Here is a 131,313-nt window from a genome sequence, read left to right as displayed (position 1 = left end):
GATCCCTTGTGCTTCAGTGGCACAGATGAATGTATGTGCAGGTTTGGTATCTCAGAGCTTGTGTTTCCTAAACTTAGATGAAGAGGTTAGGAAGTGTGTGGAAGGCTTATAAAGGGTTCATAGCTCTAAAGGCTAGAGGAAAAATTAAACCTTTTATCCGTGGAGGAAAAGGAGTAATAAGCTGTGCTGTCATATGGTGCTGTGGTACTGCTGTGCTGTGTGCAGGTGTGACGAGCAGTGTAAATCTCTGGGGTGATATCCAAAGAGTCAATAGTGCTGTCATTCATCACTTTTCTCTCTGCTCTCATGTAAAGGTGTTTTGAGGCGATGTGTCTGTACATTATTGACAGGCAATACCACCTTAGTTCTTTATAACTTGAGGAAAAAAAAAAAAGCCAGAAGGCCTTGAAGAGGTGTCAGTGGGAGGGCTGTATGTGCTTGCATACAAGACTTACATCACCTTTGCTGATCTGTTGCTGGAGACAGATGCAGTGAAAAATATTAAACTTAAAAAGTTTTTTGGGTTTGGCCATGAATGAGGAAGCAGCTGTGAGCACTTGAGAGCACAAGTGGAACGGTGCAGCTGTTGAAAGATGATGTCTTACATAATACTCCTTAGTTGCTTTGTTTTTTCTGTTTTGCCCAAGATCCTAGTCTAGGCATCACTGCATTCAGGTTTTGGGGTTGTGTTGTTTTGCTTTTTGGGTTTCTTTTTGTTGAAGGTGGTTGGCTTTGCTTTGTGATTTTTAGGTAAGTTTTGGGTTTTTTTCCTAGCTGTTCTGCATTAAACAGCTATACTTTGTTTAAATGTGGTTTGCTAAACTTAAGTTGTCTGCAGAGTGTTTGCTTTTAATGATTGTGTGCATTTGGTAGTGCTTTGCTGTTACCCCACATCCAGTTTGAGCAGGGTCTTGTATACCAGGCTGTCACACATAAGGCTAGCTGGGTTTCAGAGAGCTTATTTATCCAGCAAGGCCAGCGAGGTCTGGGAAGTCTTAGATCAGTGATGCCAAATGCTGTCACTGTTCCTGCCTCTCAAATTTGTGATGGGTGGAAAATCCTACTTGTGATAGGCTCATCTCCCTCTCACCTTGTCTGTTGAAGATGTTGAGAAGGTGGCCAGGTTCATGCCCGAGCTTTGGGGATGTGGTCAAAGGTCTTGAATAGGGGCAATCTTTGTTCTGTTTTTTGTAAGTGGAGACAGTGAAATTACTCCTTTATCTCTCTTGTGTGTTGTTGTTTTTCTTTAAAGAGGGACTTCAGTATATTTTTCTAGCACCCTGAAGTTGCCTGTAGGTGCTCCTTTTACGATTAACAACTCTGTTTCCTGAAATACTAATGGATGTACTTTTATAAATATGTGAGCCTGCTTAGCTAAGACAAGCATAAGCAGGCTGGATCCATGATACTGTAATGTATAGATTTCATCTTCATATTTTCATTTGACTTTCAAAGCTTTGTACTGTTGTATACTTCACACTAACACTTACATTTTTATTTTAGAGTTGCTACACAAGTTTACAATAAAACCAGAATTTAACCAGTTATGGAGCTGGCTCATAGTTTGTTACTGAACGAGGAAGCATTAGCTCAAATCACAGAAGCAAAGAGACCAGTCTTTATCTTTGAGTGGTTAAGATTTTTGGATAAAGTGCTGGTAGCTGCTAACAAGGTAATTTAATATTTTTTCCCCCTTCTCTCAAAAACATTTGTATTCATTTCATGCTAGAGAAAGTTGGCAGGTAACAGCTAGGTGATAACTGTATGATTTCAGATTCAACCTGAAGAGCCTCTGTAGTAGTTTTTAGCTTTTAAGTGTTCAATTGTAGGTGGTCAGTATCACTGTTATATAACACATAGCTTGGTTTGAGTTCTTCACTGTTGTAAATATTTGGACAGCAGAACCTTCCCTCGCAGAGTAGGGATTCTTGGGGGGAAAGAGGATTAAAAGATGCTCTAGGCAGGTATTACTGTGTTTTTAGTAAGTATTTTTAAAAAGTGAAAATTAAATAGGCTAACAGCTAATTCTGAATATTTAACATTTGTCTCTGCTAGTATTGAATGCATCTCAAGACTCTGTGAGTCAAGCAATTTGCTGAATTACCTACAAGTGGGAGTGGTGTAAGATTTACTTCACTGTTGTAGGTTTTTGTGGGTGTTGGATGCAAGACACAGGATTAAATTACTTTTCTTATTTTGTTTATTTTTGGTCCACTAACAGACAGATGTCAAGGAGAAACAAAAGAAACTAGTAGAACAGCTGACAGGACTCATCAGCAGTTCTCCTGGGCCTCCTACGCGAAAACTACTGGCAAAAAATCTTGCCGCTCTCTACAGCATTGGAGACACATTTACTGTTTTTCAGACGCTTGACAAGTGTAATGACATCATCAAGAGCAAAGATGATACTGCAGCCTACCTGCCCACGAAACTGTATGTTTAATATTATTACAAAAAAGGGAATGATTTTTAAGCAAAGTGGTCCTGAATATTACAGAAGAATCTGCCTCTATATTTACATGTTATGTTTACTTATATTTTGCATGCTTAGTTGGAGTTTACACGTGCTTGATATAGCAAAGAGCAGGATTGAGATTGTGGAGGGCAGGACTCAAAGGTGATGCATACATGGCTATCTCCAAGTGAGATGCTTTCTTCTAGGCAAGGGAGTATCTTAGGTTTCTTTGCACACTTATGTCGTGGAGAGGATAACAGTTGATGAAGTAACGCAGTGAAGAAATTCCACTGGTGGGATTATTGCTGACTGTGCTCAGGTACCCCATTTAAGATGGAACCTGCAGATTTTCAAACAAGAGCATTATCTATGCCAAGAGAATTTTAACCAAATGTTCAAGATTTTTTTTTTTTCTGTTCAAGCATTGCCTGTTTATATTCTTCTACTGTGATACCCCGCACAGGTTTCTCAGAGGCTATATACTTGGATGTTTGTGTGCATTATGTGTGATCCAGTTCATCTTTATATATAGGAGCAATCTCACTGGTAGGAATTTGGTAAATGCTGCAAACAGCATCTGCTGAAACTGCTTCTAGGACTCTTCCACACATACTGCTTCATCTGTTTACAGTGTCTAGTGAACCCAAATTTGGGCTTTCCTTCAGATGTTCTAACAATAGGATTTAACAATAAAAGCTGAAATAGTTTGGGCAGATACTGTCCTGTTGACAGTATTTTATTTGAAGCTGTTGCAACTTTGTGGGGAACCTGTGTAAGTGGGAAGGGTTTTGTACTATAACATGCTCTGAAATTTATGCCGCCTCCTCATGTGGTAGTCCAGAAGGCTTTTTGCTGTATGATTTCAAACTTCAGTTTTCAATATTTCTGTAGAAGAATTGTGTAGGAGACATGCTTGTTAGGGGGTAGGCTGTAATGAGTTTGTGGCAAATAGCTTTGCTAAAAAGTCATTTACCCAAGAATTTCAGGTTTAAAAAAAGCCTCCTTCCTTTGTGATGAAGAAATGCATGTTTTCAGGAGCTGCGTCTGTGACTGTACTGGAGCAATTTGGTGTAAAACTGCAGTATGGTGTTACTTAAGATATTCCTCATCTCAAATGTCAGGACAAGGAAAACATATATGTAACTGTTTATGGATCCAGTGATTTTTACAGTGCCTAGAAATTTTCTTGTGTTATGCAATAATTTATGCATTTTAAGGTGTGGGGGAAAAAACCCAAAACACCTCAGTATCTATAAAAAAATGTGTTAGGAGGTATTAAAGGGTAGGAGTTGTCTTGTAGGTGCCTGGAAAAGAGACAGTTTCTTGAAATACAGAACCCTATTCTAGCTGAGATTTCAACATGTACTTATCTTCTCCAGAATTTCTCACTGTATGTATAGATCCTGTAATAATATCCTTTACATTTATGTTCTTAGAAGCAAATAACTTTTCTGTTACTTTGTTTTTGTAAACAAAAAAGTGATTTAAATGCACTGTGTTAAACAGCCAGGATAACGAGTGGATAATAAATAGTTTTTTATTCATCGATGATTACGTAAAACATATTTCTATTTAAATATTTGTCTTCATTTAGATGATACAGAAAAAAAGAGTACACCGATTTCATGCCTTTTTTCATAGGGCTGCTGTGGCATGTGTTGGAGCATTTTATGAAAAGATGGGCAGAATGCTGGGTAGTTCTTTTCCGGAAACAGTGAATAATCTTTTAAAGTCTCTGAAAAGTGCAGAGGTAAGTTTCAGATTATTTTATATATGTGGTCTTGATTCCATTTAAACTGAAACGTGCTTCTTCCAAAGGTGTTTGCCAAAATGCCTGAATTGTTTGCTTTCTATGTAGAAAAATGCAAATCACTTAGTATCGAGTTAAACATGTGCATGTATTTTTACTGCAGAGAGCGTAGAGTTTTGTCATATGAATACTGTCGTAGTTGCTTCATAGTGGCACCAATAATGAAAATTGTAAAGTGGTTTTCTAACTACTGTGTTAGGATTTCTGCTGGTGTACCCTGAATAAACATGTCTAAGAATGAATAACAAATACTTAAGGTTTGCAACAAACATGTTATTTGGCATGTGAGCAGGATATGTTGTGCCCTGAAAAGACAGAGTGTGTCATAATATTGAGAGGATGTGTCCTGGGCTGTTTGTGGGTCTAATTCAATGCAAATAGCTCTGTTGGGTTTTTGTCTGGTTTGGGTTTTTTTTGTTTTGTTTTGGTGTTTGTTTGGTTGGTTTTTTTTCTCTTTCTTGACATCAATGACAAGTTGGAACGAGTACTTCCAACTTGTGTGAGGGATTGTGTGGGTCTTGTCCTGGCAGCTGTTTTCTTCATCTGTGTTGTCATACATGTGTGGGGTGTTTTTTTTTTTTCCTTCTTTTTTCTTCCTGTGCCCTCCAACTGTAAATTCCTGCCTGTGTGCAGGTATAGTAGGAAGCTGTTGACTACCTGGGCTTCATATTCTCTTGTATCAACTGTTTTTTTCTTTTTTCTCAAGGCTGCAGAAGATAAATGGTGGGGCAGGACAGAACTATCTGGTCTAGGGCAAATGTGTTGGATTGCCTGGGCTCACCTAAATTTACATTTATGTGACAACTGAGGCAGTTTTAGTAAAGCTGTGTATAGTGCTTACTGCTGTCTAAAACCAGCTAGGTATCAGTTGTATACAACTTCAGTGAACTATATTATCAATGTTTCCAAAAGTATTCCTGCACAGAAGCAGGAAAATGCAGAATTATGTACCTTGCTCTTAGGTACTGTTTCCACATTTTTGCATAAATTTTTTTTCTTTGTGTGCAGTCTCAGGGCCGCAGTGAAATTCTGATGAGTTTACAGAAAGTCCTAAATGGACTTGGAGGAGCAGCAGCTTCTTGTCACCGTGATATTTATAAGAATGCCCGATCTCTGTTGACGGACAGATCTATGGCTGTACGATGTGCGGTGGCTAAGGTGGGTGTGTTTCTCACCAGTTCGTAATAAAATATTTGCTGAATAAACCTGACAATTACACCGATACTTAGAAGGTAAGAATGGTCTCCATCGGTGCTCAGCAAGTCTCTTTTTTCTTACAGTGTCTGCTGGAATTACAGAATGAAGCAGTGTTTATGTGGACAGCTGAACTAGAGAATGTTGCAACACTGTGCTTTAAAGCTCTGGAAAACTCAAACTATGGTGTGCGAGTTGCAGTGTCAAAGCTTTTGGGGACAGTCATGGCTACAGCACTGATACCAAAACAAGCAACAGGTACAGTCCTTCTGGATTCCATTTCCAAGGGACAAACTGCACCTTCACACCATGTTACGTGACGGCCTTGCACAATACATTGTTGTTCTGGTAGATGGAAGCTTGCAGTTGGGTTGTTTGGTTTCATAAACTCTAACCTAAAAAGAGTAAAGAGTGCAGATTGCCTGTTGTAATCATACAAAGAAAGAGAGCAAACTATCAAAAATCACCTGGGAAAAGTAGCTTATTTTTTAAGCATGAGAACAAGCTGTTATCTGTTAGCTGGATTTATGTTTGTAAGAGAGTTTCCAATGGATAAATCTAGTTGCAGGATGATTGTTTGTATTGGTTGGAACTTGGGGATTAAATGATTACTCTTCTTTTGCAAAAGTGATGCGACAGAATGTGAAGAGAGCCACACTTGAAGAGGTCTTGGAGCTCATGGCCACTGGATTTCTGCGAGGAGGATCTGGTTTCCTGAAGAGTGGTGGAGAGATGTTAAAAGTAGGAGGATCTGTCAATAGGGAAGTGCGAGTTGGTGTTACCCAGGTTTGTGATTTTTTTTTTTTTTAATAAAGTACTATTTATACATAACTGTAATCTTTTTAGTAGGAAAAATACACACTTGTGTTCTTTATTTGTTTACAAGTCTGGTTTGACTCACCTATTCTGAGAGACGTATATATGAATGTTACTCACCTAAGCTACTTTCTTTTATTATTGATATGCAATAACAATAGATTAAAATATGTGCTAACGAAAGCTTATTTGATCAGTGGGATTAGCTCACAAAAATATTTGACAACTTAATATATTAAAGACTTTAGCTCCCTATTTAAATTTTATTTCTGTTTTATTTCTTTTTGGAGAGGATGCACTTTTGTCATTTTTGTGTGTGCTGGCTCTCTTTTCGGTTGTTGGATAAAGTTTGCAGCCCTGATTTGTTCCTTCTCTCCATATGTCTCTCTTGAGTAGGTGAAATCTGCTGAATGTGGAAGCTCCACCTGTCTGATAGAGAAAGGTGGCAGCATCTCTTCAAATTCAGGCATTCTCACTCTGATATATATTTCAATAAGCTGCAGTAACTTTCCAGAATCCAAATTTTTTTGATCATAGGGTATTTTGCGAAACCCTTTTATTTTTCTCAGTCTTTTTCAGGTGAACTTGGCAAAAATGCCTGGTCTTCCTTGTGAATTAAGAACACATTGATGTTGCTGCTGTTATTGACATTATGTTCTTAAAATTTTAAAAAAAGAGACACATTTAGAGCAAGGCACTGGGTTTTCTTGCTGTCATCCAAACAGTAGTTTACACTTGATAGTATAGGTAACAGCATAGGAGCTACTTTTGGCACTGGAAACAGGTTTGCTTCAACAAAAAAGACCTGGCTAATGGATTGTTTCATCCTGCTTAGCCTCATTAGGATTACTTATTACTAGCTGGTGTTGCTACTGTGCTGCATCATGCATGAGCATAACTGTAGTCTTTAGTCTTTAGTGACTGAATATAGTCTTTCATTTCTGTTTTAATTGGATCTGTATGTAACTTCTGAATTTGCAGGCCTACGTTGTCTTTGTTACAACATTAGGAGGTCAGTGGTTGGAGCGGAACTTTGCTACGTTTTTGTCGCATGTACTTGATCTGGTCTCCCATCCTCGTGCAACTCAAACCCACGTGGAGGCAGTTTACTCTCGAAGATGTGTGTCCTTTATCCTGAGAGCAACTGTGGGCAGCTTGCTCGGGGAGAAAGCACAGATAGCAGCTGCCAAAGATATATGTCAAGCCATTGGTAAACAAATGAAGGCAGTGGGTGAGAATCATTTTTCTTTATTTGAGACCTGTTGAAAGTTACTGTCATTATTCTGGGTCAGCCATTTTTCAGCTTGCTTCTACTGTGAGGAGTAATTTTGTTGTTATGCTAAAAGATAATTCAGCTGCTTTCTGTTTGAAATACAATATCCAGAATGTAAGTTCTACTTGAAAAGTGATTGTGTAAAACTAGCTTGTTATCCTATGATGTCTTTTGACATTGCATTTGCGTAGAGTGGAAGTGGGGAAAAAAGTGTGCATTTGCAGTCTGTCTTGGGATAGGTCGTACTGAAAGTCGCACAGAGTTCTTTACTACCAGTGTTGAAGATCTTGTAGGTCCTTGTGCATCCCCCACTAATATCCATACTGATACCCAATTGGATTTTACAGGTGACAAATAAGGATGTAATATGAAGACTGGAATTAGAGAAGATAAAAGTAGCTCTTTTGCAGAACCTTGCAGACTGTGTAATCACTAAGATACGCACAAAACTCTGTTGGCATTTGTTTCTTATGAAAGGAGTTAGTTCGAGCTAGAGATTGAGAAAGTAAACTGGAATTGCACAGCAATGCATTTACCAAACATCTCTTTCTTCTGCTTTTCTGCTGCCATCTAATTTGAGTTAAACAGTACTTTAAACTTATGGGTCGGGATTAAAGGGAGGGCAGGTAGAGGTGACATTATAGTGGGCGTCTGCTACAGGCCACCCCACCAGGAAGACTGAGCGAATGAGGCCCTCCATAGACAGAGAGGAGCAGCCTCATGTTCACAAGCCCTGGTCCTCATGGGGGACTTCAGCCACGCCAGTGATACCTGTTGGAGAGACAGCACAGCAGCGCATAAACAATCCAGGAGGTTCCTGAAATGTGTTCATGATAACTTACTTCTCCAAGTGATAGAGGAGCCAACGAGGAGAAGTGCTATGCTGGACCTTGTTCTCACCAACAAGGAGGGTCTGGTGGGGAATGTGAAGCTCAAGGACAGCCTTGGCTGCAATGACCAGGAAATGGTGGAGTTCAAGATCCTTAAGGCACTGAGGAGGGTGCACAGCAAGCTCACTACTCTGGACTTCAGGAGAGCAGATTTGGCCTCTTCTGCTTGTTAGAGTAACAAGGTATAAATCCCTGGAAGGAAGAGGGGCCCAAGGAAGTTGGTTAATATTCAAGGATCATCTCCTTCAAGCTCAGAAGCGATGCATCCCAACGAAGAGGAAGTCAGGCAAAAACACCAGGAGGCCTGCATGGATGAACAAGGAGCTCCTGGACAAACTCAAACATAAAAAGGAAGCCTACAGAGGGTGGGATCAAGGACAGGTAGCCTGGGAGGAATACAGATAAATTGTCTGAGCAGCCAGGGATCAGGTTAGGAAAAGTAAAGCCCCAGTAGCGTTAAATCTGGCCAGGGACGTCAGGGGCCACAAGAAAAGTTTCTGTAGGTACCTCAGTGATAAAAGGAAGACTAGGGAAAATGTGGGCCCTCTCCAAAAGGAAACGGGACACCTGGTTACTCAGGATACAGAGAAGGCTGAGGTACTCAGTGACTTTTTTGCCTCGATCTTCATTGTCAACTGCTTAAGCGACACCGCCCAAGTTGCAGAAGGCAAAGGCAAGGACTGGGAGAATGAAGAACTGCCCACTGTAGGAGAAGATCAAGTTTGAGACCATCTAAGGGACCTGAAGGTGCAGAAGTCCATGGGACCCGATGAGATGCATCTGCAAGTCCTGAGGGAACTAGTGGAGGAAGTTGCTAAGCCACTATCCGTCATATTTGAGAAGTTGTGGCAGTCTGGTGAAGTTCCCACTGGCTGGAGAAGGGGAAACATAACCCCTATTTTTAAAAAGGGAAAAAAGGAAGACCTAGGGAACTATAGGCCAGCCAGTCTCACCTTTGTGCCCGGCAAGATCATGGAACAGATCCTCCTGGATACTATGCAAAGGCACATGGAAAAGAAGGAGGTGGTCCGTGGCAGCCAGCATGGATTTACTAAGGGCTAACCATGCTTGACAAATTTTGTGGCCTTCTACGATGGGGTTACAGTGTTGGTGGATAAGGGAAGAGCAACCGATGTCATCTCCCTGGGCTTGTGCAAAGCATTTGACGCTGTCCTGCACGGCATCCTTGTCTCTAAATTGGAGAGACATGGATTTGACAGACGGACCACTTGGTGGATAAGGAATTAGCTGCATGGTGGCACTCAAAGAGTTGTGGTCAATGGTTTGATGTCCAGGTGGAGACCAGTGACAAGTGGCATCCCTCAGGGAATTGGACCCTCAGGGTGTTGGGACCGGTGCTGTTTAACATCTTTGTTGGTGACACGGACAGTGGGATTGAGTGCACTCTCAGCAAGTTTGCCAATGACACCAAGCCGTGTGGTGTGGTCGACACACTGGAGTGAAGGGATGCCATACAGAGGGACCTTGACAGGCTTGAGAAGTGGGCCCATGCGAACTTCATGAAGTTTAACAAGGCCAAGTGCAAGGTCCTGCACGTGGGTCAGGGCAACCTCAAGCACAAATAGAGGCTGGGTGGAGAATGGATGGAGAACAGTCCTGCTGAGAAGAACGTGGGGGTGTTGGTTGATGAAAAGCTTGACATGACCTGGCAAGGTGTGCTTGCAGCCCAGAAGGTCAGCCACATCCTGGGCATCTGTTTTTCATGGTCTTTGCATGAATGTGTTTGACTGATAGCTGTTAAACTATTTCTCCTCAGAATGCATTTGCTTTGTGAGTTCACACCATGACCAAACTTCTGTGGTTTTGTTTTAATATAGAGTTGATGTCAAAACTGTCCATTTCTACCCTCTATATGTTCAGGTGTGACTCAAATGGTAGTTAAGCGAGATACTTTTGTTTTGTTTTCTGCAGAAGCAGTAGTGAATGATGCTAACAGTGAAAACAAATCCGGAGCTGCTGATGTAGCTGCAAGCCAGCACGTAATGGTTTGCGCCCTCCAAGAACTGGGTAGTCTGGTTCAGAGTCTGAATGCCACTGCGTCTCCTCTTATTCAAGAACCTTCCATTGGTATGCAAATAAATTTAAATAGATTAAATGAGTCTTTTGAGCAATGAATATGAAATATTATTAAATCTAGTTAAATAATTATTGAATATGTAAGAAAAAATTTAACGAAACTGGCACTCCCAGTAGTACTCCAGGTAGCTAAGTTTGTCCAGCTCATTGCATTTAGTACCCTAACTTTAGTTCAAGTTTGACAAAGTATTAAGCAACTATTTTGATCAAAGTAAAGTTGTTTTTTAGGGTGAGTAAAGTTATAAAGTGATTTTTAGCATTGGTTTGTTTCCAGTAACAGTTTTAGCGGAAATATAGCAAAACAATGTAAGGTCTGCAATATTTGCTCCTGGAAAGCTGTGTTGTCTTCAGAAACGAAATTTTTGTGGGGAAGGTAAGGGTATTTTTTCAGAAGATGAAGGTGTGCATAGTCCCATTTTAAAAAGCTTGTTATTTGGCTTAAGTTGACTGGAGTTTGTGTGGGATTTTCTTGTTTGTTTTGACATCTGTATTCACGTTTGTACTGTAGTGTTGCAGTTTCCAGTGTTTTCAGTTTGTGGATGCCTATGTTTTTTCCAATGGAAGTGCAAGCTCCTTTAGGCATTTCGTTATGTAGATTGTTGTCTTGATGCAAATGACATTCTTCTCATACTGATTTTGCTCCAGCTGTGGGGTGAGGAAGACACTGCTCATATTTATTCCTTCTGGCTGCTGTGCCTTGTAAGAATAGAGGGGACTGTATCTCAGTGTTGTCTCTGCTAGCTGCTATAAAGTAACAACGTAGAAGTTGTTTACTAGCTACAGAGAAAGCATGAGATAAGGCAGCAGCGGGGGCTTTGAAGTAGGAGTTTGTGAAGTTAGAGGTCTAGACTAAGGAAGGTGTTGGTGTGGAGACAGTTTGGACTGAAGAGCTCACGGAAGTCAAGTTTAGCTAGGCATGAAGGTTTGGAAAGTGTAGAAGGATAGTAACAGTGCACGGGAGACAACACTGTGTCAAAAGCAGAGTACAGCAGCCAGTGACATCTATAGCATGTGCTTGTCTACAGTGTGAAACAAAACCAAAAATCAGTTTTAGTGTTGCTCTGTTATTTGCAGTCTGTGTAAAAAATGGGCAGATTGTAGGAATCATCTCATCCAGTGCCTGTTTCCTTAGGGTTACTGCATTTTTTCAATTGTTCAAGTAGTAGAAGTCAGTGCTATAGCTCTTTCAGCTCCAGCTATGCTGGTAAAACCTGGTGTGCAGCAGGATAATGCTAATAAGACGTCTGTCTTTCCTTAAAGAAAAAGGCAAAGTCATAAAATTCAAGTACTTTAATTCTAACATTCTTAACTTTGATGTTGCTTGTCTAATATTGATTCAGTTTACTTGTCTACATATATTTAAAAACACATCATAACTTTAAGACTGTAACCTGTCTTTTCTCTAGGTCTGTTGGAGACAGTAACTTCAGTTCTTCTTCATCCCAGCATGGCTGCTCGACTTGCTGCCGCGTGGTGCTTGCGGTGTGTAGCTGTGGCATTGCCTTTTCAGTTGACTCCATTTTTAGATAGATGTGCAGAAAGGCTCAACAATCTGAAGACTTCCCCTGAAGCTGTTAGTGGCTACAGTTTTGCAATGGCTGCTTTGTTAGGTGGTGTGCATCAGTGTCCCTTAGGTATTCCTCATGCCAAAGGAAAGGTGAGATAATGAGTGTTTCATCCGTGAGTGTCCTAAAAGATACCTTTTTGTCTAGAAGTAATACCTTGCAAAATGTGTGACATGGTAACGCTTTTATTGAAATTGAACTTGTGCCTAGCAAGAGAGCAATGGCCAGAGTGTGTGCTTACAGTATTTCACTTGCAATATTTACCAGCTTTTTCCCCTCTCTCTTTGAAATTTGCATTCTTGTTTGGCATATTAATGAATAATTGCTGAAGAGAATATTACTGTCTGTATTGTCACATACCTAACAGTAATCATCTGCATTAAATGTTATCTGCATTCATTCTTTATAGAATGTCAATTTAAATGATTTGAGAATATTTTTAAATATAATCTGTAAGTGTGGATGTGTAGCAGTAGCTCGCAGTGGCTTAATTTGTATTTTTAAAATCCATTGGTTTTTGTCATTGGTGCAGATGGTGGTCAGTATTGCTGAGGATCTGTTACGAACTGCTGCACAAAACAGCAGACTCTCCTTGCAGCGGACTCAAGCTGGGTGGCTTTTACTTGGAGCACTTATGACTTTAGGTTTGTAAAAAACAGTTGTTTTTTGTTTTAATGCTTGTCCAACTTTTCTGATTATCCACTGGGGCAAATGGTCTCTACATATAATCAGTCTAGTATCTAGCATACCAAGGGAATGAGAGTGTTAGTGCATTTATTTCAGCAGTGTTGTTTATGCTATGGAGAAAGGAAATATTAGTGTTTATGTAAGCTGAAGGATAGTAGAACGCGTCTTACCTAAAAAAAATTCCAACAAGTATGTGTGCCTCTGAGATAGGCAGCAGTACTGATTACTGATCAGAAAGGTTGCCAGTTTAAAAGCCATTCAGTTGTCTTTATAAAAAGCCAGCCTCATGTTCATATCTGCCATTACAGAAATATCAGAAGCTATATTTTGAGAGGTTGCAAGTATACTCTTGAGTTTTGCAACAATAGTGTTTGCTTTGGTTTTTGTCTGTTTTTTTTCGTTTGGGATTTTTTTATATGGAAAATATGATAAAGTTCTGATGCATTCTGCAGTATTTTGATCTCTCAGCAAATACTGTTTTGTGTTTCATCTTGCTTCTCTAAATTGTCCCTTTTTTGCCAGCTGATTTGTCATGTTTTTGTAACAGTGTAGCACTATTTTGGTTGTCTTTTCTCCAGTATATTTTTAATGCACTTGCACTGGATCTTCTGGGGCTTTTTTTGAAGTTTTCTTTAAACTTGAGCATTAAACTAGTTGCATAATCAGTAACTGTCAGTTATTTTTCTACTCATTTTATGAACAAGTTAGGATAGCTTGCCTCCAAAATAGTAATATAAAAAAAATTAGAAGTCAGAATGAGAAGATAGTAAAAAGAGTTGGCAGTGGTTACATATTACATGACAATGTGTAGAATTGCCTATCTCCTATTTTTAGTACTGGTATCAACAGACTTGTCTATACTATTTATTTGCCACACTTTCAACCTGGAAATGAGAGAATTTCCTTTCTGTTCCGTTGTTCAAGTAGAGAGATAAGGAAGATAAGTGAAGTAAGAGAAAAATAGCTTAAAGAGCAAAAGCCTTTATGGCAGATTTTTCATGCTTAATTAAATACAAGTTTTTATTATACTGTCACTTCATTTTTTTTGCATAGGTCCTTCTGTTGTTCGGTATCATCTGCCTAAGATGTTGCTGCTGTGGCGAAACGTGTTTCCACGTTCTCTGAAGGAGTTGGAAGCAGAGAAGGTGAGAGGAGATTCTTTTACCTGGCAAGTAACACTGGAAGGCCGTGCTGGAGCTCTGTGCGGTAAGAATTTCAAAATTCAAGATTGTAAGTGCGCAGTAAACCAAAACGTGATCCCAAGTATTATAGAGACAACTCTCGTAACTTCCCTGCTTTCTTTGAAAATGAACAGGATGTGTCAGATTTTCATCAATGTGACCTGGTTTTGGCTTACAGTTTTATGAACGTCACACAGTCTTTCAATAAACATTTTTGCTATTTGATGTTCTCTTAGGACCTGTGTCTTGCATAGGCTTTATATTCGTTTGTCTCACTAAAATTTTAATTTAAACTATTTTGTTACTAGCTATGAGAAGTTTTGTTGCTCACTGTCCTGAGCTCCTTACTGAGGATGTGATCAGGAAATTGATGACACCCATAGAATGTGCCATGACAATGATGTCGCAGTAAGTAGGCAGCTTTTGCTCTTTACTCACTTTTGTCTTTTCCCGGACCTGAAATACTGGAACATTTGTTTTAATTCATATTCTGATCTAGTACTGCTCTGTTGCTGCTTGTCTGTGTTGAAAAAACTTTTCGAGCAGGACAACCAAGGGATCAGGCCTAGCCAGCATGGGTTCATGAAAGGCAGGTCCTGCTTGACCAACCTGATCTCCTTCTATGACCAGGTGACCCGCCTAGTGGATGAGGGAAAGACTGTGGACGTTGTCTACCTGGACTTTAGTAAAGCCTTTGACAGCGTCTCCCACAGCATTCTCCTGGAGAAACTGGCAGCTTGTGGCTTAGACAGGTTTACTCTTTGCTGGGTGAGGAACTGGCTGGAAGACCGAGCCCAGAGAGTTGTGGTGAACGGCGTTAAATCCGGCTGGCGGCCAGTCACAAGTGGTGTTCCCCAGGGCTCAGTTCTGGGGCTGGTCTTGTTCAATATCTTTATTGATGATCTGGATGGGGGAATTGAGTGCTCCCTCAGTAAGTTTGCAGATGACGCCAAGTTGGGTGGGAGTGTTGATCTGCTGGAGGGTAGGAGGGCTCTGCAGAGGGATCTGGACAGGTTGGATCGATGGGCAGAGGCCAACTGTATAAGGTTTAATAAGGCCAAGTGCAGGGTCCTGCACTTTGGCCACAACAACCCCATGCAACGCTACAGGCTTGGGGAGGAGTGGCTAGAGAGCAGCCCGGCGGAGAGGGACCTGGGGGTGCTGGTTGACAGCCGGCTGAACATGAGCCGGCAGTGTGCCCAGGTGGCCAAGAAGGCCAACGGCGTCCTGGCCTGTATCAGGAATAGTGTGGCCAGCAGGAGTAGGGAAGTGATTGTGCCCCTGTACTCGGCACTGGTGAGGCTGCACCTTGAATCCTGTGTTCAGTTTTGGGCCCCTCACTACAAGAAGGATGCTGAGGTGCTGGAGCGTGTCCAGAGAAGGGCAACGAAGCTGGTGAGGGGTCTGGAGCACAAGTCTTAATGAGGAGCGGCTGAGGGAACTGGGGTTGTTTAGTCTGAAGAAGAGGAGGCTGAGAGGAGACCTTATCGCTCTCTACAACTACCTGAAAGGGGGTTGTGGCGACGAGGGTGTTGGTCTCTTCTCCCAAGTAACTAGTGATAGGACAAGAGGAAATGGCCTCAAGTTGCGCCAGGGGAGGTTTAGATTGGATATTAGGAAAAATTTCTTCACTGAGAGAGTGGTCAGGCATTGGAACAGGCTGCCCAGGGAGGTGGTGGAGTCGCCATCTCTGGAAATGTTCAAAAAATGTGTGGATGTGGCGCTTCAGGACATGGTTTAGGGGACATGGTGGCGCTGGATTAATGGTTGGACTTGATGATCTTGAAGGTCCTTTCCAACCTAGTGATTCTGTGATTGTGTTTATGGTCCTTAGCTTTGCAAAAGCATATTATTGCGTAGCCTGTGCTGAAGGGCTTACTGTCGTAACTTTCGTTAATTGTGTTTTGGATTACCAGTTCAGTGAGCTTTTGAATTCATGGTTTGCTTACGCTTGCGCAAGAAATAAGAAAGCTAAGATACTGATATATTAGATGTTAATCAATAAAACACTTCTCTTATGAAATATACTAATGAAGACTAAACGTTTTACAGAATAAAAGAAAAAACGCAGTTTTGTGTTGGATTTTATGGTTTGGTCCCTTCCCCCCTGATTAAAGATAGGAGTTTCTTCTGAAGAGGTACATGTCACTGATTTACAGCAGTGTGCATTTAAAAAAAAAATAAAGTTTGCTCAGTACAATTACATCTGAGAATGTATTGGTAATTTGAGTAATGCTGCTCTGAGTAGACCTCTGAAACACTGTCATGTTGTCTTGGCTAGACACATACCTTGTGAAAAGCAAGGGATATATCCAAAAATAGTCTGTTCATTAACTGCAATATGTCTGGCTGTCTCTTTTTCTCTCTTGATTCTATAGCATTCCATCAGTAATTAAAGCCCATGGAGCTCATCTCAAAGCTAGTGCAGCTATGGTCCGTTTAAGACTTTATGATATATTGGCTTTATTACCTCCAAAAACATATGAAGGTACATAAATTTTTAACAATTTTTATTAAAGTAAAAATTCTACTTACTCCTTTTGGTATTTTTTTGGTGCTTGCCTTTGAAGCAGATATGAGATTCAAAGTAGAGTACTAGGAATCTTCAAGAGTCTTGTAGTATATTCCTCATCTTTTGTATGTCATCTTGACAGTATAACTACAGAGTAGAATATTGCAAAATATTACAGACTATAAAAGTTACAGTCCTGTTTATAGGATTGAGAGGTATGGAGATCATGTTCTGAAATGCAATTTAGGTGTTTTATGTCATTGTTAATTAAAAGATAGAGAACACAATTTCTTACTGTATTCAAAGGGCAGATGTGAGAATGAAGATTTAGTTTTGGTTTCTGGTGGTGTCTTTTTTTTTACCTGATTTGATCTATTAGACAGATTTATGCTATTATTATTAAATCGCCATGCACAGTCACATAATCTGACCAATTAACTTTTTGGTTTTTGTTTGTTTTTCATTAATTCATTAAATTTACATGATCATGTGAATGAGCAAATTTTTTCAAAATCTGGAGTGTCATCCTGAGAAGGGATGGCCTGATCTGTTGCTTAGAACATTGAGTTGGGAATTGGGAGCCCAGGGTTCTGTTTAAAGCCTTGCTCTCAACTCTAGAGAGTTACTTCTCTGTCTGTTTGCTACCTGTAAAATTGAGGTAATGGTACATGCTTTGATTTGTGACTTCTGATCTCTAGCTGAAATGTCTTGGATGAGAAGCAGCAATGATTCTTTTTAATGTCTGTCCTTTTAGGATCATTTAATGCACTTCTTCGAGAGTTGGTAGCAGAATTTACTTTGACTGACAACTCTGCTAATACAACAACATCACTCCTAAGGTCTCTCTGTCATTATGATGATAGTGTTCTTCTTGGCTCATGGCTGCAGGAAACGGATCATAAATCAATTGAAGACCAGGTAATAATTTGTTATTCTTCTGTTTTTTTTTTATCTGCACTGTCCGTTTGTGTAATGTGTGTGTGGAGGAAGCCTTCTACAACTGAAGCTTCGTGCCTTGTTTTTAGTCTTACTTCAGAGGTTTGTTAGGTTTAAGTCCTTCCACCTACAGTGTACCGTTTTGATTAAAAACTGCCCACAGCTCAGAAATGGCTAGGGCTATGCACTTTATATGCTTGTGGTTAGTGAACTAGCCTAACTTCTTTAAAACAAAACAACACTCCCATCCCGCCTCGTCCCCCATCCCCAATTATTCTAGTGTAGCAGCTGTTCTCATACATTTTTTTCAACCAGGAGAAAGGTAAGTTCCACTTAACATGTTTTATAATGACACTGTTGTCAAAATATCAGTATAGCAAAACGAGATTTAACTTGTTTTATAGGTGTAGTATTTCTTAGATTTCATTTAGAAGTGTTGACACAATTTTGTTGGTACTATAAGGAATTTGCTGCACTTCTAAAAAAAGTGAATCTTTGAAACATAGGAATTAAAAATTTTAAAAAAGGAAGCAAGTATTGCTGTGGTGGTCTTTTAATAAAATTATTCAGATCAACTGGTAATGTTGATCCAGTTATTTTTCATGTGGTCCTTGGAGAAGAAATGTAGCATAGGGAACAATTTGTTAATGTTAAATAGTTTAGGAGACAGTCTAGTAATAGCAGCCTTTCTGCTTTCCTAATTTGTGATGACTATGAAGGGGCTGGCCTCCTTTTCAAGCTTTTTACCCTCAGATATATTTCTGTATTTGATGACATGGAGAAAAATCAGTTGTCCATCTGAGTATACCCACCAACCTGTCTCTGTCTTCATAACTCTGCTCTGATTTTTGATTTCTCAGTGAACTGTATTCCCTAGCCAGGTAACTGTTCTGAGCATTTGCGGAACTGTGGCAATCATAAACTCTGTAACTCAGCTTCTCAGAAATTTCTTGGGGTAAGAAGAAGGGGGGAGCTGAAAATGCCTCTTCTGCCACAGCCTATCTAATAATGGCAAGGTTTCTCAGAAGGTAGCTGTGTTGATTGAGCAGATCCAAAAGCCAAGACTGATACCAAGTGTGAGAAACCAAGGGGGAACTGTTTCTGAGGAAAGATCAGCATGTCAGATGAAAAAAAGGTTTTACAAACTTCACTTATTTGTTGTGGTGGACATAGTAGACTTCCAGTGCAGTCTTCAATCCACAAAGTTTTCTGGGATGCCCCTCCTTCCTTTTTTTTTTTTTTTTTAAATATATATAACTTCTAAACCTGTGTCACTGTTGGTAACTGAAGCCCAGTAGTGCATCAGAGGATTCTCTTGTGCTCAGTCGCGTTTTATTTTTTTAATGATATCGAGGTCTCAACAAATGTTTTCTCTGTTGTCTGATCTTGTAAGAGGAATATAGAGCTACTAGGTTCTAATTTTGTTTCATGATTAAATAATTAACAAGTTATGAAGTAAGTTTTTCGTCAGAGAAAACAGATTGTTTAATTGTATTTCCTGAAAGAATGGTGATTAGGAAGTGTTTTCATTATAGGAATGTTAGTAATTTTAGTACTGTTTCTAAATCTTTCTGTGTAGGGAAGCATTACAGCCAAAAATGATCATTTAGTATACTGTATTGTAACTCAGTGCTCAAACAGAGTGTGAATAAATAACCTTTTTTCTGAAATGTCACCTTGTAGTGATTCAGTGATTCAGAAGTTACTATTAGTACCAGAATTAATCTGCTTTTCTCTAAGTTCCATCTCTTACGACCAGGAGTGATAATTTGTGCATTTATCCAGCTATTAATTGCTTCGACCCTCTGGGATTTAGCTGGCCCTGTAAATGCAGTTGCATTAAGGTGTTTGTAAGCTATTTTGTTGTTCTAAGCTACTGCATACTTGTTTTGGTTATCCTTATTTCCAGATTTTATGTGGAAAGGTATATTCAGAGGTGTTCAAATTATGTGGCTTTTTGCAGCTTCAGCCGAACAGTGCATCTGGAAGTGGTGCTTTGGAACATGATCCATCTTCTATTTATTTGCGCATCCCTGCTGGTGAAGCTGTACCTGGTCCTCTTCCTTTAGGAGTATCTGTCATCGATGCATCTGTGGCTCTGTTTGGTGTGGTTTTTCCTCATGTCTCTTACAAACATAGGTCAGTTTACACTCGTGTTCAATTTCAGAATCTAATGCCTTGTTCTCTGGATGGTATTATGTTATGTTTTTTTCCCTTGAAATAAGAATCTACTTTGGTGTCAGCTGTCCTTGAATTCAGAGTTCATTATTTGGTGTTCATTGTGTCTCAGGATTCCGAAATATGTCTCTTCAGTTTAGAAATACGGTGATTTCCTCAGTTTTATCAATTTTGAAGATTAGGATTCAGAGGTGGAGGCTGGATTCTTCTCTCCTCTTACTGCATTTAACAGTAGTAATATCTCTGCAACCAAATTTCCTGAAAAAAATAGCCATTGCAGTTAACTTCAAATCAGCCTTGAAAACATAGCGGCGGCATCCATTGAATTTCATTTGGCTTCCATGAATAAGACCATTTGAATTATACTCAACAAATGATTTTATGCATGATGAAAAAGAGGGAATGGAATTCAACTTATTTTCCTTTATGTTCCACATTACCTTTGCAGAGTTATGAGTTGTCAGGACTACTTATGTCATTCAATTTAGCTAATTTGTCACTGAGCGCAGAGTGAAAGCAGCTCTAACATACATTTCACAGTAAGATTATCCTTCAGTGCAATCCTGATGGGAACAGGTTTTTCCTAGCAGTCTATCTCATTTTGCAGTAAACACAGGATACACTTGGAGGCCACCTTGCAGTAATTCAACTTGATCTATATCTGTTGTTAGCAATGAAAAGATTTGTCTGGGGAACTGCTGAGTAGTTAAGAATGCAGATTATTCATTATACTCCTGTTCTTGGTATCTTCTAAGGACTACTCTTCCTCCTAGGAACACTTTCTGGCATGGTTAAATGAGGGGAAAAAATGGAGGTTAAGTGGGGAAAACAATAGGAACAATAACAGGAATATGGAAGGTAACACTACTTTGAGTGGTAGTGGAGAGGCAGCATTTTTCCAGTCTTGTCCTCATAGCTTTGTAGTTATACAGCCAAACGTATCTGAAAACTCACTTCCTCTTGGTGGTGTCTTGTTCAAAAGGAATAGTAAACATTTGTGGATGAGTAAAAAGAACCAGCAAGTGATGTTCAGAATCCCTTTCTATCTAAATTGAATACCTTCTGCAGCCCCTGAAGCATAAATTGTGTGACTGAACTTAAAAAACCCTTTTGTTGTATGTGTTTTTTTACCAGCTGTTTTTTAATTTGTATTTTGAAAGAATATCACTTACATAATGCTCTTCCCTTGTTTTAGATTACAGATGTTGGATCACTTTGCTGAATGTGTCAAGCAGGCTAAAGGTGTTCGCCAGCAAGCTGTGCAGCTTAATATCTTTACTGCTGTTCTTAGTGCCTTGAAGGTAAAACTTGTAAAATTGTAATGGATGCCAAAATTCAGCAGTTTGATTCATCGATTTGTGTTTGATACAAAAGGCTGTTAGAAGAACATTACTTAAACATTCGAAAGTTTAAAAATTCCAAAATTGAAGTTTTTTCAGGTGTTAGCGTGAGCTCTTGTCTGCATCTATCAGTACAGATAATAGATGAGGTTCATGTAGTCAGCATTCTATAGTATTCAGACTTGTCTTTTTTCTTTTTCAGTCCTGTAGTTTTATCTGCACCGTTCTCATGGATTTAAGTACTTTGTCATATATACACAAAAACCCCTCATGTCATAGAGTATTGTGCAGATGAAGCTAACGGAAATAAAAACAAAAATAGATTTGGGTTTCCACTTTGTATGTCTTAATTTTTTCTTCTTAATTTTGCATAGAATTCTAAATGCTTACATCCAGTCCCACTGATTTCAGTTACAGCTCATGTGTTCTCTATCTACACTTGAAAATCCAACCTCCTGCTATCAAGTCAGGAAGTTAGACAGCAAGTCACAAATAACATTCCTGAGAAATACTTGGTTTCAGTGACTTGCATTGCCTCAAGCACTGTGGAACACTCTCTGAGAGTGTAGGATTTTCTTTCTACTCGTCAAATTCCTTAAGGCATTTCTATTTTTTTCTGGATGCTTTTTTAAATAGTTTCCAATTCATGAGTCTGGACAACATCTGTCATTGTCATTCTTGCTCATCTTCAGAGCAGCTAAGTCCTGTGCACTGAGGAAACTACCTGCATAGAAGTGCCAGCCTGTCGTTAAAGATTGGATGAGTTTCTTTGTGTCTGACTTTTGCCATACAATAAATGACTGCCTAGTTTACATTAGTTGTTACCGAGGCTCCATGTCCTTGGTTGATGGGCAAAATACACTGGCAAAACAGCACCTCTCTCCCTTGCTTTGTTCTTAGAAATGTGAACCATGTTGCTACAAGTTGAAAAGTAGATTCTGAGACACATCCCTGGAATTTTCCATGCCATGCCAAATGGCCAAAGAATTGTCAAAATTGTAAGGATGAAATGAGGATATCAGAACAGAAAATGAGAATCTGTGGTAGAGCCATCAACTTCTTCCGCTATAATACATGCAGTATCTGTACTTTACATGTGTTCAATTATTTTTCCCAATGTAAAAGACTTCTTGAAAGTTGTAGTGAAAGGTGATGTACTATTAGTGAAATATGGGAACTAAGGAGGCTGCGGAAGCACTGTTTATATGGTTCTGTAGAATGTTCATATAATAGGCTGTATAAATGTTGGTGAAGATGTGATTATTAAGAAAAAAGTATTTTCGTGTACCTAAAATGTCTTTGATTTAAGTGATTATTGCAGAAGTGTAACTGAGCTGTGGTTTTCCTGTCTGACAGAAAGAGATGTTGCAGTTAGATTTTAAAGCTTCTGTTTTTTTCTGGGGTATCCTGTGTAAAGCTAGCTCAGATTCAGTAGGACTAAAGTAAGTGTAGCACTGTAATGCATTTGATAAAAAAGATTGGTGCAACAGATCTTTCTGTATGTGAAATAGATAGAGTGTTGGCAAACATAAGACTGAGTATGTTGCAGATTTTGAGTTTTAAATATTTTCAACCAGTATATTTTAGGAAAAATGACCACAAATTTAAACAAAAGTACATAATTTTTAGTTGAAGATCTCAAATATAGTAAAATTGCTTATATAGTTCTCCCCTGTTTTGGAATGTGTTTTTCATATTTTTTTTTAATGTAGGGTTTAGCTGAGAATAAAAGCACATTAGGACCAGAAGAAGTCCGCAAATCTGCTCTGACACTGGTAATGAGTGCCCTTGATAATCCTAACCCTATTTTGAGATGTGCAGCAGGCGAAGCTCTTGGCAGAATGGCTCAAGTGGTTGGAGAAGCCTCTTTCATTGCTAGAATGGCTCAATACAGTTTTGATAAGTAAGTTCATTTTGCAGAAAAGGAAATAAAAATATAATCTAATGTAGTTTGGAAGATTCCTCTATTAAATACCATATTGATTACTCTCTTCTCTTCATGCTTGATTGCTGCCATTATGTAGATCTATCAAACGTTCAAACAGAGTCTTCTCTTTTTGATTTATTCCATGTGATTCTTCCAGGAATAAAAGCTGAGTTGTTAAACTACTTGGGATGTCAAATGATACCAGTGAGTAGTTTTTGATGAGTTACTGCTTCAGATAGACAAAAGTAGCTTACACTAAGTACGTCTGTAATATGAATTGTGTGATAGTGGTTCTGTTTCATCAAAACATCCTCTTTCCATATTGATTTAACTTATCTACTGGCCCATAATTTTTTTCCGTATTCTGTTTTTAATCTTGGGTTTTTAGAAAGATGTCTGGGAGATATAACAAGACAATATGTTTCACAACTTTTGGCTTAAATTTAAGACATCAGCCTACCTGTGAATGAGAATGCACCTGCCTCAGGGCTGCAGCCCATGTTTTTGGCTGGTCAGGCTGCATGCGCATAGCCTCAGTCCAGCTCTCCTACCTCTGGGTAATTCAATTTTTCCCATCATTTCATCTTGTAATGAAGTACATAATCTTTACTGTCTTTCCTTGAATTTCTATGATGGGGACTATTTCCTTGGTTTCTTATATAGGATTCAAGTTGTTAATAGTTGCCAGTCGATCGACACTGTCAAGTAATTTTTTATATTTGAGATTTGCATTTACTTTGTTCACTGATGGCTAAGAGCATGTTTGCCTCTCATATACAGACAACCAGGAAAAAAACCAAAATTCTTTGTTCTAGTTAGGATATCCTTTTCTCTCTCTTCCCCACCCTGGAAAAGGTTTTAATTAAAACCTTATATATGTGATATGCATTCAGAAGCAGAAGTATTGTGGAAAATACTCAACAAGTCACTGCTTCATACAACTAGGTCACTCAGAATGCTATTCATTCTGGTTTAGTTTCATTAACAAAACACTTTTAAAAAATAAAAGCTTTATTGGAAAAGTCATACAACTCAGCTGTAGAAGAAAACAGCTGCATTAAAAAGTTATCCAGTTGACTTTGCGGTGGAAGACATAGCTGTGGATTTCTTTGTCATTTCTCAATGTGTTGTCATTTTTCCATTCTTGATTTCTTTTCACGTCAGTGGTCTAACAAGGACTTTTCTGATTATTAAATTAGCCTGCTGTGAAGTATTGGTAAATGCTAGATGCTTTTCCTATATTCTTTCATTTCCAAAACTCTTCTTCATCTAAAATGTCAAGTTCTGACCAGAGAAAGAAAATAACTCTTAAAATACCTTTTTTTTTCCACTTGCCTTATGTAATCTGATTTAATAGCAATATAGAATAAGTACATAGGTTTTGCTTTTGTTGTTAAGGCTTCTCAAGATCTTGGAAGATGGCCTGCAAAATTCTTTTAGTCATTTGCACTGTTATGGTGGTACTTGAAGGGTTCTTTGTAACAAACTTAGTGAATTACATGATTTCCTTTTATTTAAACATTGATAGGTTAAAATCTGCTCGAGATGTTGTATCAAGAACAGGCCATTCTTTGGCTCTGGGCTGTCTCCATCGGTATGTTGGTGGAATAGGTTCTGGACAGCATCTGAAAACTAGTGTCAGCATTCTTTTGGCTTTGGCACAAGATGGAACTTCTCCTGAAGTCCAGGTAAAAAGCACAATCACCACAAAACTACTTTAGAATGTTCACTATTAAAATTAAAAATTAAATTACTTGTTCAGATGTTTTTTAATAGAGATTGTCACAAGTAAGCCAAATCATATGGATGTAGCATATGCCAGGGAGTATGGACAAAGCAGTAGTTTTCTTTGCTGAGCGATTTCTGTGTATGTGATACTGTGAACACAGTATGGCAGTACATTGTCTTTGGGGGGTTATATTATGACAACAAAAATCTGTTGCAAGCTAATCTGTAGTTAGGGGACAGAAAGGGAACTAGTAGGATCCAAGTCCAAGATAAGGCAAAGGTAGGGAGGGGTTTCTATCCACTGTGGACTGTATACATGTGGAATCTCACAAGAGGACAACTTGACTGCTGAAAGTTGCTGGTGGACTCAAAAAGGGACTAAACATGATGCTGAAAGAGCAGTGCCTTTGGAGTAGCTGAGTATGTATAAACACTGCACAATTCAGAAAGTTTTGTAAGTTGAAAATACTTGAAAACTGGGAGAATATGCTTTCTTTACTCTCCCAGGAGAAATTTCAGGGGTCACTGTCTTGGTCTGTTTTTACCCTGCCTTGAGCATCTGCTTGTGGCTGCAGCTCTAAAAAGAAGAGAGGGCTACGTGGACCAGTACATCTGACTTTACATTAAGAAGCTGCATATTAGAGGGAAAAGTGCTGGTTGTTTTTTTTTTTTTTCCTCCAGCAATGAAATCTATCTAAGCACTAGAATAAAAGTATTACTTCAGAAGTGGGGCGGGGGGGGGGAACAGACCTGTTTTTGAGTAAAAGCAAGTGGCTTGGCTGTAATTATTGTTCTTCAAAGATAATGGTGTAATTGCATACTATAACAGGGAATTTTTTGTCATTCTTTTCACAAGTTGCTGCAAGGAAGTGATTATCTGGGATAGTGACTGACTATTATGTTTTAGCAGCAGGAAGTTGTATGCCACCCATGAGTAGGGGCACTTTACACCCACGCATTGAGAAGCTGAAGCTCCCAGTAACTATACAGAATCATACTACCACCTTGGTTTAAATTGTTAACTTGATAGAACATGTAATAGAGTACCTTCTTATTTCTTTTCCTCAGGACAATAAAAAATATCTAAATAATCAAGCTTGTCACTTGGGAAAACAAGCCTAGGTTTTTTCGGAGATAATGTTTAAAAAATAATAATCTATAAATACATTATAAAGTCTCTTTTAAATTTCCTTTGCTTATTTAAGGTAAGACAAAGTTCAGTTTCCATATGTAATTTACTTCATGTATGAGTAAGTAATTTTGAGGCATATAATTGTGTAGCATTCATTTAAAAACCAAAATGGTAGGCGTTACTGCTTTGTGGAAAAAATGTGACGTATAAAGGGGAAGCCCAAGTGGAGCGTGCATACCTCCCTTACTTTCTGTTGAAAGTATGACACTGGGCCACTGAAAAGCTAGGTTTTTATACCTCATCCCTCACTAGATCAGTGTGGATACACAGAAACTGCATGGAAGCTGGAGTAATGGAAATTTGCAGGAATGAAAGGATAAGCTGTAACGTGCTACCATGTGGGTAGGACTGTAGAAGTAGTTATGTGATTGCTAGTGCTAATGGTTTTTGGGTTGCATCAGAGAGGATTACAAAGGAGCAGTTTTAAAAGCAAGTTTTCCAGCTCACTTACAAGATTTTAGCTTTGTAACTGTAGTAGTCTTTTAACTTAAGTCTTTTCAGTGCAGTTGTATCATGTATTTAATGGAAGAAAGTTCTGAAATAAGATCATTTAGTAGGATGTAATGGAGGGATAGCTAATGCTTGCAGGTCTATTGGGGGCATTATTTCCTATGAAATGTCAGTGACCAAAAAGACTTGTCTGCTTGCCCATTTCATGCTTTGATAATTATAATAAATTATTTTGCTTTTTTATTATTTACTTATCTTGCAAATGAAATAGGTTGATCTTTCACCATTTTTTTTCTCATGCTGTAGTACACTGACTGTGAACATCACTGTTTTCTTCTCTTGCACCCTCTAATAAGAAAATTAATTAGAAAATGCATGTGAGCCTTTCAACTTGTCATGAAAAGGGAATGTCAAATGCACTCTCCACGAAGGACTTTGTCAACTGTACATTTCAGACTCTATGTCCAGTTTTACAGTGGAATGATTCTCTCTTTCTCCTGTCTGGAGTTACTCTTTTCCTTTTTTTTAGTGGGTGTGCTGTTTGTGTTTGTATTTTTCTTCCTCAAAGTGTTTAACCATTTCTTGCTCAAGTACTTTGTCATCTTCATCTCCTTTATCCCCAAAAGTGCTGATAGCCAAAGAGTATGCTAGAGATATTTAAACTCCCAGGTGATTGCTTGAGATTCTAAGACCTTTTGGACACTTCTGGAGTCAGAGTAGCTAAGTAGACATGTTTAAGGAAGGATGTACAGAGCTAGGCTCAGTCTGCATGCAAAATTGTTTAAATTTCCTAAATGCATTACTGAAAAATATGCCTTTGTTTTTTTGATAGACCTGGTCTCTCCATTCACTTGCCTTGATAGTAGATTCTAGTGGACCAATGTACCGTGGATATGTGGAGCCAACACTTTCTCTAGTCCTTACTCTGCTCTTAACTGTTCCACCATCGCATACAGAAGTACATCAATGCTTAGGCCGATGTCTTGGAGCTATAATAACTACTGTTGGCCCTGAGTTGCAAGGTTGGTGGGAATTGGAAGAGAAATCAAAAAATATAAATTGTATAAAGATAATATATCGCAATCTGAAATGGAAGAAAATAAGGGCTTTTTTCATTGCAGTTGCAAGTGGAGGGTGGCGGGATGTTGACAAATCTAGTTACAGTCCTGCAAGCAGTCTCACTTCTGATCCTACTTATGACTGCTCGGGGTTTTTTTGACTGCAGTTTGAGATTTATATAAAGAAGTGGCAGTGATGTATGGTGTTCTGGCTAATGGCAAATTTGCACAGTAGGTAAAAAGGTGAAAAACTCCCTTGCTGCATATTTTGCCACATATATTCTTGTGTATAGATGGGGCAAGAGGCAAGATTTTTCTTCCTTTTTTCAAAACGTGTTGATTTTATTTTTAACTGATGGCAAGAGTTTAAGTTTGACATCATTGATAATGTTGTGAACTGTAACTCATTTTCACTCGTTCCTGATATTCTTAGATCACCGTACCTTACTGAAGAGAATAAGATCTTGTCATGCCAAACACTGTATCTAAAATTCTTTGTCTCAGATGGCAAAACCATGGATTTCTAACTTCGTCTAACTGGGATTTTTAAGAATATTTATAGGATGGGTTTTGATTCAGTGCCAGAGAGCCAGCCACTAGTGAAATTTTAACTCTAAATAACTGGGCTTAAATTTCTAGTTATGAAAAAATTCTAGATGGTTTAATTAAATTTGTGTATCTGCTTGCTGTGTGTTAACCTTTTGGAGTGTCATTAACTTTTAAAATAAACAACAACTTACGTGGAATGTCTTCTGCAGGTTACATTTTTCTGTAATTCAAGATTTTTATTGAATTACAGAATATTTATATTTTATAAACCTGATACAGGCTAATTCTTAAATACAGAATAGGATTATTTTTCAAATTAAATACTGTTCTTCTGAATGCTTGTCCTGTTAGAGAAGTGCAGCTCATCTAATGCAGCTAAGTAAAATCACCTGCCTACGTGTATACTAGCTTAAGTGTGATCCAATATTTTAGGAAATGATTTGGTGCATGAGATGTTGCCCGTATGTATAGAATGAAAGGAATTTTTGAAATTCAGTCAGATAATTTTACTGGTTTCATGTCCTGGAAAGTTACTCTCAAAATATTTCTGACTGACGATCATTGATCCAGAATTTAATTTGTACAGGACATTGTTTAACTGGGCTAAAAAAGGGATACTGAAACACTCCGTAGTGTTTCTTTGAAGTTGTGTAGATACTAATTTGTGGCAGGAATTCAGAAAAGTTGCATGTTAGTCTGTGAACTTTGAAGCATTAAAAATTCTTGTTTTTCAAAGGTTTAAAGTCTAATTTTCATACAAAAATTCTGCTGTGTTAAGGATATTGTATTACATCATTAGGTAATGGAGCTACAATTTCAACAATCCGTTCCTCCTGTTTGGTGGGATGTGCAATCACACAAGACCATTCAGACTCGCTTGTTCAGGCAGCTGCCATATCCTGCCTTCAGCAGCTTCATATGTTTGCACCTCGGCATGTCAACCTGTCCAGTCTGGTTCCCAGTCTTTGTGTGAGTACAAAATGCATTGCTTTTGTTCCTTAAGTTTTATGTATGTGCTTAGCAGAGGACAGGAGAAGCACTTTGTAAGGTGTCAAGGATACCCATGTGTAGTAAGCAAGTCACATTTGCAAAAACACTGGAGTGCAATAAAAGGATGTCTGTCCCCAAACCATTGTAGATCTTTTTAGAATGCTGCCTAAATTGAAATCACAGGATCTGCTTCTGTTGCTCCCTAGATAGCACAATATAGCAAGCATTGATATATAATATGACTGAGTAAAAAGATGCTGAAGTGCTCTGTTTCCTCCAACTGATTGCATGCACAGAGGGAAGTGAATGAGTTGGGGAAAGGTAGTAGATTTTGGATTCATTTTACCACTGTCAACATAGTGGATGCTGACATTCAAATTCTTGTGGTGCTATTGTTAGCGTTGCTTTCTCCCTCCATTAGTGTTCTGTCAGCAAGTCCTCGCTTAAGCCTGGAAGGAAGGCAGAAGCTGGAACCCCAAACATACCAAATATGACTATAACAGGACAGGTGTTGTGTATGGATGTGTGTTTTAGTGAGGGTGGGGTTTTTTATTATTACTATTTTAAAATTATTTTTTAGAGGGTTCAGCAGTCCAATATTGAAAAATTTGAAAAGCTTGTCCCTAACGTCCGTTGGATGTTTTGCAAAGTTCTTTGTGTCATTCTTTGTGGATCTGGTGGTTCTGTGTTACCTGAAGGAGTGCAATCCTACTTATGTCAACACTGGACCTTTTTCTTAATCTGCTATCCAGACTATCCGTAGGGCATCCTCTCATTGTTACCTGCTTCCCCCCGCTGCCCTTGCTCCCCCTCCGGAGCACTCCTGGAAGTGCCAGTGTGTTCCCAGAATCTGTCACTTGTCCTTTCACAAAATTTTGCATGAAACGGGTGCAACATAGCCAAAAGTAGGTAGGCCCTTTGAATAACATGACAAACAATCCCTATAGTCATTTAGGCTGTAAGTACCATTGGGTAATACTACAGACAGTGAAGTTCATACAGTAATAACTAGTGCTATTTTGAAAACTTTTCCCAGGGTTTTCTGCTGTCTCTTTACTGTTCCTTTATGGTCCTCTGCTAAACAAAAGCTATTTTCCTTCTCTTTTCTCGTATTCTTTACTTCCAAATAATACTTAGTTTGGTAAGTTTTCTTCTGAATTGTCTTGTACTTTTAATTATACTGCAAATACATAGATATGTAGGCAATGTCTGCCTTGCCTTCCCCATTAACAAACTCTTCATGACTTTCTAACTCACTTTTGAATGGAATTAATGCCAGGTACCAAAATTAAACACACAGTTCCACAATCTGATTTCATTTCTTCTTCCTGCATATTATATTGTCTTCATAACCACTAGTTGTTTGTTTTGTAACTTGAAATGGGCAGTACTCTATCCATTAATTAAATTCCCCAAATGTTCTGTGTTTTAGTTCCATTAAAACAGCCTTAGTGTGGTATTGAGATGTTCTTTACAGTCTGCTTGTTTTTTCAGGACTAAGATGTTGTATATTCATACATGGAATAAAGACCTACTGTTAAAATAATTTATAAACTATACAACCCTTTAATTTAGGAAAGCAATTTCCATCCACATGATAACCTAATACCAAGAAAGCAAATGTGTATTTGGTTTACTAAAAACAAGTTCCCCAGGGTAAATAAAGAATCTGAATTTCTTAAAGAGCACTCTTCATCTCTTCCACTGTGGAAAAACATACAGTTCTCTGTGTAGCTAATTCCCTTCAGGAAAATAGGGAGCACGCACAATTCTTCTATAAGAAAAATATTTGTACTTGAGGTAGTTCAAAAGGAATTAGAAGCCAGTGTTGGTTAGCAAAGAAATCTGAAGCTGTCTTACTGAGAGGCACTTGTAAAAACTTATGCTATAAATTCTGGTACAAGTTTGAAATAAAAGTTTTCATGATAGTTGTGGTACACCTGATGATGGCTTTTTGTTTAAAAGAATGTGATTTCCAGCTATAGCAGAGTATGAGGTTGAGTAGTACTAAGAGTGTAACAGGCTGGAAAGTGTAGTCTAAATCACACTGGTGCAGTAGTTCCAATATTTAAGCTTTGATCTTGTTAACCAGATAACATCTGTCAGGTCTGTAGATATCAGCTTTCTTTTCATATTTGTACATTTTAAAAAGTGCTTACTTTTGAACTTTCAAGATCTCGTGAAGAGCTTGGTACCCAGCAGCTCACACATGGGCATATGATGGAAAAGTAGAATGCTGTTAGTCCTTAGCAGCACTGATTTATTCATACGGGAGTGCAGCAGTTCACTCACCGGTAACGGTTCTGATTTTTAGGTTCATTTGTGCAGTTCCCACTTGCTGCTTCGCCGGGCTGCAGTTGCATGTTTACGACAGCTTGCTCAGAGGGAAGCAGCAGAAGTATGTGAATATGCCATGAGCTTAGCAAAAAATGCTGGAGACAAAGAAAACAGTGGTATCAGTAAGTATTTCTTCCATGTGGCCTTTTTGTAACAGTTGAGTGCACATTTTTGGTTTACCTTCAGAGAGAGGAAAAAAAACTGCCAACAACAGAACAAAAAACTAAAACTGACCCTTCCAGCTCCAGTAACTGCTGGCTACACCCCTGCTTACCACTTACAGTTTAACTTTTTGTAACGTCCAGGCTTAAACTTCTCTTGCCCATTGAGACTGGCAATCAAATAGGGAATGCAGTGTATATACAGTGGAAACATTTTAAAGTTTTTCTGCTATTTTAAGTCTTGCTCTTTTGAAAATTGACTTAATTGTATGTTGTTTGAGATACCTGGTTGTGTTATACTCTGTTAGTAGCATGTCTGCAAAGCCTGTGAACTTTGCTGACTGGTTCAATTCTTACACGTGTCATTTTATTCTGAAAATGGGAGGCTCCACAGTGTTGATCAGCATTGTCTTCATACAAAGATAGAATTGTGAGCTTACTCGTATTAAATCACACCAGTTAAGTCTCTCTCTGGAAAGATTTTTGAGAGTTCAATACTATTAGGAGTTTTTACAAATTCATGGGGCGTGTACCTTGGAGAGAGATAGATTCCCCCCCATCCCCCCTTTTAATTTTTTCAGTAATACTATGAGGTGTTATTTGCCTTGCAGAAAATAAATGAATTGCTGTATTAAAATCTTTCTAGTGTTAATTCAGAATAAATTCAGTAACATCTTGGTGTATCATTGTCTGAACTATACACACACAATGTCTAATTCTAGTCTGTTATTCCAAATTTTAAAACCGAATTACAGATTTCAGAAAAGATTTCTCATTATCATTTTGCAGATACTAATCCTTTTGCACCAGGAGCTGGTTCTCGGCGAGATGCTCATTCCCGGCATCAGGGGGTTAATATAACAGAGACAGGCCTCGAAGGTGTCCTTTTTGGAATGTTGGATCGGGAGACGGATCGGAAGTTGTGCTCAGATATCCATGATACTCTGGGACATATGCTTTCATCACTAGCAGTAGAAAACCTTTCTCACTGGCTAATGCTTTGTAAAGATGTCCTTGCAGCTTCCAGTGGTAAGTGTTCTATACTGTTCACAGAAACGACAGTGTGTCCTTAATACTAGCATCTTCTGTCAATATTTGTCTGGAGCTTATCTTTTATCCTATTTAAGACATAGCTTATATAGTATATAGGACTTCGATCATAGTGCATTTAAAACTTCCTTAGAAAGAAGAAATCATCAATGTTATGTTAAGTTTTAGAATATTGCTTTTAAGATAAAAAAGTTAGCTGCCTGAAAGTAGGGTTTCCAGGAGAGAAGCAGCATGATTATTACTCTGACATTTCAGTATCTTAGTGAAAGCAGACTTATTCTTTTTAGCCTTCATATGTCAGGGCCATGCAGAAGGAAGAGTGCTGTACATACTCTGGGCTTTCTTTTATGAGGTTTTGTGAGTTACTGATGTGATGATGGGTTACCACGGTGATGAAACTTTTGCTTGTTGTTCAGCTTTGCAGACTTGTTTGCACAGATCTTGTCCTCTGAGACCTTATTCCTGTTTTTCAGCTTGTAGGATGGTTGTGAGGCAGATTCTGCTCATTTCCCTTGCATTTATACTTGTTTATTAACATACTGTGAGTTCATCCTGAAGCCCTTTCTAAACGTTGCCAGCTTTATGTTTACTGATGAGTAATGCTACCAATGATTTCTTTATGCAATGTAGATACTATATATCTGCCCAGTAAGAAAGACCTCGTTTCCCAAGTTTGAAGTTGGCATATCCTTTTCTTATTTCATGTGGGATGGGTTTTAAAGTTTTTAGCATGGTTGTCCAGTCTGTTATTTATTTATTAGTAGGTGAAATAATCTCTGAGAGAACCATATTTAAATAAATTTGTCAGCTATACTTTAATAAGCCAGCAACTTCATTTTGAACCCTTTGACCCAAATAACTGGCATATGAACAAAATCTGGTTTGCTTTTTAAGCAGAGATTTACAAATGGGCCACATAAGGTCCTGGATGCCTTCTCAAAACACTTCTTGTGAATTGGCTTCATCCGTGTTTGATCTGCCATAGCCTCTTTCTCTCTTTTTTTGAATGTCTTGGCTCTTCAGCTACTTAAATTTAGACTTCCTAAGAAGTATGCCTTAGTTGGGGTGGTTACCCTTGCAATAATTTCTTCTTGTTCTCCTCTAATGATTGCTAGAGTAATTTTTGTCAGTATCTTGGCATTTTGCTAATTTAGACCTTGTCATTGAGATTTTATGTTCTCTCTTCTGAATAGCAGAAGTGTATATACATGTTTTGCTTTTTGTCCTTGTTTGGATTTTGTTTCTCTTAATGTGACCCCTGAAGTAATTTTATTTTCTGAAATGAAGTCTCACAGCAATACTTGGAGAAAATAATTTTTTGAATGTTAGGCACATCTGTGGGTCCCATAAACTGCCTACTTGGCTGCATATCTATCCCATGGCATGCAACTCTGTAGTTTTGTTTCAGTTTAATATGCACTCTAGCCTTTACTTGAAACAGGAGCTGAGTAGTTCAAAGCCAAGCTGATTCTTTGATTCTGAGCCTGGTAATCTCCTTACCCTGTTTATTGGCAATTTAATAGGTTAATTTTCAAAGCTGAGAAGTTTAGCTACTGGATTCAGCTACAGCTGGCATCTGTGGAGAGTTAACGTTACAGGAATTTATTTCGTATCATTTAAGCCAAATAAAGGGTAGCATAGCCCAGATTAGAGGTGAAAAACATTTATTTTACTGATATTCTTGTGCCTTTCTGTATTTTTCAAATGTTGTTGTTGCAGCAGAAGACTTGGTTTGTTTTGAATCTGAGTGTAAGGAAAGGCTTCAATATGTCCTTTAGCAGTCTTCTGCAGATTGTAACAGTGGGATTTTTTTTTTTTTAATTGTTCTCTGTTGTAGACATGAGCACTGCTGCTCCGTTGGGAGGAGGGAAGGATGAGGAATCAGAGAAGAAGGATGAGATGGATGACGATACAATGTTTACCACCTTGGGTGAAGAGGATAAATCCAAGCCTTCTGTAGCACCTCGTTGGGCAACTCGTGTGTTTGCAGCAGACTGTCTGTGCCGAGTTATCATGCTGTGTGAGAATGCCAACAAGGCACACTTCGATCTGGCACTGGCTCGTTCAGCCAGACTTAAAAACCCAAAAAGTAATTACAGAATGTGCATATTTTGTTTTGTTTAAAATTTTTTTTCTAATTTTTGACACCTCTGTACAGCTTAACATTACACAACCAAGAAAAAAATATAAGCAGTTATCCGGAAATGGCCTGCAAAAGCCAATAAAACTGTAGTTTTATAACCACTGTAGTTACCGTACCATGCATACAAAGCATGAGGTTTGCTGAAGGATGTAAATTCTGATAGACTGGTCTGCTTGGAAAAAAACCTCTTAGATTTACAAACCTTTTCTCTAGTCTGAAATAGGAGCAGTAAACTTCTAGCTAAGAGTGAGCTGGGAACAGTTTCTGAGTTTAACATAATGACAGCAATGAATTAGACTTCGGAGACTATTTTAGCATCTCCAGACCAAAGGGAAGCTAGGAAAGAAAAAACAGATAAGGCTATGTAATTATGGAGAGTTGTGGAGAGAGGGATGTGGGACAGACTTATAATAAGACGTGGACCCTGCTGCTTTATAAAGTTCGTTCTTTTGGTATCCATGAGAATGATGAATATAAGTTTTAAAGCTCATGTTTTGAAGATACTTTTATGTGTTAGAGGATCAAAATTGAGAGGTCAGAGATGACATACTTGTTTTGTGAAGAAACGTTTTTCTAATGCATAGTGAGAGGTTTCTGTCCCCGAGTTGTCCATGTGTTTTGGTTCCAGTGCATAGTGATCATTTGCTTTCACCCATGTAGTGCTCATGAGGACTCTGTGTATGTAGGATGAATATCATGAGCATCCTAGAATGCATGGGGCTAATGGATTTTAATGTCTACGATTTGGAGATTTATCAAATCTTTCTTTGTATGATGCAGTTTGATTCCCGCCCTGTGCATTGGTTTTGTGAGAATCTTCTTTCTGACTTGGTTTGAGACTGAGATCTCTGTTTGAAGACTGAGAGGGTGGAGTTTTGGGAAAGTTTATTTTGAGATGTTGTATTGTAGAGAAAGTAATGAAATAACTGCTGTAGCGGGATCCTGCAGAAGATTGCATATAATAATCCTGACAGTTTACATCTCTAAATTTATTTAAAGTGAGCTTGATGTGTTTGGTATCATGGTAAAAAGGAAAACTCAGAAAATTTCTACCCCACCCCACCCCCACAACTTCAACTTCCAAAATATTTAAATTTTACTAACATCTGTGATGGTCTGAAAAACTAACTAACTGCAGGCTTTACCACTTCATAGTTTTTAAGTGACTTGAGTCTTTCTTTACTGACATACCTCTGAAAAGTTTCAGCCACAAAATAAACTTTTCTTTTTTACCTTGAGACTTGAAAATATGTAGAGCTTTCATAATTTGTGATTTTTTGTTAGTCATCCTTGATGCTTTGTTCTTAAATATTTTTTTCCATATTAGTTGTACAACATCTGGTAATTTCAAATTGAGACTAAAGAAAGAAATAGAATAAGTAGAGAAGACTAATCCTTTCAGAAATGTTACCGAGTTATGTATTGTTCTTTTCTGCATGTTGTCTACTGTTTACTTACAGTCTTGGATGTGGCTTTTGGGAGTGGAACGAGAGGCATACTCAGTTTTTAGGTGTTTAGACTTGATGAGGTTTTCCTTTATCAGCAGGGGTCACTATAAGCATAGGACTCGAACAGGAATTGCCTTGAACATTTTCTGTAGGTTTGGGGGGATCGCTAAAATTAGCTTTACTAAATGTTCTAATCTCTTCTAAGCTACGCAGCCACATTAACATGTTCTATTCAGTGCAGTTTCTGTATATCATATATTTAATTTTGTTTCAAATTTGTGGTTAATTTTTAAGGTTATCTTAGTAATAAAAGTCTTTGTATCACTTGGCGGGGAGCAGGGGGAGAAAGAAAAATAGGTTACATTCTTTCCTGGCTTCTTCCACACCCTAAATGTGGAACCTTTGAAAAAGAATAGCTAAAATTTGTATGTGTCAATGAGGAAAATGTAACAAATATCTGTCATGTTAGCCAACTTTTAAGTTACTAAATAGTTCTGTTTTGTTCTAGATGACTTCTTAGTACTCCATCTCTCTGACCTGATTCGAATGGCATTCATGGCTGCAACTGATCACAGCAACCAATTACGAATGGCGGGACTTCAAGCTCTTGAAGACATTATCAAGAAATTTGCATCAGTTCCTGAGCCAGAGTTTCCAGGCCATGTGATACTGGAGCAGTATCAGGCTAATGTGAGACTTCCTTTATAAGTTCAGGAAATTGTATATTTATGCTAATATGCCAGTATTAGCTTTGAGAACACTTTGTAACTTCAAAAGACCTGTGAAGAGATTTTTGTGTGTGAAAATGTACTGAAGAGAACCTTCTATTTAGCTCTTCACAAATTATTTTTGTAGTTCTTCCTATTTGTTGTAATTTAGTAGCTGACAAAAGTAAAAATTCAGTAGCTGTTGATTCTTGAAAGCTAAATATTACAAGTTACAGTTAATTTTTGGCAAGAGTGGCGTTTCATTTGTAGAATTAGGAATTGGAAAATAACGCCTATTCAGTTCCAGAATGAATCTAATAAATCTGTTTTCTTGGGAATTAATGAATATACTTCTGTTTAAATGAAAACTACAGAAGTATAGGAATGGGAGGTAGGCAGTTGAAGACTTATTTGGGGATATTATTCCTTTTTTTTTTTGGTATAGCTTAAGTCTTTCACCTCTTTTGTCTTCACTGTGTCTTCAAGATCTTTTTAAAGGCAAGCTTTCATCCTTTTCACTTCCTGCCTTTTTCTTCTTCTTTCTGTAGTGCTGTAACCATTGCTTCTCTCTCTTTGACTTGGTTCCTTTTGTTTCAGAAAAATGCTGCCTTATAACAACTGCCTAAAAGGCTTTGTTGTCAGTATTTGCCATTTTGGGGACTTGATGCAAATCCAACCATAAACATTTGATTTCACATCATTATTGCTTTGGACATCAAAAAAGTCATTGACTTCTTGAGCCTTAGCATAAATTGCACTTGTAATACTTTAATGAGTATTCTTTTAATCATTAACAGAAGGAAGATAGTATCACATATTTGACAAAGGTAGTTGAGGCTTAAAAGGGCAATGGGCAAGCAGGAAAAAACTGGCTTAGGACTGTGTTGTTGTTTAAAGAATGCTACTGCAAATGTCTGCTAGACAGCAAGGATAAGTTTGGGATGTAACTATAATGACAAAATTGGCAATCTTGTTTTACTTGTTCTGTATGTGTGCTTGACCTTTAAACAAGGTGAGATGAAGAATGTTGTGTCACTATTGTTATAGTTGGATTTTTTTCATTTTTCTTCCCGTCAACAGGTTGGAGCTGCTCTGAGGCCAGCTTTTTCCCAAGATACACCATCTGATATAACTGCAAAAGCCTGCCAGGTACAGAAGAAAGTGTTCAGAGAGGATAAGCCAAACTGATTTTCCTTTTCTTTGGAAGAAGGATGCAGAAGAGAAGTAGTAGCAAATGGCTGGAAAATTTTGTAAACCTAAACTGTGAGGTTTTTGCAAATACCTTACTTTTGAGTCCCCTAGTAATATATTTTGTTCCTTAGAAGTGCAGAAGTCCTCTTAGGGAGCTACATCAGAAAACATTAAGTCTTTCTGAAACTAATTATGTTTTCATGTCAATTCTGCATTTGTTCCTAAAAGGAAAAAAAAAAAAAAGAAAAAACCTCTTGCTTAATGAGACCAATAGTAATGTATTTATTGAGATGCCTTTCAGTCTGATCAAATATTGGGATTACTGGTAATTTACCTTTAATCACTAAACTTCCATTCAGATTAATACTCTATTTTAGATTTTGGAAGATCTGAGCATTCTCCTTACAGTCATAGTAAGAACCTGTCAGTGAAAATTCAGTGAAAGATTTTTGTGTGTGTGTTTTCTTGTGTGTGATCTTGTCCTACTGTAGTTTAAATCAGCTATCAGCAACATAGCTGTAGTATTATCTGGTGTGTGGTTTACACAGCTAAATTACTAGTTTAAAGCAGCAGTTTAATTAGCTATGCAAAGATCAGTTTTAAAATAGTAATTTTGTGTATGTGAGTTTTCTTTAGTAAATCTTGGTCCAGCAGGACTGTGATTTTGGGTGGTTGTTTTATACTCTTAATTTTCAGCAAAACTTGTAAGGGTAGATGAAATATGGCATAGTTTGGTATCTATGCACAGGAAAGAATATGCTTATCTTGCCTTACAGAACATTCTGTGCATTTAAAGTTAGATGAAGAGGCAGTTTGTGTGGAAACATGTAACATTCCTTATAACTTGTCAATCAAAGTCTTCCCTAGTCAACCGGTTTCAAAGTGGATGCGTGCCCTTACAGGATCAAATTGTTGGAGATGAGGTTTGGATATTTAACTCCTCTCCAGAAGTTACATGGACAGAGATGAGCTGCACTGAATGCGTTTAACCGTTAAGAATTTTATGTCATTACTGAAACAGCTGCTGACTTGCCTAGCAGCAGGAGTGAAGCTGATCTTCATCCTACTGTGACTGAATTATGGATTTGTGACAGATTTTCAGCAGCCTTGTTCTGTGCACGTTCAGGACACTTTTTGAGTTTGTTTTTACTTTAAATATGTCCATCATTCCAGGTGATGAGAGGCCCTTCCCCAAAGGCTTTCATGGAACTTGTTCTCTAAAAGCAAAACAAACTGGAGATAGGACAAAAATGCAATGAAAAAAGTTTGTAAAACCTGAACTGCTTGAGTTCTGTGGGGTTTTTTGCTTCTGTTCCTCATCCTTGTAGAATCACCACAGAATCAAAGAAGCTTTTCTGAAAGAATGTGTTCCTTTTTGTAGGAAAGCAGTGTACCAGAATTCTTCTATTGCCTGCATTATGTCTGGGCATAAATGTGTTTCAGAGGATGAATGCCAATGTGTAGCACTAGACAGGAGCAGCCGATATGTATGATGTTTGTATTTTAAGTACCTGTTTGGGCCCATTTAATTCAAATGAAAAGTGGGGAGACACCCAACTGTCTGTCCACAATCTATTGATTGTTACAGAGCTAGAACTTTTTGGTTCCAGATAAGAGTTCAGTTGCTTAAAGATTTTAATTCACTCATTTCTAGGTATTTTCTTGACATTAACGATCTTGAAAGCTTCTCATTAGTATGGAGCCTTACTATATAATTTGAAAGGTATGGGTTTTTAAAGATACGCTTCTATTGATTGCTGTCCAATATGTTATTCACAGTGGATACAATGACCCATTACCTGAATGATTTGACCAGATACTTGGGAACAGAATAAAAAAAACTATTATCTATCTATGGGAGATTAAAAACCTATTTTAAATATTTTCCATATATCTATTAAGTTGCACTGTAATTTGCTTTGCAAATACAGCCTTTGTAACCACTCGCCTGAGCAGTTGTGTTATCATGGGTGGGGAGCAAAAAAGGAAAACCTTGCAATTTTTTTTATTAAGCAGGAAGAGAGATGCAAAGTTTTCTGTGGTGGTTGTTTTGGGTTTTGTTTTCTTACAGATTTCTTTTTTCCCACTTATAAGGTGGTTGTTTTTTTGCTAGTTTAGAATGATTCTAAACTTTGTTGTCTAGGTATGTAGCACGTGGATAGGAAGTGGGGTTGTAAGTGACCTGAATGATCTCCGCCGAGTTCACAACCTTCTTGTCTCTTCCCTGGATAAAGTGCAAGCAGGAAAGGGATCTTCCAGCCAGCTTTACCGAGAGAGTGCGACTACTATGGAAAAACTTGCAGTTCTGAAAGCATGGGCTGAGGTAAACATTGACTATTAAATCTTTAAAATTTTGAAAATATTTTGCAGTGTAGTAGCAGCCTCACACCTCACTGGCTCTCCCCCTTACCTGTTGCAGTTCCACTCCCGGGATGTTTTCATCTCTTTATCTTTCTCTGTTCCTTTTTCTTCCATTCTGTCGATACATATTTATGGTGAGGTTGATTGTTCTCTTGCACTTTTCTGTATTAAAGTACACATTCATACCCTATCGGATTTTGATTTTCCTCCTATCGTACTGCTCTTAAACTTGAAAAAAATAAAACAACCTTCAAAACCAAACAGCCTTCACATATATTCTGGGAAAATATTGCAGTTAATTAACTAGGAGTTTGTCAAAGTATTCATAAGCAATTACAGGCTTAATGTAGATATTGTTAGGGAATGGCTGGAGTACCAGAAGTCTTCAACTATTTACAAAAGACAGAGTTAGCACTATTTACATTGCCTGGCTTCCTGAAATGTTACTTGCATGCTCTAGAGCTCTACTTATAATTACACAAGTGGTATTTTGGTTTCTCTTAGTGTAGTACTTAAAGGTTTGAGGTGTTTTTTCATTAAATTTTCATCGAAGTTGCTTTTGAAATTACAAAGGAAAGTATTAACACTTCAGCTGTGTGATGTTAATCACCCCATACTGTAATTTTCAGCTTTGATATGGAGCATCTGAAGACACTTATTTCTATTCTATTTATTTTCTCAAAATAAGCATTTTTACTGTATTTTTATGATATTTCTGCTTATTCCTGTATTCATCTAAGTTTTTGAAAGTCCTGTTATCTTCTAGTAGCAGCTACCAAAGACAAACGTAAATGTTCTTGTATTCATGTAACACATCTAATGCTATTTTCATGTCTTTATGATACCTAATCTGCACCTAGAAAGTGACAGTTACTCTAATTTACCTAGTAACTCTTAATGTAGGTCAAAGAAATCTTTGCAATAAGGATGCATTGATTTAATGAAATCAGTTATTTAAATCAGTATGTCTGTGTAAAGCAGAAGTAATTGACACTTTTTTTGGAAGAAAGTGTGTAGCCAGATTGTTTTAGGAAATTGCCATTTATGCTCCTAAGTGTTATATACTGATAGAAATAAAAGAAAAAATATTTTACAAAAGAAGTAATTGTATTGCAAATCTCTTTTTCCCAGTCATTTTCCGGTGAGTCATCTGTGTATGGAATCTGTTACTTTCACATGGGAAAGGCTGCTGGTTTTTTTCTTTCTAGCATTTCCCAGCATGGAATTTCATATTTGGTTTTCTTCTAGGTGTATGTTGTTGCCATGAAAATTAAGAAAGAAGCAGAGACCAAACCAAAGCGTGTTTTAAAGAGCACAGAGGAGGATGAGGATGATTTTGGTACTGTGGATGAGTTGCCACCAGACAGTTTGATAACACTTGTACAACCTGAGCTACCCGCACTTAGCCGTCTCTGGTTAGCTGCACTGAAAGATTATGCTCTTTTAACTTTACCAGCTGAATTTGCTACCCAACTTCCACCAGATGGTAAGCACTGGAATTTCTTCTTGTGGTGTTCTGAAAAACAGAAAGAAACCCTTAGATGAGACTTCAAAATTATTCTATAAATTATTTGGCAGGATTGTTTTGTTTTTTTATGCAAATGATGAATTTCTGCCTACATGTAATAGGAATGTATGTTTGAAGTTTGAGTGTGCTTTTATCCTCCAGTCTGCAATGAAGATATTCTTTACCTGAATCACAGAAGTCATTAAACCATGTATTTGTAGAATTAAGAATACTTCTACACCTCTAATACTTTAATATCAAATGCAAGAAGATGTTTACTATAAGAAAAACATAGCCCTTCAGATGAGAGTGGATGCTGTCTTAGAATATTTTACTGAGTTAAGAATGAGTGTTTTGTATGAAAAATGCTGCAAGACCTGATGACTTTGACTGCCTTTCCTGCTCTCTGCTTACTGTTCCATCATGGCCATTGCGCTTTATGAGGGGTACTATTGTTGCTCCTTAGAATCATAGAATAGTTTCAGCTTGAAGAGACCTTTTAAGGTCATCTAGTCCAACCCCCCTGCAATGAGCAGGGACATCTTCAACTAGATCAAGTTGCTCAGAGCCCTATCCAACCTGACCTTGAATGTCTCCAGGGATGGGACATCTTCCTCCTCTCTGGACATCCTGTGCCAGTGATTCACCATCCTCATTGTGAAAACTTTCTTCCTTATATCCAGTCTAAATCTACCCTCTTTTAGTTTAAAACCATTACCCCTTGTTCTGTTGCTTCAGGCCCTGATAAAAGGTCTGTCCACACTTTCTTATAAGCCCCCTTCGAGTACTGGAAAGCTGCAACAAGGTCTCCCTGGAGCCTTCTCTTCTCCAGGCTGAACAACCCCAACTCTCTCAGCCTGTCCTCAGCAGAGAGGTGTGCCATCCCTCTGATCATTTTTGTGACCCTCCTCTGGACCTACTCCAACAGGTCCATGTCTTTCCTGTGCTGAGGGCTCCACAGCTGGACGCAGGACTCCAGGTGGGGTTTCACCAGAGCGGAGTAGAGGGGCAGAATCACCTTCCTCAACCTGCTGGCCACACTGCTTTGGATGCAGCCCAGGATGTGGTTGGCCGCCTGGGCTGTGAGCGCACCTTGCCATCTCCTGTTTGCCCTGTATTTCCTTTTTGTCTATTATTTGCAGAGAATTTCAGAATTTGCCTTTGCTTTGTTGCCTAATTTAACAGGGGGAGCATTTTACACTCCAGAAACAATTGATACAGCTAGGCTGCATTACCGAAACTCCTGGGCTCCCATACTACATGCAGTGGCACTTTGGCTAAACAGTACAGGATTTAATGCTTCAGAGTCAACAGAAGAAACTGCTGCAGCAGTGCCCAATTCACAGAAACGTTCTACATCTATTATGTTAAACCAGACACCTGGAACTCCACCTACCACTAAGTCTTTGCCGGAGATAAACAAAGATCGAATGCACTTAATTTTGGGTAAGAGTTACAAATTTAGAGTTCAGTAGCAGCACATTGTGGTATGAAATGGTGTGGGAATAAGAAAAGATACTTCACTTGAAATGTGGGAAATTTAAAATGCATCACACGTCTGGACAGTAATGTTTTGAAGTATCTCTGTCTCCTCCTCTCCGTATCTCTCTGCCTCCTGTGTTCTTCATAGCTCTGACAGAATATTTGTCTATAAAAAACACAATAATCATACTGGCAAGTTGTATGTCTAGTTTATTTGTGTAATTGAATAAAATGAGTAGGAGCTGTTCTACGCTGTAATATAATTCAGATGGTACAAAATGTTATGCTTCAAAGACATGAAAGCTGTAAGGTTAATTAAAATACACATCCTCATAAAAACACAGTTCAGTAGAGACTGATACTTGACAAGTTGTATGGAGTAGCTTTTGCATCTATTTTTCATCTGTGAGTAGTACTCACTGTTTCCCTTTATTGTTATTGAACAGCTTTAAGAGGTGGATGGGATCACTTATTCCGAGGAATGCCAACAGTTTGCTGAGATACGGAGATATTTAAAACCATAATTAAGGGCCATATGTATAATATGAATATTGAATAATTTTTGAGGCTTAACTTCATCTCTGTTATCTTTACATCTAAGAGAGTTCAATAAAGTAAAACTCAATTTACAATTGAAGAATTCAGAAGTCTGTCTTACAGATCTTCAGAACAAAGTGTGGATTTCCATTCAGTAATCTAAGTTGCTTGCTGTCACTGTTTATTATTTTTCTTGACAAATTGTGGGGAAGACATGATGCAGAAGAGAAAGTGAATACAATTCTGCTGCTTCTACTACATAAACTCTCTTTCCTTTAAAGGAAGAAGAATTGAGAAAAAAGAACTGAGAAAAACACGTTTCTTTCTACAGGTGTTAGGAACCTGCTATACTTAAAAGAAATTTAAAAATGAAAACTTGATTTTATGATGATGTGAACATTCCTTTTTAATTTTTGCTCTTTTCAGGTGTTAGTATACAGTTTCTATGTTCCCCACGACCTGAAGAGCCTGTTGAGCATGTTACATCTTGTTTACAAGCACTTCATACTTTATTAGATTCCTCTTGTGCCAGGATCCATATTGCAGAAGATCAGGTACTGTATGAGCATGTTGTAACAATCAGCTTTTTCTAGGTCTTGGTCTTTCATCTGTGATGATTACAAAAGCTGTAATTATTTTTGTGTGAGAAAAGTATTTGCTCATCATAAGCAAGTGACATAACAATTAGGAATTGTTAAGTCCTAATTGATTTTTTTGTATGTATTTTCTTTTACTTTAGCTCCTTGGTGTTGAACTCTTGAGTGTGCTTCACCGACTCCTTCTGACCTGGGACCCTCCTTCAGTCCAGCTACTGGTTACAGGAGTTGTCCAGCAGATAGTAAGAGCAGCTCAAGATTATTTGCAGGAAAAAAGGAACACCCTAAGTAAGATTTTGAAAACACGGCTTGCTTTGCAGAGTAAATAAGCAACAGGTTTTCATATTGGGAAAGGAACTCAAATACATTGGAGTATAATTACACTGAGGAGGAAAATGCTGTGTATTCCGCAGATACTTTTGATGTAGTCAGAATCTTAACAGCTGATTCCTTAACTCTTGTAAGATGTAGTTTTTATTCCTCTGATCATTCTAGTGGTTATTCTTTTCATGTCATGGTTTTCATTCATTTTTCTTGAATATGAGTGACAAAAACTACACCCAACACACCACTTAAGGTCTTACTAACCCCTTGCTCAGTTTCATTAATGTTTCTCTATTGACTGCATCCTTAGCACTTCATTTACCTTTTTTCTGAAGTTAGTGCTTCAGCCCCCAATGTAGGGTCTTGTGGTGCGTCCCTGGCACAACTGGCATTCATGAAGTGAGTGAACTGCTACTGGAGCCAGTGTGAAAAGTTGCCTGCCCAGGAGACCTGGCCAGGAAGTGGAGCAGACTTGCACCTGGATTCTTACTTTACTGACATTCAGGGTGTGTCAGCAACCTGACATGTTCAGGAGCTCTGGGAACAGGGTGTGCAAACAAGAGCAAGGCAGTCGGCATGGTAAGGCATGCTCATGCAGCCCAAAAGTGCTGCTCAAGACTGCTAGAGTCAGCATAATGATGGCAATGACATACAGCAAGACACAGTCTGCTGACTGAAGAACAATCACCTTTGGCACATCAGAGGTCTAATAACCTGGCTTGAAATTCAGATGAAAGTCCTGATATGACTGTCCTCCAAGTGCTTGTCTGTGCTGCAGCTGGGGCTGGAGGTGACCATTGGTCTCACCTGTTAGATGTGAAGGAAATGCATGTGAAGGTGAGCAGACCATGTAGTGTCAGGAAAGGCAAATGGAAGAATGATCTGTTCTTTACAGAGTTCCTGCGGATGCAGGAGCCCAAGGCCCATGTATCACGGAAGGAGGGACAGCCATAGGCTATGCTGGAATACAGCGCTGGAGGATGCAAGGTTGTGACTTAGAGCAACCAAAGGTTTTTATCTCCAGATATCCAGTTGGAGAACACTATAGAGATCTGGCAAGAGAAGAAGAGGAACAAGCTGTCAGGGTAGGGATCTGGGCCAGCTGTCTCTCTTTGACAGGTCAGAGCTGATACCACTAAGAGGAAGCGAAGGGTGATACCAGTCAGGAACTCTCTTGTTTGCCACAGGCTGCCTAATCAAGAAGAGGAGGTGGGTGAAGCCATAGTAGACCAACTGGAAGAAACCTTCCAATCACAAGCTATGGGAGTCTCATGAAAGACTTTCACCATCCAGACATGTGCATGAAGGGCAACACTGCAGGGTGCTAACAATCTGAAGCTTTCAGAAGAATATAAGGCACAGGTTTTTTTAGTCTTTTTTCAGCACCACCCCAATTAAGGGAGGTGCTCAGTGGATCTCCTCCTCACTCATACAGAAGAAATGGTTATGAAGGTTAATGGTAGCTGTGGCTGTTGCAGGCATGAGATAGTGGAGTTCATTGTCCTGAGGGAAATGTAGAAAGCAAGTAGCAGAGCAAAAGCTTTGGCCTGCCTTGGACTTCTGCAAGGAGCTTCCAGATGAGATCTTGTGGTAAGCTTTCCAGAAGGGCAAAGGAAAGAGAGATGGTTCATCTTTGGTGACAAAAAAATAGCTCATCCAAAAGTGCAGTCTGCCCCCACTTCCACCATCCATGTCAGACAGGAGGCTGACTTGGCTGAACAGGAACTTCTGACTGAGCTCAAATGTGACAAGGAAGTGTATGGATGGTGGAAGTGGGGGCAGACTGCCCAGGAAGACTACTGAAGATGTCTGCTCAGGTATAGACATGTGGAATTAGGAAAGCCACGATTTGGCTGGAGCTGAGACTGATGATGAACATCAAGTGTGACAAGAAGGGCTTTCATAGATATGTTGTCAGCAAAAAGACCAAGGAAATTTGGACCTGCTGCTGAATGGATTGGGTGATCTACTGACAAAACACATTGGGAAAAACTGAGGCACTATTATCTTCTTTGCTTAGTTCTCCTGTCTCTCTGTGTCTAGTGAGCAAGTTTAGGGGAGAAAATTGCTACCTACAGTAACTGAGCATCAGATTAGGGACCACTGATGTAAAAGCTGGACATACCCTGGGACCAGATGGGATGCGTCTGAGGGAGCTGGCTGATAACATGATAAGGCTGCTGCAGTCATCTTTGAAAAGCTGTGGTGCTCAAGAAAGCTTTCCAGTGAACGGCAAAAAGTAGGTGCTATGTCTAACTTTCAATATGTAAAGACGAGGCAGGTTTTGGGATACTATGTGCCAGTAAGCCTACTGTATGTGTTGAAAGATTTTTGTAGTAAATTCCCTTGGAAACCACTTCTGAATACATAAAGTAGAAGAATGCAATTTGAAATAGTGAGCACAGACTTACTAAGGATAAATAATGCCTAATCACCCTCTGTGATGAAATAACTGGCTTTGGATGAAGGGAGAGTGGTGGATATTGTTTACCTCGACTTTTGCAAGGCTTTTGACCCAGTACCCCATAGTATCATTGCCAAATGGGAGGGATGTGGACTGAAAAGTAGGAGGATAACTGGCTGGACGACTGTGCTTGAATGGAGTTTGGAGATTCAAGTCTAACTGGCAGCTGGTTGCAGCTGGTGTTCCTAAGAGTTCGGTATTGGGTCTGCTACTGATAAACGTTGTCATTAACAACCTGGATTGCACCCTCAGCAAATTTGTGGATGATACCAAACTGTGCAAGTGGTGGATCCCTTGAAAGGCAGCACTGCCCTCCAGTGTAATTTCGAGCTGCAGGACTGAGAACCTGCTGAAGTTCAGCAAAGACAAGTGCAAAATCTTGCATTTGGGATGGAATAACTGTGCAGTGGTATAGGCTTGGGGGCTGACAGACTGGATAGCAGATTTGCAGGATGACAAGTTGAATATGAATCTGTGGTGTGCCTATGCAATGCTGAAGACTTTGTTACTGGGATGCATTAGGAAAGCATGGTTAAGGGGTATGATTGTCCTTTCAACTTGAGCTCATGGAGATGTATCTGGAGCAGTGTCTAGTTTTCTTTGCCTTTCCCCCGCATCCTGAATAAGAGAGATGTTGACAAACTGTTACAAAAGTCCAGTGGAGGTCTGCTAAGCTGCATAGGGAGGTGAAGTATGTGACATGTGAAGAGAAGCTGGGAGAGCTGAACTTGATTAGTCTGCAGAAGAGAGAGTTAATATGGCACAGAATATCCCCCTTCTTAAAGGGGAGTTAAAGAGAAGACCAATCCAGACTCTTCTAAAAGGCATATGGTGGAAAGACAAGAGGCAACAGACACAAGCTGCAGCAATGGAAATCCAGATGGGATACAAGGAAAAAATTTGTCACCATGGGAGTGGTGAAGCAGTAGAACAGGTGCCCGGGGATGTTATGGCATCTCCATGCTTGGAGATATTCAAAACTAGACAAGCCTTGAGCAACCTGCTCTAGCTTTCAGGTTCGCCCTGTTTTGAATAGGAGAGTGGACTTGGATGACTTATGGAGGTCCCTCTCAACTTAAATTTTTCTGAGATTCTCTGATGAGTTGATATACCTAAATCATCTTCCTCTACTTGGCCTTTATTGAGCTTTAGTAAAATTCATTCTTTCTTCTTTTATCCCTGCTGCTTCTGGTATATTTCAGCTTCTGATGTTTTGCTTAGGCTTTTCTTCAGCATATTCTGGTAGTTTATTTCTACTTCATGTAAGTGTATCCTTGTTAAGGGTATCGGCATCAGCCTGAAAGCTGTTTTCTGAGGTACTTTTAGTAACCTTTTCCTTTTAACAGAGCATCTCGCTGTTTAATCATCCCTTTACCATTTCTTTAAAAATCTTGCATTGGATGTACTGTTTCCATCTTAGCCAAGTAAATTCGCTTCCAGGAGGCAACCTGGCAAATAGTTCATTGATACCTGGCTAGGTTAGGTCTGCCATGTTTTCTTTTACCTGAAGGAAGTAAAGTAAAACCCAAATAATATCCTCTTACTAAGGAAAACTACCATTTTAGTCTGGCACAATATACTGTTGAGAATAAAACCAACTGTTAGCTTTTGCCCATTTTCCACATAAAAACAAAGAGAGGATTTTGCTGGAACTTGAGGAACCAGCACAGTTAAAAATGCAAGCTCTGTTCCTTCATATGAATTAATGAAATTGTTTACTGTAGGCCCAGTAAGTTGTATTTTTCAAATCTCTGAATGTGATAACACTAGCAATCATTAAAATTCATAGGAGCTCCATAGGGGTAGTTCAGGCCAGCTTTGACTTACTGAATCTCTGTTGCTGTTTAATGGGAGAAGGAAAGGCTGCAGCTGGCCAAGCTGCCATTCAGAAGAGAGACTTTTTGAACTGAACGCACTGAAATAATGAACTCAGACATAGAACCCTACAATGCTTTTCTGTTCTCTTATCTCATAATCAGTTTAGGCTGAAATAAGGTTTTGTCAGGGTGGAACATTTAATTAATAGCCATTAAATTTAAAAAAATACTGTCATGCCTATTTATTTGGCAGTCATTGCTGTTAGTTTTACAGTCAGTTTTAAAAGAAGCGAATTAATTACTGCATTTTTATTTTGTGTAAATATTACTACTTCTTTTCTAGTTCTGGATGGATTTTTAATAAGTATTGTGCAATCACAGTACTTCTAAAGCATTTCAGACCCCTTTAAAGTCATTCTAACTAAAACATTTAGTTTGACATGAGCCATGTTTGTCGTATCTTACTGTGAAACAACTTTTCTTTCTGATTTTCAACTTTTTCATGTAATTTCTTGTAATCTTTGGTATGGGATCTTTCTTAACTGTCTTCTCAGACATTTCTTTCCTTTTTTCAGATGAAGATGATATTGAAGAAAAAGAACATCCTCTCGCTTTAGGAGAGGGAGGTGAAAGTGGTGGTCTTGTGCCTGGAAAATCTCTGGTCTTTGCAGCCATGGAACTGCTTATGTTTATCCTAATACGGCACATGCCCCATCTGAGTTCAAAAGTGTCAGATTCTCCAAGTCACATTGCTGCCAAATCCCACCTCTCTGAGGAAAGTGCTCGGCTTGTGGCTGCCACTGTTACTATATTGTCTGACCTGCCTTCTCTGTGTTCACCAGCAGGTAAGGTATTGTAACAAAATACATATGAGTGGTTACTGTAGGGGAAGCGTAGTGAACGTATGTGACGCTAAAAGCAAACCGTAAATAACATTTTTATGGGATACTTTAAGGGTCATCTATTAAAAAGTATGTTTAGGTTCTAAAATAAATTAACAATTCAGGCTTTTCCAGTGAGCAACTTAAAGGAAATTATTTGATTTTAAATTTGCATATGTGCTACAAGTTTGCTGAGGAAATGAGCTCTATATCACTATGATTTTATTGTTGTTTTTCCCTTCTTTTTTCACAATTTTGAAAACTTTTGGCCAATTTTAATCATATTGTAAAAGAACATAGAGATAATTAAATTCCTCAGAAGTTCATGAAAAGCAGCAGCTGGATGAAAAGAGAATCCTACTAAGGAAAACCCAGCATAATTCAGCTGTGGTACACTTGGTTTTGCAGCCGTTGGCTGCCAGTCATCTCAAATTTGACTCTAAACTAAATGGAGCTTTCTTCTGCCCAGGGAGACTGTCACAAAGGATATGTGTAAACTAGGGTAATTGCACTGAGCGGAGTTCAGGGGTAAAGGACACAATTGCATGGGAAGCTGTGCTCTGTGAGTTTTGCTTTTCAGAGAACAAATTGCTTAAGAGTTGTCTCGTGGATCTCTGGGAAGTTTCACACACTGATATAGATAAGACATGTTAGAGATTGGTCCCTTAATGAGGTCCAGGTTGGTTCCTTAATGAGATGCATGGTAAATAACGTATTTGGACAAAGTCATGCTCAGAACACAACATGGGGTGTCTTCAAACAGCCGATTCATGTCTTATGGTTCTTTAAAAAGCTGATCTGGAGTCCTGCACTGTTTTTATTTGATTCCTGGTTCTTTTTCATTTCTCTCCCCCTCTTTTTGGGGGGTGGGGTGGGGGTGGTGGCAGAGGAGGAGAGGGTGGGCAAAAACAGTACTACTTCTGTATTGACTGGAGTGAAGGCATGATTCTCAGCATTGGGCAAGTGGCCAGTGAAAGTATTGTTAGTTGACAATCACTGCTACAGTTGGTTTTTTTTCTCATCCAGAAGATGTAGCCAGATGATATCTGTAGGGATTGGGGGATAATACATGCACAAACTTTTGTGTTAATTGAGCCTTTGCATGTAAGGGAAACTGAAAAAAGAAAACTCTTCACTTTCTGTGATTTAAGTAGGGTTTTTGTATTTCTTCCTCTTTCTTTAAAACATTAGCATCTTGCAGTCTCCATTGGACAAGATCCTGGGCAATCTAGTCTAGAGGATCAGGAAGAGTATTTATCCTCACAGCATTCCCAGAAGTAGGAAAATGGCAGGATTTGTGTTTCCACAGATGTGGGAAGATGAGGTTACAGAAAGAGATTTGACTGTCTGAAGTGAACTGTAGATTGATATTACACACCTGAACCAAACAGCACCCTTCTTTCAGTCCTACAGGGTCTTAAAATCTACATGTGTTACTGAAACTCCTTCTAATAAAGTTCCCATGTGTCTAAAGTCAGGTTATGTGTTACCTGACCAGTATTCCTTGAGTAGGCCTAACTGGCATCTGCAGGACTGGCTGCACAAAATATGTGGATAGGTATTGATTTCTTCAGAAAAGCGACGTAATAGGAGGAGGATTGTTATGTCTCCTGTGTAGAGTAGCCAGATGGCTACAGCTTTTGCCCAAGATGTGAAACACCCAGATAACTTCCTTGCTTTGCTTCTGGGGCTTGTACCACGCACTAGCTTCCTTGGAAAGTGCCATAACTTGGTTTGGATACCTGTTTCCAGACCTCGTGGTGGTGTTGTTGTTTACTTTATAGGACCCTAGCAATATGTAGATCCTGTTTTAAGATATTTAACATTCTGAATGTGTTCAATATGATACATATCATATACCACACGCCATGTAAGGCAAAACTTTTTAATAGCTGAATCATCATTCCTAAATTGATAGCAACATTTTAAGTCTTGGCTTGTATGACTTGTGTTATGGTACATTTCAGTAGTACTGATAAATGAATTGGATGATAAAATATTGAACGGTATTATCTTGGTGTCTCCTTTGTCTCCTAGCCATATATATCCATACTGGAAAAGCTAAAGAGGTTATCTAACACTCTTGTTGGAATTAACTTCAGAAATTCTATTTTTCTTGTTTTGTTTTGTGTTGGTTTTTATTTTTCTTTTTTTTTTTTTTTTCCTTTTTAGGATGTATGACAATCTTACCCACTATCCTATTTCTGATTACAAGAGTATTGAAAGAAACAGCAGTAAAATCAACAGATAATCAAGTCCCACCTCCAGTCAGTGCAGCTCTTCAAGGGATAAAAACTATTGTTACTCTTCCAACAGTCAGGACTGATGAAACTCAGAAACAATGGACAGGTCTTATCCGCAGCACTCTGGCATCTATCTTGGAATATTCGCAACCTGGTAAGTAGTTTCCCAGTTCAGGAGAGTTAAAATTAGAGAGAACTGGGTTTTGCTGTAATGAAAAGGCAAATATTGTATCTGCCTGTAATTTAATAGGCTTCGTGTCTGAGGGTTGGGGTTGAAAAGTGGTGATGAACTGCTTGTAAAATTGAAATTGGAGAAAGACCTGAGTGCACAGAGCATAACTAATCAGAGTTGCTTAATACGTTGTGCTTAATACGTTGTGTTGAAGACAAGCATGGCATTGGCTTTAAGAAAATACATTTACATCTCAGGAGTTCCCATCCCAGATTTGTCCCTGTTGGTCTGCTTTCTTTGACGATATTGATCTACTGTTAGAAATCTTGCTTCCTGCAACTCATCTTGCAGCCCTTCCCCCAACCCAGGTCCCTTCCGTAGGGTATTTTTCTGTACTCGTTCAGACTTTCCTCTTCCGTTTTGAATCCTATTATGATGTGATTATTTCATGCTTTAGATTTTCCTCAGGCTGACCTTACCAGTCTTCATTGTTTCAGCTAGTGACTTGTTTCTGGAATTTGGAGATCTACTTTCTGATACTGATTGGTATTTCTGACATGTGCTCAATGTCTCGCAAATAAAATCTAAAGGAGTTCCAAGCTGAATTCTACTTCCTGGACTATGCCTCAATTTCTGTCATTACTGGCAACTCTAGGCGTGTTGGCAAGGCCTGAGTAAACTATCATTCCCACCCTTCCTTTCATCTTTCCATGGAATACCTGCTAGCTTAAAGGAAAGGAGATTTTAGTTGCCAAAACAGTGTTTGTAGGGGAACTGATCTCTTTACTGAAACTGTAATTGTTCAGTACTGTACATGTAGAGTACATCAACTCGACACCTTGAATTAAAACTGAAGAAAAATGTCAATCAATGTATCTTTTAAGTGTTTGCTGACACAATTCATATAGTCTTAATGAACAGTGAGTGTTAAAGTGAAGGAGCCTGAAGACAGCAAGGGATAATTGTGGCAAGGTTCATACTGGAGTAGGATATTCACAATACAGTCACAAGACTTCAGTGGTGAGAAAAAATCCTACCTCTGCCAAAAAAATACGTTACCCACCAGCAGGATGTCTGCTGCATCTCTTTGGAGAACTGCAGACTACTTCTTTTGGTTCACATTTGTACTTTGCCTTGCCATTTGAAAAGCAAAAAAAAATGTACAGTCTCAGCTGCATAGTTAGCAAAAGAGACACACAACGATTTGTCATTTGCATAATGGTAGTTCAGCCAAAAACCATCCTAAAACATCCCCAAGGGAGCCATTTACAGAGACTGAAGAGAGACTTGAATGGAGTTACTCATGTGAGAGGGAGTGAGTAGGTAATTGCAAATGATCCTGAAAATGTCTGAAGGGGAAGGATCAGTAGATTTGTGTTAGTCAAACTTCTAATTTGATTTGTCACATCAGCTCTTGTCTTTCAACCTTTTGTTACTGTAAATATTTCCCAGTCCCTTTTTCCGGAAGCGTTACTGGCTTTAGGCTTTTTTGCAGACTTCTGAAATGTTTCTCTGTTCCTTGCAAAAGTGTGTTTTCCTTTCCAATCTTCTGTGGAGTGGGACACATCATAGACAGAAGAATCTAAGCAAGGTTTACTGCATCCAATTTCAAGTCTCATAATTCAATAAAATTTGAACAAATTTAAAATAAAAAAAAAAGTCACTTAAAATGCTTGGAGTAGTTTTTTGAAGTGAGGTTTCACATCCTACCTAAGGGAATCGAGTCACCAGCTGACATCTGTAAAGGGCAGTCATGCTATTTTTCTTTTTGCTGACTATATATTTGCTGTTTCTTTGTACCTCTCAAGGGAGAGCAGAAACAATCTGACCAACAAAACCAGCAGAACAGTACTTACATATATATTATTATTATTAGATACATTTTTTTTTCCTGTTGATGTAAATTCATGAATGAGATCTGTGAAGACAACTTGTGCAAGGAAAAGAAGGATGACAATGGCAAATACAGACTATTTGAAAAGCAGGAGAGGTTGAAGTAGGACTGTTCTTATTGGTGACAGGTAGCTGTCAGATCAGCTAGTCTGTTATGTGAAACTTCATGTTAAGTAAAAGTTGTTGCCATTCTGGATATCAGCTTCTTGCTCTGCTGTATCAACTGAAGGGAATAAAGAAAAAAAAAAAAGGCAAAATATATTTTTAATGGGGAAAGGATTAAAAAAAATTTTTCCTCTCTTGTTTACATATTGAAAACAAAAAACATGACTTGGTCAGAGAAACTGTAGGTGATGCTTTTTCCTTGATATTTAGGTTTCAGAAAGTTTGACTTTATTAAAACAACTGTTAGAATAGAGTAGCTCAGCTTTTTGTCAGCCATGGTCAATATTCTGTAATAAGTAGATGCATATTTATATGCAGTTGCAAATAATTTCAAGTACATTTATTTCTTCTTTGAGTTTATCTGTGTTCACTGGCTTTTGCTAAATAAATTCTAAACCCTTTTTGGAGTAAGTTAATGGTATGTTTGCTTTTGTTTTTCAGAAGCCTCTAATCCTATTCTTGATGAAGTAAGCATCCTTACAGCTATTGCTCTCTTCCTTTGGTCAGCAAGCACTGAAATAATTGGAGTGCAGTCTTTACAAAATGGATGTATGAATAGATTTAAAAGTGCATTAAATTCCTGTGATCCTTGGGTAAGATCATGTTATGAGAGTGTGAATGATATACTGCTGAGAAAAACTGGTTGTGATATATTTACCGTATTTCCTGAATGCCTTGTGATGCCCTTACTTCAGAGACTGATACTGCTTGTTTAAATAACTAGAATTTTCACCACTGCACTATAGAAACTCTTTAGTGAGCAAAACAACCCAAACTAAGTGCTTCTAGATAATGTGTGTTCATGGCCTTGTGCCAGGTTCTTGACTTGCAGCTTTTTAAAAGGAGAAAAAAAAAAAAAAAAACTTTGTTTGCTAAAATTTGGTATATCAAAAAGGTTGATTGCCAGTGGTGACATTTCTACATTAATGCTCATCTTCTATAAAACAAACTAAACCACTTTTTCTGTAGATAAAATTACAGCCCACATTTCTGATTCATTTTATATTTGTTTGTGCAAAACCTGTGCTTATTTTACTTGTTCATACAAAACTCAGTTTGAGTGCAAAAACGAAATTTTGTGGTCACTATCAGAACATATACAGATTGTGAATCATCTGTCTTCCTGATTTCACTTCTGCCCTTTGGTTTGTCTTTGAATTACCTTCTGAATTATTTTCTCACTGAAGAGGGAAACGAAGTTGTAGGCTGACTTTGTTCAAGCAGGCTAATGCGCTGTATAGTTAAGCTTAACTGTTCTGGCCATGTATACATCAGTTTATTTGAGTGGGTATACATATCTGCAGGTGGGAGCTAAAGAGAAAAATCCATAGTGTTTCCACAAGCGAGCGCTGCAGAGATTCCTGAGAAGAAAAACATGCAAAAAATGCTGGTGTGTTTAAGTTCACAGTGAGACATTTAAAATTCTGTTCAGACTGGTAATTCTTCTCTGCAGCAGGGCGGTGTTTTCTAGCATGGACATAAAATTCCGTTGGTTCTGAAGCTTGACTTCAAGTGGAAAGCTACTTAAAATTTTAGTGTGTGAATGGAAGTGTCAGTGTATTAAGCAGAAACTTTTATGTTGTACTCTTCTCTCAGCTCTGTATAAACACATGAACAGTGAGAGAAGCACATCTTTGCCCACCGCCCTGCTGGAAAGCTGTCGGTGAGCTGGAAGTTACCACTATTTTTGTAATTCACAGAGAATGCTTTGACAGCAGCCCAGACTGTGTTCACTCTCATCGATGATGTGCAGAACATATACTCTGTAATACTTGTGTGTCCATTCCAGTTTTTTAAATATAAAACACTCATTGTTGGGGTCAGTAGCTAGACACCTGTTTGTAATAAAAGCATTCTACAGATTGTACTAAAAGCATTGAATGGATTGTGGAAAAAAACTCTTCTTATGAGTCAGCGGTATTTCTTTACCAATACAGGAGCATTTTTGAAACTATTACCACCTGCAAAAGTCTGAAAGGTTAAATATCATGAATAGTAATAACCAGAAGGCTGCTGAGCTCAAGTTCATTTTGCCCCAACAAGGGGCCTCAGTTGAGAGACTGTTTTACATGAGAGTGTGCCTTAACACACTTTGAAGAAGCCCTGATTTTACCTCACAGGAGTTTTTGTAGATGTCTGTGAATGCAGAATATTCAAAAGTTTTATATTATATAGGCAGAGCAAAAGAAGTTTGGATGAAATTCTGCTGTCAGATGCAGTCATAAAACTCTTATTTGAATTATGCATGCATGTAAGAAAAGAGACTTTTACTCCTTGTTTCAAAGGCTAATAATCTTAATAGGTAATAAGGAGTAAAGTTTAAAGAATGTAGTCAGAAAGGGAAGGGAATTATTTGGAGGGGTGTGGAGAGAGAGAAGCATAATTTGTTGAAACAGGTCAAAGATAATGCTGAGTAAGGCACTAGGAGAAAATGTTCTTCTGTGGAGCTCTGTTAGAAAGCATACAAATGGTATTAGAGGAAGTGTTATTACTTGAGGCCTTAAAAATTGAGTTTTGTAGAAAACTGGCAGACGTATACTAGTGGCTTAACAGTAACCCAAGCTGCATAACTTGTATTTTCTTACTATTAGCTTTTATTACCTATAATGTTTATTCAGTATTTTTATTTATACATCTTATATTTCCAGGCATCCCTGGATCTCCTCACAGATAACTGTGTTCAATAATACTTCCTTTACAATGTTTCTCTTCAGCATGTGCTCAATAACTCATCCTGTTCAGACTTGAGTGCAGTTTGAAAGCACGTGCAATGTTTTATCATCGTATTTGTTGTGGGGTTACACCTTTTCAAAAGTTCTGGGTTATTTGTGGGGGATTTTGGAGGAGGATTTGTACACCCAAATAAAATGCATTCATAAGTTTGTCTAAACAAGGTCATCAGTGAGTCATTTTTCCAAACGCTGACTTTAATAATCCCTGCTTTCTAGAGAAAAGAGGGAGGAGAAGAAAAAGAAAATAGAAGGAGAGGGTTCTGTGATCCAGCTCACTGTATGGCTACACGTACACTCCTATGCTATTACCAGCACAAGATGGAGAATGAGAAGGAAGGGTGAACAGGCCTGCCACTTTTGGATACAGCCTTGGCTCATGCTAGAGCAGTAAGATCACTTTGATCTGAGTCATTTTTATGGGCTGTTTTACCCTTCTGAGATTGGAATAGCATTTCATGATTTTGCAGATACAGATACTCTTAGTGCTGGTAGTTCTGAGACTTAAAGATGTAGTTCTCTGTGGATCTGTGTGACTGATTTGTATGACATAAACTATTCCTTTATTTTCTCTGAGTTCATGTTGTTACTGCTGTTTAGTACCTGCATGTTTTTTCTAACTGGCCTTCCTTTTATTGAAAACTGGGCTAATTATTATCTTGGCAGATGAGCTGTGTGCTGCTCTCCTCTTATTGACTATGTTTCCTTCCCCTTCAGCGGTCTTTTTTTTTAGTGTCACGTGTATCTCGCATACATAGATAAGAGATTTTATTAGAATTCCCTGAGTTAACAAATAACTTTCCGAACAATGTATTTATCTTGATCTGATTAGGTTCAAGCCAAGTGTTACCAGCTTCTGCTTTCTGTGTTCCAACACACCAATCGTGCCCTGTCAACTCCATACATTCATTCGTTGGCCCCTATGATGGTTGAGAAGTTGAAAGCTGTGGAAAGGAGCCGCCCGAACAACAACCTGGAGCTGTTAGCAGTCCAGGAAGGAATTAAAGTCCTTGAAACATTGGTTGCCCTTGGTGAGGAGCAGAATAGTAAGTATTTAGTTTTTTATAGAGAAATATGTAATGGTAAAATAAGATATTGAACATTAGAAATCTTGCAGTTAGGAACTTGATGGCATAGTGACAAATAGACCATGTCTGTGCAACATGCTTTTGTAATTCCAGTACTAGAACTTTTGTATACATGGACTTGTAGAGCACATACAGTATGATATGCTGTAGCCTTTGCATTTTTGGTGATTGCAGGGAAAAAAGCAAGCTAAACATGAACTGCAGTAGTGGGTGATGTTTTCTTCTGTTTGTAAATGAGTAGTTCACACTGTTTAAATTAACTTTTTCCCATTGTTAACTTTTATTTATTTTAGCAGACTCATCACATTTATCAGGTTGCTTCTACGAGCTCAACCAAGTTCATCTAAAAAGCCCAAGAAATTGAATTGTACTGGTCGGAATATCTTGATTGTAAATGGAGCCTCCTGTTTGCTGCATTAGATAGAATACAGTATTTATAATTTATCTCTAACTGAAACAATGTTTCTCCTAAAGACTTACTTTGGAGACATTCAGCTTTAAATGCTGATAAAGCTCCTTGTAAAAAAATTACTGTTGGGTTTGTGTGGGTTTGGTTTTTTGGTCCCCCATCGCCCACTCCTCCCACTCCCTCTTGATGTTTCTCTTCATTGATGATAAAACACTAAATGTATGTTGTCTTGAGCCCCGTTCTGCTTCTGGCACAGTTGTTTGAAACACATGTAAAATGAGAGAGTAACTGAAGCGAATGAGGAAACAAAACATCTGATTTTTGCTAATGTTGGCTGGAGACAATCACCCCATGAGTTTGAATTTAGTCAAAACCTTTAGGGGAAAATCATTAATACTCTGATGACCTACAAAATTTTAGATAAATGAGTTACCATTAGTGTTTAAGTTCTCTGAGCTTAAAATTTACAATTAACCTGTTACACATCTCAAAGGCATACTTGTATCCTTGCTAGATACCAAAATTAGCCCTATTGCTGAAGTTCAGCTGCTTTTTTGTTCTAAAAAACCTTTTGATCCCTGTGCCATTTTAGGCTGTGGCCTCACTAGTTCATGCTAGCCCAAGTATAGCTGCGGTGCTAGTTTTTGCATTGGAGTCCTCCAGAATGGAGTAATTCAGCGGTGAACTGTCCCAGAGTTTGTTTTAATAGTGGTTCTGTTATGCTCACTGGGGAGGCTGATATTCAGCTTCAATTAAATAACACTTCTGTCTGCCTGAAAAGTGTTTTGAAATCCTTTGATATGATGGGCACTCTACCTCTTATGATCTCTTATCAATGATCTGAAATCAGATGGTGCAAAGGCATCTTTGAAGATGTGTTAGGAACAAAATAACTGTGATGAACAACAATAGGAGTCTGAAACACAATCCTGGTAAGAAAGATTTGAATGACCAAAGGTCAGGAAACCATCTACGTTTCAGTTGGTTTTTATCTGATAATTTTTTAATTACAATGTTTATTGTCAATTCTGAAAACCGAATTACCCTTACAAGTCTGGTAATTGATAAAATTAATTTTCTTTTGTTTTATTCTCTGATATGGTTATTACTTTTTTTTTTCTTTCACTTTTAGGAGTCCAGTTGCTTGCCCTTCTCATTCCAACTCTGATCTCCTATTTACTGAATGAAAATGCCTTTGCTTCTGCATCTACAGCATCTAAGGATCTTCATGAATTTGCACTTCAGAATCTAATGCGCATTGGTCCACTTTACCCACATGCTTTCAAGACAGTAATGGGAGCTGCTCCTGAATTAAAGACACGTCTAGAAACTGCAGTCCGAGCAAGTCAGGCCAGCAAAGCAAAAGTAGCTGCTAGGCAACCACCACCCACAGTACATTCTACCCCAACAATTAAACTGAAAACTAGCTTTTTTTGAATTACTTTACTTTTATTATTTTTGGACCATTAAGTAGTCAGAAGGATTACATTGTCCCCGATTGTGTTACTGCGTATATGTCTTATTTTGTGTAATTTGTATGTGAAAGGCTGTCTGATAGAGCTTTGTGTAGTTACTTGAAATCCATGCTTTACAAGGGAAGTGGTGGTGTATTTGTATAGATTTTTAGGAAATTGAATGTGATCATATTAATTTGTGTAAATTATCCAAAAAAAAACCCTATTCTCTATCTGACTAAATAGTTTTATTTATTTTTAAAAGCTACCCCAAACCTTTGAGTGGTTTTTGAAATCTGGTGATTGTTATCGTACCATTGTGCTAGCACACTGGGGATGGACGGAAGAGGGGAAACTGTTGTGAAGTACTTCCTATGTACCATGGGGAATGTCAAGTGTAGAAGTACACACTTTTTCCTTTTAAAAACAAAGAAGGGAAGGGGATTGTCAGACTTTGTAGATCATTTCAGCTTGCATGAAAAAAACAATTGAAAAGTTTGAGCCTTTCTCAAGGTGAACGATCAAGCATGCTGTCTTAATGAGTTGTCCTTATTTATGTGGTGTATATTTCTTTCAGATCCATTTCCATGCTTGAAAACTAATAAAGGATGCAAAGAATCTAATCCCCTATCTCTTCTAAGATAAATTTTAAAGAATGCATTAGAAATTGAGTTCATAGAATTGCCTGCTCTCTGCATTTTTGTAGGTGTAGATTTTGGCCTTTGTAAGGTGCAGAGTGATAGCTGTCTTCCTATTCTGCTAGACACTGATTGAATATTCAGTGCTCTGCTCTTTGTCCAGACTCCTAGGTATTTAACCTTCCTGCAAGATTTTAGTCATGGTGGATATATCTTATCTGTAGTCCTTGATAAAGTTTACAGATCCAAATTTCTTGACTGCTTTGCACCTGTACTGACTAAGGGAGCAGAACACAGGTGGGAGCCAGGCTCCTCCCAGTTTTTCCTTCCCCTGCAAGGCTTTTCTTTTTTGAAAAGCATGTGGCTCCCCTCACATCTGAGTGAGTCTGATCTGCAGATTTTGGAGCTTAGAGCTCCAGAGCTACCCTTGCAGTGCAGAGCCAGTTACTCCCAATGTCTGTCTGCTGCCAGACCTCGCCCTTCCTATTGGCCGAAGTGCAGAACCATGTGTTTTCTTGTGTATACAAGACTGACCGACCTGAATTTTTTTGACACTGCTGTTGAATTTACAGGCTTCTATAGGGATCTTTCTGTACATTTTGCTTAATAGAGAGAAGCCACGTAACTAGAAGCCTTGGCTCGGCCTGCTGAGTTTCATCTCTGATGTTTTTCTGGATACTCTATAAAATATGCATATTTCAGAAGCTGCTACTTCAACCCAAATATAACAAAGGGATAGTAAATAGAATTGAATATGATTAATAGTTGGTTGAAATATTTGTAGATCATTATTTTTGCATAGTCACTTGCCTAGTCTCTCTTTTCCTGTAAGACTTTACACAACCCTTTGAGTACCTATGCAAAATGGAGGACAAGATAAAGCTCTCTTGCCCCATTGTATTGAGTGTATGCAAAATACTTAAGATAAAATCAGAAAAGCTTTTATTTCACAGTGAATACTTTAGTACTAAAGTGAGTGCACAAGAAATGGTGCATACTATTTTTCATAAAGATGTTAACTTCCAAATCTTGTTCCATTGTCTTACAGGAGTAAAAATACATGCAGAAGCATAAACTATGCTGTACATGAGGAGGCGAGTAATTTCACGACTTTTTTCATCTTTGTATGTGTAGCAGGAATTAAATTGATTAAAGTATATCACTTTCTAGTAAGTGTTTCCAGCATTACAAAGCTATTTTGCTCAGAAGAAATTCTGAACCTGTTTAACATTTGAGAGAAAGTATTGAGGAAATAAAGGAAACAGTACAAAATTGAACACAATTTTGCAAGTAAAATTAAGGAAATAACTTTATAACCTGCTCTAGATTCCCTCCTCCCCAGGTAGTCCAGTAATTAATGACTTTGATGTTTGTTGGAAACTTTTTTACTATAATCAGGTTTTATTTACTTAAATTTTTATCTCAGCACTTTCATGTTTTGGTTAGACTCTAGTTTACAAGATGTCTGAAAATGCAGAAGGGGGGGCGGGAACTGTAGAAATCAAGCATAACTAAGAAGTCTGTAGAAAAATAGAAAAAAGTTAGCGGAAGGGAAAATGGCAGTAGGTGGACAGAAGAGAGAAGGGAGAGGTTTTTCTTTGTATGCTGTGTGACTATACAACGTGCTCAAGGTTCATTTGTATACATCCTTCTCCAGTTTCTAGTCCTTGTTTGCTTGCTCCTGATACTAAAGGTATAACAGTGTGGTTTTACATAATTTTTTGGCATCAAATCTCATTTGATTAAAAAAAACAAAATAACTTGAAATGCCCATAGTGCTTATTGTTCTTTGTCACCCTCCTTTTCATCTTTGTCAGTCATCTTTTTAATATGCTTTTTCATGAAGCTCGTTTGCTCCGTTTCCCCTTCATGTCTTTCCTCTCTCTCTGCTGTTTCCTTCCTTTCTGGGTGAGCCTTGTTGTTCTACCCCGGTTCCCTGCCGAGGTCCCCCAGAGCACACTCCCTTTTCTGTGCTTTCGCGCCTGTTCCCCTCTGCTCTGCCACACTCTCTGTAGGCTTCCTTCGTTGCCGTCTTCAAAAGCGCAAAGGGCTTGTCCACCAGCCACAGCTCTGATCTGCGAGGGCCGGGTTACGAAGCGGGCGAGTACGATTTCAGAACAGCCAGGAGGAAACAGGAAGCGCTGCTTGAGTAAGCAGCGGGGTGCTGCTGGTGCAGCCAGCGCGTGGTGAGGGGTGGCGGGGCCCCTTCTGGGCACCCGCAGCGACCCTACCACAGCAGCCTCGGTAGCCACGTGCCACCTTTCACACACGCCTGGGGTCAAGTGGAGGCGATGGCGTGCCCCTGGCGCTTAGCCGTGCCGTCAAGCCCGTTGGTAGTGGCGTGTTTGTCTGTCTTCAGCAAGCCTGCGGTGTTAGTATGTATGTAGTATGGAAAGCAAGCTTAAGTTTGTGTGTTTGGGAGAAGTAGGAGAGAGCAATGCTGGTGACGGCTTGCTCCCTCAGCCCAGGGCTTTGCCACCAGTCTTGGCATAATCTTGTTTTCACTTTCCTCGTAGAAGTGGCAGAGTGGTAATTTCTGAAAAATGCAGGTTTGCTCTCCATCCCGTTTTGGGATGGATATATAGTATTTGGTGCTTTGAGGCCAAGCACTGCTCAGAACAGGGCAGGAACAAAAAAGCCAGGGGCGAGGGCAGGGCTTGACCGAAGTTCGTGGAACTGCTGTGAGACACCTGCCCCTTTTTATGTCCTCAGGATGGGCCGCGAGTGTGCCCAAGCCGTTTAAATCCTGCTGTGAGGTGGAGATTACGATGAATCTGTTCTCGCTGCCGCTCAGAGCTCCCCTGCCCCTCCTGCCGCGGCTCTGCTGGGCGGGAGCCGGGGCGGCTCCCCGCGGCCTCCCTCACCCCCGCCCAGTCGACCCGGCTCGGGGGTGCGTTGCGAGCCGCCTCCCACCAGCCTCCTGCTGGTCTCTGCCCCAGGATGGTAGGTCACGAGGATGAGGCTCGCTCGCTGTAACGTCGTTCTTCGAAATAAGGGCAGCGCGGAGGAGAAAAAGGCGATTTCCTCCTCTTCCCGCCTCTCCGTCCCGCCCCGCCACCCAGCGGAACTACATTTCCCAGAATGCCACGAGAGGGGCCGGGGCGAATCGCTCTCTGGGTTTGTCCCCGCCGGGCCGCCGTAGCAGCCGGCGGGGGCGGCTGTCAGGCGGTGACGGCGGGCGGGACGCGCCCAGGTTGTTGCTGCTGCCGGGACGCGGCTGGGTGCGGGCGGCGGCTCGCCGAGGAGGGGGCGGCGGCAGGGAGCGCGGCAGACCCGGCCCGGTCATGGACGAGCAAGCGGGGCCCGGCGTTTTCTTCAGCAACAACAACAATAATAACGCTCTGCTTCTGCCGCCGCCGGCGGGCGGGCCGGGGCTGGAGCCGGGCGAGGCGGCGGCAGCAGCAGCCGCCGCGGCGGCGGCAGGAGGAGGTGGCGGCGGTGGCGTCTCAGCCTCCGGAGCCGCCGCGCCGGTGTCGGCGTCCCGGGCTCAGTACAGCGTGCCGGGCATCCTGCATTTCCTGCAGCACGAGTGGGGCCGCTTCGAGGCGGAGCGCGCCGAGTGGGAGGCGGAGCGGGCGGAGCTGCAGGTAACACCCGCGACCTCCTTCCCCCCCCCCCCCCGGCTGCTCCGGCGGCCGCTCCCCTCCGGCTGCGCAGGGCCGGGGTCTCCGGGCCCTGCGCAGCCGGAGGGGAGCGGCCGCCCTAGCCTCTGCCTCGGCTTCCCCCTTGTCCCTTTCCCCGTGAGGGAGAGGCCGTCCGGCTTCGCTGCGGGCCATTTCCCTCCCCCTCAGAGAGCGGCCGCCCCCCGCCGCCGCCGGGCGGAGGGGCGGGACATGGCGGCCGGCCCTGCGGGGAGCGGCCGGTGCCCGCCGCGCCGCTCTTGCCGCCTCCCCGGAGTTTTCCGGGTGCCCCTCCAAGGCCGGCCGCCTAAACTTGTAACCAGTTTCATAACCCGCTGTTAAAAATTGCCTCCGGCGAGCTGCGGGCCCCGCTTGTGCCGCTGCCTCTCCGCGGCCGGCGGCTCCCTCCGCCCCCCCGGCCCTCGGTGCTGGCCCGCAGCTCCTCTGGGCCCTCGGCCCCCGGCCAGGCCCGTGGGACCGGCTGCAGCTCCCTTGGTGTTATGGGACACGTTATGTGGTGTTTTCATTTGAAAAGCGGTGGGGTTGATACGCTCATTAAAGCATTAAAGGACTGATAGTGATCTTGTGGTTAAAGAACTTGTGGACTGCTGGCCTAGAGCCATTACTGGCAGATACTTAAGTGATGGGCACGTTACATTAATAACAGTCGATAATGGAGCCTTCGTTGTTGTTCCTCTTTGGCTTTGTTTACACGAAAATCTCTGTTGTAAACCTTAACGCTGTCCACCTTACCAGCAGCCCACTATTTGGTTCTGTTGGCCATGTTTGAGACTGAAAAGTGTTTACTCGGCTTCTTTTTTAGGTCTCCTGTCTTTGTCTCTTGCTTCCTGTCCATCTTTTTCCTTTTTTCGTCTTTCCTTGAAAGTACCATCTTTGTCAAGAGTCTTGTGCCTTTTAGCAATGTAAACCACTTCTCTGTTTTGTTGTTTTTTTTTTAATTAGTAGGGAAGTTACCTTTTTAATCGTACTTTCTATGGTAACATCAAACAATCACTCTGAGAAGAATGGCAGATGTGACATTCTTTGCTGAGGGTTCCCTTGTAGGAATTTAAAGGAAGTGGTCATGAGGACAAAAGGGTAATCTTTATTTTAACTTCAATGATTCAGTGAAAAATTCGTTAGTAACTGAATCATGTTTCTATTCATTGCATCCAGTACATACTAACATAGCTATGTATAAGAATGTGTCACACATCCAGTGAAGTCTCATAAATACCTTGACTTTTTTTTATAGCTGATATATCAAAAACTGCTTTGGAGAAAAAAAATCTGTCTTATTTTCATAAGAAATTCTACCAGTGCTATAATAGTAATAACACTTTGTGTATTTATAGTGCTCTTCAACAGAGGCTAGCATGCCATTCCTCCTTCCCCCTCCTCCCCCAAGTATCCCTCAAAAGCTTGGTAGGTGTTATGGATGAAACAGGAGGAAAGTAGTAGAGTATTTAAACTGTTTGCCAAAGTCATGTACTATCAGTGGCCAAACTAGGAATATAACCAGACTACAAGTTGTTTGCTTGAATGCCTTTGGGTCTTGCCAAAACATCTCAATAAAGTTATAATTAGCTGTGGCTGGCATTGCCACGAGTTGTAACAGCATTTATCTGCTGCAGAGTCATGTTCAGAAAGGTGCAAAATTCTTGGCTGCCTCTGTAAACATCAGGCATTACGTCTGCTGTGACCGTTTGCAGTTGAATGTTCTTTGATCCGTGTTAGAGGTCTGTGTTAGGGGTACGGCAACTACAGGATGGCTATTAGAAATTGTACGTGTACAGCTGAAGGATGAGCAGCGTTAATTAAAAACTGGTTCCGTGCTCCTTCTGAAGCCTTTCTTTGGCCTATATATTTGGAATTGTTTAACAGAATAATGGAAATTTGAGGTCGGGCAGTTTCTCTCTCTTGAGATGAAGGTACAAGGCTCCTGACTGTACTTTACTAGTCATCTAACCAATGTAAGTTTCAGTGTTAGATTATCTGCCCTCTTGTGAGGCTGGGTGGCAGAGGAGGTCTTCTTAGTATCCCATAAATTTAATCTACAATTCATCTTGTGTCTTAGAGCTAGACTTTTTTTATCTCCAGTTTCTTACCTGCCATGATATTTAAATACTTCAAATACTTTATGCCACAGTGTTACTGTGCTTGGCTTCTGCTCTGTGATCGGTGGTTAGTTCAGCTATACCCTCTCCCCAAAAAACACCTTGTATCTCAGTCCCATTGTGATTTCCTGTCTTCCTTTTCTTCCCTGCTGGGTTTCTTTTTATTTTCTGTTTTTCTTTTTCTTGTAATTAATTGTGTGGAACTAAATGTGCTGTTCAGGTAGAGTACCTTTCTGTTGCATTATGTGATTATTGTTCGGGTGACACACACCTGAGTTTACAACATGTGAGTTGGCAGGCCGGGCAGCTTACTCTCTGTTCTTAGTTACTGGTCTAGTACTGCCTTTGCAAGGTTTTTCTTCTATCAAGTGCATATATTTTGCTTTCCCTGGCAAATATCCATGTTTACTCTGATTTTCTAATTATTTTTCTTGAATCCTTTATAATTATTGTTGCCTCTGTTATATAATCTTGCTCATTCAGGGTGAAGGAGGACTTCAATATTTATGTCTATGCAAGTATCATTAATAAGCTGTGTATTTCAATTAAGAATGAAAAAAAGATTCGTACAGGGTTCCCCTAGATGCTTCTCTGCTAATTACATATTTCGCTTTTAATGCTTCCTTTCTGTTTATGGTACTTTGACATCTACAGGTTGAAAAATTGTCCTAAGGATAAAGTTTCATGATGCCCTATGAAGTAATTCGCTAGAATAAATGCTGATGTTATTAATCCTCATTTTAGTATTCACAAACTGTGTTTTACACCAGTATCATTTATTTTCGTATCTTTTCAGAAATGAGTAATTTTCCTTCTCTTAGGTTCTTCTAGCAGCTGCTTGGGAGAGTTGATAAGAAAGGGTTTCCTGTTCTGCAAAAGTTTCAAACTTCAATTTTTTTTCATCCTGCATTTTTCTGGACTGTGTTTCCAAGGCATTTCAGAGTTCTCATTATGTATTGGACAAGCCCATCCCAAAATAGCCAAGAGTTTGATCAAATGCATATGCAGGGCACTGAAATTTATGTGTTTGCTTGAGGCAAGCAGGGTTTGAACTGCCTCCCATATTGGTGTCTTACCTTAACCATAAGTCTTCTGGCTGGTTGGGGTGATTCTCTGTTGTGGATGTTATTTCCCTTTTAATTAGCAATCTGCAGCCCCTGGGAGAGCGTGATGGGGACTCTGCCCCCTGCGGCTGGGACCCCTGCAGAGCCAAGCACTGCCGATGCACGTCCCTGTCCAACAAGCGACAAAGCTGTTGAGCTCTGCTGCTTCTGAGCTGGATGAGCTTGGAAGGCTATTGTGTGTGTGTATGGCTTTTGTTTTGACTAGAAATTTTGTCTTTGCAAGCAGTGCATATGTTGCTGTGGAAAGTTTTGCTTCTGACAAGCATTTTTCTGGCAAAAACGCTGATTTGCAGACTTTGGCATTTCTCTGCATTTCACAAATGTTCTAAATTGCAACAAACTGCTGTGCTGTATGTAACTGCCTGTATAGACACCCCACATCCTTCTAAAGGATTTTCTAGCTCTCATCCTCTTCACTATTAAAGTTTTCATTTCTTCTAGCTGATAACTGTTTCTTTAGAAACTTCTTTAGAGCACTAGACTGCTTTGGAGTAGTGGAACCTGATAGGATTACATTACAATTATTTTTCCTGGGTAGACTTTCCTTTGAAAAGGTTTGCAAGGAAATTATGGAGAATGGGTAGATACAATGTGCCTGTCTTTCTACAACTTTGTTAAATATATTCCTTGTAAGACAGTGACAAAAGAAAAACACAACACCCAAATGATAGGGAAAGAGTTAATGAAAGGAGATAAAATGTGGTTATATGATAGCAAACAACTGTAATAGAAGGAATGTGATGGAAATAATAGATAAGCACTTGAGGTCGGTTATGGAAGTCAGATTTAGTAATGTTATCTCTCGGGGGGGGGGGGGGGCGGGTCACGGTTGGTGATCTTCCCCCTTGCTGCTGCTTTTCTGAGGCAAGAGTCAGGCGCTGAAACCAGGCACGCTACGTGGTAAGATTGTGTCCTTGGAGATAGACAAGTTAAAGTAATGAGGAGAAGGGGCAAATCAGACAGATGGCTGTGACTATTTATAGTGTGGTTTAGGACATTCATTACTCGATTCAGAAATAGTTGATATTTACAGTTTGTTGGCTTTTAGATAACGGTCCTCTTATTGGATTAAGTTTCTAGTTAAAAATCATTCTGATAGCTGGATAATCTGATAATATTGTTCAGAGAAAAAGAAATGAGTAGTCGGTTGATGAAATCAGTTGTTTAGTTAATGGAAAACTAAAGATTTGTTTTGGCCAATAAAATAGAAGATAAATTGCAATTTGAAGAAGTTTTGTATAAGATTTTCAAATGTGATGATGTGGGTCAAATCTTTGAGATTCTCTATGAAAGATTAATTATCAGAAGTGCTGTAGAAGTCTTTGATAAAATATTTTTTTATAGTGATTAATGTTAAATTCCTCTCCACCCTAGAAGGACAGTATTTTCAACTTTATTGTTTTAAATACGTCAGACAAATCAAAAGGAAGGTGGAAGAAAAGAAGGCATGATCACAATACTGAGATGTGTTTAGTTGGGAAAGGTGATGCTAAATGGGTCTCAGTGACTGCCAGATATCCTTTCTTTTGCTAAGCTTTTTTAGTAGGCTTTCTAGTTGCCAAATTCATGTGAAGCAAAGAAGACACTTCTGTACTCCTCTTTCCTGTTCACTTATATGCATGATTCCCAGCTAATCGCAATATACTCATTGATAAACTGTCATGGCTTGTTTTATTTAAGCCTGGAGGACTAGTGTGAATAAATGGGCAGTGATGAAAGAGCTGCATTATAGAAATTTGTAGCTTTTGTAGAGTAGTACAATGTAAATACAAATGGATGAGACTGGTTCTTTGCAAGTCTGTACTTGGTTTTTATAGTAGTTTGGGGTTTTTTTAATTGCATAAATGATCCGAGCATTTCCCAGCATCAGATTTTCCCATTCTTCTCAAATCTGTTAAACCTGTAATTTAGTTTAAGTGTAATGAAAATATGTTTCTTAAATGGGCCTGACTCTTTTAGGAAAGTGCTGCTGTAAACACTGACTTGGTATGAACAGATGGTTTTGCAATGTTACATTGTCTCCAAGTTGTCTGTAAAGCTTAGAAACACTTTTGACAGAAAGTTACACTTTTTAAAAGTAGAGGAATTTCTCTTTTTCATGATTTGCTATAGAATTGTTGAATTAAGCAAAAATGAAATAAGTTGTTAGATTCCAGGTGGAAAACTTTAATTTTTTTATTTCAGGTTAGCATGTGGTGAAACATCCTATGTGTCTTTAGTAGCGCATGTTTATAACTTAAATTGGTATCTCTGTGTCCTACTCAAATTGAAGCCCTACTTTTCCTGTTGAAGGTCTTGGCTCTTGTCAGTTTTATTGCATCAGGGGTAAGTAACTTTGCACTGTTTGAACAACAAGTTGCAAATGTAACTCAGTCTTTATCGATGTTTCAGTAGACACTGAAACTTTATTTACTAATTCTAGAACAAGCTGTGTAAAATTCCCCAAGGAGGATCACGTGCATCTCAAGAGACTTTTGGTTCATCTTAATTTAATGCTAGAAGAAGCAAGTCTGTACAGATGCCAAGCCTCAACTAAAATTTATATCCATACAGTTTTCTGAGAAAATAGGTATTGGTCGGCAACCTACTCGCATATTTGGTATCACAAGGCTGCCAGGCCTTGTCAGGTCTTAGACTTTCTAAGTTTTTTAGCAAAAAAAGTGGCAAGAACTGACTTTGATGAAGGACTGTTATGTTTTGGTTTATATGCTGAGATACACTTAGATATTTGAAAGAGCTCTTCTGAATCACTTCAGAGTGCCCAGGATCCAAGCTTTGCAGACAATGCACTAGAATAAAAATACTCTGAAATGTGAAAACTTTATCATAGTGACCTCTTCTGTATGGGCCTGTAGATTGATTTATCTAGACGTTGCTTTCCTGTTTGAAAAGAGTTTGCTATTTGCTAACTAATATTGAATATATTGAAAATAACCCAGTGACAAAGAAATTAAATTAAAGTTCACAATGTGGAAAGAGTGCATTTTTTTCTGCTGTTAGCCAGAAAGATGTTTCCCTTTAGGGCAGTCACATAGGGCAGGATTGCAAAAGCATTGGAACAAAAATGGCATGCACGATATTCATATCCGAGCTTGTAAACAGGAGGTGAGAACAAAATCGGTTATTTTTGCATCTGTTTCACTTGATGCTCTAGTCAGTTCAGGGTGGTGGTGCATGCTCGGATACAAGCGGTAGCTGCTTCTGGCTGTAGGATCGAGAAATAGGAGTGCGGCGATCGCCTTTGCAAATGCTCATGTGGTCAAGCCTGGTTCACTCCTCTTTATTACCAAAGCCAAATCTACAAATCTCCTCCAGATTTGTTCTCTCTTGTCTTGCTATACCCGAAGTGATTCGTTCAGCCTGTGAACTTCCATTGTCTCAGAGGCCATAAGTCTGTCTGTTAGTCCTGGTGCTGACTGCACTGTTGCATTTCTGCCTGCCTTGTACAGCAAGTGGAAAGGAATTATATTTGAGCATTTGCAGTTTGGACTCCAGCTCATAATACACGGCTATTTTGTGACATGTCATTGCAGTGTTGCCTATAGAATTACACTGTGTTTAAAACTTGCTCTCTTTTTGTCCTTACATCAGTCTACACGGAGAATGCTCCTGGGACTCAAAAAAAAAAAAAAAAAAAGTTAACCCTCAGCACTTAAGTAAGTGTACTGCGAAAATGGGTGGAGGATTAGAGAAAATTTTTACTTATGAAGAATGACTAAATAAACTGAATATACATTGCTTGGCTAACTCAGCAAGTATTTTGAGGTTCCCAGTTGTTAGAACAGCGAAGGACGGCACTGGAGAGTGGATAGAAGAAAGACTGGCTATCTGAATGGAGACCTGCCTAGTAAAACACTTCAAACAGCAGAAAGAAAAGTCTTCTGTTGGTTGAGATGCTTAAATTAGTAACCAAGGTATTGCCAGGAGTAAATTACTAAATAATTTTTGATTCTGGATGATCTATTAGGATTTTTGAATTCACTGATAAGAAATTGTTTTTGAAACAATCTTTTCCAAGAGATGAAGAATGTAAGTAAATGGCTTTTTCTACCATCTTTTTTTTTACTGTAAGGTAAATCTTTGATCTCTTTTGGATGATTTAATTTTTTCAGGGCTTAGCTCTGATGCCACTTTCAGGACATCTCTGAGAAGTCCAGCAGAAATCATTTGCCAGCAGCAGGTTGTGCTGTGTGTTACTCCCACAAGGCGCTATCGTCCAGCGTGAGCGTGCAGGTGACGAAGTGCGTCTGTGCAGGGTGAAGCTACATACGCCTCGGTGCCTGCTGCTTGTTTCAGCCTGTGGCCCCACTTAAGTTTGGTGTTATCTTCAATGGCTACAGGTGCTTACAAAAGCTCCCTAGTCTCTCTTTGCAGGGAGTGCTGGTGGGTGTGTGTTGCAATGTTAAGTGTGGTGCCTGAAAAATTGTTTGCCGGTTGTACTAGACCACTGATATTTCCACACACCCCTGTACCTGTTTTTTCTCTCTTCTGCTCTCACCACCCTCCCCCAGCCATACCTACGCTTATTTACAAATACACTTAGATATGTAGTGCTTCAGTGAGCCAACTACAATCTAAAATACTTAGCACCCTGGCAGCCTGCAGAATCCTTCTGCCAGATCTCGGTAGACCGGTTGGAATGACTGGTTAATCTGTATATATATTTAGTTACTTTAGCTGTCTACCTATTTTTTGCAATACTTTTCTTGCAGTTTTTCCCCTCCCTTGTTCTCTTTCTCTCAATCTGTAAAGACCTTGTTACTGAAGTATGGAAGTAGTTTATACAGAATTGTGTGTGTTAGTAGCTCTCACTTTGTCAGATGAGGCCTGCTGACCTTCAAGTGCCCATACACTTGAAGTGAGATTTACTTTAAAATATTTACCTTAATATTTTAAAGACAAGAATGAAGAGGCTTTTTATGGTTCTTGAGTCTTAAGAATTAAAAAAAAACCCACCAAACACAAACAACTTTTAACTTGAAATAGCTGTAAAATTCAGGAACCGATAGAAATTGATACTAAACATGCATCATTTGTTTAGCAGCCATAGTATTGTTTCTTTTTAAACATTTTCTGTTAAAGGTAAATATTTTTTTAATCTCTTGCTTTTCTGTAATGTCAAGGTGTCAGCCTAAAAAGGTGTGCAGATACAATATACTTTTTAACATCCTTGTCATTGTGGTTGCTGATTCCAGGAAGTGTACATTTCAGTTTACTTTTTAAAACATTGGTAGAAACCAGATTTATTAAGATGCAATCAAATTATTTGATTGTGTTGTTATGGCTGCTCAGCCTTTATTAGGAAGTCAACAGCATTTTAAAAAAATGTTGTTTCTAACCCAGTGCTACCGAAAACATTGCCTCACCCTTTTGTCCACTCCACAGTAATGCGACCTTTTTGGAGAATTTCTTAAAACAGCAATGTTGTTGCACATGAAATTTTTTTTAACCATAAAAATGAATGTTATTTTAAAAATCTCTTGGTAAAGAAGTGGAATAGTTAAGAAAGCTACAGCGCTATTAATTTAGACTGGATGCATGTTAAACTTCCAAGTTTTGTTGCAGTTGGTAGTACTAAAAATGTTAATGAGAGAGAGTGGGGAAAAAAAAAAAGGAGGACTGTTTAATTGTAGCTGAAATCGAATGTCCCAGGCATCTCTCTTCTGGTTTTGTTTTGGTTTTCCTTCTTCTTGTTCTCTTGATTTTAATTTAACAGTTGAGCTGTAATGCAGCAACTTGTAGCACTTAGCCTGGAATAGAGTCGAGGCAGTCGCTGCCGATTCCTCGCTCTGGAGCCAGCGGGGCTGGGTGCTTTATGGGGACGATGCACCCCACCCATAAGGCATGGAGCAATGCCTTGCGTTTTTTTGCGTGATCCCCGTAGGCACTTTCGCGGTTTGTGATGACTAGCTTACAGCTTGATGCATTTTAACCTTATTAGCTAGAAGGTCAGTTGTCGCAGAACCTGTTTGTTGGGCATATTTCTGAATTCTTGAAATTTTTTGGCAAACCTTTCCAGGAGTGGCCACAGCAGAATTGTAGAACAGTGTTGCAGATCATTCAAAGCAGAAGCGATCCTCCTTCGCTCTCCTACTCCCTCACGTAGTGCAGGCTTCAGGTTTGACTTGCGCTAAAACTGCAGCCATGCAAAATGACCCGTGCAGTCTCAATCTATTGATTGTCGTTTACATGCAAATTATAAGAAAACTGCAGTTGTGCAGTTCAGTTATACTTTTAATTGTGTTTAAACCCAGACCTCTTGCACTTTTAATGTTTGCACAGACATTTAGGCAGCTATTGGCTAAATATTTTGATTTGAAATGGTGAACTTGGTTATCACTGTTTTGTTCTAGAGACTGAGGAAATACTGCTAGATCACATTTGTCATTTTAGATATTTAAACTCAGTGTATTCATTTATTATTTTTTTTTCATTTATACTACAAATTGTTTAATTTATGGTATGAACATTTAGATTCCTCTGCATATTTTCAGTTAATTGTCAAACACTGTAAAGAATGAAAACTGCTTATGACATATGGACTGTTACGGTATTATTAGTATCAAATCTCAGTTATTACTTTAATGTTGTCCTTATATATATTGCAAATAAACCTGAATATTATCATTAAGAATTTCTTCAATAAAATTTGAGCTTACATATGTAACTGATGTTTTGTTGTCCACTGAGGCTGACAATCTAATAATCCAGTACTTCTATAAATGAGGGATAAGGATTGCTAACATCCTGTTGGAAAGAGGGGGAGTAGTCTCCTTACTTTTTTGTATATTATGAAAATGACCAAATGTAAGCATTCTCATTTTCAGAGCCAGAATTTCTCAAAAATAATGAGTATTGGACGTAAGGATGCTACTCAGAAAAGCATGAACAAACTATGCTAGAAACTGCGCAGCCTCCGAGGAGAGAGCAAAATTATTCTCCGGCCCTCTGATGCCCTCGCCTGTTTCTTGATTTGCCAATAAAACTACCGATCTGTGAAGTATGTAGTAACCTTGAGAGATCCTGGTAATGAGCTTCTGTAGAGCTGGAGAGATTGCTCTTGGGCCATGAATTCCACTCTGTTTTTGCTGCGTGCTTTTTGAGTAAGAAACACAAGAATTTCTTGGAATTTGAGGGAAAAGAAAAGTTACAAGACATCAGTAAGAGCATTGGCACACCACTGACAGTAAAAGATGTCCAAAGAATCGATTAATATTTCTTCCAGTGCTTGCTCTTCCTGTATACTATGTGTATAATATGTACAGCCTGCCAGTGGCCCTGAGGAGGTAGAGCACCATCATTTTTCTTCATGTTGAATCATAAGACATAGATGCATCAGCTCCAGAGGTAGTTAGGGACATTTACATTATTTTACATGCTTGAGAAGCTTCTGGTAGTATTTTTGAATTTTCATTCTCAAATGGTTAGTCAGACAAGTCACAGTGCCAGGCTTGCCCCATATCAGAAGCATGACTGCTCATTTTCTCATGAAGGTGGTGTCGTATGATATTTCTTAATCAAATCTATTTATGTCTCTCTCATACAAAAGTAAGCTGTCAAAACTAGTGAGAAGTTGCATTTTTTTTCTTTGTTTAGGCTGCTACCAGTGAAAGATGACTTTAACCTCAGTTGTTAGCATGGTAATGCCGGTTTGACCCTTGTAGTAGAGCATCACGTGAGCCAGGCTATTACTGACTATCCTTTGCCAACCTGCCAGGTAAATACGCTTCATTCCAGCCTGTTCAGTCAGTTTGTTCTTAGCTAGAAATCGCCCGCAGACAGCGGGTCACGTTATAGATCGCTTCAGCTTGTGCCCTGATGGCATTGGATGATCTTCATTCCAGCCGAATGCATATTTACGTCATGTCCTACTATATTTAATAGCGTGCTTTGATGTTCACTCCCTTTTTGGCGAGAAGGGTGCTTGTTTATTTCTGCTGGGCCTGTTTGGAGGCAGGGAGAGAGAAAGCACTATCACAGAAAGCACTATCACAGTGCACTAAGTATATGCATGATAATCTGGGTGTCTGTACAGTTACTGCAAACTAAATTGTATGTGCTTGAGGTGTTCCTCTTATTACTGAGAGGGACAGCGACCCTGTTGAATTGACATGCTGCTTGCACAGTTACATTCCTCAGGGTAGGAACTGCTGACTCCAAAGCCAGAATTTCTTTCTTCTGGGCCTTTTCCTAAACCTGAGCATAAAGCAAATGTTAGAATTCATTTCTAGTTTTTTTTGTTCATCCCAGTTTAAGTGTTAAGTGAGGAGAAGTTCCATGCCAGAGTGACAGAGGCCTTTCTTTTGATTCAGATGAGGATTTTTTGGCAGTCAAATGCATTTCCCCCTACTGAAGGTGAAGACCAACTTCACTGGAGAGCAGCCAGTGTTTTTCACTTGTCATGAACTGGCTGCTCTAGTTGGTGACTGGTGGTTAAGGATTCTTCAGGTGTCTGTCAAGCTGTTTACTGGCTGTACTTGAGCAATGGAATTATGTCAGCTGGTGTCATATTTTAGAGCAGCTGCTATAGCTGACTACCAGCAAATGGCCTTTTAGAGTAAGATTCATCTTGCCTGATCTCCAAAATTCAACCAAGTTTGTTGTGTGCATTCCCTTTATAGTTGGTGGAGAGAAAATGGCATTTATGGACACTTTTTCTTACCTTGGGGTTAAAAATCTGAAGTCAGATAAATTCTTCTGTAAAAGTGTCTGTCTCAATTAAAATATCTGGGGACTGCTTGCAAGGTTGTGGCAGGTGAGGAGAAGATACTCCTACTCGTTTCTCCCTGGCTTTCCCTAGAGATTGGTGCAAACTGCAGTACCTACAGAAAACACTGCTTCTAGAACTGCAGTGGGCATTTATATAAATCAAAGGCTTACTGGTCTTCACATTCAACAGCTGATGGTCTAGACCAGTTGCCTTCCATCCTGTTTGTGCTTCTCAAGAGACAGGTGAGGTACTTGGAGACTAAGCTGCAAAGGTGGCAAAAAGCTTCTGATCCTGAAAGTGGCAGGCTGCTTGCTATGCAGGTGAGGCCAAGGTGTGAAGTGGTGACTACCCATAGGTATTTCTGTCTAAAAGTGTATTCATGAGTTAAGAGAGCACAAGAACCTGCCTCTTGTAAGGGACTTGATTTGAGCATGAGGTACAAAAGCAGGTATTTCTGCCTTTATGATTAAGAATTAATATCTTGCATATGTCATCATTTTCTATTTAAAGGAAATTTTTCACAGGCAACTAAATACTTATTCTCTGCTGGAAGTCGATAAAGGTTAGGTGTCTGTTTTCCACTTTTATTTACTTCTATACCATTTCACTCCTTGTCGCCCTCACCAAAATACTTTTCTCTGTTTTCCATTTTTACTCCCTCTTAATTACAGTATTTCTGGAGAGCTTTCTTCAACCTATTTTAGTAAGAATTATAATTGATGTTTGGCACTGTATTACAAACGGGGTTTTATTTTTCTGTTAGCTGATCATGCTGTCCCTCAGTTCTTTGACTAGTGTCATGTATCTAACATGTATTGATAGAACAGTACACGAATTATATACTACTTCAGTTAGTGAGCAGAAATACTTTATCATCTTTTGCTTATTGTTGGTAAATGCTTTTATCTGCTGAAGGCTTTTTGTATGCTTATTTTATCTATTCCTTATCCTTTGTTGAATGTTTAGCCAAGAGAGGAAATAAACCCTGTCAAACAAACTAAAATTGTGGGTTTTTTTAATCTGTAATGAACATGCAGTTTAGAAGGCTTATCTATGCAGTGTTTTGTCTAAGCATTTAATGTTTAGGAAACACAGTAAGCCAATTTCTTTTGAACTGTACAAATCAATTTTAAAATAACTTGGGGGAGACACACATGCTTAAGAGCTGCGCTGAGTGGTTTTGAGGAAGCAAATTCTAAATTGAACACTTCCTTTTGCAGGCTCAGATCGCCTTTCTTCAAGGTGAAAGGAAAGGGCAAGAAAATCTGAAGAAGGATCTAGTGCGAAGAATCAAAATGCTGGAATATGCACTTAAACAGGAAAGGTACGCTGCTTTAGTGATGAGTACACGATGAAGACATTCTGAAGACAGATACTTTCCTTTGCCTTTGTATTTGACAAAACCAAGAAATATTTCTTCTGTATATATTCCATTCTCAAATTGACAAATATTATTATACTAAATAAACCTAGTAGCCAAAATGTCCACGTTTTGGTAAAAACACTAGCTAACATAGTATGGCTCCAAAAACATGCAAATAAAACCCACAGTTGATCAGTGATGAATACCTTTCCCTTGGTAAAATTCCACCTAATTGTATAGAGTATACCCCAGAATTACAGTGTATTCTCTTTTTGTTCAAAGTACTAGCTTTCTTTAATAATCTCTGGCAACTGAAATGTTGAGTAACTGTCTTCAGACTAGTAATTACTAGTTTTTAATCTTGCTAAGTGTTTAGTCTTTTCAGTGTGATAGACTCTACAGGAATATCTTCTGGAGGCTAATGTATGAGGAGTGAAAAAATGTTTGTGTTTACCAGTTAATCAAATGTCTGTTTCTTTGTTCACAGGGTTTTCAGTAGATGTCACCAGTCTACTATACCATTTTGTTCTTACATATACTTTCCTGTTGTTCTAATCTTTGAGGCAAACAAGTTGTTTTTTTATCGTGTTTCCAGAAGTCCTTCTGTTCCACTGATTTATTTTAGGACAAGTATTAGTTTAAAAATTTTTTTTTATGAGTAAAGGGTCTTTTAAAATTCTTGACCAAAGAGTATATTTATGGTACTACTGCAAAGCAATCATTGCTTTCATACCATTTTTTTATTATATAATTCCTACTTCTCTTTAATAAAATAGTAGTAAAATAATAATAAAATAAACCTCTCTTAAATAGTTTGTATTAGTAGAAATAAGATTAGAAATACATGTATGCAAATGAGGAATAGACTATTGCTGCTAGACAATTTAAAAAGGACAGTAATAGTTGTACATCACTGTGGTGCATTTAGATTTGCTCATCTTCTATGGACTGCTTCAGCACGAGACATGCCTTGCACCATCCGGTTTGGCTCTTTGCAGTAGCAACCAAGTCATCTGCTAGCATGGAGCTCCAGCCAGTTTCTTGGCCAGTAGTAGCCTCAGGGCTCGAGCATACTTTCTTCCGCTTTGGGGAGTTCTCAGAGAAGTGCTTAAGGTAGATACCCTTTTTTGCCCAGGCCTTATTATGGCACTGATCCTATATCAACTAGCACAGAAAAATATCAGATATATGCATAATCAAGATTGCAGTTTATAGCCACAGAAAGGCTTACATTTGAGGCATGATTATAAAGATTAGAGTCACTTTAAAAGCAGACAGAGGCAATGGAGTATTCTTGTGCAGTTAAAGATATGCTTTAAGGTATATAAATTCAGTAAGATTTCTTGTATTTTAAAACTGAGGGAGCTGTCCTTGATTACTTAGAGATATCTCTAATACTTCATGTTCATAACCCAGATAAATCAGCAATTTATCTAAAATTATCAGACTATGTAAATACATTTCCATGTGATATCAGAGAAGCTTTGTAAGATTAAAAAAAAAATTAAAAAATAAAACTTCCACATGGATTGTGAAAAAGCTCCCCAGTTGTATTCAGTAAAATCTACCTAAACTAAGACATTTAAATCTTAATGCAGCAGTCACTGTCAGGATTAGGAGAAAAACCACAATGGTTTCTTATTAGCCGTTTTTACACAGGTATCTTTTAGCTTTTCTTGTATTTTTTTCTGCAGTATATGGTATTGGCCTTGGTTACTCAGGTCAGTAGGCTACAGTCAGCTGTTGCCATCCAGTTTGATACCCACAGTATCAGTGTGGGTGTGCGATGGTTTTTAAAGTAAATGTGATGTTTGTGAATGGTGTGTGCTGGAGACAGCTGTTTATAAGAGTCTGTGGTTTTAAACAGCAGTAGTATTTGCCAGTTTCTGAAGAAACAGTCCTGTATTTTCTGCTGGAAATGTCTCTCAGCAAAGTGCTCTTGCTTGGTCCTTAAAAGAATGGCAACATAGAGAACTTGGAAGCACTTCGCTCTTTCCCAGCATTTTCCTCAATCAGCTGTCAGCCAGGTCAGGCAGCAGTCAGTTGGGATGCTGGCTGTTTCCACTGGGATCTCAGAGCTGGAAAATGAGATCCTACATGGTAGGAGGAAAACGTTTCTGGTCAAGTTAGGGGAAGGGGTTGGGGGGGGTGGGGAGGGAACAGGGAAGCATTGCTGTGTGCCTTCATTTCTGCCCTGCCCTTGCAGCACACCACAGGCTTCTTCGCTAGATGGAATAAGTTGTGAGTAATGGGACCGAATAAGAAATGGTGGCCCAGAGTAGCCATTGTTTGCAATGTCCTCAGGAAACCATGAGCCAGAAATGAGCAGCTTTGGTTTTCTCAGATACATGCTTTTATGAGCTGCTGTTCTGTGTAGCGGGTGTTCAGCATTTCTTTTATCAACCAAATGTTTTCAAAGTTTACTATAAATAAACAGCTTTGGAAGCATTGTCATTGTTCTCTATTTCATGGCACCTAGGTAATTTTTATAGTGGGTAAGGTAGAAAATGAGTTTTAGTTATGGATTATCATGTTCTTCTGACAAATTTAATTTAATGTCTGGTCATTATGTTAGTAATTTAAAAAAGATTACCTTTTTGTTGCCCGTGTAGGAAGCCCAGTTATTTCTGCTGAAGAGTCTTACTACACTGAATAGCAAGAGCTTAGAAGGAGGTAGTTAACAGTTAAGCACTTCAACAGCAGTTTTGATGTAGTTTTGCCAACATCCAGTAGATTGCAGTGTGAGGCTGTTTGCAGTTGAGGGTTACTTTTTATTACTTAATCAATACTTGCTCCACCACCAGTAAACTGCATTGTTTCCTGTGGATTTTCAGGAGCTAGCTGAAATGTAGTCCCGCCTCTCTCGAGTACATGTCCTATTTCATCTAGTCTAGCTCATTTCCTGTCTTAACATATTTTAACCAAAGAACTGGACTCCTGAGCCATGTCTCTAGAAACACTTGATTTAATTTTATGTTGTTTTCTGCACTGGTGTGTCTGATCAGCATAAGGCTGGCGTCTTCTCCCCTGGGTAGAATATCTCGCCGTGCTGTTCCTGGCAGTCATTCTTGTTTATGTCTCTTGGTTTGGCCGGCGGCTCCCAGATCTTCTACGGATGTTTTGGCAGGCTCCCTCAGCACAGCTGGATCAGATGCTTCAGGTCTGGCGACAGATATTTCCAAGAAATAGTGGCCTTTTTTGATCGGGATCAAACCTGTTTCTGTGTGAAGTATTCAGAAAAGTTGCTGAATTTTTGCTTTCAGTCTTAGGAAATTTAGAAGGGTGAAAGCTTTTAGCATTTTCCTAAGCAACTCTTGAAGTGTTGTGGCAGCCATGTTGAACGTCTCCAAGCACTGTTTGCATAGAAGACACATAGTTAAAGAAAATACTGCAAATCAAAAAAGGAGAATTGTGTAATGAAGTGCAAAAGCCAGAGCAGTGGTAATATTCATACTTATCTGAGTAAGGGAATCTACCTGGTAACATAGTTTCACAGCCCCAAAATAGCTTTCTTCCGAACAACTTGAAGACTACTTTTCAGATGGAAAATAGCTTCTATAAAGTTGTATCCTTTAGCTGGTTATTTTGAAGTAATTTTTCAGTGTCTGCATACTGTTAATTCAGATGTAATCTTCAGAAATTGAAGGCTGAACAAGTTGAACAAGTTTCAGGTAATAAAAGCTCATCTTTGTGACTTGTTTCCTTTCTCCTTCCTCTGCTCCAAAACCACTGACCTTGTTTTTGCCCGGATGATACAAACGTTGGAGAAACTTTTTTTTTTAATACTTATTTACAGAAAAAAAATACATTTGCTCTTTTTTGTGATAATAGTATCTCACTGCTGTGATGTGTAAACTAATTACATCACACTAATTAACTAATTATTAAACTAATTACTAATTTAGTATGTTGATAAGTGGACTGTGATTTCTGAAAAAGCGGAGAAATTAAGCATGACAGGTAGGAGGTAGATAGTCTGTTATTGTAGAAATAGGTTAAATATAAACATGATAATGGAATAAGCTATATTCAGAATTTGTATAGAAAAGTATTAGAGTTTCTTTCGTGAGAAGTTTCATAGCCTTTGATTGCAATGTGTGGAACTGAATGGTCAAGACTCTCCCTTCTAGTCTTGGAGTCTGAATCATTGTGTTCAGACCTTTCCTTAGCATGCTTTAGAAAGAAGACGATTTTTTATCTTTCATATGTATGACATCTTCAGCTATACCATGAGAAAGTTTCTAATAATAAATCTCATACTTGCTGCCTGAAGAAGTGTAGAAAATACTTGCTTGGTGGACTGTTGGCTATCTATATCGTTTTTTTTTTTAAATATTCCTCTGAAGTTTAGAAGCTGACCATAGCTGAAGGTGAGTTCGCCGGGACAAGTACTCTGACATGGTATTCATGTTTCTGTTTCGCATGTAACTGGTGTCTCACTCAGATACCTGAATTTATACTAATTGATTCTAATTAATTCAGGTTTGAGTTTGGCATTGTTTTTTTGTCATTTTGTGCAGGCAAAGATCTATGGCTTTTTGTTTTTAACTTTCCCAGCAATATTAAAAAATAAGGATTACTTTTTGGGATTGTTTGTCTTTGTTAGGACATGATTCTTCTGCTATGTCTGTATTTCTACTGGTCTCTGTCTGTGATATACGAAGTTAAATCTTCTGAAAGATGAAATCTTAATCCAGCTTGGCCTTAAAATAAATTTAAGGGCCAGTGGTGCACAAGGCCATGTAATCTATGTTATCCTCTTGAAGAAGAATAACAAAGGCTTTAAAACTGTTGCATTATGAGGGAGAACAAGCTAAAAAAACCTGCCACTAATAGTTTAGAATGTGTATAGAATGAATAATCTCACTTTGCTGTAGTGATTTTGTAATGCTTTTAATGGAGGGGGGAAGTAAGAAGAAAGAAGAATATTACTGTTGATTTAAGAGGAAAAGAAATTTTAAAAATGAGCATACACAGATTTAACAGATTGTAATAAATATACTGAGAAGTTTAAAAAAAATACAGGCTGAAATTTTGAAAAATGGATTTTGAAGAACAGGTGAGAGATCTGAGGAATAAGAAATGTGTAGGGAATGATCCTTGCTGTTAACTTAGCAAACATTTTACTTTGGTTCTTAGGGTGAAAATTATTAACAAAATTTTGATAGGAAAATTAGTGTATGCATAGAGGATAATGGAACTTACATGTAAGACCCATGAACTAAAAGCAAATGCCTCATGCCACAAAACTAACCGCTCTGTGAAATTATTTGCAGGAATTGAGTAGAGGACAGTATAGGTCACTAACACAGATTAAAGTGAAGTATTATATTTGCTCACTTTTCATAAGTCAAATCAAAATGGATTAAACATTAGGGTCACGTGAATTGCTGACTGCATAAAAACTTGAAGTTTCTGACAAAATGTGTTTAAAGTCGGTGAGGTAGGTTAGTGACAGACTAGAGGATTTCTTAGTTCTTGATTAGTCATTTTTTACTAGTGATGGTGGGGGAAAAAGTATACATAGCATCAGTGTTTAACAGTAATGAAATACAATTTTTTTAACAGAGTAACATCTCTTTGCTGGTGAGAGAGTTGGAAAAGGAAGGATAAATATTTTGATTGACCATTCAGCTTTAATTTTGTTCTAGATTATTCCCTTCTGTACTGACCAAAATGTTTATCCTTCACTTATTGCTGTTAATACATTTCAAGTGCATCGTTTTTCCTTTCCTCGCTGGTTGCTGCTCAGCTGAGTTACAGCTTAGTGCTGTAGCTCTTGAGGAGGAAGTCAATTCCTTCATCTGTCTTTGTTGCTCCACCTAAGAGGCATTTCTTCACTCTGCACTTACCCTTCTCGTCCAGAATTAAAGGTTTATTATAATTAAAATGCAGCTGGATTAGTAGGAAACTACTGCTGTCAAAACTGAAGCATAAGAACTACCAAGCATTGCTTCCTTCAGCACCATTTTGTTAGAAGTAATGAGTTTTCTTGATGAAATAGGAAAAGGTAAAAGAAGAGAGTAATGTAATGAAGATGTCTGAGAAGCAATCAAGAGGTGCAGGTAACTTGAAAACATTATTTACAGTCATTTAAGCTTAGTGAGACTTGCCTCATACGATTATGGAGTGTCACACCCATTAATTTTTTTAAAAACAAATTTGAAGTGGAAGAGTTCCCTTGTGAGTAGTGGAGCTAATGAAGCCCATTTTCATATTGGTGTATGTGAATATTTTTTTTTTTTCCCGTTGTGTGTTTTGTAGGCTGTATCTTGCTGCCTTAGACCTAGCTCCGTACATTTGTGTTGGAGCTGTGTATGTGTGTGTACTTGGTGGTCGTCTCACTACTGCCAGGCTGCATGCTCAGCGTTGCCTGAATTCTTCCCTGCCTTTCATTCAGGGTATGAGTGACACTCTTCTACTCAGTTATGAATGTCTACAAAACTTTATAGGGAATCAGGTTTTTTTGAGTTGTCTAAATTTTTGTGTTTGGCAGAAAACAATCATAGAGACAAAAATTACGTTGAGTATAAGAGAAGGGGGGAACAGATAGTGATGCTGGCTAAGGCTCTCTTTGCCTCAGTTTCACTGTTACTGTGTTAAAAGACTACTCTAATGAATCTTTTAATAACTTATATGTACATTTGTAATGCTGTACTACTGTGGCGTTGTTTTGTGTGTTTAAAAGTCTATAGGTGCTGACTCTGTAGGGTGAAGCTTTTCAAATTAAACATTTAACTTTTTCTTCTAGCTACTTTTATTGTGTATAGCATGCGTTGTGGGGTTTATTACAATAGGCCTTCTGTAGGCTAAATATTTTTGAGAAGTCTCTGTTTTTCAGCTTGGTTAAGTGGCAGATGTAGCAGCTTTATGAGAAACTGGTGTAGATAGGCTGCTGTCAGTGCTAAATCTCGTGTAGAATAGTTCTAAGGGCCTGCTACTGTTGGAAAGCACAGCATTTCGAATAATAAAACTAAGGTTTGCTTAATTGAGTTGACTATGAAATAAGAAGTAGATGGCACTGCACTGACGTGGATAGTAAAAATGTTTCATAGTGATGGCTAAAAAAACCGAGGCGGTGGGTGGGGAGGGAAGCAGAGAGTAGCCCATGTCCACAGGGGGAAGAACCTCTTCGATAGCAAGAAAGTTTTGTAAAATCTGCAGTCTGCTGATCCCTGGGTTTCATCAGCATTCACTTTGCAATTAGCTGTCAACCTTGGGGGGGGGAAGGCAAAATTATATAACTGAAGTCCTGCTGAAATAATTTGTTTTGTTCCTAGCCTAGAAGAAAGGAGGGGCTTTTCAACTGAAGACAGGTAACATTAATGTGTTTAATGTGCTAATAGTTTCTTTTTTTTTCTTTTTTCTTTTTTTTTTTTCTTTTTTTTTTTTCTTTTTTTTTTCTTTCAGGGCTAAATATCACAAATTAAAATATGGCACAGAATTGAATCAGGGAGATATGAAGCCACCAAACTATGATTCTGGTAAGAATTTATTAAGAATGAGTTCATTACAGGCATAAAAGCTTAACTGTGGTTTGTGCAGATGCCGAAATGATAGTGTTGATAAAATAAGCCACTTAATGGAAGCAGTGGGAATAGAGATAATTAGTAAAGACTGTATTTTACTGTTGTAAAATTAAAAATATGTGCTAATGCTCTGAGTCTATTAATAAATCAAATGAGTTTCGATTTAAAAAAAAAAACAAACCAACAAACTACTCATGGAGTGAATGGTTTTTTTCCTCTCCCTTAGTAATATGTATGGATGTTTTGGAGCAAAGAGATACTAGATTTAGCTGAGAATCCTTTTATCTTTGAATAATTATTCTGAATAAAAAGTTAATGGCAAAAGACATGAAATGTATTAATTTTTGCTCAATTACCTCAATGGTATTCCAGGAGAAAAAAATAATGAAAGTGCATATTAGATGTAAGTGAGATTTTGGAAGAGGGGAGTTTATTTACAAAATTACAACTATCTTTGGAATTGCATACAACTAACTTCAGTTCTGTGCTGTGCTGAGAGAGGACTGTTTTTCATCTTGTGGAAAGCTGATTTGTTTCTCTAGAGGTTGCATCTCGTTCTTAACACAAATAGTTTAAAGCACTGAACTTGAGGAATTAAGAATTTAAACTACTTCCTTTAATCCTTCTCTCTATCTCCCTATCCTTTCCTCAGGAAAAAAAAGAAGGGGTACAGAGATCTGGTTATAGGTCAAGCCCTTGAAAGGATAAGTAATAGGTGATGATTTTTGTATTTCAGTCCCCTGATACTCTTACTACAGCAACGAAACTAGAACCCACCTGTACATAGAGGAAGAATATAGAAACTCTGCAGACGTCAGCTCTGTCACTTGGTTTATGGAAGGGATGGTCTGGTTTACTGTTATGGTTAACTCTTATCCTATTTGATTCAGGAGGTCATTAAAAAAAACCCAACCAAACAAAAAATCCAACTCCATACCAACTGATGAAACTTTACACTAGGCTTTTCTTGTCCAAGATACAATGAATTTTTGAGAAATTTTATTTCATGTTATTATCAAAGTTATTTCCTCAAGTGAAGAAATAATTTAATTTGGTATTACTCAAGCGGAAGACCCCAATCTGTATCTGAACCACTAGAAAATTTTGTCCGTTCATACCAATATCCTAGACATCCTTGGTTTTTGTAATTTCTTGGGATGCAGATGCAGCTATAGTGTGTTGCTCCACTCTCCAGCTGAGGAACGTAGTGCAAGGCCTGGCTTGCCCAGCAGAGCCGTAGCCAGTGCATTACTTCTGCAAAGTGAACACTAGTGGAATTACTTTTGTTAAAATTCCGCTGTCCTGGTTTATCCCATTGCATTCTATATATGTAGCTGTGAGAAATGTACACTTTTGTGCGATATCAAATTGGACTGATTAGAGATACACATTTGTTATCATGCTCCTTTGGAGTTGTCTTTGATTGATAGATACTTACTTGTATGTCTGTGCCTTCCCTCCCCACCCCTGTTTTTCCTCCCCAGTCAGGAAAGTGTTTCTGGTAGTTCTTCCAAATGGATCTGTGTTGTTTGTGTTCTCTGTGATCTCTTGGGGAGTCAGTAATACAGTTTAGAAGAAAGAGTTCAATCTCTTGATAAAGGGATGCCTTTTTTTCCCCCCCCGCTTATGCTGACTTCTGCTGTTACTTGCTCATAATGCAAGTCCCTTCATTCAGATCTGTAAACCGCTGCTACCGCTAGCAATCGTCAGTTTTGAGGAAACTAAGCAAAAGAGAATTCGTGCCTGTAGATGTAGTTAATAGTGCCTTTGGAAGAAGGGTTTTTGCTTTCAAATGGAATTCTCAGGCAGATTTATCTCAGTCATGTTTTAATTCTTATAGAGTGAGCTTTGGTAGTTGTGTATTGGGCCCAGGTGTGTTCAGTTGTGCAATTATTTCCCACAGTTGCTGTTAAATGGATTTGTGAATTTGACATGGATAAAATTCATATGGCTCTACTTGCATGTGATTCTGATTAGTCTTTGATAGCTTCTTTGGGTAAGTGGTAGTTTTTGTGTGTGTGGTTTTAATTCAGCTGCTTAAAGGCAAATGACTTCTCAGTAAGGACAATAGCTTTCCCACATCACATATCAAGTTATGCATAGGATTATACCACAGGTTTTTCTGGTTCTTAATTTTTGTTTACATAAGAAGATTGTTCATCCTTCAGTGTTTGGACCACAAGGTTTTCAAGTTTTGTAGAGGCTTTCGTAGATAATAAACCAAGATATTTTGTCTTGGGAAGCATATGCTTATGTATTTCCTGGAGGAGGGGAGAGAAACCCCACCATCATGCAGTATAAAGCTATACATGGAATAAATGTGTAGCTGTCGGTTGCCAACATTCAGATAGGTTTCTCACCAGAACAACCACATAATTTTTTTGTGGATTTTCCCAGAGTAGTACTGTTTGGATACAAATTTATGGTTGTGGAAAATGTGGTGAAAATTTTTCAACAGCTTTTCAGGTTAAAAAGTAAACAAACCACCCCTGCTGTATTTTTCTCCCTCTTCTACAAAACTAATACACATATGGATGAATTTAAAGTTGATGTGAGTAGGTCTGTTGGTTTTATGTTGTACGGTCAAATATTAAGGCAATTGATACTGTGCTGCAGTTGCATTGGATTGTTAGCAGTTAAAGATGTTTGTATTCAAATTTAAATTTGAGCAGCAATTGCATTGGAAGGTTAATGCAAAAATGGAAGTCCAGATTGTCTATGTGATTGTACTCCCTCAAAGAAAAAGGAGTAAGATGGGGCTTTTGAATGTGAGGCGGAAGGGAAGGCACTGGTGACTAGTGGAACTTGCTTTCATACAGTAGTATGTACCTGACAATCTTTATGTGTACATAGTACTACAGTTAGGTGCTATGTGCATTTTTTTCTTCTCTTGATTGATTATTTGCACTTTTGAATCTTTTATTTTGTTATTAAACCATTTCTAATAGTTTTAAGACAAATCATATTTGTCTTTTCAAGTGGATGGGCATCTTTTTAAAAAGTAGGACAAGGAAAAAAATGTTCAATGTTCATAATTAAATAATCTTTTCCAGATGAAGGGAATGAAACTGAGATTCAGCCACAACAGAACAGTCAGCTAATATGGAAACAAGGGCGACAGCTGTTAAGACAGTAAGTGTTGAAAAAAGGACTTCAATAACGAATGCAAGATATGAATCTGGTAATGAAATGTGATGATGGTGTTATTTGATTTTTTTTGTTAGATTTTCTTTCAAGAAAAATTAGTGTGTGTGGTGAAGTTCGTTCAGCTTCTGCCCTACTTTTCCTATTTTTTTTTAAATTTTTAATATTTCAGAACTTCAAATGAGAAGCTTTGTCAAATCACGAACGCCTAATCTCCTTTGCTTTTCTTTCATAGAGTGTAATAAAAGTCTGCTTGAGAGAACAGTGGGTTGTTGACACGTTGCAATTCTTTCTGCAATTAAAAAACAACACATACAAGTCATTCTGTTAAGAGATATGCAAAATAAAAATAACTGGTGTTGGAGGGGAATAATTTTTATTTTAGCCTACTCTGGGTGCAGAAAAGACTAATATCCAGAAGCTTAGACTAGAAGTTTTCTAATTCTCAATTCATCTCAGTGAAGCAAATGTCTGTTAATCTAAATCACTTTTTGAATTGTGGTCATAATGCATTAATGTCCAGGTATTTGGTCACGTTTTTGTGTGTGCGTGGTTTTTTTTTTTTCTTCATTACAGCCCTTGGTTTAAATCGAAGAGGTCTCTTTAAAGACCTCTCATCAGTGTGTCTCTGTTTTCTCATGCATTTGCCTCATCCCCTATTGCTGATAAATTCTAAGGTCTTCTGATCAACTAGCAAAACTTCTGCTTTCTCACTTTTTTTTGGTGTGTGTTACAGAGGCTTAAATGAGAGGGGAGACAGACAGTAAGGACAGTCTAGCATTTATATTTAAGGACCTTTTTCCAAGGAATTATAGAAGAGTTAAATTTTGTATATGCTTTTCTTTTTTAAGAGCTGAGATCTTTGCATGTATGTTGAATAAATGTAAATAAAGTAGCCTTGCCTTGGACCAGTGATTTTGAAGCCAGTAATCAGTATTTCTCTCCTAATGTGGTTATGTAGAGAATATTGTTAAATAATTGGAGGAGAATGTTCTTGCAGGAAAAGTGCATGTCTTTGATTTGTAACAGCTGTTATTGTAAAATAGCATTTCCCCTCTTTAGAGTCCTCTAGAATATTGACCATTTAATGAGCTCAGTGCTCCTGAGAAGGCAGTGCTCTTAACTCCATATTCTAAAGGAAAGGACAGAGACCAATTTTTACTCTTAAAAATAAAATAAAACTAAAAAAATCATTATTTGCTCCCTGCCTCACCAAAGGCAATATGGCATATTGATTAAAGAGCCAACTTTAGACCTTGAAGTTTTCATACAAGCTAGTCCAGGATTCTCGCTGCCCAGCCCTTATTCACAAGTCAAATTAATATTTTGCAGATCCATTGCAGAGTGAGAAAAAGTCAAGGCAAAGATGTTATCAAACCTAGTGTGTTATAAGCAACAACTCTTACTAGTAACTACAGCTACAAAATTTGGTTTTATTCCCTCTGTTTTCTAAGGCTTCTAATAATGCTTACGTAAGGAACATATCTGACACTTCTTGTAAGGCTTCATGTGTAGTTTCCATGTGTTGAAGAACAAAACAGCCATGTTGTACATGTAACCGTGGTGATCTTTATAAGCCAGTTGTAAAAATTTTAATTGAAAGTGCTTTTCCATCCCTTTTAGTAAATGAATGAATAACGTATTGTATAACCTCTGACTGCTAGGCTCTTTGATTTGTGGTGGTTTTTTTTTTCCCTCAGTGACTGTAGAGGCTGGTACTGCAAGAGGCGATCCCTCTGCAGCTGGTACAGGATGATTTATAAGCATGTTTTAGTAGCACAGCACCATACTTTGCTAAGCTAAGGGGTTGAAGATGAGATTAGGGAGGAGTTTTCATTTACTGTTCTGAATAAGTGAGATGTGCATGGAAGATTAGCATGAGTTCTGTTACTACAGGTATCTACAAGAAGTGGGCTATACTGACACGATACTGGATGTGAAATCAAAACGAGTACGAGCTTTATTGGGCCTCTCAAGTGATGCTTCAGAGAAGGAAAACAGAAGTCAAGAGCCGATGGTAAATGGCACGGAGGGACAGATTAAGGAAAACGCAATGATTGGGTAAGCATCAGGATGACAATGTTTTCTTTCTGCATAAATGCACTTAACGGTGTAGAACAAATTTTTGTTTACGGGGATGTCAAGATGTTTTTCCCTAATTGGAGATTAGAGCAATTTTAACGAATATTATTACATTAAGCAATAAGTATGGAAGTAACTTAAGATTCACAGCTTAAAAACAGCATAAGTTTTGGGTTTTTTCAGTTGGATGGCAGCAGAAAGTCAAATCAAGCCTATGATTGAGATACGTATTGATTAGAGATATGATTACTAAGTGGTTAGAGGTGAGCGTTGTTTCAAGTTAACCGTTTATTTGTACTGCTGGAAACATTACTGTATCGATTACAGGCTTTGCACTCTGGTCTGTGCTGACTATGACGCGATAATCTATATGAGATACAGGATTTTTTTGACTGGGTCTGAAAAACAAATTCATGTGTTACATTCTGATTCCTGTAAGTTTTTTGTTTTCCACTAGTGGATATACATATGTAAATGTGACTAAAATGTAAGGTATTCATCTCTGTCTTTCAGTATTTCTAATACTATGAAAAGTCACTCAAGGAGAGTAAAAGCTTGTAGTGCTTACTTTTGCTTTTAAGTGACACTGAAAACATAAGAGGCTTTTTTCCATTTTCTTCTCTTTTCCATGCAGAGTTTAAAAAAAAAAAAATTAAGTTAAATCTGAAACTTAACTTTAGACGCTTCAGAAAAACTGTTTCTTCTTGTTTACAATATTGTAGTTGCAAAACTTGAAAAATAATGAAAATTATGCAGAATTGTTTGTCTGAACAATACAGAAGGTAACTGTTCCCAGTAGTTTGTGCTACATCAGCAAGCACAGCTTTCCTCAAAGATTCTCCTTCTTTTTTCCTTTTCTGTACTGATGTGGCAAAATTCAAGACCTTTCTTTTCTAAGATCTAATAGTGTTGTATGACACATTCTGTCTTTTAAAAAGCATTTGTAAAATTTCATTATACCCAGCAGATAGCTTCAGCAGCTTCTGGCCAACAAGTTACATAAGGGCTGAAGTTCATTGTTATGTAATTAAATTTAATGCTGTAAGGTGGAAAATTCATACGAGGAAACCCAGAAGCTACTAAAATTCATAGCGCTGCGAAGTAGTTGACAGGCCATGTCATTTATGTACAACAGCTTTGTTTTTGAAGAATAAGGACTGCTTCATAGACTACAGTAATAACTTTGATTTCTGTTGAAGAGGTCACTTCTCAGGGGAAATGGGGAAATAAAGCTCCTCTTCTTACCATTTAAAATTTATTATATGTGTTGCCTTTGATTGTGAAACAGTTGGATATATTTATAAGGTAGTTATATGATGAATGAAATGGTTGGACGGTAGTTTTGATATAGCAGTTTTGGATACGTTTGCATTTCTTTCTTATCTATTTGCTTTCTGGGTAGATCTGATACTAGGTTTAACACTTAGTAGTTTACCCTATGGCTGAGGATATTCAGTGATGGAGACAAATGAGTTTCCTTCCATTGTGGTCTGCAAGGTTGTCAGCTGCAAGACTGGTCAGACTGCACGCTTTGAGAAATGGTTTTCATCTCACTTCTGATACGTAAGATGGCAGACTATTAGATAGCTTAGGGGAGCATTTTGATACATGGTGTGCGAGACGTGACTCCAGGGATTTACAGTGGAAGAATTTTCTGGGGATCTTGTTCATCATAGAGTCACATCAATCTTCATGGGTGATTTTGAGTTTGTGGATGTCAGCTGAGATCTCCCTCACCGAGAGAAAAAAGTTGGGATTTTACTGAAATTCCTTGCTTAGTCTGAGTACAGGACTAGCTTTCAATGCTGTGATTCTTCTGGGTGTTACAAGTATGCTTTCAGAGGGTGTCTTTGAATTTTCCATGCAGGAGGCATTCTGTGGCTTTCTTCTTGGCAGAGACTGCCTGTTATTTAACAGCTATTTCATCTTCTGCTACTAGATACTGTAATATGTTAGACCTTACTGTTTCTGTGGGCATGTGGCACTGTTCACTTCCCAACTGCATCATCGCTTGCCTCTGAGATTTCAAAGTGCAGCTTTATGGCAGATAGGAAATCAGAAATGAGATGAGATGTTCTCTATTAGCTCATACTTACCTGTTCCCTGCCTCATCTGTTGTCAGCGTTGCTTAAACATGTATAGAACAGCTTCTTTTTGAAGAGTATTAGTCTTGAATAGATGACTAAGATTTAAGGTACACGCTCCTGATCCCAACTGGAATTCTTACTGAGTGTTTGAAAACTTAATTCAGTGCTTTTCTATCCAGTTGGCAGAACTGGGAAAAACTTAGGTGGCTCAGCTAACTTAATTCTGGCTTACAGTCAAGGCAGGGGCACTCTCCGAAGCAACCTCAACAGTGCTAGGCTGCTTACCAGGACGGCGAAAAGATTGGCAGTTCTTTTAGCAGCCTCTTGTTACTCCTAGCACGCATGTAAAGTGAGAAGAGGATTGGAGCTACAGCAAGCTTGTATGGTTGGAAGGAGTTGCCTGCACAAGTGCCTGCAGTTTGGTAGTGGTAGAGGAGGAAAGTTATGGTGAGAGACTCAAAGAACAGGAAACCAACCAAAACCTTAGTCCAATCCCATGAGGTTTAAGGACATATGTGTGAGTTTGCCAGGACCACCAGACTTTGGGACAGTTGCAACCTAAATTGCAGATGGAAGATGCTCTGTGGCTGTATGGATACGGTGAAACTCTTTGTAGGAGAAAGCTTTGCTGTCACCAGAGAAACCTGTGAACTGCTCAAGCCAGTGCAGTTTGGCAAATTTTGTGGTTCAAAACATTTAATGAATGTCAATGTTAAATATCTGCTAGCAAGTCTGAGGCTAGTGGTTAACCTGAAGATGGTTTGGTTACATTTGAGGAGCAGAGTACTGGGCATAATGTAATGCATGGAAATGAGTTTAGTCTAACAAGGAATACCTCTGTTAAAGTAAGAAAATGCAGCTCATAGAGCATTTGATTTGTTTGATCTTGGAAGAACTGCACAATATTGTGGACACAGCTGAGACTGGATTTTAAGTCTGATTTTTAGAATAAATGTTTCCATGGAAGGAAGAATGTGACAAGCTGAGTACGGCGATTGAATAAAGAGAAAGCTTGTGGGTGAAAAACAGTGAAGACAAATCAACAGGAGCTTGGAAAGAATGTGGGTGCATGTGATGAAGATAATGTACAATAGAGAGGAAAACATCACAGTGAAAAACAGAAGGAAAATGGATAAAAAGATGCATTTCAGGAACAGGAAAATGGAAGTCACATTAGCTTTAAATTTCCTTAAAGATTCCTCCATATAGCAATGTAAATTGCAGAAAGAACAGATTGGCTAAACTGCCTTCTGTACAACTGGACACTTATGTGATAAATCCCAAAGAAAGTAAAAAAAAAAAGAAAAGGTATTTGATGCTTATTTGCTACTGCATGGTTACCTCTTTGGGAGGAGAGAGTGGATAATGAAAACGGGAAACAAAACTTCCTTTATGTTTTGACTATAGTTTATTGGTAATCAACCAATACTTTCTCAGTGAAATGAAAGTGGTGGAGAATAAAACAAATTGCTACTGAGAGAAGTTCTAGTAAAACGACGGAGGAGCTGATGTACTTTTCAACAACAGTCTGATTTTTAGCATGGTTTTTGTGTAAGCCCATTAATCCATGTATAGTGATTGTTGCTGCTACTCAGTCTCCTTCAACAATACCTCTGATCTACCCCTGACTGTACTTCTGACAATAGCAGACGCTCGTGCTTTCCTTTTTTCCCTTTTTTTCCCCTTTTTCCCCCCTTTTTCCTTTTTCTTGCCTTTGATTGTTGTCAGGGTAAGCCCTGGCATTTTTCCTCTTACCCCAGGGATGTGTGAAGTGCATACTTTGTGATGGGTAGGGAGGATATCCCTCTGCTCAACTCACTACATCTTTTACAAATGTTAACGAGTTGTCTGTTATACCCTGTTGTCTGTTGTACCAGTTATACCTACTTCATCAGCTGAGGTTCAGACACCCAGTGCTGTGATATCGACAGTAAGTTGAGCCTATTTATGGGAAAAGGCTGGTGAGAATGTTTGGGGTGATTATGGTGGAGTTGATGCTGTTTACTTTGGTATGTAGAAGCATACAGTAGGTGCTGTAGTGCAAATACTTAAAACAATAATATTTATTTGCAGCAGACAATATGTAACTTGAATTCTGCTAAGCCCCAGTTATGAAAAAAGGTACCAAGGAGGACCCTGGCAACTACCAACCCATCAGCTTCATCTCTTTGCCTCGGAAGATCATGGAACAGATCCTCCTAGAAGCTATGCTAAGGCACACAGATGACAGGGAAGAGATTAGAGACAGCCAGCATGGCTTCACAAAGGTCAAGTCCTGCCTGACCAACCTAGTGGCCTTCTATGATAGAGTGACCACATCAGTGGACAAGGGAAGAGCTATGGATGTCATCTATCTGGACTTCTGTAAGGCCTTTGACACAGTCCTCCACAACACCCTTCTCTCTAAATTGGAGACATACAGATTTGATGGGTGGACTGTTCAGTGGATGAGGAATTGGTTGTATGGTCGTATCCAGAGGGTAGTGGTCAATGGCTCAATATTCAGATGGAGACTGGCGACAAGTGGTGTCCCTCAGGGGGCTATATTGGGACCAGTACTGTTTAATATCTTCATCAACGACATAGTGGGATCAAGTGCACCCTCAGCAAGTTTGCAGATGACACCAAGCTGAGTGGTACTGTTGACATGCCTGAGGGATGGAATGCCATCCAGAGGAAGCTGGACAAGCTTGAGGAATGGGCCTGTGTGAACCTCATGAGGTTCAACAAGGCCAAGTGCAGGGTCCTGCACCTGGGTCAAGGCAACCCCCAGTATCAATAGAGGCTGGGGATGAAGGGATGGAGAGCAGCCCTGCTGAGGAGGACTTGAGGGTACTGATGGATGAAAAGCTGGACAGGAACTGCTGACAATGTGTGCTCACAGCCCAGAAGACCACCGTATCCTGGGCTGCATCCAAAGCGGCGTTGGCCAGCAGGTCAAGGGAGGTGATTCTGCCCCTCTGCTCTGGTGAGACCCCACCTGGAGTACTGCATCCAGCTCTGGAGCCCTCAGCACAGGAAAGACGTGGACCTGTTGGAGCAGGTCCAGAGGAGGGCCACAAAAATGATCAGAGGGATGGCACACCTCTCTGCTGAGGACAGGCTGAGAGAGTTGGGGTTGTTCAGCCTGAAGAAGAGAAGGCTCCAGGGACACCTTGTTGCAGCTTTCCAGTACTTGAAGGGGGCTTATAAGAAAGTGTGGACAGACCTTTTATGAGGGCCTTGAAGCAACAGGACAAGGGGTAATGGTTTTAAACTAAAAGAGGGTAGATTTAGACTGGATATAAGTAAGAAATTTTTCACAATGAGGATGGTGAATCACTGGTACAGGTTGCCCAGAGAGGTGGTAGATATCCCACCCCTGGAGACATTCAAGGTCAGGTTGCATGGGGCTCTGAGCAACCTGATCTAGTAGATGTGCCTGCCCATTGCAGGGGGTTGGACTAGATGGACTTAAAAGGTCACTTCCAAACCAAAGATTCTATGATTCTATTTTAGAAGATTGTCATCTGGTCCGTCATACTCCTCAGTTTAATTTTATATATCTTAATATATCTTAAAAGGTTGGAGTTACATCAGAGAACTCCCCGCACCTCTTTGTTTTTTTTCTTCTTTTGGTGCAGTGATGAACAAACTACTGTTGTCTGAAAGTCTTTTAAAGCCAAATCAGTTTCTCTTCTTACTATTAGGTGAAATAGCCTCAGTCTTTATGTATTACTAGCTGCTGCATCTGTGGCCAAACTTGTATTCTTACATTGCCTATTTATTTGCTAATGTACAGATCCTCTTGAAAACTTTAGCACTCAAGACATCACGTGGATTTTGAATGCACCTTGGAAGATTTTGATTCCATAAATGAAATGTTAATATGATAAGCTGAGATAGATATAGTCCTGTTTCCACTTCTTTTCATGGAATTTAAAAGTGAATCTGTTTTCAGTTTCTTCAGATCAGCATTACAAAAGATAAGTACCACTTGGCATGACTGGACTCAAAAATAGATACTAAAATGATAACTTCATGATAATGATTTACATTTTTAACACCTGCAGTGAGAGGAACGGGTGTTTCACCCCAACAAACTGAAACAGAAATGAAAGCTGCCTGAAAATGTCGCTTGTAAGCCTTGAAAACATGAGAGTATTTAACTATCTTTAGGTCACTTATTACCTCATTTTTAATAGCTATACCTTATTGACTGAAATCTAAATAGTCAAATTAGTTTACCTTCTTGAAGGTGTGTATTTGACTACCGTTTGATATGAGTGGAAGCAAATACAATAAAGGAATAGAACCGGAAAGGAATGAGAGTATACCAAGCATATGTATGTATGTACACATATGTATGGATGTGTGTATATATAAAAATGATATAGATAAATTATCTGAGTTCTTGTTAAAGATTTGATCATTAGAACTATATGTAAGTAGAAACTTTTTAATGAAAAATGATCCTGAATGTTATATCAGTTTCTCTCTGAAACTGATCTACTGCCCTTTTTCCCTATTGAAGCACACAGCTTCCACTGCCTATTCTTTATATGAGCAAAAACGCATCAAAACTCAACATTTGAAAGCAAATCCAAAGACTTTTTCAAAGATTAAAATTAAACATTTTGAAAACCTTATCTTTCTGATGTATGACAAATCATTCCAACTGACACCTCAGCAAATGAACGTCTTTGTATACCAGAAGTCCTTGAATAACTCTTTTGAATCTCTAAATCCTATTAACACTGACCCATGTAGTGAAACTGCTGCATAGTGGCTGATGAATGCTGTGTGTTAACTCACTTATAAAATGGTTTATTTGGGAAAATATCTCTGAATTTAACAACCTGAGGTAACATCTGCCATGAAAAAGATTTCCAAAATAGTACACGAGACTAAAGTACTGAATTACAAGAATAAAAAAATCCAGAATCTATTTGCCTTATTCCCTTTACTGGTGTTTTTTTCACCTTTTTCCTGTTTGTCTCTGCTGTCATCTTGCAGTGATGTAACAGGCATTTCAAAGATGCCTGATTTAGGCCAGACCCAGACACTTTCAACAGATGCATTGAAGCAGGAGATTAAAAAAAAAAAAAAGTAGTAAATTGGGGTTTCATGTGAAGAAAGTAATACCAGTGTACCACTCTTTTCATTTAATTGGCACAGATCTATGGCTTAAGGCTTTGAGGAATGCTTCTTGGAAATGTCACATAAGAGTCATGGTGCAGAAGGAATGGGGAGAAAGAGACACAGAAGTTGTGCAGTGGGAGAGAGAGAGAAGCAAAGAGAGGGGAGGTGAATGGAGAAATAACTTTAAAAGGTTGCTTTATTTCTTCAAACACTTAATTTATTTTTATTCTTTAAAAAGCTTGTTTATTTGTCAGGTAGTTATTTGACTAGATTTGGCAAAAGAAGTGGCCTTTCCTTTTTAAATAGCATTCCTTCATGATTCCAATTAACATCCAAACCATTTTGTAAGTGTTGCTTAACAGTTGTGGTATGTATTGCACTGGTTCTTGCATTGTGTGGTGTGAACTCATAAGAAGTTTCAAAGGTTGTAACAGTCTAGCCTGCCCCATGTTCCTTGTGTGTAAATTTTGATGATTATAAGGGTTCTGTAGTTTTATAAATTTTTAGTTTGATATTTTCTGTGCTGCATTATGAAAGATTTCGCACAGTGTTGAAGATTCACAAACTGTTCCTTAAAGGCAGTTGTCATAGAAAAGAATAAATTTGAATTTGCATGCGTTTATTTACTGCATCGAGTTTGAAAGAACTCAACACATTGAAAAGACTGTGTTAAAACACAAAATAACTAAATTCTATGGGGAATTAATAAAACTCATGACCTTGTAGTAGCATATTTTGATAGTGGGAGAAAACTGAGCCAACAAAAATGGCTCAAGAAAAAATATGCTAGAATAGCTCTTTGAATGCTAGGTCACAACAGGCTTTTTCCTGTACAGACCCCCAGAAACATTTCTCAGCCTAGGCTGAACTTGTGTTTATTTAACTTTACTGTGGTATTTTTTCCTGCTTCTGAATTTATCAATAAAATCTGGTTTTATTTAAGATAACTTGTGTATGTCTTGGATAAAACAAACAAACAAAAAAACCCTCTACTTTTTTCTTTGGGTGAGTAGGACTGAGGCAGTAATAGCCTTGTGGTTGGGCAGTTCATGGGAGAAGTTTATGAGAGTCTCCCTGGACATGACCACAGAGTCCCCAGAGATGTTATCAACAAAGGAGAAGGTAACGAAAGAAATATTGAATATGGTGGTTGCAAAGAAAATACATGTCTGTAATGTGGCTTTAGTCAAAGTTAAACTTGACTATGCAATGTGAAATGTTCTGGACCATGTTGGGCACATGAAAGTTGCTACGTAACTTCATCTTTCCTATAAGTTATGCTTTCTACTTTTCTACTCGGTAAGAAACAGGATTTGTGATTCTGAATATTAAATGTTGAGAGCCAATTGAACACTATGCATTTTGTGAGGCTACTAATATTTTGATATCGGGCCCAACTGGATTTTACACAAAATAGTGTTTTGAGCTGTGTGACTGTAGGGTAGAAGATGAAGAGTTGGCTGTATGGCCTGCAGAGGCCCAGTGAGATCCACACTTGCTTTAAATAGTACTCGTGGAATATCCACAAATCATATTTCTTTGATTTCATGGGAAGTGATTATTATTATTTTTAGTCTTAAAGAGGCCAAGGGTTTAAGACAAATCTGAATAATTGACCAGCCTGTAAAATTCAAGTTGGGATGAGATTTTCAGGGCAGTCACAGCTGCAGAAAATTCTGGCAACTTCTCCTGAGGAGAAAAATATTCATGTGATTTCAGGTTTATGTTGCGTTAAGGGAAGTAAGTACTTCAATTTCCAGTCCATTTATAAGAATTCTATTTTTTAATAGAAAAAGTGCCTTATGTTTGAGGATCAAAAGCTCCCTGTGTCAAGGAGCTTGACATATTCACATATCATATCATATTGACAAAATCTGTGTGCTGCCCATCCATTAGTAGTAAGATGGAAAATCCAGCAGCATTAGTGTAGCTATACTTTACTTTCTGGAACTCTACTTATCGCAGTTGTTATGCTTGTGGCAAGCAGTTAGTCCTGTTGCACTTAATCATGTGCAGACACAAGTAGCAGGTAGTCCCTCTGCCCCAAAGACTTTACTGTCTGATTGGATAGGGCTGCTGAAGAGGAGGATATAATGTACAGACTTAACAATATCTGATAGAAGATGTTGTATTGGTTACCAGATTTTTTTAATTTTTTTTTTTTTTTTAAGTTTAGTTAGGAAGTGGTAAATCAACTGGGATGAAACCCTGAAGGAAAGAAGGCAAGGTTAGGTGCCAGGGAGAAAACCATGCAAGGGTGCTGTTACAGAGTACAATTGAGGAAGGAGCAGTGGGAAAGAGATTCAGAACAAGCAGCTGAGGAGCACAGGGTTGAGGAAGTCCTGCCAAAATCTGGTTGCTCTATGCTCTCTGCTTTGGCAGCTTCTGTAGCTGTTCCTGCTGTCTGGGGTTTCTGGCTTGTTCTTCCCCATCGGTTTTTCTTTAGACAGAATGACTAGGGAAGAAAGGAAAAGCGACACCAAAGTTCTTGCACTTTGAAAATGATGTTCTCCCTTGTATACGTTTTGATCCAGGACAGGCCAATAGAGAATAATTCTTCTTTTTGAGACCTTTTTGGGTTTTTTGGTCTCCTTTTACTTGCAACAGCTCCTGAACCTTGCCATAGTTTTGCCTTACTCATGCCTGTAACGCTACAGTTCATGCATCAATCCCTGCCTTTGGAGCGCCATTCTATCGTTTTCACCCATTAATTTTTAAAAAAGTATTATGAGACTACAAAAACCCTGGAAATGTTGAGTTGTGTTTCTAAAATAGAATCTAAAGTAATTTATTGTGCTACCCTATCTCTGAACATGTTTTTGCCACTTGTGCTTTTTCATGTTGCTTTGTGAATGACCCCATAACAGAAACAAACTAAACAGATGTAAAGTAATGAAACAAGCAAACTTTAAATTGCCATCAAAGTACATCACAAATTAGCTAAGGCTAGACACTTTCTTGAGTATATTTTACAGTATTCCTGAGTGTTCATGTTGACAGTAATATCTAAAATGTGTTATGTTCATGTACTGCTAATAGATGAAAAATAGCTAAATTACTGAGTTACTTTTGATTTTGACTGCTAAAGCATATTGGGGTACAATATAGCAAATCAACCTGTCTGTCAGCTTGAAACTTTTCTTCCCTGTAGAACCTTTAAACAGTTGAAGTATTCTGTCACTTCTGTTTTCTTTTTTTTTGGTTCTTAGGAATTCTTTCTTGGAAGTTGTGCCTTAGCACAAATAATCTTCTGTTGTACTATGCTGACTTTGTACATTTTTTGTACTGTGCAGGAGTTTTGAAATACATGATAAACTACGTTTTCCAATGCATGAGATGTGTAAAGAAAAGTATGTAGTCAAATGAAGCAAATTACAAGCTTTGTCTTATCAAGATTTGTGCGTTGGAAGTGGATAAATAACAGTACCATAGGATTTTAGTGAAAATGCACATTATTACTACAGATTCATGAGGTAGTATAGTCTGCCAAAGTAGTGATTACTTAAGGAAAAAGAAAAATATTACAGAGTGCTTTCAGGTTTGTCATAGAAACTAAGGGGTCAAAATACTGCAGGAAGCAAGGCAAATTGGAAGCATGTTTGAGATTGTTCTTAGATAAGGTATGGGAAAGCAGAAGGAATATTCTCAGTAAAACCAGTGAATATGAAAACATACCGTACATCATGGTATATTATGCTGCTGTATATGTGGAATTTCTAATGGTGAGTGAAATCCTTACTGGTATTTTTGGATAGTAAAGATGAGTAAATGAAAAAAGGGTAGGATGGCAAATTGTCTTAATGAGATGCAGACATATTTGGCTATGAAGAAGCCACTCCTGCTAATTGTTGTCATGTAAGCATAGAACTGCTTGAGCAGGGACTGCGTGAAGAAGGAAGTGTGCTGTTTTTCATGCCTTATTATACATGAGAGCTTTTGCCCTTGGATATTTCCTGTAATAAACCTTTGAAAAGTGTTATGAAGAAACACAGGAATAAGCGGGTGATGGATGGATAATCAGCTGTTTACACGGCAGGGAGTTTAAAAGGCCGTAGTATATAGGCTTGTCAGTTGATTGAGCCTTTTGAAATGGGTCATAGCAGAAGCAAAAATGTAGCATTAGCAATGCACTTGCTGGTGTTACCAGTGGTGCTGGTAAGGGTGACTGTACGAGACAATTTAGAGCTACAGTTCTGAAAAGAGAGAGAGAGAGACTTCTATGGTTTCAGTGGTTGTGAAAATCAAGATGGCGTGCATTTAGTGATGAACTATGACAAACAGACTACTGATTAAAGGTAAGAAAAAAAATAAAGCTTTTCTTTACTGCTGTAAAGTCATGTAAAGAATGTACAAAGTTTTACTGGAAGTAATCATTACAATTCAAATGAACAATCTTTTTTCACCACTATCTTTCAGGGATTGATGGAGAAGTGCATCTTCTACATACAAAACATGATATCTGTTGTTAAGTTTAGCATTGCTTTAATTGTACCTTCATCAGAGTTTTAATAAAGGTTACAGTCCTGCTTCTTGGGTTCTTCATCTTTAGTTATTATTATGACAACCTTTATGCTTCCTGTTCTGAGGCACTGCCTGAATTTGTGCCAGTGCAGTCATAATTTTACCCAATCTTCATACGTTTCCTTATTTGCTTAATGTTAACGTCTATGTAGACATTATTTAGTCATCAATGATATTTTCCCATTATATTGTTTTATAGTGGCAAAAAGTGTCTCAAAAGTTAATGAATGATAGATCTAGCGTTTGATGTTTCCCAGCAAGGTGAGAAACATCAGACAGCAGCAGCAAAGTTTTCCTGTACCCTGATGTACATGTGGGAGGCCACCTTAGTAGCTGCAACTCATGTCCGTGTTGCTGAGGCTTTCAGTGGTAGTATATCAGTATTGATGTTGCTTTTGGGCACATATCAGATGAATGTTGCTTTAAAATGCTTCTCAAATAAAAAATGGAAGTGTTGGTCATGGTAATTGCAGCTGGGTGAAGAATAATTGTTGTTTCTAATAATATAGTTTATGGATAATGTTTAGGTTTCTAACCCACAAAACATTTTTACCTGTAATATATGTATTTTACCTGTAGGCTTATTTTAGTCTCATGTGTGGTTGAACATCATAGAATAGACTGGTAATTGCAAAAGTGACTTTGTTATTATTTCTTTTGACTCATGGTGGTGGTGGTTGTTGTTGTTGTTGTTTAGGAAACCTGAATTGACTGACTCTGCCTCTCTGCTAGAGACCTTCAAGTTTCTTGAAAATGCAGCTGCAGACTTTAGTGATGAAGAAGATGAAGAAGACATTGAAGGAAGAGAGAAAACAATCATTGATACTGCAACAGTGAGTGGAAAAAATAATTGAAAAAGTTTCGAAGAACAGAAAAAGTGAGATTAATGAGATGCCTGTATGCAAAGTATGTGACTGTGTATGTACACGTGCAAATCATTAATGCATCTTTATGATGGTCTGTCCACGCATGTGTGCATAAGAGGAATTATATATGCATTTCTGAGTTTGTGCATACAAGTTAATCTTTGCCATCTTTATTTCTTTAAGTTTGCAGTGACAGATTAAATTTTTTTTAAAATTGTCTTTCTACTATTCCATACTCCCTACTATTTTTCATATATATTGGATACAATTTTTAAGGTAGCAGCTGTCCTTTTTTACAATTTTCAGCTTATTTTGAAGGTATTGTTTGTAATGTTGCGTGTCGAAAATGTGTTGTTTCTTGAATATTTATATAAATGTATTGATGTTTAAAATGACTTGTAGAGATTTATCCTTGTAGGGTACAGAACTGAAATACCACATTTCTCTTTAAATAGCTTGTGCAAGGAAGAAGTAGTATAACTGGAAAAACTCTAATGTTGTTAATAAACTTTTTTGTTTGTTTATTCAGTCACATGCCTGAAACTCCCACATGATCCATACTTTGCCATATGATTTGGTCATATGATCACATAAAATTGATACATACAATCAGTACTCCATTTTATCCTATTCTTTTCAAAAGTAATATTTGTTCAATGAATTATGTTTCTTAGCAATTGAAGCAGATATGAGTTTTGATGGATGTGATTGTTTCTGCAATCAGTTTTAAGAAAAAGCACTTAAAAACCCATCAGTTTTAAAGGGTTTTTAAAGAGGATCTTTGTAAACTTGTTCCTGTCATCCATGGGCTGTGAACTAATGTCAGAGACTCCTCTGTAAAATCATCTGTAATGCAGTGTGTTCAGTAAGCCTGCCGAAGGAATGAAGATTGAAGTTTAGGTTCAGATTTTGAAATTAGTTCATTGTATTTAGAGGAAACTTATTCATCCTCATGAACTATGGGATGTTGGCTTGTGTACTGAAGTCTTTTCAGACTGACCCTTAGCAAGGTTCCAAGTCAAAATATTGTGATGAATGTAACTTTTCTTCTGCTGTAGAAGTAAAACATGCTACAGATTTCATGTATCGTGGCATCAGCTCACCTACTAGTCAAATAACTGTAAAGCATCTAGTCCATTTTGATAATTGATGGAAAAGCAAATTTATTGCAGAAAGCATACAATGAGGTCCTTCATTAAAATGTGTTTTTTTTCTTTTACCAAAATTCATTAAAACTTGTTTTTTACCAAATTTGCTTTTGAATCTGAAAGGGAAATGCAATTTAAACATGGAAGTACTGTGTTTAAATAACAGAAGTACTCAGGATGGATGGACTGATTTTTGCCAAGTCTAAGCAAATTAGCTCTTGTCAGTTGTGGGTTTATTGTTTTTTTTTCCCATAGACTTGTCTTTTGGTCCACGTGTAGAGTGATTTCAGAGGTGAGGGTTAAAAAGGCTACTTTCAGAGAAGCAGAGTGAGTTTGGTTTTGCTGAAGTCCTTTCTACAGCATTCGTGGTTTTTTGTTTGTGGGTTTTGTGTGTTTTTTTTAAATCTGTATTAAGAGAAAGTTTGTACTTTTCTGGTATTAAAAAAATTAGTAGTGATCTAGGTCAGTGTAGATTTGTTAACAAGTGATTGACTATTGGTGGTCACAGGAAGAAAGATGTACAGACAAATTTCATTTAGACTTAAAAATTTGAATAAAGTCTGTATGCTTATTCCAGGTTTGGTTATTAAGGTATACTTTTCTGCTTCTTCAAATTCCTGTTAGGATTTTGCATAGAAGACAAGACAAGATGTGCATGTAACTAAGACAGTACTGCTTGATATAAAGATGTGTGTGTAACTTAATTCAGCTTTTTTCTCTCCTTCCTGACCTTTCAGATTGTACGGAAAAGAGTGCTATCTGACAGCAGTGAAGACAGAGATACAGAAGAAGCTTTGAAGGAGTTTGACTTTTTGGTTACCTCAGATGAAGGTGATGGGGAATCACGAAGTTCAGGAGATGGAACAGACTGGGGTAAGGAAATGTAATAGATTGTACCAGGAGAAAAAAATTGTGCTAAGAATATATTGTGATTGATTGATTTAGATCTCTGTCATGATCACAGCACCTTTTGAGTCTTCTTACAGTAAATAATTGTCAGACTTGAGGTCCTCTTGAAATGATATTCTCATTTTTCTATATGCTCATTTAATGTAAGGATTCTTCAAGGTTTATGTTTCTGGTCATTGTCTTTTTCCTTTTCTTTAATAATAAGGCAGATAGAATTTGAATTTTATGAGTGGAATTTTGATGTGTTTTTTCAGCGACCCATGCTAATGAAGGGCTCTGATAAAGCTGTATTTTACAGTTACAAACATGAAAGTTGTATCATCATCTTTGTTTTCTCCCACTTTGATACAGAGAGTAATGTGAGTCATGAAGACTGGATTACTTGTACTTTTATTGTGTGTTAGCAATTTGGGCAATATGAACTATTCAGTTGCTCAAATTTTATTTTATAACTTATTAGAAGAATATATCTTTAAGCCTCTAGTCATAGAGTGACATTTCACAAACTGTACCCTGTCCTTTGAGGTTCACATCCTGGAACCCAGAATGCCAGCATCCACTTCACCTTGACATAATTATCCCACATAAACCCACTGCATGGGGAAGGGAAGAAGGAAAAGAACTGGTTAAATATCTTGATGGGGAGTTGTTTCCTCCTTATGCTGCTCTGGAAAGTCTTCAGCGTAAGTGGAAACAGAGGGAGATATGGAAGATGAATGGGAAATAATTGAGCCTTATAATGGAACTGAAACCTTGACAGACAAATATGCCATGGTAGCTGTGGCTCCCATGTGAGCTAACAGCTCCGAGATGCTGTATTTGCTGAAGCCATGTCCAACTCATGGCTGGACTCCATTATGTAGCCCCTCTGCTTAAGAGGGTGGGTCTCAATACCGTTAGATATAGCAGTCAGTATTCTGTTCACCAAACAAATTTAGGAATGTTACTCTTTTTTACAAAAAATATTTTTATTAGGTTGTTCTGATACTTCTCTTTAAAGTTTTATCCGTTGATGATTGATAAGTGTAGCTATGGCTTGTGTCACTGAAAAGTTAGTATGCCAACAAGAGATTTTTTGTTCTCATATTCACACTTCTGGTTTATTTTTACGTTCATTGATGACAGCTGGGTACAAATGAGTAAAAGTCTAACATGGAAAAGAAATTGTCATGAAAAGTAGTAGTTTCATTTCTAGAAATTGTAAGGGGTGTTTTGAGTTATAGATGCTTATGGTTTTCAATGACTTGTTTCACAACCTGTGTCTTCTAGGGTAACTAACTGTATATAAGAATAAGCTTCTTCAAGGAACTGCCATTATGAATCACTTACGTTAATTTGATGTAAGTGAAACTGTTAAATGTAGCGTAGAAGAGTAATGTTGTGTAGCAAGGGTAGAAACAAACAGAGGAAGACCTTGCTGCATTTTGTATCGCAAGCATTACTGATCTGTTACAATAAACTGTTGCACCGATTTGGCTTGAAAGGTCCTCAGAAGTGTTCAGGTAATTTTTAAACTATAAAGGGCTTGCTCAGTAGTAGTTCATAATATACTTGTGAAGTTGAACAGAACCTGTGGGACATGCAGGAAGCATCCTGGAAGAGTCTGTATAAAATTTGTATATTAAATATTTTCCTGGCAACAATATAATCTAATATAAATCCATTTAAACTTTTTGTTGGAGAAGAGCAAAGAATCTTGTCCAGCCAGGGAGGAAATGCACGATTAAAACTTACAACCTGGTCCCAGAAAGAATACATACTTGTTTCTCTCAAGCATGATTTTCTCAGACCTTTTTTGGGTTCTTCACACAATTTTTAATCATTAGTGGTACTTAATTGGCATGTGTATTAAGAGGACATGACTTAGCCCACAGACCATCTTTTCTAGAGTCTCTCTTCAGCTTATTAATACCTATTCATTTTCCTAGCTGCTGCAAAAAGACTAATGCCTCAAGACTTTGGGTCTTGAATTAACATGTGACTCATGAGTATAGGATCATGAGTGGAACGTTCAAAGGAGTGAGAAATCATTTAGTCCCACCTCCTGCTCAGATCCATTTGCAGCAGGTTACTCTGGCCTTCTTCCTTTCAAGTTTTAAACATCTTCCAGGAAAGGAATTCCCATAAATACTCCAGGGCAGTATTCTGGTATTTGACTATCCTCATGGTAGAAAGTATTTTACCCTTCTGTGGTGCGTGTCTGAGCAGAGTCTGCCTCTGTCTTCTCTACAGCCGCACATGAGGTAGTTATAGGCAGCACTAAGTTGCATCTTTTGCCATTGCTGAACACTCACAGTACCTTCAGCCCCTCCTTGTAGTTCATCTACTCCAGCTGCCTTGACCATCTCAGTGGCTCCCCTGGACTTGCTGTGCTACATCAATACTAGGCACTTCGCATTATACTTACAAGGTTTCCCAGTGTAAGAAATATTATACTGGATGCAGTACTCAAGGTGTGGTCTCAGAAGTGCCAAACGGGGGAATAATCACTTCCCTCACCCTACTGGATACCTTCTTGTTAATACCACCTAGGATATAGTTGATCGCACTTGCTAGAAGAGTATGCAGCTGACTCCTGTTCAATTTGATGTTGATGGAGGATTCCTAGGTCTTTTTGAGCGTAGTTCATTTCTAACAAGTCAGTCCCCATAATAACCCATGTCTGGGTTTGTATCTTCTGTCCATAGTGACTCCTTCAGATTGTGATTGATAGTGTTGTGCTTCCTTTACAGACATTTAATACCCTTTCTGCATATTAGTCTGAGGATAAGTTCATTATTGTTTGTATTTTAAAAGGTCTAGAATAGTTTGTTGATGTACAAAGCAAACTTGGTCTGAAAGGAATTAATTTTTAAATAATAAGGTTGAGATTTTAATGAGGAAAACAAAGTAAAAAGATAATGCATTTCAAAAAATTTTATAGCTGTAATGATCATGACAATAAAGATGTACGAGGAAAAGCTGTATTACCTCATCCTCTCGCAAATTATTTTTCTAAGCTGCCTCAGTACAGTCTTTACCCATATGGAAAAAATGACTTGACGATTTGAACTCACGTAACATGTTTTGTTAAAAATATCCAGATACAATACTATTGGAAGAATACTTCTCTGTATCATGTCACAGGGGAAGCAATGAGAGAGATTTTTTTTTTTAAAAAAAAAAAAAGGAAAAAAGGTGGGGTTTTTTTTCATTAGGCGTGTTGAAATGTTTTGTGTATTTTTTCAAAGACTAATAACTCTGGTCTTCCCCTTTTTCTGAAATTGCAGGGGTTTAGTGCTTTAAGATTTTATTCAAACCTTGACATGTATACTATGTTCCAAAATGATTTAAATGTGCTGCTGCTTTGTGTAAATGACAACATAGCACAAAGACAATGAAATGAGAATTTGAAATGTAGTGATGCAACAGCCGAGTTATGAAGTTACATTGACCAGTAACATAGCTGCTGCTTCTAGACACAATAATTCTTTCCCTGGAGGAAAGAAAAAGCTGAAAAATACGTCCTGATTTATTATAAAGTAAATTTTGCTTACATTTATGAACAGCTGTGTGCTTGGTTATAGAAATTAGGCATGTGCAATTTCATGTCAATTTTTTGTTAAGAAAATTTTGAGCAAATAGGAGTGGAACGTGAGCAGCTTTCACAAGCTTGGTGCTATTTCTGTCTGTTTAAAATAAAAGACAAATGCCACTGACAGCAGCTGTTACCTCCTTCAGTGGAGATCACTTGGTGACATTATTGAAAAAGGATGTTTCATTTGTTTCACTTTGTTTAGAAAAGGAAGACCAGTGTCTCATGCCTGAAGCTTGGAATGTCGACCAGGGAGTAATAACCAAACTCAAGGAACAATACAAAAAGGAGCGCAAGGGGAAAAAGGGGGTGAAGAGTAAGTGGAAAACATTGCACCTTAAAATCATAAATCCCACATCTTTCACACCCTTAATTCTATCTCTCTTTCAATGTTTTCCTAAAATTACTTACTCTTTTACTTTGCTGCTCCTGACTGCTTTCCTGTTCACCAGTTCTCAGGGGTTGAAATTAATGACAGTCAATCAAGTTACCTGCTAAATAGTTGGATTAGATACAACTTCTTCCAACCAGGTGTTGGATTAATTTAAAAGTCTTGCTTTGAACATGGATTATACTTCTCTTATTCAGAAACTTAAATTGTAAAAAGGCATTGGTTTAATAGTTCACACTTTAATATAGAAGACTTCAGAACCCTTTCTTAGCTGGAAACATGCCAGTTTCACAGGAAGCGTTAATGTCTGGTATGTAAATTATAAAAACAAAACAAACTGTCTTGAGTATTCTATTAGATGACAGAGGGTGAAAACAGGTTAATTTCTACCCCTGTTTATACTTAACATTCACAACATGAAAGTCATGCTGTCGTCATAATTTGTTATGCAGGGCTCGAAATAGGAAGCAACTCTGGCCATCAGTTTATTTGTAAATCACAGGATTTATTTACCGACTTTCATACCTGTGGGACTAGCCTTTAAAAATGTTGGGTATTTTTATCCAAACAAAAAACTGTGATCAGTATCCGAAATACAGTTTCTAGCCCTGTATTATAGTTTTTGTTACATTTCTTGAAATACAAATCTGTTTTGTAGAAATCAATGTTTTTTGATAAGTAAGCCTTAAAACTTTTTGGACTCAGATGAAGTGTTTAAAATGAAACACTGTGTTCACAACTATATTTCAAACATCTAGCCATATTGAGAATTCATGTGTGAATGATGTAAATTAATCCTATTGCATGTAGCTCAGTCAGAAATTTGAGGGATGTTGCTCCCTTTGTGGGAAGATGCTTATGAATACCAAGGAAATTCTCACTTCCAAAGAGACATAATAATGCAAAAGGTGTCAGATCCTCACATCATTGAGGCTGACTTGTTACTTGTTACTTTTTGTGTTGCTACTAAATGTGATAAGCTGCTGCTCAGCAGTTGGGTATGTTGCTGAAATTACGCTATCAAATACACAAACTAAACCTCCTTTTTCTTCTTTTTTATTAAAAAAAGTAAATTACTACCATACTTTAAATTTCTCAAGTGACATTTTTGTCATCTTTGGAATCATTTAAGTTACTGGAAATTAATTGCAAGTCTGACAATAAGCGGAACTTGCCAACTAAAGTGTTCATGTTTCACAAAATTAATTCTAAATTTCTTTATAGTTAAGGTAGAGAACGGGCATACCAATATACGACTTCAGTGAAATTGATTTTTGTAACTTGTCTGTTATTTTAAAAATACACAGACATGCTATGTAGTTTAGGCTAAGTAGTTGTAGGGTTAACTTAGAAATTTAATCAAACTGTTGAACTTGCATTCCTGAAATAGCTGTTGAGTGCTTTTTATTTTTGATAATAAAACCTAATATTTAATCGTTAATATTGACATAGATATTATTGGAACATGCTTTATATCTTTTATGAGAAAAATCCCTGATGGGGATTTGACTTGGACATTCAGCACTTGGACATTCAGTGCTCCTTCATGAAGATCACTACTGCTCAGTACATTTACAGTGCATTTTGGATTGATTTGATTGGTTTGATCTTGGGAGACCAAATGGTTTACTGCAGTAAAGAAATTAAGCATCTTTCCATGGACAAACCATCGTTGAAAGGGCATCAGTGCAAAAAAAAAAAAAGTAGGAAGAATCACAGCCTGTTTTCAGCTATTCATAATATTGCACATAGTGAAGAAAAATGTGAGGAAGGAAGTCCAGGGAAAAAGAAGAGACTAAATATCTTGACATTAAATTGTACAAAGTTTGTTTCTATGACTTTAATCTTATCATAAATGGTGTTTAGACACTGAACTGCTACTAAGTAAAATACTGGTTTTATAAATCAGATATTATAGTAAAACAATCTTGCAAAATCCTACTTACTGTTTTCCTGAATCAAATAATATTTTTGTGACAGACAAATTAAATACAGTTTAGTTTATTATCTGTCATTATGGTTAGGGTGGACAAAGTAGAGTTTGCAACCGCATTAGTAAACTTGTGATTTTGCAAGGCTGTAGTAAACACTCCTGTGAAGTAGTAGGATAATAGAATCATAGAATGGTTTTATGAGAGAATACATATATTAGAGTACCCTTCTGTGTTAAAGCTGCTTAAAAATAGCTGTATTATTTACTGGTCTAGGAAGAAACATAATGGACTATGGGTAAGACATTTTCCCATTCTTAATTAAACTTACAACAGGAAAAACTACCGAAGATATGTATCAGCCTCAATCCTATATAAAACAGTCAAAACAGGGATGTGGGAAAATGATGGAGCAAAGCACAGGTAAGTGTCAAGAAGGGCATGGGTCTTCACCATATGTAGCTTCAGGAAGTAGGCCAGTGAATCCAGTTGCATTTATATTTTAATATAAGTTTAATTTTTTTGATCATATAATTCACGATACTACACTACTGCACAAATAAGTTTTAAAATAATCATGCTGTCATAAGCATATGCTGCACAAAGTACCTGATGCACAAATTTTAAAATTTTCACAAATGTTAGCTATTGTTTTGGAAAAGTAAATACTCTAATATAATCAGTGTGACTCGGAGGCATTCTTCAGCATCCCATGCAAGTAGCAATATGAGCTTATAAATGTGGGGAAGAATGTGCGTTCACAATTCTCAGTTGCTTCTATCACTTTCTTTTCAAGAAATTCATTTCATGCTGGATGATTAGTTACTGCTGAAAATAGGTGCTCATTAGTTTTTCTGTGGTAACTTTATAATGCAAGGTAGGATCCATTGTTGCATGTGCTGCTGTAGCGTATCTGATATAATCGGTGCCATCATGAACTATGCATAAACCATTTAAAATTTTTTTTTTTTTTCTGGCTAGGGCCCAACAGGTCCAAGCTGCAAGATATGCTTGCAAACTTGAGAGATGTTGATGATCTCCCTTCGTTACAGCCATCTGTTGCACCTTCTTCTAGGCCCAGTAGCTCAAGGCTCATTGAACACGAGATAAACAGGACAGATGAAGGCAAGTATTAAAAACGTGCATACACTTTTGTAAAGGGCAAATGTTTATCGTTACTTCTGCTTAAAGATTATCCTCTAAGACTTTCCAAGCACTTTACAAAAACTGATTTAGCATTACATGTTCTGTCTAAGTACAATAAGTGGCATTTCCATTCCTCCCCTCTGGTCACTATTAGTAAGGTCAAGACACCTACTGAGGTAAAGTCTTGGCTGAATACCTTTGAACATGGTGGGAAAAACTCATTTGGCACTTGGTGGCTTTGTAATATGAGGATCTGAAGTCACTTGCTTTTGTTTTGCTCAGGCCCTGGCAGTCAAGTGTGGAACACGAACTCTCAGGACATGAGGGCATCAGTTGTTCTCCCCATGAACATAATTTTAAATGCATGTGTATATATACATACATACACACACACATAGGTATGTGTTCTTTTTTAAGTGCAAAGATGGAGGCTCTGCAGGCAAATGCAAGTGGCTAGGTATAGCTTTTAAATGCATGTGGTGATTGTGTAGTGAAGCATACAGAACAACTTACAGCTTGCCAGTGTATTAATTTGCATAATGTGGTCCAAAAATTAAGAAAAATTCTCATAGCTGTTAGTCCAAGTATGCAATGAGGCATGTGGTTACCTTCATTGATATTATCTCTGAAAGTTGCTAAATCACGTATTTGATTCATCACTTGAATTGCTGTAATAAGCAGCACGATAAATATATGAAGCTATATAATTTGGAAGAGATCATATCATATGTTCTTTACTGAAATGGTAAATATGTCTTTGGAAAAATGAGCAAAACATGGGTTTCACTTAACAGTTTTTCAGTGAGTGTGAAAAAGTAGGTCGGCCAAGTTATAATTAAGATGCATAAAAAGCCCTGGTGTGTGGCATAGTTACCAGAGATCTCAGTAGTTCTATTTCCTACATGCGCGGGGATTTTCTTTATGAAAGAAGGGGGTAACTTAGCAACGCTTTGAGAAGTGGAGGAATTTTTTGTTAAATGTCTCCTTTCCAACTTTTCTATATGTACTGAGAGCCGTATTAGCAGAGCTCAATTTTCATGTCCTTTCAAGAATGTGTTTTTTAATTTGGAGACTCGGATGGACTCTCACAAAAACAAAAGACGACAGCTGATTATTATCAGTCTGAGTTCAATATTACAAACTATTTAGCTGTGTATTCATTCCTTTATAAATCTGACAGACTGATGGTTTTGGCATACAATTTTTTTATTCTAGTAACTTTTCAAATTTGATGTTCTGTATGTATTGGGTGTTGAGTGGAATCATAAGTTCAAGAGAGAAAAAGAGAACGGTAGTGCAGACTTCAGGATTAAGAAGAAGGTAAGAGATGTTTGTGATTAAAAGGTAATAACTAAGAGACATAATCAAACAGCAGAGCTTGAAGGGCTTTTATTTGATTGTAAGAAGTAATAGAAAGCAAACAGGACACTCAGCAGAGGTGTGAATGTGGAATGGAAAGACCATGGAAAGATTAGCTTACTTTATGCTGGGTGGACTGGAGGGGAATTGAATAGCATCTGAACCTGATGCCTTTGGACAAGGGGGAAGCAACCTGAACAGATCAGGCTATTCATTATAGACCATAGTTTGCTTGATTTTTAACTTAGTGTTGGTGCTGTTAAACTAAATAAGACACTGAGAATGAGATGGTGTTTCCTTTTCTCTCTCCCTGGTAGCAACAGTATTTGCCAAGGCTTGTATTTACAGTGGAGCTAAAAGGGGAAAAAAATGTAATTTACTGAAAAAAAACCCTTGTCATTTGAGGCAAAAGGTGTATAAAATTGAGTGAAGTCTCTTGTAGCCAGAAGAGAACACATTTTTATCTGTTTAGTTCCCCTTTTGTTATGTGTAGACTTGGAGAGCTGTTGTACAGGGAAGTTGGTAAAGGCACAGCTTCTTTCCCATCGTACCACTCGATGCAGAGCCTTATATGATACATGTGTGTGAACTGTACTCATCTTAGCCTTTGATCCTCCCATTTCTAGTGAATCTGCCTATGGATGTGTTTGTTACAGTGACTGGAGCTCCTGTGGGCATGCTATAGCAGCGGTAAACTAGTAAGTTTGGATACTGCTAGTAAAAACCTGGAATTCAGTGCTGACTAACCTGTTTGGTAGTTAAACTGATTTTTACAAGTAGTGATGAATTCTCAGCTTCCAGTCGTATTGCTAGATTGGAGTGCATGTAAAGAGATTCATTGTAGACATGCTTTTGGATGCGTGTGGATAAAATGTTAGGAAGGAAGAGTCCAGCTGCTCTCACCAGCCATTCTTGTCTACATTTTTGCTACTTCTCCAGAGCCTATTTGGATATTTTATAGCAGAGCTGGGGAAGGGCCTGAGCTTTTCTGTGTTACTTTTGCATTATATATGGACGAATGGTAGTGTACTCTTCCCTCCAGTGGCTAATTACACTTACTGTCTTGAGTCATGCACACCTCAAGCATTTAAGTATTATGTTCAGAGGATACTGTTTATTGGTAAGTACAGTGATTACCTTCAGAATGGCTATTTTTTATGCAACCTTTTACATCTTTTTATCCTCAGCTACTTGAGAGATGTGTAGTATTTTGAAAGTGGAAAATATGCTTTTATCAATCAACCTTGTATAAACCCATGTTTCAGGATTTTTTGTTTTGTTTTGTTTTCTTGCAGTGGAAGCTTTAACATTTCCTCCTTCTTCAGGGAAATCTTTCATTATGGGAACAGATGAAGCCCTGGAAAATGAGCTGGGTCTTGGAGAACTGGCAGGCCTTACGGTAGCCAATGAGGCAGATTCACTGACTTATGATGTAAGTGGTTATTAATGATAACTCAAGGTCCCACTGTCTACTTGCTGAAGGCAGATGCAAGTTATGTGTGTGTCGACTCAGCAGAAAACGTATTCCTGTTAAAATTATGCTGCCAGAGGTTGTCACAGATCTGTTCTTCCCGCAGCCTTCAAGCTCTCTGCAAGCCCATCTCCTCTCATTTGCCTGCCATGTCATTCAAATAGTTGAAAGTTGAAAGTAAATGTAATTAGTGATAGTGATACAGCTGGATACTTGTAATCCCGTGATGCTGAGCAAAATTAGGACTAGTATGTCCCGCAGATTGAGGGAAGTTAGTGTTTCCTCTACATGTGGCTGGTGAGCCCATGCCTGTGTGCAGTTTTGGGCCCCTCCACTTCAAGAGGGTTGTGGAGAAACTGGAGAGAGTCCAGTAGCGTGTGACTGATGAGGAAATGCTGAGGGAACTAGTTTTGTTCAGTTGTTAGGAGGCTAAGGGGTACTTGAATAGCAGCCTGCAGGTATTGGAAGGATGCTTACAAGGATGACAGAGCCAAGCTTCTCCATAGTGCCAGATGTTAAAACAAGAGGAAGCATTAGCAAATTATGGCTTGTGAGGTCCAGGTTGGACATTAGGGGAAAAAGCATTATGTAGGAGGTTGTACTGAAGCAAGTTACCCAGAGAAGCTGTGGAATTCCTTTCCTGGGAGATGTTCAAGGCTTGGCTGGGGAGAGAGCTGTGGCTTACTTTACCTGTTGTGGGCAGTAGTCTCATTTCATATGGGAAGCTGGACCAGAGACTTTTTAGGAGGCTTTTGCGGCCAGCACTTCTGTGGCTATGTGTGTAGTCTCTGGCTTCTTTTTCTTTCAGTTTTTATGAAAAATCTTTCTTAGAATTGCTTCTTTGCACTCGTACACAATTTTTGTCTGTATTTCTGATTTCTTGGAAAAAGATACTTCAGGTATTACTTTAATCATCTGCTCCTTTGTGATCTGCCAAGTTCAGATTAATCTTGCTGTTGTGTTGTCCAGCTTTGTCAAGGTTTCAGAGGGATTTCAGAGATAATTTTTTTTTTTTTTTTTTTAAGTATTGCACATTGGGGAGCAATCATATCCTTCAGTAAATCTGACTCTTAAATAATTACCATCTGGGATTTTACTATCGCAAATCAAACTTGAGACTTCAGAAATAACCTGCAGGTCCTTACTTTGAAGTTCTACCCTTCTATGTGCTTGTAAAGCAATAAACTACATAGTTAATAAAAGCTTACACACATTTTGAGAGTGACACTGCAGAGATGTGCTCTACTACTATAGCAGACTTCTGAGCATGTGATGTCTGGTCAGTCATCAGGATTGCAATGATAGAGAACACCTCTGCTAAAATTCAGTATTTTAGCATTGTCTCCTAATTTGGGTTCAGCTCTTAATTTTTTTGCTAATCTTCCCTAACTTTGCCTCCAAAAAGCGGTAAGATGGTATACAAATTTAATTTCTTTTACAGTTACATCTAAAACTTTGATGCTGAATTTTTAAATTCAAAAGATATGACAAACCTAAACCATCTGTACAAGAGCTTAATGCTTTCACTACTTGACTGGATTGTTCAAGTGTCCATATAAACTATAGTGTTTGTCCATGTGTCCATATCTTGAACTAACAGCTTTCATTTATGGAATCTAGCATTGCTTTATCCACCCCTATCCTTTTCTGCATGGTTGAGATTATTAACTTCTGTTTATTCACTTGTTGAATGCTTTTATGAAGTCCTGTGAGCAGGAATTCATAGTCATGTTTACCTCACCTCTTATTGTTTCTAGTGCTGACAATTTAAAAAAGAAATCGTTTACAAAGCTCCTTGGTCTTGTCACTGTGCTCCTTATTGAAGCAAAATGAAGGGCTAATTTTTCCATTTCAAATTTCACTGGATGTTTAGCTTACAAATAATATAATCTCTTTTTATTTTATTTACTTCATGTCTTCTTCCAGCTGCAAAACGTCAATCAAGTAGGATTAATGGAAACTTAGGATTTTTTTTTACGTGTCAATTTTGAATCATATGGAGAATCAACTTGAAAGATTTCATGTGAATCAGTCTTTGAATGTATTTTCTCTCAAGAGTTGCAGATGCTTTCCTATTTTCAGTCTCTTTCTTCCCACTGACACTTTTACTGGATTCTTTTTTTTTCTAAAACATGGCAGCATTAGCTTACCTCATTTCATGGTTTAAATTTTTTACATGTTGCCTTGGGTGTCTATAAATTAAAGAATGGTTTTCACTTGGTAATGGAGATTATGAATCTACTACTGAAAAAATAAAATTTTCTTTTTGTGGGTAAGTTTTTAGGATATCTAACAAGATGACATTTCCCAGATTGCTAGCCAATAATCTCTTAAGTTTATATTTTCTTTTTGCTTCCTTTACACATTGTTGTCTTAAAAAATGTTCACTTTGGTTGGTTCTGGTTTTTACCCTAGTCTTCTGGGCAGATTAAGAAGCTTCATAAAATTATAATAGACTGAGTACTGCACATAAGAGTATCTGAACTACAAAATCATTACATTAAATATTGGGTACAGACTTGGAGATTTTGGACTTTGCAGACTCAATCAAGTCTTGCTTGATTTCCTGCAGCTTTGAACAAGAGAAGTGTCCATAATCCTACTTGCATATCGTTGCTGTTTCTGGAGTTTTCAAGTTCTCTGTATAGACAGAGATACTACTATTACTGGCAAATCCAGATCAGGTGCCAATTTTGGCATTGAACATCCTTCCCAGCCCCAGCTGCTTTTTGACTCTCAGATTACCTCAGTGTTGTATTTTAGTGGGGAGAGAGAAAAGGAGGCTGGCTGCCACGTTAGTAACTCAGCCTCTCTTGGCTTGTGAGAGACTGCTGGGTGAAGAGGGCTGATGGTGGCCCAGCCAGGCAGGCTGTGTGTCAGGGCTAGGATCTATTTCCACCTCTGCTGCTGGTCTGCTGGCTGGGACTGCCTGCTACTTCCCAATTTATAAGCTAATCCTCTTGGACTCCTTTGGAAGAACATCTCTGAGTTAATGAGAAGCAGATGGAGAATATCATCCTACCAGAAGTGGCGTGCACTCTTAGGCCATCTGAGATGTCTGTGTGGCTTTCGCAGAGGTGACACAGGGCGGTGTTGCTGGTATGGCAGCTGGAGGGCAGGTGGGGTACCCTCCGTCACCTAATCGGCATTAGATGCCTTTGTTGAGGCAACCAAATTCCTCTCCAGATATCTGTGAATACTTTTTATGCCTGTACCCTTTTTACTGAGACTTTCTTGGCCAATCTCCAGAAAATCTGCCAGCGTGGCTTACTTTGCAGTCCGTCCTCGTCCTTGCACCAGCTCCAGCATTTGTTCCCTTGTTGAGCCAGCTCAGCTTGGTAAACTGGCAAAGAAACTGAGCTGTCTTCCTGGGCAGACAGTGCATAATTACTAAGAAATACGATGAGACTAAACCTGCTGTTTGTTGCGACTCCTTGCTCATTGTTTAAAAATCTATAGAACCTCTTGATTGAAGCACAGTATTTTATTATTAAATCTAGAAGTAACAGAACTTAAGAAAGAGCACTTTCTTCATACCCCTGCCATTCCAGAATAAAATGCAGATTCTTGAAGTGGCTCGAAACAGTTGTCTCTTCTTTGCAGTTAATGCGACTAAATATTTGGTATTATCTGTAGCTTTCAACTGAATGAAATCATCAATATTTGAGTTAAAATTGTTTGTTTTCCTGGTTTTCCATAACCACCATCAGCAGTGGTTACACAAAGGTAAATTTAACTATGGCAGTGTTGACTGACAGAGTTGTAAAAATCCGTTCACCATTTTACGTTAACATTTGTTCAGGGGAGCAATGTTGAAGTAACTTTTTTTTGAAGGGCTTTCTTTTTGGATCTGCTAAAAATGCATTTATTGCCAAATATTTGTGTCCATATATACAATAGCTTATTGCTTGCCAGTTATGTTCTCAGTCCTTTTGCCTTTTTTTAGTGCCTTTTTGCCAAGTTCCTTTTTGCCCTTTTTTTTTTTTCTTGGCAAGCTTTACTTACAGAACTTTTGTTGTCTGAGGTGAGTAAGTTAGATTGTGTTCCTTTTTGTTGCTAGACATTTCTCTCTGACTGTTAGAGCTTTACTTCAGAAATGCTGTATCAGTGGTACTTTGGATATTCAGGGGGCACAACTTGGTTGAATCGGGCTCAGTGTTAATGAATGAGCCAGTAGGTACAGATCAACTTTCAAATACTGAGTTCCCAGCAGTATCAGTCAGAAAGGTACTTCTCATTTTTTAAATTGTCTAACTTAAGAGACATGTGGAGTATTTCAGATTTGCACAGAATGTGTTACTGTGAACACTACATTACTTACTGCCTTTGTGGACTACATCTACTTTTGTACTTGTTTTGAATTGTCTGATCAGTGTTAAATGGACTGTTGCTTAATAGCAGGTGGTTATGAAAAGTGGGTGAGGTAATTTGATACCTTCTGAAAATGCCAAACTAAATTTCTGATTTCTTCCTTTCCTTGTGCCTTCTAGATTAATTACAAGTTTGGCAATTTTTTTTTTTTTATTAGATAGCAAACAATAAGGATGCATTGAGAAAGACTTGGAACCCCAAATTCACATTAAGAAGTCACTTTGATGGAATAAGAGGTCTCGCTTTTCATCCGGTTGAACCAGTCTTAATAACAGCTTCAGAGGACCATACATTAAAAATGTGGAATTTACAAAAAACAGCCCCAGCAAAAAAGTAAGATTATATTTTGCTTTGTTTAAAAAAAAAATCGTTTATGAAGCAAAAAAAACTGTAGATGCCACTTCACTGGATGGCCCCTGCGGTTAATGGAAATTGTTCCTTGAATTTAAGAGTAGAAAAACAAGCTCATAGAGAAGGATGGAGGCTTTTAAAGAGTGCCAGAAGAAATCCATGCATGTTCGTGAATGTGTTTTGTTTGTGGAAATGAAAACCATTCATTTTTTTATATTTTCCTTGTAGATAACATGGCAAATTAATTCACTAGTGAAGATATTTGGATGTGGCCTGTTAGCGTGCTTGCATGTGTATATAAATGTATAAAAATGCATTTCATATACATATATGTGTGTGCAGCTTTAAACTTTGACAGAGATGTTGCTAGGTTCCTTTGTACACTGTCTCTTGTGTGTTGCTGGGGATTTGCAGAAATGAGAGCAAATTCTTAGCGAGGCTAATATAGTAAGGGAGTACATCATACCTTGTAGGAGGGCTGAGCAAAGCATGTGGTCTTCCTGCAGTCTGTAACAAGCACCTGATTGGTAAAGTCCAGAGCAGCAGTTCTTTAAGTGGCTTGTAACTGTGCCATAGAATTGGTATAAACACAAGGTGTCATAAACTGCTTTCTTCTGGTAGGGATTGGGAACGCTTAATGAGATATTTGATGTGATACTGATTGTCCTCCACTCCCTCCCCACCATTGATGTATCTACTGGTTTGATTTGTGCGTGAGAGTTCGTGGACTCTCTACCTTGAAGGTCTTTAAATCAAAACCCCAAACCAAACTAACGAAAAAAAAATACTATCATATTTTGAAAGAATACAAAAAACTACTAGACATATGAAAAATCACGTTGGGAGAGGAAGTCGTGGGACAAACACCTTAGAAGATGTAGCAGTGATTTTTAGAATTTAGCAATTCTGGCACATTTTTGTAAAGCGTTGTTTAAGATCATATACATGTTAATATTTTCTTGTACTTCATTTAGGAGTGCTTCTCTTGATGTAGAGCCAATATATACTTTCAGAGCACATAAGTGAGTATTTCCTGAGAACATTGTCATATTTTGAGAAATACATGATTTTTAAACACACAGAATTTTTTTAAAAAGTATTTCCACCGAGTCAACTAGTAATTTAATGTGATGCTTTTAGTTCCCTTGTTATTTAAAATATCTGCATTTGTTCATCTCCCTTCTGCATAATTATTTATGTCTGGAGCTAGGTACACCACAGTTTAAAAAAAACCTACAAATTATACAGTTCAAATTTGATTAGGTGTTCTGTTCATCATTGCTGCTCTTGCCCTTTTGTCAGATATGTGCATCTGTAGGATGAAGCTGTCTGCAGTGAATTAAAATCTCCTGAATCGATTTCATGAAAGAGCTTTAGATTTTTAAAAAAGAGAAAAGTCTGTTTAAGCAGAATAACAAAGCCTATAGTTTAAAAGTGTGACACTTTTCATATTTCATGTACATAATGATTAAATTGTTCTGACTGTAGTTACATGATCAAATATTGTGCAGGTTTTTTGTGGGAAGTGTTGTAGCATATGATCTGACTATGTAGAATTTTTGTTGCAGTCCATGCAGCAAAGTGAGTTGGGTCTAATGGAAATTTGAAGAGTCAGTTGACATTGTTTTTCACATAATGAAAATGTTAATAGTCAATGTTTCTTTGGGGGGGGTTCTTCCAGTGGACCAGTGCTCTGTGTGGTGATGAGCAGTAACGGTGAGCAGTGTTACAGTGGGGGAACGGATGGCCTCATCCATGGCTGGAATACAACCAATCCGAACATCGACCCTTATGACTCTTACGGTACATTGCTGTCATGCACACCAGTGAAGTGATCATTAATGTTATCTAGCTAAAATAGTATAATTTGTAGCTAATGCTTCTTTGAAAATTTAAAATAGAAAACTGAATGTTGGCTTCAATTACTTTAAGTAATTTTTTGTTTTAATATTCATGCTGGTTGATGAGAAGATAAAATTTGTCATTTTCTTAAAAAAGGCCTTGAACTCATCACAAGTTTAACAAACATCTGGGTTGAAAAAGTACAGTACTAAACCACATACTTGGCAAGTACAGCAAATGTGTATTTTAATGTTCTTTTCTTTGACAAATCTCTGTGCAGTTGAGATAAAAAAAGGTTATATAGTCTGAGACCAAAGCTGTTAATGTCTGCAAACAGCTGAAAAGGACCAGTTTGGTAAGATTTCCCAGATCTGAATGGATGTCAACCTTGTGTCTGTGTTTTGAAACATTTTTCACTTCTCGTAGCTTCAGATGCGTTGACCTCAAAGCTGGCTTTTGGAAAAAAGACTGATGTACTGTTAATGGCTGTTTGAGAGTGAATTTTAAAATCAAAGTGCGTTTTGCCAACTTTGACACTGTACTTCCTGGTGAAACTTTGTTTTGTTCCATTAGCTGTAAACTGGATAACTGAATACCATGTATGCTGATGAAATTCAAGAATCTTCATACAAGAATAAGTGAGACTTCTATATTGATATGACCTGACTGGTCTTGTCTGTTTTGTTGTTGTTTTTTTTAAATGGACTAGCTTGTTAAGGTTTGTCCATAAACACAGACCAAGATACAGCTATTGACTTAAATCAGATTTTGTTTTGAAATGTGGTTTGTTGTATTTTGTTCACAGATCCTTCTGTTCTAAGAGGTGCTTTTGTAGGCCATACAGATGCAGTGTGGGGTCTGGTTTACAGTGGAGCACACCAGCGTTTGCTGTCCTGTTCAGCAGACGGTACTATACGTTTATGGAAAGCTACAGAAATTGCTCCAGCTCTCAATGTATTTAATGATAATCAAGGTACAGAAAAGTGCCCTACCTTAAAAGTTCATGAACATCTCTGTTTTGGCTACTGAGTAGAAATCTTTCTTGTTTGTTTTGTTGTTTTGGATTTTATATCTTTATGAATGTTTTGGCGGGGAGAAAATTTTGGGTCCCTTCTCCTTTGACATGAGCTGAGTAGATACACACAGGGGGACAGTCATGCACACCTAAAAGCCAACTGCTGCAGATGATCTGCTGATGTTACTAGACCCATGGAATAGAATGTATCAGCTCCATAGTTCAGATTCAAATTGAGTTTCCATTAGGCCCTTGCTTTTGGTTTGTCCAGAATCAAAAGCCTTTTCTTCCCCCACACAGAGGTGTGGAGTAGCCAGTGCTTCGGCTCAGGTCAGTGTCGTCGTACTTTCTCAGATTTTGTTCCTCGTGCCTCTAACACAGAGATTCCAGTTGAATTTCTGAGTTTGCACATTGACTAAATAGCAATAACTTAGTCAACCTAAACACTGCTAGTTGAAAAAATTTAGTCCTTTGGATTTAGTTACTGAAATGTCATGCAGAAATCAAAATCCTATAGTTTAGAGCCCAATTGCTTGAAGTTACTGTTTAAGTGCTCTAGAATGAGCCTGTTGACATTGCCAAACTCTCTTACAGTTGGTGGTCCTAAAGCCAGCCCATGAGCTGAGATAGTTCCTTGGCTCTTCAGAACAACTTTGAGGCAAAATAAACTTTGGTGTAATTGAAGAAACTTATCAAATTATGGTGTAAATCTAGTCAGATCTGCTGTTACTTGTTAGTTAAAATAGACTGAGCAAAATAGAAATGTGTCATGTAGTTTAGTTCTTGCAGACTATGTTTCCAAATGTCTGCACAGTCATGTCAAAAACATAACTGGTTTGCTGCCACCTTGCCCACCTGTCTACTTCAAAAACATCCTGGTAGTAGTTTTTGTTTGGGTTTTTATGTTGTTGTTTGTTTTGTTTTATTTTGGGTACTTCATTCCCTTGTCCCCCTTAATTTAATAATTAGTCTCGCCTCACAGAGCTAATCTTTAGGGTTTTTATCTTCCAAACTGGAATGAAATCCAGTTGCGAAATTCAGAGATCCTCCTTTGAAACTGAGTTTTCCCTGTGGCTTATTGAGAACCTTTAACAAACTCTCTACAATATCTAGCAGTCATCGTTTAAGTCCTTTAGATTAACCATTGTAGGGCTAGCAGGGAGCTGCAGATAAGCAGGCACAGCAGTGGTAGAAAAGGTCACTTCAGAAACAATACATGTTTTCTTCTCACACCAATCCCTTTTGACTTTCTTGGAGTATCTGTAGATAAGTACCACCATACCTGAGCAACATTCCTGAGGTGGTGTGTCCAAGAAAGGTGTTTCTCCTATGAATCTTAGGTTTAGAGAGGTGATGATACTCTGCGTTATCTGGATCCATGGACGTTAGGTTGCTTAACATTCAGTCTCTCTGTCTCTTCCTCTTCCTCCTGGCGTCTGTTGCAACCGGTGGTGTTCTTTCACGTAGCAGGTGGTGAACAGGACATTTGAGGAGAAAAATTCTAAGGGAAATTTCCTGTACTCAAGCTCTGCTGATTTGATCTTCTGTCCTGTAGTGTTCAGATAACTATAGTGTAAGGAGATCGCATGTACACCATAATAGGCAGGACAGAAGACACTTTGTAATATGAGTTTATAATGTACTTGTGTAACTTTCCATGCTGACACTGTCAGCATATAAAATTTGCACCTGAAAAGCTTTGGGTTTTTTTTAAACCCTGAATTTGCCCAGGTTAATAATAATGTTAATCATCTGTTGTGTAAATGATTCTACCACTTCAATTTCATGTCTTTTTTTACTTGATATAATGGAGGTTTGGTTGAGAATTGCTTTTGCAGTTAAAGGAAGGAGAAGGGGGCAGGGAGTTCTTACTTGCTTAATTTCAAAGTAGGTTTCTGTCCAGCTGCAGTTCTGGATACAGCATCTGAGTAAAGAATGTTTTTTATATGCATATCAGAAAAATGGGATTAAAATAGTGATCATGCAGGGCAATCTATTTAGATCAGTATAATGTAGATTTTAAAATGTAACATTTCTTTTCCCAATCATGACCCTTTTGCTATTAGTGCTTACTGTTTGGGATTTTGAATGGGGTTTTTTGTTTTCTTTATACCAACTAAATCTTACAAAAATGCTCTCTACATTGTTTTCTAGAAATGGGAATCCCTTCATCAGTAGATCTTGTGAGCAGTGACCCAAGCCTCATGGTAGCATCATTTAACAGTGGACACACTTGCATTTTTAACATGGAGACACGACAACGAATTCTTACCCTGGAGTCCAGTGTAGATACTAGTATGTACTTAAAAAAAAAAAACAACACAACCCCCAAAAAAACATAGAAAAAGTTGCTTGTTTAAGATCTGCTGTTCAGTATAAGCCTCATGCTGGCATTTTAAAACTGTGAGGATAGCTGGCTGTGATGCAGTCTTGTGTGCTTTTAGTACTTTTAGGGGGGCTTATTAATATGGATGTGGGGTTTTTTTCCCTTAATTTACACTTTTGTAGTTTTTAAGTATCCTGTGGATGAAGGACTTGAAGTTTCAGATTTTTATAAAAAGATGTAAATTGAAGTCTTCATCACCTTGGTAGCAAGTGATCCTATAGTAGTATTCTATTTTGCTTATTTCAGTAAGAATTTTGATTATATGATGTGAGTGTTCTTTGGCAGCAGTTTTACTAAATACAGTCAACTCTTACATGAAAGAAGATAACTGTATTTTGGTGTTTTGTGGAGTGGCTATTTGTGTTTTTGTGGTAATCTATGGCTCCTAAGACTACTCTTGCACTAGTCTGTGTATCACAGCAATGCCTAGCTTTCTAGTCAAAAAACTGCTATGCTTGTTTTGTGTGTGTGTGTGTGTTGTATATATGATATTTCGAGATTCTTGAAGGCTAGGAAAACAGATCTCCTATGAATAGTCTAGCATCCTTTTCTTCAAGAATAATTTTAATCTCTATATCAAATAATAGTATAGGTGTGTTTTGCTCTGTGAGGGTGAGGGCACAGGATCCTGTTTCCTTGGAAACATACTGCTTGCAATGTTAATTTTCTTGTACTGACTGTATGTTATGAAGAAAGTTTGGCTTGACCAGAGGAGGAATGTGGAGGTGGGGAAATGCCAAAAAAGTATTTTCACTCAGTTTTTGGGCACATCGGGTAAGAATGTGAAGCCATCTAAAACTGTGTCCCGAAGTTGGACCTTATTTCTTTGCATTTACACTCATACATATTGTTTATGTATGCCTCTGTATATATGTGTAATTTGCAAGGTATTTTAGAGTAAACCACATTACATAAGGTGCTACTTGAGAGTTTCCATTATATAAAGGTACGACTCGTTTTGCAGATGAGATGTATTACACATTTATTTCTTAGTAGCAGTCTTTCAAAGAACTTAGCAATTTACCTGTATTGATATGTGTGGGTTTTTTTCTTAGCAGTCAGTTCCTCCTGTCAGATAAACAGAGTCATCAGCCATCCAACTCTTCCGATTAGTATCACTGCTCATGAAGACAGACACATCAAATTCTACGACAACAATACAGGTATGCATCTTTTCAGCAGGTTATCATCATGGAAGTTGTATGACATAAAACATAAACAGAATTTCATTATGATTAGTGTTATTCACTTAAATGCTGAGGGATATCAAAAATTGGACATCCTCTGAAACAGAAATCTCTCATCACCATAGAGCCCAAAGATTGCCAGCCCAGTTAAAACTTTGTTGGCACAGTGATAAAGAACCTGCATCATTCTCTGTCTGTTCTTTTAAAATTACTTATGTGTGGGGGTTATCAATAGGAAGCTTTTTTTAAAAGGTTCCTGTGCTTATGTTCATGTTTATTCTGTTGTGTTGTCAGTGTTATTTTGATCTGAGCGTAGGAAGCTCTGGCACTCCTTTAGTGCTTCCAAGACCTCTGCCTGATGGCTTGGAGTTGGAAGTTCCCTTGTAGGCATCATTTTCAATTTGATCCACTGTATTTCTCCAAATCTCTGCCTTCTGCAGAAACAGCTGGACAGCTTCTAATACTTTTTCTAATTTGTAGTGAGAGTCACACTGAGATGTGTAATTATAAAACTCTTAGGTTTTAAAGGACTTTTTGATAGGATTGGTAGTATTAATCTGGTATTCTGACTGTGAATCTTGAGAATCTTCAGTTTGTGACTTGTCTGCTTCCAGGTCACACTGTCTTAAAAGTTAAATTGAGATCTTTCGATATTGTTGATTTTAAGTTTGCTACTGCACAGACGTATGTTAAATAAGGAATGGGAGGACCCAGTGGAAGCTGAGGAAAAAGCTGAAAATAGGTGATTTGTTTGATGCTGTAGTTCTGTAATATAGTAGAGGAAACAGTGCTCTTTTTTTTTTCGAATTTTACTATCTTCTGCAACAAAAACCCCCACAGTTGACCTATGATTTCTTATTTTTACTATTAAATCATTACTTTAATTGTAATAAGCTGTAATAGACAATAATTCTTTCTGAGTTGACTAAAATTATCCTGTATGCTTTTGTAGTTTATATTCATTGCTTATTAGTGTACTCATCCCGTCCTCCTTCCCAGTCAAGATCTTACTCCTGAATTCGCTTAACTCACTTAAGGGGCAGATATTTAAAATACACCATGATTGAAGCTTCATGGTGGTTTTGCAAACATAAAACAAAGGTCTAACAAAGTTGGTGATACTGGTAGTGTGGCTCTCCTGAGACTGTAAATGTTAAAATTATGCAAGAAGTCATTCTTTTAATCATGGGACAAGAGCTTGCTTTTATAATATAAGCTGTGTTAGGGTTTAAGCAGTGAATACAGATGCAAAATGAATTGCAGAAAATAACCTAAATAAATCTTTTCTTTCAAAGGAAAACTGATCCACTCCATGGTAGCCCACTTAGATGCAGTTACAAGTTTAGCCGTTGATCCTAACGGCTTGTATTTGATGTCTGGCAGTAAGTATATTCAGATTTCATTTTCTTTTTCTCATAATGGTGGCAGACATGAGAATTATGAAGAAAACTGTTTCCCCTTTCTTTAGGTCATGACTGTTCGATACGTTTGTGGAATCTTGAAAGCAAGACCTGCATCCAAGAATTTACTGCTCATCGCAAAAAATTCGATGAGTCCATTCATGATGTGGCATTCCACCCCTCCAAATGCTATATTGCCAGTGCAGGAGCAGATGCCCTGGCTAAAGTGTTTGTATGACAGAGTGCTTCCCTTTCAACTCTCGCTTTGTATATATTTAACCAGCTGCAGAAAAGAGAAGAGGGGGGCATGAGTTGTCTTATCCTGCCCTAGAATTCAGAGAATGTTTGTAAGTGTTTAGTTTTGCAGGGTGCTGTTTTCTAAATTGACGTTTGTTCTGGTTTCTGTGAGCTCAGCTGGTGCTGAGAGCTTGGAAACTCTCAGTTTCAAATAGTTAAAAAAACAAGAGAGATGCTTTTATTTCAGAGGGTGTGAATTTTCGTCCAGGCAGGCCTTGGGTGAAACTAGGTCTATGTATTCTCTGTTAATAAAATGGAGTACTGGAAAGAAGGGGTCTAATTGCATCAGGGAGTAGGAAAAGAGGGAAACTTTCTAGGATGCTTCTCATTGAGGAATCTTAATGTACTTAAAATTAAATCACTGGGAAAAAGTATCAGTTCACATGCTCATTACTGTGTCCTGTGAGAGGCACTTCGTCATCCCTTTGGTATTAATAAAGTAGATCTTGTTCAGAGAGCAGTAGCAGATAGTTTATCTCAGCCACCTGGCTGCTAGCCTAAGATAAATGCAATTAAAGGAGAGCAAATTACTAACATGAATTAAAATGCAGTAAAGTTTTTGTTACATCTTCTGTGTTATACAGTAAATACTTAGTTTGAAAAAAAAATTATATAATTTTTTTAAAGACTGTATTAACGTGTGGCTGGAAGCTGAGCCTTTAATCTACTCCCAACTAACAACAGACTGAAGCAGTCTGTATATACTGTAGTAGCAGATTTAACTTATTCAGTTTTATAATGCTGTTTATTCTTGGAGATCTGGCACAAGGAATTATCACAAAGCTTTCCAAAGAAGCTGTCCTACAATTTAACTACCAAACATTCATCTCCTCTTTCTGTTCCTGCTAACAAGGGTATCATTCTGGGCATTAAGGATAACAGTGAAATAATTCTTTTGAAGATTAAACCTATGCCTCGTGCTTTGTATGAGTCCTACTAGTGCAGTAGGTGGGAGCTATACAAAGTTCCATCAGTCTGAGAGATTCTGCTGCTTCTAGAGGTATTTCCCAGCTTCACCATTTGTGGAACTTTTTAACTAGTCCACTTCACTGGGCGTATTGTGCCGTTGATTACGTTACCTGAAGAATGAGTTCTTGTGATTACTCAACAGATGTGCTTTCTTTATGCATTCAGAGCTTCTCTGTTGATTTGAATGACAAATAACTTTTAATCTGATCTTTTAGTCTTTTTATCCCTTCTTAAAGGAAGGTGGATGGTCTCTTTCTGTTGTGTCATCATCAAGAGTTATTACTGCTCATAAGCCTGAAGTTGGTGTTTTCCTCTAATGGGAATGGAAGGCAGAATTTCTGATGGAGATGATTTCTGGTGCTGTTTTGAGTAGGAAAGAACCCAGTGCAACTCTTCCACATACCAGCCTGAGGTTAAGACTGGAAACTGATAAATAAATCTTTACCTTTAAACTGACACTTTTTAAAAAGGAATCATTGAAAGGTATCAACATAGGGTTTGACTGTGTTGTTTCTAGAGTGGCATTTGGGGATGGGACCACATTTAAAGCTGATCTCAGAGTTTAAATCAATGATATTATTTAGAAGAAAAGGTTGACCTGTGCTGTTTGAGCCTGCAACATATTATATTTACTGCTGAATATCCTGGAATACCTTTTATTGCTCAGAATAGTCAGATATGTCACTTCATTATATTGATATGCAATATATTTCCATAGATAAGATTAGAACTTTTACCATGAAACAGATGACTGCAATAGTAATTCAGATTATTTAGTTTTTATAAAGCGTTTTGGTTATGATGGAAAGGGGGAAACTTGGCTGCAAAACTGAGCATTCAACTTTGTGAGAGTTCTGTGTACTTGACTCACATTCTTTCAGTGTCATTATTTTATTTCTTTTTGAAGAGGAAATTGCAAAGATTTATTTGAAAAATTCTAGAAGTTATGTATATTATATATGTATATATATTGTAAACATGTATTAAATGTGTCTAGTAAGGGAAGACTCCATGGGTGCATTTTAATGTTTTAGTATTAAGAGTTCTCTTGAGTTTGTGTATACAAAGGATAATGGTGTGAGTATGCAATGAATGTTGTGCTATTGCTTACACAATACAATATGTAGTTACAGTTGTTTAAATTGCTGTACATAAAACTAATAGGCCAGCATGCTTGTTTTTAAAGACTGTCATTCTGATTACAATTGGAATGTAAAAGTGGCTGTTCAAATGTGAATTGAAAGATGTTTCCTTCTCACTATTGAGCTCTTGCTCAAACTGAAAAGTGATTTTTTTAAAAGCTGGCAATAGCTAGAGGATGAGGTGCCTTTAAAAAACAAAACAAAACAAATGTAGCCTTACAAAGAGGTTGTGGAGTATATATATTTTTGTGCTGGTCTTCATAATTGATGTCAATGTCTTTTTACTGTACTTGCTCACATACTTGTAGGACTGCGGAGTATTGTGCATGAGCCTGTCAGATCTTCTGAACATCATCATAGGAGCTAGGGATGAAAAAATTATTTAGGTTATCTAGTCCATCTGCTTGCTAAAAAAGGGTTGTAGACTTGTGCATTTTAATATTGTCTTGGCCAGTGAGGTTTTATATATGTTCTAAACAATTAGGCTTCCTTTTGAAGATTATTTCAGTGATTGCGTCTCACTGACAGGAGGATTAACACGATGTTTAGTAGTTCTTTTTTGTAACTTCATGCCAGTATTCCAAGCCATGTTTTGTGCCATTTTACATATTCCTCATCATCTTTGTAATTTGGAACCTGCACGCACACAGTGGTTCTAGTGGTATGTTTCCATTCCTTTCCGCTTTCTTCAAGCTGTTATTTAGTCTGCTCTTTTTACACAACTTCCTCTTGTTTTCAGCTTTTTAGCTCAGTTCTCTGTATCTTGGTGCCCACAACACCATTCCGCATGCATGATTTGTTGGACTTAGTCTGAAGGTCATCTGTGAAGTGTAGTTTTTGTTTGGTTGGTTTCTTTCCTCTCTAACATGATGCTTTTGTGTAGGAAGTCCAAACTTTTGGTCTTCTGGCTAGCATCTCAGAAACCCAAATTTTATTTCTTTACTTCTGGCAACTGTCTAAAATAACTTTGAGCATTGCTGCTTCACAAGTTTCTTCCTCACTTTCAGTATATTGCTGATTCGTTTGTAGCTAGATACTTAATTCCTGTTTCATAATTATCCTGTGTCTTATAAGCTTTGAACTTCTGATCTCTGAGGGCACTAAATTATTTTTATTTTTTCCCTTTTACGTACAGTTCTTCCTGGTTCAATGTAATTGGTAACTCATGAAGGTGTTACATCTGTTGAAGATGTAAACAAAACTGGGCCTAAGGCTTAGCCTTGCAAAAAAACATTTTTGTGCAGCATCAGTTTATTGCATTTTACCATTACTGTTTTGCCCATATCTAATTTGCATTGTACGTTTTTTGATGGTTAACTCATAATTTTTTTTGTGTATGTTAACCTGTGCTACTGATTTTGGTTTTACTCATTAATTTAATGTGAGAATTTGCAGTCTTTTCATATGTTGAAAATCGGTCCACTAGGTTTAAATACTCTTGCTTTTATTTCTAATTTACTTCACTGTGCTGTTTGCTTTCACATATTTGATTCAATTACTAAAATGCTTGCACAA

At 38.3% G+C, this 131,313-nt stretch overlaps 2 protein-coding genes across 2 annotated transcripts; both read left to right on the top strand.

The window, feature by feature from the left end:
* Positions 1-1,546: 1,546 nt before the first annotated feature.
* Positions 1,547-60,133, top strand: HEATR5B (HEAT repeat containing 5B; the record flags this gene model as incomplete). The annotated part of the gene is made up of 35 exons (XM_081997789.1): positions 1,547-1,672; positions 2,222-2,433; positions 4,097-4,205; positions 5,274-5,423; positions 5,546-5,717; positions 6,088-6,245; positions 7,257-7,506; positions 10,371-10,526; positions 11,942-12,192; positions 12,633-12,744; positions 13,841-13,993; positions 14,277-14,376; positions 16,347-16,456; positions 17,235-17,398; positions 19,380-19,555; positions 20,790-20,895; positions 22,647-22,837; positions 24,390-24,549; positions 27,064-27,253; positions 28,638-28,807; positions 31,143-31,287; positions 32,116-32,355; positions 34,214-34,465; positions 36,476-36,657; positions 37,755-37,823; positions 40,009-40,188; positions 41,475-41,712; positions 42,919-43,179; positions 44,179-44,306; positions 44,492-44,636; positions 49,529-49,798; positions 52,007-52,231; positions 54,749-54,900; positions 57,869-58,082; positions 59,666-60,133. The coding sequence occupies 35 exons, from the start codon at positions 1,547-1,549 to the stop codon at positions 59,968-59,970; spliced, it is 6,222 nt and encodes a 2,073-aa protein (XP_081853915.1). The 3' UTR covers positions 59,971-60,133.
* Positions 60,134-63,909: 3,776 nt separating this feature from the next.
* Positions 63,910-127,628, top strand: STRN (striatin; the record flags this gene model as incomplete). The annotated part of the gene is made up of 19 exons (XM_081998120.1): positions 63,910-64,212; positions 77,417-77,520; positions 84,970-85,043; positions 88,142-88,220; positions 90,129-90,293; positions 102,741-102,876; positions 104,795-104,930; positions 108,746-108,856; positions 111,199-111,285; positions 111,844-111,987; positions 114,663-114,799; positions 119,367-119,542; positions 120,535-120,582; positions 121,242-121,363; positions 122,208-122,375; positions 124,572-124,712; positions 125,859-125,966; positions 127,286-127,372; positions 127,459-127,628. 19 exons carry the CDS (start codon positions 63,910-63,912, stop codon positions 127,626-127,628), a joined length of 2,496 nt encoding a protein of 831 aa, XP_081854246.1.
* Positions 127,629-131,313: the final 3,685 nt, after the last annotated feature.

Source organism: Phaethon aethereus (assembly GCF_964289735.1).
Source record: "Phaethon aethereus genome assembly, chromosome: 3".
NCBI classification, from domain to species: domain Eukaryota; kingdom Metazoa; phylum Chordata; class Aves; order Phaethontiformes; family Phaethontidae; genus Phaethon; species Phaethon aethereus.
The sequence above is the reverse complement of the archived record's forward strand: the minus strand, read 5'-3'. Positions and strand labels throughout refer to the sequence as shown.